At 40.0% G+C, this 144,179-nt stretch overlaps 2 protein-coding genes across 2 annotated transcripts; both read right to left on the reverse strand.

The window, feature by feature from the left end:
* Positions 1-12,341: 12,341 nt before the first annotated feature.
* CLVS2 (clavesin 2) lies at positions 12,342-69,605 on the reverse strand. The gene is made up of 5 exons (XM_051615512.1): positions 69,134-69,605; positions 58,480-58,654; positions 28,555-28,665; positions 25,486-25,706; positions 12,342-20,508 (listed from the first exon to the last, which is right to left on the reverse strand). Exons 1-5 carry the CDS (start codon positions 69,520-69,522, stop codon positions 20,421-20,423), a joined length of 984 nt encoding a protein of 327 aa, XP_051471472.1. The 5' UTR covers positions 69,523-69,605; the 3' UTR covers positions 12,342-20,420.
* Positions 69,606-128,348: 58,743 nt separating this feature from the next.
* Positions 128,349-141,392, reverse strand: SMPDL3A (sphingomyelin phosphodiesterase acid like 3A). The gene is made up of 8 exons (XM_051614785.1): positions 141,075-141,392; positions 139,425-139,638; positions 137,770-137,914; positions 134,786-134,882; positions 133,394-133,572; positions 132,052-132,232; positions 130,007-130,131; positions 128,349-128,861 (listed from the first exon to the last, which is right to left on the reverse strand). The coding sequence occupies exons 1-8, from the start codon at positions 141,178-141,180 to the stop codon at positions 128,550-128,552; spliced, it is 1,359 nt and encodes a 452-aa protein (XP_051470745.1). The 5' UTR covers positions 141,181-141,392; the 3' UTR covers positions 128,349-128,549.
* Positions 141,393-144,179: the final 2,787 nt, after the last annotated feature.

Raw genomic sequence — 144,179 nt, forward strand, 5'->3', positions numbered from 1 at the left:
AATACTAGTGGAGAAACTTCCAAGAATCATCACAACCTTCACACACAAGCAGCACTTACACACTGCTTGTTGCTCAGCACAACCATTTCCATTCTGCCTTTGTGTAACATCCATTGGATAAAGCACATAAGTTGTTTCAGGAGCAGAGGAGTGCCATGATCTCTGGGCAGCACAACATGACCATGCTTGTAGCCTCTTTCCCTTTACCCTTGCTCCTTCATGTTTGCTGCCAGTGCCACTCACTGCTGCATCCTCAGGTCAGAGTGGCTGTGAGTGCCTCTATAACCCTCACCCCATCTCCTGATCTAGTGCACAAAACAGAGATCAGAAATGTGTAGCCCCCTGATATCAAACCTTATTCTCCTCATTATTAGTAGTTGTTGCAAATATCTGGTTATTCAAAGAGTAGGCAGGGAAACCAGTTATGTTTTCAAGGGCTAAGACCTTCTTAGTTTTTTGAAAGAAAGGGTGCAGATCATTCACATCAGCAAACAGGTTGAGGATCCTGAGTAGGAAAAACATGATTCAGTAGTCCTCCCCAGAGGATATGCTCAGTCTGCTAACCCTTTTGTGGCTGTACAATGAAGCCAAAGATGCACTGTCTTTAGTCCAGAGATTTACTTGCCAATTACATGATAACTGGAAAAACATTATTTATTCTAATCAAAACACATGTAAACATTTACCTCACCAGCAGGGTCTGATGTATGACTGAATGCTTCAGGACTTTTGGATAGACATAAATCAGTTAAATATACATTTTTTCAGTAAGATAAATCTTTTCAATTACACAACATTATTGACATTCTTAAAATAAATATTTATGTTTACATAGTAAAACAGTAAGTTAGAAGTTTATTATAAATCTTCAAATAAGCTTTCTAGTAATGAGAAAGTTATAACCACAAGGTTTCTCTTTGCTTACTACAAACAAGATAAGTTATATGATACAGGTTTATGTTATAAAGAATGGCTCCTTTCTCTCAACATGCTATTTTCCTCAGATTACGTAGCTAAAATAAACATACATAAAATATTGTTTATTAAGAATATAGTAAGTTATTAAATATACATCTACTGTTTAAAGTCTTTGGAGCAACAGCCTTGCTGAAGATTAGCTTTTCAAGTTTCTGAGAAAACACAGGAATGTCTTATGAGGTTTTTTTATATTCAAACTTTCCAATTAACTAGTTTACTGCTTAGACTAACATTTCAGAGTCACGCATAAATACAACAAAAGGTAAATCAGTCTTGCTACTCTACTAACAAGAAATATGGCCCTTTCTCCCACTAAATTAAAATATAAAATTTATTCCTCCATACACCTGAAGTCCAGATGCTGTCTTGAAGATTTCCTTTAGGTAGTCACCCAACAGTATACCAGCTTTCTGTTCGCATACATAATGTTTAAAAGAATCTCAGTAAACATCTTAATAAATACTATAATATCATATTTTGAAAAACATAATAACATGGTCGGTATTAATATTCTTCCTTACATACTTGGATCTGAGAGGAAGATTATTTCAGGCCATCCCCATGTCAGAAGAAAATCCTACTCCTGACCAGCCTGTGTGTGAGAGCAGGCAGACACACGCTTCTGCACTAAGCACACACTCAGGCTTGTTCCCCTCCTAAAACAGGCAGGAGAAGAGCTGGACCTTCTCTGCCCTGCTGGAAAGGGGCCTGCCTTCACATCCAAGGATATAGAGGGGTGCGTGCAGGTTATGATCCCAGGAAAAACTAAAGATATGTCAGGACACAAAATGTCTGTTGTTCTTTTAAACAAATGTTTTTAGCTGTCCTCTATAACCTCCCAGTTCTTCAGGAGCTCCACACCATTCAAGCTGGAGACTCAAGATATAGCCCACTCTTCTCCCAGATCCCTTTTGGAGACACAAGAGCCCATGGGCTGAAGAGAATGACTTTGATGTCATGGGGGATGTGGAACAGACCTTCTCAAAGGAGGGTCTGAAGCTGCAGTATGAAGCCAAAAAACAATCTGAAGGTTCACTGTTATTATAAATTATTCTTCCCCTTATATTCACAGCTTCATTTTTATTTATAAATAATGTATTCAGTCCTCTAGCATAAACCAATTTAGCTCCTAAAGTTTGTTCCCTGTAATCCCAGAGAAAAACTCTGATTGATAAACAATGTATTTATGCAAGAATTTAAACACAGTAGGAGTACAGCTAATTAATGTCTTTTAGAGATACCAGCTATCCTAAATCATTGGTAAATACAAGTCCAGGACATCAGACTGCTGCAAAACCTCTCAATGAGGTGCAATATATTGTTATGATTAACAGTTTCTAATGGATTCCTATGGAAGGTATGATTGCTTTCCAATAAAAAAGCCCTGGATTCACAATAGGGAAGCTACCATTTTCTGTCTAAGAAAAAGATCTGAAATTTATAAACTAGTTTGTGTCTCGCATTTTTTTTCCTGCTGTGAATTATTTAAACTACCTTTGAACGACTACAGTATTTATGTTTTGTTCATGAGCCTTAGGTGGCCCTACTACAAAATTCTCATAACAAACCAAGAAAATATTGTTCAAACGTGTGTAGCAATCATTGTTACCATCCACCAACCCACAGATATGTGACAGAAGATAACAGTACAAAATGTACGCAGAAGTATAAATAATTTCATGGCTGGAGCCAGAAGAAGGTATTATACCAATGTACAGGAAGGTAAGAGGTATTTGGCGTGTTACAAGCTCAGGCAGTTCATGAAAGGACAGAAAAGAGGTGGGTTTTTTTAATACTAAGAGGAGCAAACTGCCATTCTGAAATTAACTCAGACCTCAGAAAGTTCTGATTTTTAAGGAAATAGATACTATCTGGCTACACTCAGATTTCAGGCTCTCAAATCTTCTGATGCTACTCTCAGTCACTCTGAAAAACATCCAAAATCAGGTGCACCAATAATACACAGGCTCTGGCTCTGGATATGCAGCCCGTCATTTGAAGTAGAGCCATACACGTCTTGATCCATCTCCAGATTCCTGTCTCTGACTGCACAGCTAGCAGTGGCTCTGGTTGCTTTCAGCACCTCATGACAAAAGGTGAACATGTGCTTACAGATGTGTTAAATTAGATCAACTTCCAGCATGATATAGAGTGAATCTTGAACTCATGCATTTTAAGTGCTTTGCTGTCATCTCTTTTCTCACTTCCCTTTTGCTCTTTTGCCTCCTTTAAACCCTGAACATAGAAGGATAGTTGTACTTTTAAGTTACAGAACAAGTGAGTACCAAATGATTTTCTGCTCACCAGTGCAAGCAGCAAATAATAATCCTTGCTGTGCAGACTGGTGGGCCAAGAATCAGATCTGCATCTCCATTCCTTGTGTCCAAACATGAGACAATGTTCAAATTGACTCATGCTCAAATTCACAAAGCCATTGCTCAGAGCAGAGGTCTAAGTTATTTATACCACCCAGTCAAATCACAGTAACCGTAATTCTAAGATTTCCTGCACTTCATGAAAAATAAGGAGTACTTCAGAATTTAAACATGTGATAAGTTCCAACTGCACCACTAAGAACAGCTCTGAGTCTCTGGGCTGTGATAACCCTTTAGGAAAAGGAACTGGGAGACCTTAGCCTCCAGGAGGAATGCTTTGAGCCTCCATTGCTGTTTGAATGGAGGCTGTTTTTTTCAAGGAATAGATATGGTTGACTACAGAACTGTTCTCCATATTCATAGGCAGTGAGTCCTTAGATCTCGCATGGGACCATATGATTTTTTTGTTCTTTTTATTTTCAAAGCAAGAAGAAAAACTTCAAAGGGTGGTATGCATCTATCCCAAAAGCTTGTTTAACGTTCAGTGGGTGCTGAATGTGGTAAGAGGCACTTTTTGTTATGATTCACTGCAGTATCTTTTATTAATACATTACCATGCAGATCAATTGTTCTGGAAGCCTACCCTTACATTCCTCACACTTCCGAGGACTTGAATATTGACCATAATAAAGATCAACTTGGAAAGACTTTACACTCTAACACAGTACATTCCTTTTTCCTAGCCTCCGGAAAGAGAGCCTAAGCACATTTCAGTATTTATAGCATTATTCAACATCTTACATGGAGGAGAGGGGTAAATGAGTGTGCAAATGTGAAAATTAAGGCCCTGATTAAATGTATTTTATTAAACAAACATTTTACTGAAGAGTCCTATCTTTTCATGACAAATAAAATGTGTAAAAGAGCTTTCTTCTATTGTTTAATAATTTCTCTAGGAAACCTCCTCTGTACTGCTTCTGTGCAGTGTGTATGCTGTTTCATCTTCTCATTCTGCCTCATTTGGCCATCATCCCAGCAGTTTCCCCTGGCAGAGATTTCTGCTTTATAATGTGATGAGTCATGCCTTAGAAGTGACTCTTCATTGACTAGGGTGTGTAGAGCTAGCTCATATGTAGCTAACATTTGGTCTAATGAATCTCCCCCATTTTGACACAAAAGATATTTGCAAGCTGTTTTTACTGTACATTCTCCTTCATGTGAGTATCCCATAGCTGTACCTTTACATCAAAAGATCACATCATGACAGCAAGTAATTCCCTTCAGATTAAAAATTCAAAACATAACATTTGGAGCAAACATTATATGAAAAATGCTGTTTCAGGGTAGATGGAGGATCTTAAAAACACTGTGGTACACTTAATTTTCTGAAGAAGGAACAGTGAGCAATGCATGTGTCATCATGAAGGAACAATGACCTATCTGCAAACAAGAGAAAGTAAAGAGAATTATTTTCATCTTGGAAAAAATTATATAGATATTTGAAGCTACAGGTATAATTGTAACTATAGATGCAGGTAGACTTTGGGAAGCTGTTCTTCACCAGTGATAAGAAAAATATTCAGGTAACAAACAAGCTTCCTTATGGCAGAAGGACAGATGATTTCATCTTGAAAACAGAAATAATGCTCAAAATCATATATGTCTTATGCCTGGACACAATCCTATTACGAATTGATTCCATCCCCAGGAGCAACACAGTCTGGTTCCTCTGAACCTAAGTAAAGGCTGCACATAGTTTCTAGTGCTGCCTTTCAGATGCTCTGCTGTGTGTCCATCTCCTGTCCAACACTATTCTTAGGTAGCCATATCTCCATAACACAATTTATAAGATCCAGGAATTATTTAAATGCATTTTTCTCAGTCCTAGCCTTTTGAATTGTGATTTTGGAGGAACCCCATGACAATAAAGCAATTAATATATTTTTGCTAACAGTACTTATCTTCTGCAGACATATTACACTCAAGAAGAAAATAATCTTTCTAGACAAAAAAAGCTGTCTTTAAAATCTTGGTGGATCCCAAGTCTGGTTAAAGTCTGTATGCCAGTTAGCTTTTCCAGCTGGTTTGCCCTTACACTATTGTTTTAGAAAATATACCAATGTGTCTTTGAAATAAAGCCAAATTTCCTCCATTTTATCCAATATACTCTGTGAGGGACAAGCAGAACCAGGATACAGCTCTCTACTTACTTCCACTCCCTTCCTTACTAATTCAGTTTTCCTAGTAAGATCATCACTTAGTTCCAGACATAGTGTGATTCTCATATCAAAATTCTGAGAAGTGTGGTGTAGGACTCCACCTAGGAGTTAGTCACTTGTCTCCCATTGGGGAGAGTAATAGGCTACATAGTTCACAGGTATTTTCCTAGCTGAGATGGTCCTAATCATGAATTTTCTTCTTTACTGATCAGAGCAGGGATCTAGGAGATTACCTCAAATGCAGATTTCTAAAGTTGACTGAGATGAATTCCCTGCATCTGTCCCTATAACCCCACATACACCCCTATAACATAACAGCCTTTGAAGAATCACAAACAACAGCAGCTCTTCTAACAAGCAAATATTAAATCCTTGGCAGTGTTGGACATTATATAAATCTGTAGCATGTGAGTTATTTTTGGTGAAAGCAGGAAAAGCCATACTTGACCTGCCTAGTCCTGTCTGACAGTGCCCAGCAACTGATGCCCAGGAAGGGTATGAGAACTCTGCAAGCAGGAGCTGATGTTTCCCTGGGAAACCATCAGAATAACTGGAGCTCTGTGTCTCAAGATCTTCCTGAGCCAGTGGCCATAGTTTTTTTTGCATTGAATGACCCTTGATAAATAATTCTTTTATGAACATGAATTTGGAAGTCATATATATTTTCAGCATTTACAGTGCCCTGTAGAAATGATGTAAGGATTTTAATTAGAGGTTGCATGAAGACTGACCTTCTATTGTGTGTCCTGAATGTGCAGTCTGGTAATTTTGGGTGGTGCCCTTTTGCTCTTGTACAAAGAAAAAGAAGTCTATTCAGTGTCTCCAAGCCACTCAAGTTTGTAGGCTTTCACCATGTCTCAAACCCCAGTGGCTATTTTCAGGGCTGAACTGTCCTAGCACATTTACTCGCCATGTGCAGATACTGTTACGTCATCTTTGTTATCATTCTCTATTATTTTTTAGTTTTATTCTAGCCTCACTGTGCAAGCTAACCCAGAACTGTGCTTTTGAGATTGACTGCTGATGGCAGACAGCAACACTGCAAAGGGGATACATTTTTTTTTTTATAAATAATACAATTACATGTGGTGTGCTCTCTACTAAAGTAAATTGGTTTTCAGTTGATCTGAAAGAAAAGGGTACCCTTACATGCTGGAATAGCACTTTGAGCACCGCAGTACTTATCCTAATGCTTTAATTCCTTATCATCACTGTCAGGTCTGGATCATTGATTTTTACCCTCTGTTATCCACTATTTCTCTGGTGAAGTTATTTTTGCTTCCTTGATGTACATGAGTTCCTTGCCTATGACAGTATCAAGAAATGTGTTTGTTTTCACAGGTGGTCAATTCAGTAGAAAGTGTTTCTGACAGAGGATATCTCATAATTGTAAGGTTTTGAAAGAAAAGATGCAAACCCACCAACTTGTCTATTTAATATAAGCCTCAGGAGATGATCTCTTTGGCTGTCCTCAGGTGAGAGCGAATGAGGCAGAAACGTCAGGACCGATGGAGGATGGAAAAGTGCCAAAACTTTGAATGGATGAATATGCATTCAAAGGGCTGGAAACATATTAAGTCATGACCTTTCTGAAGGTCCCCTACTACAAGCTAGAGAAACTGATCCAAACCAAAACTAAAAAAGGAAATCTTGTTCTTCAGAACAATCTATGGATTTTGAAATTGTATTTGTCTCAAATTATAATAAAGTACAACCCCCCTCCTCAAATTTTTAACAAAATAAAATATCCAAATGGAAGCATATTTTGTCATTGTTTTAACTGACATATCATTTAAAAAAAAATTGTATCAAAATAAATGTATTTAAACTCTTTTAAAAATTAACTTTGAAAATGTAGATGAGGTTGACATGTTTAACAGCTCTGACTTTGCTATATACAATATCAGTAGGAAAGAGCTTCTTGGACTAATTCTGATGAGTCTCAATCAGGAGAAAATAAAGCTTCACGATGGAAAAAAATCAAAGGCTTAAAACAGTCTCCTCCCTCCCTTCTTCATCACACAGGTGCAGGCAGTTCCTGTTCATCTCTGATGCTGAGCTTCAGTAAGGGATCCAAATAGGGTGACATTAAACATCTGTGCTCTGGAATTATGGACCTCACAAGCTGTGGATGTCATGGAGGTAATAAAGCTGAGGGATGAGTTGCTTAAGTTTATATACCAGGTGCAAGCATTAACTAACTTTTTAGAAGACTAGTCTTATATTTTAAGATGGAAGTTAATGATCTGATTATTTTTCTAGTTCAGCAAATCTGCAGGTAAGTGGCTTACAGTGTCCTCTTATTCTCTTTAATCTTATTTGAGTGAATTGGTGAAAAGAACAAATATATATTTCCTATCTATGAATTATTTTCACAGAAGTCAAGCAACAGAGTGACTTCAATGTAAGAATTTCTATTCCATGAGAAATTATTGTAGTTTGGCATTTGAATTTAGGCTAACACTGAACCAAACATGACATGAAAACAAAATATGACCTGAGATTTCCTTCAAAAAATGTTGTTAATAATTCACTCATAAAATCACTTTAACACTGATGATCAGAAAAGTGGTTTTGATTAAGAACAAATAAATAAATAAATAAATAAATAAAACCCCCTTAAACCATTTAAATTTTATGTTATAAACTGTTATAAAATCAATTTTTAAAGCAAGCCATTTTGAGAAGGGTAATCAAAGACAAGTAATTTTATTTAAAATGCTCTTGCAAATAAAGACTGCAAAGAGGAACATTAAAATCAATAGCAGTAATGCTACAAGCCTTTGGTAGCTTTCCTGACAAAAGAAAAAGTCCCTTTGGGACTTTCAGCTCGGAAAAGCTGACAGTTTTATTCTCTGTCTTCCCAAAATTTGTTCTCTGATGGCACTGATACTTTTCCCCTAGGGTGTAGTAGTTTTGTTCAGTGAGGCTATGTAACAAAAATCCCACAGCAACTAAAAATCCATCTAAAGTACCATTTATAAAGAAGAGGTTTGTGTATCTCAACTCCAAACCCAGTAGCTATGCCATATACAGCCTCTATGGCTCCTCATGATTTAGTGACTTCAGCCAGTAACACAAAGTCACTTCTGCAATCTGAAACCCACAAACAACACTGCAAACTAGCAGTGGTGATTTGCTGTAGGTGCTTTTGTTATGTGGTATCCAACAAGTACACAACTTACCCTGATAAGGACCTGTAATAGACTCATTCTTCTCTGAGCTTAAAAAAACAAACAAACAAAACCAACAACCAGCAGTCATCTTATTAGAGCAATTTAAATTTTTTTTTGCACAAGGGAAAACAATGAGATGGTAAAACTGATTATTTCCAGAGAAAATACTGAAGCTAAACCATGCTATTTGCATTTTATTGTTTTTGCAGAGGTGTAAATTGCTGGCATCTTGGGCTTTATATTGCACTGATAAGATGCTTCTAGAAAAGATAAGTCAGACAGAAAAATCAACATCATTATGTATTTCTGAGATGTCAACATTTAATCATTACAAAAAGGGAATATTTGAATAATAAATTTGGGGGGGTTTGGGGGAGAACAAACAGTCAAAAATAGACGTCTGCAGCTGCAGGGTTATGAAAACATCATTTGATGCATTACCTTGGAAGGAAAAAAGGACTCATCTGCCCACTTTCCCCAAAAAATCCCTAACACAAAAACGACCTCAGCATCAGAAGATTGAAAATGAGGAACTGGCAGTAAATGGAGACTAAAGAAATTCTTATGTAGTAGATCTATATGCTTCCTTTCATAATGCAGGGCCATTAGCAGAGAAATATAAAAGCAATGAGCATTACAGAACGTGAAGGGATGAAGCAATGGTAGTAAGTCACATTCCCACTTTCCCTGAAAACCTCTCTAAGAACCACCACAAAAACAGCAAGTGGCAGAGGATGTTACTCATAGGAGTTATGACTGAAGTCAATCTCAACTAATGCCTGAATTTTAATTAATCCACTCAGCACTGCAGTTGCCTCTCTATTTTACTAAAGCCTGACAATGAGGCAGTTTTCTCATAGTGAGAAATTAACAGTAGGTTAAATCCATTTTTCCATAGCATGGTGTCTTATTAATTCAGCTGATCTACATGTATTACTAGCAGATGTATTCAGTTTCCCCTTTCTTTAATTCTGGAGCTAGAAGACCATCTAAAGTGCTAAAGTGACTAAAGTGACTGCAAACCGCACCTCTTGGAGAGACTTCATGCCTGACAGGTATCATTGCAAGGGGTTTTCCACTGTCTTCGGTGCTGCCTCTTTATTTCACAGTCAAGTTTTGTCTATAATTTTTTTCCAACTACACCATATGTCAAAGTTTTTAATGACACTATAATAACATATGAAGCTATTACAGTTTAGCACACTTGTACAGGGGTGCATCACCTTGATGCACCACATGGGCTGAGATCCCTGGCTATCATTTTTTAAAGAAAAGAAAGTCACATGTATGAGGAATTAAACCAAGAAAACTTAGTATAAGCTGTAGTACACTAGTTTGCTATCAAATAATACCATTAACTATTTCCTCTAGCATTATCGCTGCTGGAAGTAAAATCTAAACATTGATAATTCATTAATATTTTTCCTTTTTTTTTTTTTCTGTAAATTTGGGACGAGGCATGGTGTTAAATTTTTCACAAAAGGCAAAAGGGATAAAGTTGTAGCTCTGAATAGAACAACAGTGCAGTCTCCATTTTGACCCATGTGACGTATTTTCAGTACACATGCACTTTCTCAGCTCTTAATCTTCAGACTTTTCAATAGTGAAGTTTTTAAGTTGATGGACGAAGGGAAGAAAGATTGCTTGACAGCCTGGAAATTTAGATAGAGAGGAAGCAACACTGTCAGTCAGGGTTCAGGTATGGAAGGGCTTTTGACCAGCCAACCATCTTTACATGTCTAGAAGGCCAAGGACTATTTTTCCCCACTACTCAGCTCTGTCAAGATGTATGCAGGTAATGAGACAAAATACTTTATTTTCTACTGTCATTGAGAACTTTCAGATTCATGAACACTAACCATTTTAATATCATGCTCAACAGACACTGACAGAGTTGTGTAAATACCACCAGTATTACTGAAATTACCAACACTGTTCCCAGTTTCACTATCTCCTCCTGTATCCTACACCATTACAGTGTTGCTGTTGGCTGAACCAAAGTTGTGGCAGCATGATAGATAATTAATTCCTCAGGCAACTCTCCTGTACTTCTGCACATGCTGCTGACCATGCCTCCACACTGGTGGGAGTTACACTGACTCTACTTTTGTCCAGAAGTAATTTATAACCTCCTGTCCATAAACACTAGTGCCTGACAACAAGTGCTTGCTCTGCTGGCCATCAGGAAGCAAAAAGCATCACTCTCCTCTGCCCAGGTACCAACTGTTACGGTACTACACATCTAAACTGTGTAGTCCTAGTGTAGGTCCCCTTGGTGTCCCAGTTCCCCCAGGCCAAACGCAAGGCTGATCCTCCAGCCCACAGCTTCATCACCTCTGGTAGGAACTGAAGGTGCTGGAGTTGCACGTGAGCTGCAGGATGCTCTTGCTGGCTCCCACATCTGGGCCAGGCAACCTTGACATGTCACACCATGCTGTCCCATGTCGACACAGAGGTGACCTTTAAGGCCTTTTTCCCCAGATAACTGACATCAGTAAAAGGGCACCAAAATGGGAGGTGGGGGTAGACAAGCAGAGGTACACACGCACACACTGGGATGACAGTGTTTCCATGGGAAAGCAGCCTAGCAACATACGAGTGGGTAGTGGCTGTAACTCAAAGCACTGCAGTGAGGTACTGCAGCAAACCTCACCATCCCACAGGGGCTTTGATTCTGCTCAGCAAGAGGGATGGGAGTGAGGGGTTCCAAAGGGAGCAGAGAGATGTATCAACATCATCCTTGTAACAGTTGTAATGATGATGTGCCCCCTTGTGCAACAATGGTTTATATACTGTATACAGCAATGAGGCACCTGGGAAATGAAGAACTACATTCACATGTAGATGAGAAACCGTTGGCATTTTTTCTTCTTGGGAAGTTACACCTTGCAGAGCTGGCATAAGGAATGCATCTGAATATACCACTGAGATTATGTGTGAAACAGAAAGCTATTGTAGCCTATTTTAGTTTTTAATCTGTGTAAACTGAAATTAAAATATGGAAAATGTACAGAAAATGTGAGTGTCCTCGTGTCTGAAGTAAAGAATACTACTACAAGGACATTGGAGAAGCACATAAACATGATTATCATTTACTGGGTCTCTCCCTCACAAGAAAAACGAAATCTAGAATGAAATATGGCCATTCGCAGGCACCACTTCAACATCACATACCTGTTCTATTCCAGCCTTGTTACTCTCTCCTGAGAACAGCAACATTTCCTTGAAGAAAGCAGCACCTCTGTGATGAGCTAGTATCTCTTCTCCCAGTTTTGGCATCAAAAGAAAAGTCAATTAACATGAGATGATGCTAGGGAACATTGTACAGAAGAAGTTAAGAGGCAGGAGAGTAGAAAAGATCTTTGAGGGGAAAATTAGTTTTTTCTTGTGCTGAATCTCTGCAGAAGAGATTCAGACTTCCCATAAGTGACAGCTCACAACAATATTGTAAACATGGAATATGTTACCTCTCTAAAACTTGCTGTTGGGCAGAAGATGTTTAGTGTTACCAAAAGAAAACTTATGTGCTTATATACCACTCAGTTATTTCTTTTTCTTTTAAAACCTTGATAAAAATCAAGTACAGTTCACTCAATTAGAATACATCCTCTATATATATTTTAGCACAAGCAAGTCAGACAAACACTCACATGTACAAACACAAAAATATATATGTATTTTAATTTTCATTTGGTCATATTTTATTTAACAGAATGTCATTCTTTTCAGTAACCAATAATGATTTAAAGTAGTAGCACTCTCTAAAGCAGCCCATTGATCACAGAGAACTGATGATATTTAAATATACAATATAAAGAGTGACATGTTTCACAGAGTTGTTTAATTGTCAGATTTTAGGTTGGAACACAACAGACCAAAAGTAACCATTTTACTAGGTCCAAGAATAAATTTCAAACTGACAACAAGTTGTAAAAAGAGAATAGTTATTGAAACTATACATAGAGAGAACATGATTGATAAGACTTGTCCTGGCTTTACAAATCTCAGACCCCCTGAGTCCTAACAGTACTAAACCGACACAAACAAATTTTATCCTGAGGATACCAGCACTGTTTGTAAATTACTCCTGTAATTTAAATGTTTTATTTTTTATATGCTGATATAGTATTTTCTATAAGGCTCCAAAGTAGATTGTTGCATGCCAAAAAAAATTTATTCAGTGGTTACTGCAATGCAAGTACTACAGATCACCAGAGCCTTAAGGCACAGATAGCCAATCAAGCAATTTAGATGTCACCATGTCTAGCTGTTAATCATTATTCTCATGATAAGAGTTGTATTAATAGATTATGTGAGTGCTTTTACATTTGCATGAGTGCAGAACCAACAGTTAGCATGAGTTGTGCACAACCTTCATGGGGACAGGAGTACTTCTATAGTCTGCTGTTGCTTAAACATAGGGGTAGTACCTGAAAAGTAATAGTTGACAACCAGGGGAAGGTAACATCTTAAATCATAAGAGCTGTTTTAGATAACTGTCTGTGTACATCTGTGTGGACTCCCAGCCAGAGTCTTTTCTGTACTCCTCTATGATGAGGTCAGCTGCTGTGCTCATTTTCCATTTCATGCTGTTCCTGGAGATCCGTACAAGGGAAATATTTTTAAAAGTGGTCCTCAAGCTCTAGTTTGCAGATTATCAGGGTGATGGCTTTTTTTTACAGTTTTCTCAAGCTATTCATAGAATAACACACATACAGAAGACAGAATGTTGCTGAATACAAGGGGCTAGGACAAGAAAGGATGCAGAGCTGGGCAAGGTTTGTAGGACACATTTCACACAACAGTTCATAGAGTGAAAGAGCTAGAGAACTAAATGATATAAGAGAGACACTATTGTCAAGTTGAACACTAGTTAACCGCAAAACAAAATACTGTCAGATACTCTGTATGTGCCCCTTTGAATATATTCATAGTTTTAGAATCACATCTTCTACTATTTTATTCCGTCTGCCACTGATGTGTGAAAGATGCACACAAACCTCAGGGAAAACCATATTTAAGGAAAAGCGATTATACACTAAGTCACATCAAGGATACAATGCAACCAAACCCTGAAACTCTTTAAATTATCATAATCTTATGCATTACTTGCAACAACCACCAATTTAATATTTTTAGATGTTAAAAGTGATGCTTGCAGTTGTCAGGTTCCTTTTAAATCACCTCCACTCTTGACTAATGGCTACTATTAACATCACCAGCAGAACTGTTAAAAGACACAGGACACAGATCACCAGCTACAGCTCAAAGGCTGCATGATTAGCACAAGATATTGAGGTGGGCCTGGGACATCACACCACTCACACTTAGAGCCGCCCACACAGAGCAGGTGCTGATACTGATGTCAGGGCAAGACAGGCTTTAATCCAAGCAAGTGCTGAATTCTCCCACCAAATTCTCTCGGCAGCAGTCTTGCAGAATACATCCCTTCCTTCTCTTCCTGTGGACAGGCTGGTGAATATCAGCTTCCCAGATCCTGCATGCTACATGAAAGCCAACATCCCAAGAGCCACCATGGAAACAACAGCAGCAGAGGCAGCTAAGGCCCAGCATATGCTTCAGATTTCAATATATCAAAACCAAGTTTGTCTTGGAAAGAGAGAAAGATGTTCTCTCTCCTTTCCGGAGACCAAGTGCAGTGGGGTTCATAAGTCCTCTCACATCACAGAGCAAGTGAAAGCCTCGCCTCCCTCACCATGACATCAAAATGATTGATCGGTTCACTCTAACTCCCTGTTGTCTTCTCCATAGGTCTCCCGCCTTCCTTATGGGTGTCCAGCTCCTTTCTTTCTCTCCCTGCATAACTTATCAGACAGGCAGGATATGAGTCAGCCCAGCACCCGTCTCCAGGTGAGGATTTGGTGACGTGCACTGATCCATTAAAACATGTTCATAATCTCAGCTACTGTACCTACAACTTCACATGGTAACTGACAAGTTTTCTAAAGATTTAGGAAACTCCACCATGGCCATGAAATATAGCCCATGTGAAAAATGGGAACTCTGCTCCTAATGTAGATGGGGGGAACACAACATAGGCCACTGATACACTTCTTAGAAATATTCATACAAGTTCACTCACATTGTTTTTGCCATTCATATGGCTTTCTCCTGCAATTTCGCTTTTGGATTTAATTTTAAATATTGTATTTATCACTTGCCATTATCTTTTCCCTCGCTGTTTTCTCCCTTAAATTTTTATTAACCAAGGGATCTGATTTGAGATGCTTGCCTTTAGGCACCGCTGTGTGCTGCTGCTGATGTGACAGCCTCTTTAAGGAATCACACCAGCATTTCCATATAGAATACAAAACCTAATCAACCCCTGCCATTTGTCTGCAAATTTAAAGATATGCCAATTGTCTGGAAGTGAATTTTCCACTAAAAGCAGAAGGAAGCTTTGTCACAACCTTATTAGAGGGGACTTGTAAATGACAAGAAACAAATCCCAAACAATGGAGCTGGCCAACCAGGGGCCCCACAGACAAAATACTCTGGCCATGTTTTAACAAAAATGTGTGCCACAAGGAACCATCAGCATTTTCCGTTGGAGATTTCTGTATTTTGCCTGTGTGCAGTGCTTCCCCTCCATTTGGATTCCACAGCGATACCATTAACTCAGATTCTGAACTCACTGCAGAAGCTTCTGTGGGTTTTTTTGGTTCTTTTTAAACTCGTATCACACAAGTTTGGCATGTCTGTTACCAAGTAATGCAGTTTACACACAAAAAACACTGGAGAAGGACAAAGTAGTTGTCAAAGTGTGTTTCAACTTCCTCACTGCCCAGCATACCAGAAGTTATTTCTTAACAACAAAGTCACTTTGCAAACTGTGCAATCCAACAGGGGTCAAGGTCATTTTGCGGCAAAAAACCCATATGAAAGAAACAAATTAAGATACCAAAAGCTGATAAGAAAAGCTTCCCACACAATAAAAGCTGAAATGCAGACTGAAGGGTATGCCCAAGTTAATGTGCTAAATACAGACCCTTTACATTGGATCATTCAAGGTTACAAGGTAATACAGGATGTGAGATCCTACCTACCTGGCTTGCACCTTCATTTGTGGTCACTTAAGCGTGCCTCTAAATAAAATGCCCATGTTCCTTATACAGCTAATGGGAATTAAGTATCTTTCAAGGCCCTCAAAAGGAGATCCTGACGAAGCTCAAACTTCTTTACTGGACATTTTTTCTCTCCTGGAATTCAAACTAGACTGAGTGATCAAAGCGTCGTTTTTGCCATATATAAACACTATGTGAATGCCTTCCATAGAGATTTTAATGTTTCTAACTGGCTATGTTTCTGCTTTCCTACCTAAGAAATAGGATAACAGTTATTTTCTTTATTTCATAGTGTGCTTTGAACTTGGACGAAAGTACTACTCTCAGCACCAAAAATACACTCACAAGCTACTTGCAAAATGCCTTTCTTTAGAAGGACATAATAGAGATAGCCAGATAATTCAGTGATTTTTCAGTACAATCCTTTGCTTTTCACATTGATATTTATCTTCCAAATTTGTCCTGGTTTCCAACACTGTTGATAGCTCAGCAGGGTGTTCCCTATAGGCAAGTAAAAATTATCAAAACCAAACCCAGTGCCCCCTCAAATCCTGTTTCAGTATTCTAAACAAAATCCTGCAGCCTGATTTTTTTTTTTCTCTCTTCCATGCTCTTCCAAACATGACTTTTTCTAAAATTTTTGATGAATACATATAATGATAATAACAGAAACAATATAAGAACAGGGACATGAACAACACTTATTGCAAATTGTTTCCCAGGTAATTCTAAATGCTAATTCTTAGGATAGTTGGCAAACTTTTTAATTTCCCAAACAGAGCAGCTAAATAATAAAAGGCATGAACAAAATACTGTCAGATTACCATTTTGTCAGGTAAGGTACTTAGGCTTTGCTGTGACTGTGATTAAATAATACAAAGAGCATTCCATGCAAGGTACTGAGCTAAAGCAATTATTTAAGAGACACACTGAAGTGAATCTGCTTCTCCAAATATCAGTGACCTCTTGACATCCCTTCTATTTTCTTTAATTCTGTGTTTAGGTTATGTATATCTCTACAGGTATCTTTTCTGACTAGGCATAGCATTTTTGCAGAGTGCAAAACATCTTCTTAAATATGCTATACAGTAAATTTACATCTCTGTAAAGACATCTTAAAGCTATTTTACAAGTAATAACTATAGGGAGCCTGTGTATTTGTTGGAGCTTAGTGGGACTGATTACCTGTCTTTAAAAGGTCAAGAGACTACAGGCATCTCTTATTAGAGGAGGAAGGCTTTGGGCATGTAAGTTTCCACAACTTCTCCATATATTTTTAAATAATCTGTTTCATGGAAGAGACATCATGTAAGGGGATATTTTTAGATCTTGATAAACTATCAAATTTTACACTTTTTCCCCTCCCCCTTTTATGTCACTTAGTTGCTTGGACAGGTGTACCCAGTTTTTCCACTAAGTTCCCCATACTGCAGGATATTCTTTTTATATGCATATTGGCATGCACAATTACCACAAATTTTATTCTATCCAATATACAATGAAGGTAAGAAATTAAGAGGAATTCCTCCCGAGCACTTGAATTCTATTTTTAGCATTTAAATTCTGCTATAAAAATTAGACATTGATTCCTATGATAATAAAGATTGGAAAAAGGTTATAGTCCAAATTCAAAATATTAAAAATTGACCTACCTTTAAAGATTTTCTACAAGAAGCAAGGGAAAGGTGGTAACCCTTTATGTACCCTGATGTGTAAAAGATAAATGTCTTGAAAAATAAGTAAAGGATAATAACTTTTCTTACCCAATTTCATATTCTTATCCAATGTCACAACTGCAGTTACTATTGTCAGAATTTGTTTCAGCAAAATAAAAGCTGTGACCAAGAAGACCTGTAGCCCAACTCTTCAACAGTGAGGATCTTCTCGAAAAAGTAGTTTTGCTCTTGGTGAAAGATGAGGTACCAGTTACACAAAATTATAATACATCCCACTTTCTCTTTCTGGAAAGAATATATTAATATTCATTAACTTGAAACTGAAATCAGGCATCAGAAAACATGACATAAATTACAGCTAAGTGCATAAATAAAGGATTTGCAAACAAAACAAATTTATAAACTTCAAAAGAAATTTTAAGCTTCACACGGTTGGGCAGATATGATTTCCTACAAAGATGCTCTGTGGGGATGTAAGAGGTATTTGCATTTTCTGACCAGGCAGCTGATGTACTCTAAAATCAGCCTTGTGCTGGTTTACACCAAGGTTTGGCTCATATATCCAAAAGCATCCATGAAGATTTGGATGACCACTGCATCACAGTTTGTGTACATATGGAATACTGACTAAATGTCGAAGCCCTTACAAGAAGAACATTTCTACTGTTAAAAAGAGTTTAATCTGATAAGGATTTAAAAATCAGATCAATGGTAAAGTACTATTCCACTAACCATATATACGTGGGCACATATAACATACATTTAAATATGGCACTTATGCAAATCCTAGAGATACATCTCACCTATCCAGCATGATGTTACAAGGTATACGAAAAATAGGACTGAATAAAATAGTTCATAAGAATTCATCAATCTTTCAAGTTTCTCAAGCCACAGAAGTAGTATTACAACAGTTTCTACTACTGAGAACCTATAGGACAGACTGAAAAGACATTCAGGCTCTGTATCTTTTCTTTTTGCATTTCGTAACAAGCATCAAGAAAAAAGTATTAGGAGAGTAGAAAGGCAATGACTTGTTCAGACAAGTTCCTGCGAGGCGACCACCTGTTGGGGCATACACTATATACCGAACTGCAAAGTAGGAAAGCTTTATCTGTGTGCTGCCTGGGCTAATCAAGGGTGATGCTGGAAGAGACAGGGTTGTCTCAGCCCTGAGAAATGCCAAAGCTGCCACTACAGAAGTTACAGCTAAACTCTAAGACCACACTCATCCAGCATTTCACACTCTGCTCTCTCTTAACTCATCCCAGCCTACTGGATCTGACAGCTGGGTGAGGAGAGGTGACCCACAACTGGTGACTTTGAAACTTCAGTGATCACTGAAGCGACAGAAGAAATTCTTTATAAACTCAGGTACTTGGGAGATGGGGTTGCTGTGAGCTATCTCCTGCACCATGGTCAGTGAATTCCTAACTAATCCCTCCATTGCCCAGACATGCTCTTGCAATGCCTCCAACTATTCAGATGTCTTGGTGGGCACTCTGTGTCCTCACTCTAATTGAAGAGTTTAGTCCTAATAAGAAATTACATTCTTGCCTCAGCATTCAACAGGCTGCACAGGCATCAGCCAGCACATAACAAAGATGACATAGCCTCTGCATTTCTGCTGATTTACCCAATCCCTAGTGAAACCTGTTGTCCTTTTGAGGTAAAATGTACTTCTCTATTATGGCACATGTTCAATATATACAGTTACACTACAACCAAAACAAAAGTGTCCTAAACACATAGGCTGAGACATTTGATTACGATTTATTTATATTAAATCCTTACTTGGAGTGGAATGCTGTTCTTTTATGGAAAGTTTACTATATTAATAATGACATTGTCTCAATATACATTCTATAATATATCTAAGTACATCGAATAGGTATGATTTATTGTATAAACCTTCAATTAATTATACTTGTCTAACAATGTCACCTTGTATGCTTGTCAGAGATTGGTAAAAATATGTATGTATCCAGTCTCTCAGTGCACAGGATTCAGTGATTAATTTTCAACATCTGCTGCCAGGCTTTACTTTTGAATACCAGTTATTACGCTGTATTTAGAGGACTATTTCCAAGGGAGAACAGAGTTCTGGAAAAATTAACATGCATCCAAAATGCAAGAGAAGTAACTCCAATGTGTCCCACATTACAACATCCAGGTTAGGGTAACAAGCCAGGTTACTTGCAAACTGTAAATGAAAAGTTAAGGAAGAAACCTCACAGATACATACAGTGAAAAAACAAAACTGTTAAAGAGTTGATCCCAGCTCATCTGTTATCTTTTTCACAATGCTACATGGTTTATGCTAAATCACTATCCTAAAGCCATAATATTATCTGGGAAATCAGTTTCTACAGTTAGGAAATATTTGCCCGATTACAGCATCTCCAAGTTCTTATATTCCCTCTTTATCTTTGCCCTCTACATCAGCATTGCAGAGAGAAAACAAAACAGCAGTCAATGTGCTAGCTGCAATATGGCTTCCTGTGAGAGAAGGCCAACATTTAATTGGCTTTGATATTTTTCCTTGTCCAGTATGTTTCTCTGTGTGTGTGTGTGTGAGAGAGAGCACGGTCACATTTTCTTCTCTGTTTTTTTTACAGTACACTTCACTGACATATTTAAGTCACTCATTTCCACAGCATTTGTTTCCCATAACTTACAAAGTCAAATTGGAGGATTATATTGTATTTACAAACAAGTTGGCACTTACAGAATAAATTATTGATTCCTCTTTATTTTTAATTTCATTTTATTTTTCTTTTTTCTCCTCTTCTTTTTCATCTCAGGACATCCAGAATTCAGGCAGAATAGTAAAACCTGCTGCCTGCTGCCATTATGCTACATTAATATGAGTAAATAGGTTTCCAGCTGGTACACTTTTCCCAATGGTTTGCTTGCTGCAGCTGAGAGGCAATACCTTCTACCTCAGTTCGTGTCTGATACTCAGGAACTGCTAGTCAAGTGAAAGCAAAGGCTGCATGTTTTCTTCCTCATTCTTATCCATGCGTTTCAGTACCCCTGGATCCACAACTGACTGAGACCTGCAGAGGGACAACATGTTTATTTGACATTTCTAGATCAAGACAAATGAGGGTAAGCCTCAGCTTTCTTTTGTTTACTTTCATTTCTGCTAGGGCTTAAAAACAGTGGTACAGATCATTGCAAACAGCCAGAAAATACCCTCACGGAGTGATTACATGGCATCAAAGGGCTGGTTTGTGGATAGAGGAGTAAAAGGTGAAATAAAGTGGACCCTCTTTTCTGTGAAACAGTGAAGTAGGGTGAATTCTCAGCACACAACAGAGGGCAAACTAAGCTATCTTTTGTACTGACTTAAGCACCAACCATCTCTACCTGTATAGCTGTATGGCACCTCTACCTGTATGGCTGTATGGCACCGGGCTGGTAAAGAACATACAATTCAGCCACCCAGCTGGCTAATGGCACACAACAAACAGCAGCATGTGTTAGCTGGAAGCATAAGTTGCTTCTGAATAGCACTTAAATGCAACAGTGTGAGCTCCTATGCCAACTCTAGGGAATGCTGTCATGGCCAGCAGGATTTCTGGAGCAGTGGACACATCTGTCAAACTTACTTATCAGCTCAACTAAACAAAGCAATGAAGAATAATAAGAGCAAATTCAGTGATGCCTGCAAATTTTCTCCAGGTTTTCTGATTCAAAGCAGAAGCATAATACAGGTACCTTGCAACAGCCATGTGTGAGAGAAAAAGAAAGCCCAACCTTCAGCAAAATCAAAATGCTTCATTAAAAACAAAGTCTGAGTGTTAAGATGGGGTCTTGCATCACCTATGTCTCAGCTTGTCAAAAAGCAGACACTTCCGTGGTGCAGTAAAAGCAACTCTCATTAGATATTTCCTTTAGTGAGATTAAACTCATTCTAGAAATGCCTTTTCTCTTTGTTTCTGTAGATTTGAGATGGCTAGAACATGTGTACATTTCTACAACGTAGGCATCTATTTGTGACCCGTAGAAGCACACTGTGATAGCAGCCTTGCTGCAGATTTGCTCACTTGGGGGGCTACAGCACAGAGAAAAACCTTTATAAATTCTGACCTCTCCTAAGATAAATGTACAGTCAATCCCCCACTCTTACAAACTGGCATCATCCCCTGAAAACAACAAAAGGGGCTGATGGCAGGAGACAGAATCACAGAATTATTGAGGCTGGAAAAGACCTTTGAGATCATCTAGGCCAACCTATGGCCTAACACCAGCACATCCGCTAGACCATGGCACTAAGTGACACATCCAGTCTTTCCTTAAACACATCCAGGGATGGTGACTCCACCACTTCCCTGGGTAGTCCATTCCAATGTCTGATTACCCTTTCCATGAGGAAATGCTTCCTAATATCCAACCTAAACCTCCTCTGGTGCAGCTTCAGACCATGCCCTCTCTTTCTGCCACTAGTTGCCTGGGAGAAGAGCCCGGACGCACCTGACTACAACCTCCCTTTCAGCTAGTTGTAGACAGTGACAAGGTCCCCCCTGAATCTCCTTCAGGCTAAATAATCCTGGCTCCCTCAGACTCTCCTCATAAGACTTTCCCTCTAGTCCCTTCACCACCCTCATTGCTCTCCTCTGGACCCACTCCAGCACTCACTATCTTTCTTGAAGTGAGGGGCCCAGAACTGGACCTTCAAAAACACAAGAAAATGCTAAAAGAAAGAAAATTAGCTTTAAAAATCTGATGGTCTCTCTTGTGATAAACATAATTTTAAAAAAACTAATTACAACTGTACAATAACCCTCATCTAGAATGCTGGTCAGTTCCTCAGGCAGAAAACTAAACCACTGAATTAAAAACGCTATTTTAAAATCTTCACGAGGTACCATGGCAATGCAAAGCTGATTGAACATTTGCTGCACTCCTGGATAATCCAGTTCATCAAGATAAAAAAAAAGCTGTGGAAGCATACTAATTTCAAAGGATTCCCAACTGAATGTAAGTATTAATAGGAAATTGAGCCTTTTCCTAGGCTGCCAATGTCTGAGCAGCCAAGGTTTCCAGTTCTCATCTGGGGAACCGAAGGGGAGCTGAAAAGGCTGCAAACCTGGCCTCAAATTCACACAGAGGCAGTTCTGGACACAAATTCCCAGGGCCTCCAAACTCTCTGATGCCAAGGCAGATACACAAATGAAACTGCACAAGCCCTGATCTAGGGCTTGTAAGCTGAGGAGCCTAAACACCTTGAAGAAGGAGAAATAATTTTCATTCCATTTTAAATCAACATTGACTGTCACGTTCTGTTCAGCAGCAATTCACAAACGAAGGTATGCAGAAGGAAAAATGTCACTCTAAGTCTACAGCATTTTCTTTCTACATCTCTCCAGTAACTTTACGGATGTTACTGAATAAATTCTTACAATGCCCAGTAGAATAGAGGTGCATTACAAAGCCCCACTGCAGAGTTGAGGAGCCAAAGCCACACACAGATACTTTGCAAAGCTGATCAACACAGACATCTGCCAAGCAGGGTCAGCTGAGGAGAGGATGGAGGTCTCTAGCTGGGTCCCTCAGCCATGGGTGGACACAGTTACAGGCTAACCATGACTCCTGAAACAACTGCCATTGTGCCACCTGATGTGAACACATGCTCCCCAGAGGTCTGTGTGACAGGTGAGATTAATTCCTCTTTATCTCCATCACCCTCCCCGTGATCAGCCTTCCTTTCAAGTAGAGGTCATCCAATTCACCAGAAGTTCAAGGAGATCTGGAGGAATGTCACTGGTTCATGCTGGGGCAAAAATTAGTAACAAAAAATGAATTCTCAGCAGGATTTTGGTTTAAGAAGGAAATTCTGTCATAGCAATGCGCTAATTTTAAAATAGCAAGATAAATTAAACAAGATAATTGTTGGAGATCTGCTAGATGCTTGTGAAATTTGTTTGAAGAGGTTAAGTACTTTTAATTGACTTCCTGCCATGTTTTTTTATATATTAAAATTTTTTTCTGCACTAACTTACCCCACTGAGTATGGTTTTAAACTAAGAGAAAGAATCCATCAGGTGCCAATTTCCATTTAAATTTACTTTTTCATGAAATAATCTGTTTTACCTTTTCTACTTTTGTTTTAACACAGTCTGTGTACTTAATACAACAAAGTCCTGGAACATTTTGTTCATCTTACTACCACGTCCTTCAACATGGTACTAGCACAATAAGTCCACTTGATACTTTCCATATCCAGCAACAGGGAAGAAGTATTCCAGGAGGTGCTGCAGACACACTAAATAAAGAGAATGCTAAGAAGTGGAGGAAATATCAGCTCAATATTATGTAGATACAAATTTCTACATGCTTATTTTCTGCAGTAGGTCAGCTAGCCCAGACTGAAAGAATGCCAATTTGAAGAACTGTAATTCTATATGAAGGATTTTTCAAACACAAGTTAAATCAAAATAAAACAGGTAAGCATGAGAAAGCATTCTTGGACAAAGAATGAAAAATATGGTCAATTCACTGCATTTCCATTTAATAATGTGCTTGCCCAGGATAGTCTGGAATAGTCTGCTCCAAAGGGCCTTGTCCCAGCCCTTCTCATGTGTTTAGTTCCATCTTTGGATGAAGCTATTTACTCTTATAACTTCATTTTGCAACAGTAAGACTTCTGTATTTCAGCTCCTGAATTCCACCCTTCTCTCTAAGACAGCTTCTCTATTGTCTCTTATTTCTTGTATTACATGCAAATAATATATAAATGTGTTGCTTACCTTTCCCTTTCCTCCAGCTCTTTCCTGTCCCATTTTCTCCATTACTTGTGCTAACTGCATCTTTGTCACATGGCTTTAGGATCTTTTTTAACTTAGCCTTATCCTAGTTCACCCAGTCTCTTGCTATTTCCCACGTTCAAGGCACTGTAGGTTTTTTTTCAACACAAAATCATTAAACCTCACTGTTGTTTTTTTTCCCCTTCTTTATTCCTAGGGCAATCTCCTGTTGTCTCCTTTCTATTTCCTCCAAAATATCTCTCTTCAAAAAGTACTGTCCTCCCCAGTCTAAGTAACATTTTGCAGACAAAATTATCTTCCTGGCTGAGGAGTCTGAAAATATTTTATCCTGTTTGATCTGCTTCCAGAGTCTCTTTCCCTTTTGTATCAAATGCCATCTCCTGAAACTGAATTCTCTGCTTAGCATATTCTAACTTAATATAATGACTTTACATATTGTTTTCTGCCCCGTTTGTTCTCTTCTGATTCATTGCTAGGCCTACCCCTTAGGAGCTGCACTCTGACTTTTGGTGCCCTGCTCAACTGTTTCTATCACCCTGCTGTAATCTTTCCCCTTTCTGTTTTACTGCCCTGGCAAGGTTGAGCCAGGTCTACCCTTCCCAGGTAAATCCCCTCACTGCTTCCATAGTTACTGAAGAGGTAACTAATCTCTCCTTATGCTTTATATTGAATGGAAAAATGCAGCAGGTGATTATAGTGTATCTTCTCAAAGAGAACAATCTCAGAATGCCAGGTTATTTACCAGATGCAAACATAATGACTGGCATTGTTTTTTGTCCTGGTTCTCCACATTACTTTTTCTTATTTCGTGTGCAGTCACTTTGACTGACAGTTCAGGTGCTGCAAATGTCCTAGCACCGATAGGATAGTGGATACCAGGCACTGGGCTATGGGATGGAGGAAGGTAAGAGTTACTATCACCACCCAGCTGGATAATTGGACCTACTTTATCCTCTGCACCAAGGCTCACTCCAGCTAGCGCTGTCTCTCTAGTACCTCCTGTAGGCTGGGGTTGGATACCAGCTTATTCCAAACACAGTCCTGTATACACTACCTATCTGGTACCATGGAAATAATTAGCTTTACTGAGCTCACAGCTCACATGGGTAATAATCAACACTATGGTCTATAACCAACAGTGATCTTCAGAAAGGAAAAAAATATACAATAAATTGAGGGAACTACCTGCAGCTTCATAAAAGAGAAAGAAGGCAAATGTTAACCTTATGGCAATATTAGAAGACCACAGTATCTTTAACTCACCTTTTCATGGACTTGGGAGAGAGGTCCTTCTCTATATCCTTTGAAGGAGTGTTGTAGGAGTCCACATTGCATTCACTGTCATCATCATATTCATGGTCGAGCAGTGTTCTTGCCCATGTCCCCATGTCATAGGGGGGCAACATTCCACCAAACTCTGATGGCAAGATCTCAGGGTGTATTAGCTGATGCAGGCTGTTGAGGTTATTACCATGCAGGAATATCTGTATGTGCACATGCAGGTAAAAAAAAAACAGTATCACAAAAATCATCAAAGCCCAAATTACATCTTTGTTACAAGAGGATATTGTACTGTTCCAATGTTCTAGCTGCATTGGGCCAATACTGATGGCCACCAACACAAACATTGTCTCCACCTCAAGCGTGGTCCTACTATGTATACAAAGCTACAAAGTGATTAAAGCATAAATGACCTTAAATGTTTACAGGAAAAGGGGTCTAAGGAGGGTAAGAACTGTTGTCAGGTGGACAGATGGACTGAAGATTAGACAGACTGACTGCCTATCTCTTGTTATTTGCTTTCCTAATTCTGTGATTTAAGTGAATATATTAAGAACATACATAATAAATATAATTAATATTCACCACATACATCAAGGAATAAGCATTGACTTTCAACATCCAGCCATGAGTTCTAAAATAAGATCAATAGTGCAGTGTAATGAAAACTCCACTGGAAAGATTTTCTGTCATGATATGGTGGTATTAGTAACTAGGATGCATACTTGACAATATATGAAGTAATTAATAACAGTACAATAATTTCTGTGACAACAATGAGGGAATAGTTGATGAAATACTTGATATTTTCCATCGGTTTTTTGGCAGACATTTATTTTCAGATATGCTTTACTTTTATATAAATGTATATGAATACTTGCATTTATGTTTATATTTAATCTTATTGCTTCTCCTCAGAGATCTGGATCATGTGAATGACAAGCACTAGAAACAGAGCACTTCTGGATTTGGACAGCCTTCTCCCATAGATACTAGTGACCTGCAGACCTTCCACTGGGAGGAAATGCCTGTTCTTGCACATGGCTACACAGTCAGCTTACAGCAGCTGTTCCTAGACTACCAAGTAAGATGGGTCAGGATTCACTCTTTGGAACTAGGAGCAAGTGCGATGGCACAGTTCACCTCCATACTACGACTTTCATCTCCAGAACAAGTTTGCCTCATCCGCACTGCTCACTAGTCCGTGCTATCTCCAAATTGTTCCTGGGCAACATCTAAGAAAGCACCATCTGGCACCAACCATGTGCCACAAAGACCATGTAAACTCAGTAATGTTCTTCAGTCTCAGAAAGGAATTTTTCCTTCTGTGAAAGAACAAATATTAATGGCAAAAGTAACTTGTTTTATGCTGCCTTTCCAACTGAATGTTTCACTTTTTAGCAATTGATTTTGTACATGCCTAATACTACATTGATCTGAATATAGGTATCAGTTGCAAATCTACCAGACATATTTTTAAAAAATACAAAATAATTCATGATAAACACTGCAGACAAATAACAAGCCTGATAAAATTCTGGAGATAACTCTGTTTGGTTTGGGGTTTTTTTCACATCCATTTGTTCTGTCTCTTGTCCTGATTTTAAATTGTACATACTGGCATAACTTTCACATTTTGACACTAAATTTTGGATCCTAAATCAATATTTAACCACTTGACTGCTTCTTCTAGGTATTGACAAGAAGAGTTGTAAAAGGTCAGCATTTCTGAAAATATATGCCACTGATTTAGGTGTCTAAATAAAAAATTTAGATACTAAGTGATAAGCATCCATGTTCAACTGCCTTGTCACTTACTATTAATGCTGTAACACCCCCGTGAGCTGCACTTTACTTCCTGGTTATGCACACACAGCACTTGATTTAAAAAGGCCTCAAACATATCTGCCTCTAAAATGTTCTTTGTTGAAGCTGTAGTCAATGGTGCAACTGAATCCTGCAAAATGGGTTTTAATTTGCATATTTATAACAGATATTATATTAAAAGCTTTGTAATCTATAGTTCAAAATCTGTGAATAACAGAGGCCTCCAAAGCATAACCTGTCAGTTAAAAAGAGCTAAACACCAAGGATCATTGTGGTCTTGTATGCTGTGTTTGAGGACAGAAAATACAAAGTTGCTTAGAGAGCTGATCCCATTAAAATAAATTAAAAAGATCATCATGTTCTTTGTAGTAGCTTTGTACCTGCTGCTGATTGTGTTTTCCTGGATGACAAATTTCCTGTTGTATAAATGGTATCATTCTACATACTGCTACCCCCAAGCTCTAACTTAATTGCACTGAAGCTAATGCTGCAAATTCAGCAGCATCTCAGACACTGCTCATGGTTATGCACAGATGCATGCACACAAGTTCCCTTTCCTTGGCTTTCATTCAAATCAATATTCACAAATTGCTATATACCAGCTGTGTATTATAGTTCATGCTAACGTCAAGGAAATCATACTAGGAAAGGAATTTGTACTCACTACCTCTGTTTTTAAAATAAAGCCACAAATAACTTTAATAGAAATTAAATAGAATTAAATTGAATAGAATCTTAATAGAAACTGTAATGTTAACAATATTCTAATATAACCCAGAGGAAAGCATATGCTTACATTTTAAAATACACTTAAGTGCACCGCTTGACTGTGTCCTTAAAGGGTAACACTGTATAAATTTCTAAAACAGCTACTGACATTCTTTACAATGCAGATGTATTTAACTACTTTCCACCAATAGCAAGCTGGTATATTATGTATATCTACTTTATTAAAGTATAAACATCTTAGAATCATAGAATCATAGAATCATTAAGGTTGGAAGGGACCTTAAAGATCATCAAGTTCCAACTCCCCTGCCATGAACAGGGAACCCTACCACTAGACCAGGTTGCACAAAACCTTGTCCAGCTTGGTCCTAAAAACCTCCAGGGATGGGGCATCAACAACCTCCCTGGGCAACCCATTCCAGTTCCTCACCACCCTTATAGTGAAGAATCTTCTACTACAACTGCCAGATAATGGACAAATGAACAGAAGAATACCCTTTTTCGCGTCTTCTCCTTTAAAAAGGGCCGTATAACTGTGTAGAGGGCATGGATATACCACGGTTGATTGACGAAATGTATTCCTCCAAACCGAGCTGGAAAACTGTCCTGTATGGCACAAAACAAATACATACAATGTGAGTTGACTCCTAACAGAAGTTGCACACACAGTAAGTATTTATTTATTATGCTAAATGCTTTAATTTTAATAATAAGGGGTAAACAAGAAGAAACATTCTTCAAAACTATTTCCTCCTCAGTTAGCTGAGTTCCAGCCTTCTGCACCAAGCAGCATCACACCCTGAGTAGAGCAGTGAGGAAGCATGCTGAGACAGCTATGGTATTCAAATAAAGGCATGGCATTTTCTAACATCCAGAAATGCTTTAAACATTTACGATTTGTCCATAAGCCATCTACCCAATATATTTTTCTCTTTTCCACTTCTTCAGTTTTTATTCATTTTAATAGTAACCATCTTGATTCTTCCAGTGTCATTGAGGAGCACTAGAAATGTCCCTTTTGTTTCCAACTTAAGAAGAAAGTGTAAATCTAAATTACTACCTAAAATGTCTCAAGTATTATCCATATCTTGTAAAACTGAGAATGCATTAAACATTACGCATAACTGTTATGCAATATCCATGACAGTAATTCTTGTCACATAGTCAGAGGCCTTCTGGGATCTTAAATGTAAGGACAGAATATCTGTTGAAGTAATGACTTCTTTTTTCTTACTGAGAAATGTAAGGGGCAGACAACTCACTAGAAAAGATCCTGATCTGCATTTTCCATTTCTAAATCAAGAGAATATGCCAGAGGGTTTGGCAGTTTGAAGAGGGCAGTCACTCTGTCCTGGAAGACTATTGCCAAATCCATTGCATGTCCTCATTTTGTCTTTGCCTGGTTGTCATATGCTCAAATATATGTCAACCGGCTTGTAAAATGATGCTTGTTCCCTTTTGTTTTCACAGGTTATGTCAGAAACTTCTTGGTGTTTAGGTATACAGACTTCGTCAATTAACGGTTCTTATCTGAACTCTTCTACAGGTGGTCCACTCTAGGCAGCCACAGTAGCCACTTAGATCAAAACCATGTTCCTCACAGCAGCAGCATCTTCCATTTGACAACAGAGGTACAAACAAGGACACGCTTCCCAGCTACAGCTCCTCCTGTATGGATGTAGTAAGGGCAGCTTCAGGTCTGTGTTAGTGGGATCAGAAGCTCAAAAGGAGGCAATGGTTAGACAGGGCACTCTGAAAACAGACATTTTGCCTCCTCTGGAGACAAAACAGCAGGCCATACAGAAGCATCTAACAGTCTAGCTATAATCCACAAAGCAGCGTGTCAAGCATACTTATTTAAGGTCATAAAGTACACAGTAAAAATGGTCAAGAAAAAAAATCATAAGCTATAGCAACCAATTAAGATCTGACAGATAAGGAAGGCAGGAACTGTATGAAGGAAACCTTTAATGAAATGTTTCCAAATAGGAATATCCTTTGAAAAAGTACATGTGCTAAGCAACTGCCTTAGTTCTGCAAATGTGTACAGAGCTATGAGAATAATGAAGCCTGAAGAAGTCACTTGCTCCTCTCAAAAATACCATTCAAATACTGGCAGGCACTGCTAAGCCAGGAAATCTTCACATCAGGGTCCCACTCACCTCCAAACTTGGTAGATTACCAGATTAACTATTTTCCACCAAGGAGGCAATGCCATAACAATATTCTACAGGGAGGATAACAGCTCCGCTAATATCTGGCTGGACAAAGCACAACAGTCAATGCAATTAAAAGTCTATTTTACATATTTTCTTCAGAAACATTTTATAAACAACTGCCTTGAAATAAAGCATATTGAAAGACTGCTATAGAAGCCTCATCTTGCTAAATGCCTACCTAGTTCCTGTCAGTGCTGACTAAATGTCAAACAGGATGGTTGATGACTTGACATATAATTAACCCTGTTCAATATCATAAATCCCCAAATACCATTTTGAGAACACAACTGATGTAAAAAAGGTAGTAAATTATGTCTCTATCACAGCAATCCAACAAATCCATTAAGAAGCATAAATCATTGGATGACACCTTAACCTTTAGTTGCAGGAGATAACCATTCATCTAGAGAAGGCTGAGTTTATTTGGTTTGCCATGGCTGCTGCTCCAACAAAGAAGTGCAGTGCAGCATGCCATGAACCATGCACAAAAAGCATATACTAGGGCTGCAGAAAACATCTTTTGCTAGTTTCATCTAGGTATCTTTGAAGATATCTTCAGGGTTTACACTGGAATGGTAACTATGATACACCTTGTGGGGGTCAAACAATTTTTTTATAATACAGGCACTATGGAAGACAGTAAAGCAAACCAGCCATTCTTGGCTGCATGCCTTCTTGCATGATTTCATAAGCTTTTAAATTAATAAAAGTGCCTCAAAACTTACACAGGCCAAGATATGAAATGTTTGTTCTTTGTTGCTCAAAAGATGTCTCACACAGAAACTGAGGACAATTTGTGAATGAGAAGATCTCAACAGGCAAACAGATATTTGTATTCTACTGTGGGTTCAAAATGGATGGCTTGTCAGTACTCATTTATGAAAATATGAAATTTCTAGCAAGTAAAAGGAGTACAAAGTACCACTTCTGACACTTGCACTAACTTCTTCTGCATCTTGGAATCAATTTACATGGAGAAGCATGAATATATGTGGAATGATTCTCAAACAGAAGATGCTATTTAATATTAAAAGTAAATTTGCCTCAGTTTTTCAGCAATTATAAAGGCATTTTCCACAAATGACTAAAGAAGTTGGGTATTTATCAATTTCTGTGACTGAACTGAGGTGTCCAAATTCAAGAGCACTTCCTAAGGTGTAATTAGGAACCCCCAAAATTTGGGCCCAGAAAGAGAGAAAGGGTGATACGGTTAGAATTGTACAGTGTTGGGACTAGAATTCAAAAGCTGCTGAATGCAGACCCAAAACCCAATCTCAACAGTCCCTGGTGATAAAATATGAAAGCAGAATAAGCAACTACAGCTGCTGGAGAAACAGGTGTCAGAAGCTTGTCTGACTCTTCTCAGATATACCTGATTTCTGCATGGGGACTTGCCAGACAGATGGCCATCCTACACCAACAGCAGGTAGGAATTTCTTCCAAATCACTGATTTTTATGGGTTTTTACATAGATTAAGTCACAAGCATGGTGCCAGATGCAACTGCCTCTGTAGACATTGCCCTTCAACAGAAAAGCCTGTAGCCCATGCATCATACGAATTCTAAGTAAAAGAGATCTCATGCCAGAAAACAGTAAGAAATGGAGATCAGCCACAAAGCAAGCTGTGCAAAAGCAATACATCTGATGGGGTATTACCAAACCAATAAAAATAACTCATTATATATACACAGCATGTGGATTTTTTTAGCATTCACAATAACCTCTGCTTATGCAGCAGAACACAACCTAAGCCATGTCTCTGATGAACACTGTCTGGGAAATGGCCACTCTACAGACACAGGCAAGCAGGTAAATATTATTAGGGACCACAGCCCTTGTAACACAAGGTTTACAAGTGACAATTAATAATGGGTTGCCAAGGAAAACATACTACTACACCACTGTTTGTAGGACGGGGAGACTACCAGAGCAGGGCAGTAACTGACCTATAACATTTGTAAGATGGCACTGGAGAGTGACCCCAAGCCAACCGGGTTTCCATCTCCAATGAGACAGTTTCACTCACTCACAGCACAGCAGTTTTACCTCCCTACTTTGCATAATTTATATGACCTATCCCCAAAAGCTTCCTTGCCAAGAATACAGCTGCTGTTGCCTGCTCCTGCCCTCAGCACATGCTAGGAAGCAAGGTTTCTACTTGCTCTCCACTGTGGCAAGTAGAAACCCTTCCAGCACATGTAATAACAGCAAGATTAGTACAGGACATTTTCAACCGTACCTAAGAGAGCTAAGTGCCAAATTCCAGTGTGGGTCTTCTTAGTGGTGTCAGAACTGTTACCATAGAGATAATAAAAATTACCCACATTTTCCATCTTTACCAAATGCAAAAAATTAAAGAACTTCTTAAAGCCCACAATATTTTCCACTCCTTGGGTATTATGTCTACATTTAAACTTCTGAAGTCTACTTTTAAAGAGTTAGCTCCCCTAGATGAAAACAGTACTGGTCAGCTGTGTTTGCACAGCTCTTAAAAGTGGGCTCTTAGAAACTGCTGGGAACCACTGTTTGCCCAAAGATGCACTGGCAGCCCAGCCACATCAGGACCTCACAAGCATGCTGTACATCACCTGCAAACAGCCCATCTGAACATACCTTGCCACACATTAACACTGTGAGAGTGCTTGGGCACATATCCTCTGGGGTCATGTTTGGGGGCAAGCTGTCCTTATGGGCAGGGAAACTGTTTTTGCACAGTCAGGAGGCATCCTTCAAAGGACTGTCTAGACAAATATCATGAACACACTCACACACTTACTTCAGGCTGTTCTTGAGGGCTGTGATAAACTCAGGCCATAGCATCTGCAGGCAGCAAGAGGCTACAGAGTCAAAACTGTGAAAATTGTATCTTAATGACAAAAATTATGCTTTCAAAAATAGCATACTAAATTGTTAGTATCTTAAATACAACTTAAGAGTTATTCCTGAAGGTAATAAACTGAAGTCTCTGTGGGAAACTGTTCTTTTTCTTCACATAAGTCTAAAACAAAATGCCTTTTAAGCACTTCATGGAGAAAACAAAAATCACTATGATTAATCTAAATAGTATCTTCATAATGGAAAGCTCCACTAGAAAGACATTGAAACATTCTGTCTGATGCAAGATGCAGCATGACTATACTTATTTTTTAGCATTTTAAAGATGAAACTTGGGAAAATCAGAGAAATAAAAGCTCTGGTTAGAATATTTCATTTCCTTAGTATCACAAGAGTTGAATTACCAGAGAAACCAAGAACTGTCCACATCAGGAAAAGAAACCCAAGTCTTGCTCCCAAACTGTAACTTTACTGAAGGTATGAAAGAACGAGGCATTCCTAATACCAAGCTTCCCACAGGCATCCATCCATGACAAGGGTAACTGCAAGGGCTCAAAACAAAGTAACTTGTGTGTCAAGACTGAACACATGTGCTCAAGGAATGACCATATCCAGCAGTATGGTAAAATGATAAAGAAACTGAAAAGTGTATTTGTGGAGTCTAAAAGTATTTGGATTGTTTTGTTTATGAAGACAAATACTGGAAGGCAGATGCTATCTATAAACACATTAGGGAAATAAATGAGAGGTGAGGAAAGACCCTTTCAAAACAAAGGACAATGCTGACACCCAAAGAAACAAGAAAAAGTTCACCATGAACACAGTTATAACGACTGGAAAGTGGTAGACAGGTTTGAATCTTCTATATAATTTCTGAATATCATCCCAACTGATGATTTTCCAGAAGAGCCAGTGCCAGCCTATGGATTTTTAAGTCCAGATTGGGTTCAGTCAAAATTTGCAAGAGGCAACATCAAACTGACTATCCTGAATGGTGTATCAGTAAACCTGACAGACAACAAGGTGCACAGGTCTGCAGATGGATAAGACTTCACAGAGGTAAAAATGCAGGCTTCCTTGTTGTGGCAGCTTTCAAACAACACTGAATAGTTTTACAGGGCCTACAAGTTACTAGGTTAAAAGATACCAGTTCTCAAACCAGAGTATTCACTTTTTTCCATGGAAATGAAGAACTTCTGAACTGCTGCCTACAATTTTATTATCCAAAGAAAAACGCAACTCGGTTTCACACAGTATGCGTTAAAATTGGATTATTACTTTATCAGTTCAATATATAATAATAGATAGAAAACTGCAGTGATTCAAGAGTTATTTTATGATACATATGTTTCCTAATACCACGAGGAATCTATCTCCATCACTGTCACTCTATGCAAATAAGAGGCATGAGAATTGAACAGAACTATAAAATTGGAGAGATAGTGGTTTAAGAAAAATCAGCTGAAGACAGCCATCGAGACCTAGAATGCAGCATAATTAAGCTTTAAATTACTGGGGAAATTGAATGACTGACTTGAGATCCATCGGTAAGTATATTTTATTAAAAGTAGACGAATCATGGACTATACAGCATACAAATTTTCAAGAGGTCAGTTCCCAGCAGTACAAAACTATTTCCAGTTCCAAAAAGTGTTCAAATGTCTTTGTCACAGTACAGATTTGAGATTTACTTTATCCTTTCAGCTTCAAGAAAGCCTCATTCTGAACTGCTCAGCTACGTTTTAACTTTACAAAGGTGCTTGAAAAGATACTGTTTTCTACAAGGTAACTCCACCTCAGCTTCTCTCTTCTGTACCGTTAAACTACTGCTGGTGATACACACACATAAAACACTCCTGGGAACCCAACGAATTTCAATATTGTTTGAGGGAAAACTGTCATTCTGGTTATTACTCTGAAGGTTCGTACATCACTGTTGTTGAATTCTAATTTCAGTCCTCTGTCTTTTCAAAGCTACATAAGGATGTCTGTCCCTGTGGTAGCTGCTACGGAGGAAACCCTGTCAGTAAAAAAAAGGAGATTCACAACAACTGAGCAAATAATTATTCATTTTATCATATGTAGGACAAATCTAGTAAGTTTATCATGCTATCAGTATGTGCAGATAATGTGACAATAGAGTCTATCCTAAAATCACACTTTTGGAACTCTTAAAAATTCATATCCAAGCAGTTGGAAGATCAAAATCAGAAATGCAAACCTCTTCTTGCTAAGACAGAAGTGGAACCCATGTGAATCTCTTCTCAGCAAGAGAAAATAACAGTAGCCTCATTCCATGTTGCATACCCACAGAAAAAAATAACTGAACTCTGAAATCATCAGAGTGCCAGGTCCAGTGCTGGGCTTCTCAGTACCAAGCAGACAGGGACCTACTGGAGTTACTCCAGCAAAGGACCTGAAGATGACTAAGGGTTTGGAATATCTCCCATACAAGCAGAGGCAGGAATGTCCAGCACAGAGGAGAAAAAACTTAGGACAATCTTAGCAATGTACATAAATTCCTGAAGGGAGGGCATAAGAAGCCAAAGCCAGGCTTTTTTCAGTGGTGCTCAAAGGCAGGACCAGAGGCAATGGACACAAATCAAAGCATAGGAGGGTCCTTCTGAATATAAGGAAACCATGTAAGAGTTCACAGTTCTGTCAGACACTCATGAAAAATATAACAACACTGAGGTTACATGAGGTCTTTTTAGCTGGTATTTTCCAGAAACACTTTCCCAAAGCTGAGAAGTTCATAATCAGCCAAAGCAACCAATGTGATGACAGATTTCTCAAAACTAAGTAAAAAACTGACTTGCAGGTAGATGTTAATATTTACCCTACATAGTGTACTCAAGCTGCTTGGCTCACAGATGAGATCTCTCATATTTTCATCACAAGTGACTGCTGAAAATGTGCACGGCTTGCTCCACCTAAATGAAGGCTTACCTTACTTAAGAACCCTGAAGCTTCATGCATCACTCTCTTTGAACCAGGATTTACAAAATGTAGCTGCTGCTAAGCTGTCTACACAGCACTGAATGGGCTCAGTTTCCAAAGGCTAGGAATGAGCTGCCCCCTCCCCCATTCTGGCTCAGCACCCACCTGGACCTAAGCTTTTCAGAAATGTCACAGAGGGCAAGTCAAGGCAGCCCACAGACCAGTGAAAACCTGCAACACTCAGATTGACTCCATTCATTTACAAAACTTCTCAGAGAGAAGTTCAGTTTCCATCTTGAGACTGCTATGCTCTAAGCTCTACCCTCCTAACAAAGGGCAATTGCATCTGAAAGTGTCTTTTTTCCCAATATAACATTAACAAAAGATACTGCTGTTGCATATGTAATATCTTCAAATATTTGTAACTATAGTTTGGAATATGTACATTGCTCTACTGTTAAAAATACTATTCAAATCGTAGTATCTTAAATCCAATGCACTACACTAGCACAGCTTAACAATGTGCACAAAAAGATCCTGCTTCCCTCCCCTTCCTTTCTACTTTTCTGACTTGGTCACCTTCTGATTTGCAGCCTTCTTCAACAGCAAGGCTTAATTTTTCTGCTTTCTTATATTACTGTCACTCCAACGTAAGTGGCTGATGCTAACAGGAGAATTAAATCCCCAGCACAGAGACAATAACATATGGTATGCCTGAATGAACTTAATAGAAGGAAGAGACACCATGTTGGCTGTCACTTGCTTCCCATCCATTAGGACCATCCACTGCACCATGCCATCCAGCACACACATGCTCTCAGTCATTCAACCGTGCAACTTGTCATTCATGCTACAGCTGCAAATGTCCCTGCTGTGACCACCATGAGTACCTCAAAACAAGCCTGAAAACACAGAACTCTTTTCTTCAGTGAGAGAATCGTTAAACAACAAACCTTAAACAAGCTCCTATGCCCACTTAACTGAACAGTCCAAAGTAATTTGTCAGCAACTAGGAAATGCAGTGTATGACAAGTTGATGCAAAATGAGAGCCAAGTAGACACGTAGACAATGGCGTTTTCCAGCCTGCTCATTCGCAAAGGGATGCAATTGTTGAGAGTGTCTGGAGAGCATGTCGCAAAGCTCTTGCACCTCTTAAAAAAAATAATAATAAAATTAAGCAAGTAAAATCTTCTGTTAGGTACTAACGGGTGTGGGGTTACAGCAAGAGACAAATACAGACCCAAAGCATAGCATGTTTGCTAAGACACAAGGTATTTTCAACTGCCAGTGAACACAACCACATTAAAATAAAAAATGTGTCAAATAGGGTGTGTGTCTGCATCTGTGTATAAAAATCATTACATCTCAAACATCAAATTAATCTCTTAAATAATTTATTACCATGGATAATTTGTCAGTTTCCAGTAGCCTATTCACTTTAATTTAAAATGGATTTAAGAGCTCGGAATATCAGTGAAGGAAAAAAAAAAAAAAGAAGGCATTTCCTATCTAGGAACCAGAATCAGTTCTTTGTGCCCTACTGGTAGATCAATTATGTATTAGAGCTGTGGCTGCTTGACTTTTAATCCATATTAGTTCACAGACCTTGAGCAAATGTGATGACACCACATTAAAAAGGGAAAGCATTAGAATAAACTACACAGAAAAAAAAAGGAAAGCAGATCAAGCAAAGAGCCAATTAATCAGTCAAATGTCAGCAATGGAGAGACAGGCTGCCTACTGCCAGCACATGGGGAAATAAAGAATGCACAGGTAATTCACTTAAATTCCCTTAAATGTAATAAATCCCAGTTGGAGTAATCATAAGATCGTTTTTAACATGTTGCACTGTTACTCTTCTTTTGGCAATTCAGACAAGAGAATCAGCTGATGTGTATATATGTGTACATTGTAGTAATACAGATCTTTAATACCTGTTCTCATCCTGAATGAACAACATTTCAAGCCACATTCTAGATATCAGATACCAGCTGTATGCTTAACCATTCAAAGATCCTGGCTGTGTATTTACTGAAACATAATTTAAAACATACTCCAGTAGGCTTTGCTCATTTTGGAGCCCAGCTGATAAATCCCTCCACGCAGACGAAGCATTAGTCTTCCATTTTCTGAACCCAAATTCCTGCATCATCATCATATCCCACTACAGCCTTTCAGCACTAAAATTAAAACAAGAATGAATATTTAAGTGTTTTGTGATAAGAATGCAGCAGATAAATCTGCCAGTATGTGAAAGTTAAAGGCAACCTTAGAATTCGAGTTCACTGAAATACAGAACGGAGGTAGATGTTAAAAAAAAAAAAAAAAGGAGAGAGCGGGAATTACCTCAGAGTGCTTGCTAGCTATTACTGCTGCCCTAGGAGCTGCAGTTTGAGTGCTCTAAGCTTCCATTTACTTACAAAGTCAACGTTACTTGGTTGCAGTATTTTTCCTGCAATGCACAGTAGTCTCTCCTGGAGACAGGAACAGATACAGCCTAGAGGGAAACAGGGACGTGAGGTGTCTGAATGCTCCACTCAGTACTGGCAGCCTTCCCAAACAGAAACATTTCAGTTTTGACCCATTTGATATTTGTCTACATAAAAAAAATGTCTCTAGAAGGAAGACTTTCGATATCAACTTTTTCATTGAGTCTTGATAGAAATTTGAGTCTCGTCTTAGAGAGGCTGTAGTGTCAAAGTTTATAATATTTCTACTTAATCTTTTAAAATAATTTCACTGCACTTGTTTGGGGTTTTTTGCACATGAATGCAGCACTTTGGAACTACACTAACGTTCCACTGTTATTTCTTATTATAAAAAATTAAGGTTACTCCAGAATCAGAAATTGAATTTCATGCAGATGTGACGTGGAGAGTTATGTGATGAAATAAATTACAGGCAAGCACTATTCTTGTTTCTCAAGATATCCTCAGTATTCAAACAAATTGCTTTGTTATTTTGAGAAGCCTCACTGCTGGAAACTTCATTGCCCACTTCTGTGACTATGACAGACCTCACCTGCGAAGCAAGGCCATGCAGATTAATCTCCAGATGGAAGCCCCAGTGATGCAGAATGGTGGTTGGCACTTCAGTAACTGGTTCCTTTCCTTTGGACTCAACTCTGCCCCAAAGCTCCAGCACAACTGAACAGGTTTGGTGTGCCCGCTGGAACTGACAGCTTTCAGCAGAAAAAAAGCAACTGAGGTCTTTACCACTTGTGGTTGTATAAAGTCTCATGGTGTAATTGAAAAAGTAGACGTATTAACCCCCATGTTGTGGTCAAATAACTCAAGTAATCTCCTTCTGCCTACCTAAATTCCCTCTATACTTTCAGCTGACTCCAGCATTTTTACTGCAGCATTCAGCTGCCTCAGTCACCAAGTCATTGAAAAACACCAGACATGACAATTTATTCAATGCAAAACGTGATTGGGTCATCACTACAAACACTTAATACTGAAAAGATCTGTAAAAGTTAATAGCAAGTGGGTCTGCTCAGCTCAACTCTGTGACATTCCAGTCCTGCTGCACCAGCCACCAAGGGTGAGTGCAAAGATCTTCAAAGCCATGTTTTTCATACACAGCTCACTAGCTTGAGCTCACTGGGGACTTGTATGAGTTTGACTGCATCAGGTGTACTCCACAATCTCTGTCTGTGGACAAGCCTTGATTTATTAAAATGTACCAGAGGAAATACAAAGATACATAAAATAATGTTTCACAAAACCGAAGCAGCATCTGTACCAAGCATTTAATAGTACCCAGGAGCATTCACAGAGGAGAAATTCAATTATCTATACTGTGAAACTGTCAGAGCAAGTCAAAGCCACCTAGCTCTCTCCCAGACAATTTGGAAGGTAGTACAATTCAGGCACACTCCCAAAGCGCACTTTGGATGTAGCTATCTGTTTAGGGTAACAAAACTTTAATAGCCAGGATGTGGCCACTCCAGCACTAAGGACCAGCCCTGGACATACCTAGTTTATTAACACAGACATAGCTATACTCTCTCAGAGACGTTCTTCACTGGCAGCTGCTCATTATAGAACACCAAGAAATCCATGAAAATATTAAGTAATTTAAAACTGTTTTGTCTCTTACAAAGCAAACATATCCACTTCCAAATGTAAGCTATAGACCTTATAAACTCTATTGATCAAACAGATTTAACCTAATTAAACAGAGTGGCTACTTGAGAACTATGAGGTCTATTGTGTAAATACATATTAAGAAGTCCTGGGAGCTGTTTCCATCCACTGCAGTGGCCATTACCGAACAGCTTTTTTTAAAGAAAATTAGCATCACACAAATGTTTCTGATAATGTTGTTTGTTGTTTACACTTCCATTGTCCACATTCTGTACAGTCTGCAATGCTGACTGGAATGACTGCAAGATATAACCAATTCTCCAAGCAAAATACTTTATAATTATTACTCTCTTATTCATCAGGTGTTCGCATCCCAGCTCCTTTCCTACAGGACTGAGTAATCTACTGTGTAGTGTATACTGAGTATTAAGTAAGTTCTGTCCATATTCCTACTAACTTAGGAGGTGTCTCAAAGTTTTCAACCTTAAAACACCAGGATCAATAATGAAATTGGTACTTGAGGAAAGGGAGGGAGCAGAAAGCCCAGTCTGAATATCAATCACAAGTGAGGGTCACCAGTGCTTACTGACTAGGAGATCTGGTGAGAGTGCACAGGGGTTTCGCAGAACCTCAGCTACGGCAACTTAACTGCTTCTCAGGAGCTAGACTCAGCATCAAATGAGAACTGGATGCAGTCTGATTACATAATTAACAAATCCAAAGTAAATAATAATCCACACATAGGGTTGTAAATATTGACACTGGTAGTTATTTCTGATGGTCTTAGAGAGTAACTCATCTGGGCTGTGAGAGTCTGCTTTTTAAAACAACACACCCGTCTGGAAACAGCTCTCCACAACTGAGTATCTACTGAATGCTTTTTCTATAGAAGAGGCTTCATAATCATAATAATAACAATTTATCCCCTATCATCAGCAGGGTGAACAGCACCACCTCAATGAGTAAAGAGTTAGCAAACCAAGAAGCTCAAGTTTTAGTAAATAAATAACATGATCAAGACCTCTTAATAGTTTTGTATTTCACAGAAGAAAAATCAATTTACAAGTATTTCACTCATTGGAATACAGCTCTCCCTCATTGTGTTTTTTGACACGTAATTACAAAAGTAGATGCTTTCACAAAAAAAAATTAATTCTCTTTTCTAAAGTGCTATTGTTAAACAAGTGGTGACAGATTAATATAACCCAGCAACGATGCAAAAAGTCTGCAATGTGCATTCCACTAAAGCACCAGCTTTATAAAATGAAAGTGTTGTGGCATGATTAGCACCCTGCATATAGTTTTATATAGTCCACATAAAACATGATTCTTCCCTGATCTGTATCATACTCTGGTGTGTTCTTCAGTACTACACAAAGCAGTAAAAATTGCAGATGCTATTTACCACCAAAGTGTGTGGACAAGTAAGTGCATCAATCTAACCTACAATTGCTGCAAATTAAAAGTATTCCCAGTAAGGATGATACCACATTGCCCAGGACATGCCACCCAGCCAGGTAGAGCAGATATTTTATTTTCAGATGTGAGATCTGAAATAACGCTTGAATAAAGAATCAAACTGGAAGTCAAAATTTTGAAATTCAAGAAAGTAACTCTCTGTCCAACCTGGCATTCCTAGCTTTGTTTAAATCCACATCAAACTGACAACAGCTCTGGTGATCTCCATGGACAGGTGACTGCTGCCAGCTCTCCAAAGCTGCAGGGCTTCAGGAGTGCAGGAGGATACACCAGAGCTCACAGGAGCCTGCAAATGGGTGTAGGGGAAGAGAAACGGTAAAGATAGACGTCAACCACAGAAAGACACTGGCATTATGGACAGGACAGTTTGAACCTCCTCCAGTGGAGCATGCTGTCTAGCTCAAGAGGATGGAAAAAGGTATCAGAGGTTTATATCAGTTTTGATCCTTTTATGCAAGGATGGAGAGCAGCACACATTACCTTACATGTGTTAACTAGAAATGTGATTGTTAAAACTAACTGAAGATGTTTAAAGCTGAGTTTGACTCACTGTTATGTAATACTGAAGCAAACAAGATCTATCTTAGGACTCTGAAAACGAGGTCAAAACAAATGGCATACACAACACAAACCTCTACCCCCAAGTCCCACTTCCACAGCCTAGACCTTGTCTGTCTCCAGCACTCCCACCTGTTACCTGGGAAACAACTTGGATATTCGTCTTATCAGCACCAAGTCCTCTAGTTGTACTGCTGATGACATCTTGCAGAGATGGCTCCTATTTTCACCCTTCCTTCTCCTTTTCTTTAGCATATAAACACATTACAGTACCTTTCACTACAAAATAGCTCACTGTTCACCCCATCTCTATTTTACTGTTAATGCATAACCCATTTTCTCTGCCTTCTCCCGAGTCTCCCCACTCTATGCAAACGGTCCTCCCCAAGTGTCAGTGCTGTAGGGTACCTTTCATCATCCCAAAGACGAATTGCAGTCTGTCTAACCTGACTAAATCTGACTGAATTCCCTTTTCTAGTTTCTATTGTGTTCAAAAGAAAATCCAGCTTCTGAACAAGATGGGGTGAGAAGCAAGCAACACGTAACCCAATGGGATGCACTAATGTGACACACTAATAACAAAACCAATCATTTTGAAACCATCTGCTTTGCAGCAAAACATGTCTCCTGCAATGCAATACGTGAATCAAGGCAGATTATGCCCAGGATTCGCTGCAGAACATGGAACAAAACAAGTTATCCTAAAACAGCCTCCCTACCAGCCCGTGAGTGATGCAAGCCCAGGAATGCCAAATAAAGAAGCAAACAGCATGCCAGGGCCCCATTCACTCCATCCGGCCTTACCTCAGGGACAGATGGTGTCAGTGACTCAGAAGAATGCCAAAAGGCTCTCATCTCACAGCAATAACCTATGTCCCAGCCCTGTGACAGTCTGTCATCCATGCAAATGGTATTTTTCAAGGACATAAGTGTGAAGTTGGGTCTGGTAGGAAAAGATGACAGAGTGATCTCAGGGACTTCTCATTTTGCAATCTGGGCAAAGATAATTCCATTCTGCACTGTTTTATCAGTGTGCTCCAAACGTGCAAGAAGGCAGGGCTTTTGGAAATAATGCTTGGTAACATAAATTACAGCTTATTGTACTAACTTTGACCAAGTTAAAGTTGTCAAAAACCTTTCCGGGATGGAAAAGCCACAGGGGAAGCAAAAAAGCTTTGTGTGCAAGACTTCATGACCTTGAAGAAAATCAATCCCAGCTTCAAAATGTTTGCCTTTTTAAAAAAAAAACAAAACAATATGAAAACAAACAAACAAACAAAAAACAACACCCTCCAGATTCTGCTTTTCTATTTTCTAGGACTGGTTTTTTGTTCTTTTTTCAATTAATGTATTTGCAAAATAAAATGAAGAAGATGTAGTTTTGTTTTCTATTTAAAATCTTTTCCATTTCCAAAGTGTAAGATTACGGCTTTCTCATTTCTAGTGCAGGAAAACATGAAATTGCATTTGTATTTCTTTTACCAAAAAGTGGGCACACCACAGAGTGAACAAACACAGGGAAGCACTAGCTCAACATCTGGCCCCAGTCAGGACCCAGGACTCATTGAGAACAAGGAAACAGAGGACAGAACTTTGCATTGGTAGACTGAGACCTGGCCAGAAATTAACTGCTGAGAAGACCTGTGCCAGTAACAGCTACAGTGATGGCAACCTTAGAGCCATAGTGCTGCAATGACATAAGCATGTTAAGGTTCATGGAGGAGAAGAATTTTCTTTTAGTAGTCAAAATCATAGAATCATAGAAATATTCAGGTTGGAAAAGACCCTTGGGATCACTGAGTCCAACCATCATCCCTACTCTACAAAGTCATCCCAATAGTACAGAATGAGACAGTTACATATACACTAAAACTGCTATTTTGGGGTGTTGTTCCAAAATGAAAGCATTAGATGGTATCTTTAAGTCCCTCAATAGTGACACAAATAAAAAAAAAAAAGTGACACTCTTCCAACCTCAGCTCAGTGCGACAAATGCTCAAAGGCCTGTCAGTCACAACTCAGTTTCCATCTGCCCTCCCAACTCTGAGCTATGTCTCAAAGCCCTTTCCAAATCCACTCTTCTTTGCATGGGCCCCAAAGCACTCTGCCCTCTGCATCTTTCTCTTCTCTCCCCGTGTGTCAGCCTGGGCACTCACTCTACAAGTGTGTGTTCAAATACCATCTCTGTGCTGCGGTAGCTCACGTGAAGACTTCTCTTCTCCAGCCCCTTACTACACCATAACTGAAAATCGCAGCCTGTTGCTCTGCAAAATTTCCATCTTTTAAGCCCAATGTAGCTAGAATAAGAGCTGCTAAACTTGGCACCTTTACCTCCATTCTCAAACATTGCACACAACAGAGCCAAGCCATTCATCATATTCAGGCCCTAGCATCACTTTTGATTTTGACCTCTTGGCCACCATGTATCTCACCTCTGTTTACATCTTGCAAACTCTGCTTTCATAGAGTTGCTTAGATATATAAGTGCATGAGAAAGTGTGCCCACTAAAGCAGCAAATTATCTTTTTTTTTTCCAAAAAAACCCAGAGGCTTGCCTTTTTTATTATTTCAGAGAAGACTTCAATGCTGTAAATGCATGTTTTTTTTCATTTCAGTCCTCATGTCTGTTTTTCTAGCCTGTGATTTAATGAAAGATTAAAGACAAGCTTATGAAAGTTCACCATGGCAACTGCTGATGTCATTGGGAACTGGATTCCCAATTGGGGCTAAAAGAAAGATGAAGACCATATTGATAATTGACAATATTTCCAACATTATTCATCTACCTAATTAAGCCACAACACCATCCCACTATGTATGCCCAAAAACCAAATGAGCAGAAAATGTAGCACTATTCATATCTTAGCTACTGGTGTTATATAAATTAAGTCCACAGAAATTAACTGCTCATGGAAGGCACAGATTATTAACTCCTTTCCTATTCAGAGGCAGAAAAACATAATTATTCATGCAGCTACTTCATGATGCCATGCCTTCGATTATCTCACTGAAAAAATACATGTGCATTCTTCAGAAAATGAACTAAGCATTGTATCCTACCTGCTGTAAAATGAAGCAAGGTTTTACACACATTACTAGCTTGGACAGCTTTGCATGTACAGCACAAGTAGTGACTCTCTCCCTCACTGGGTTTGCCATCTTTTTTAGAAGCAGTGAAAGCTTTGTGTACGTACAAACACAAGAACAAAAAGCACATTTAAAGTCACCGTGTTCCCTCTTGGCTCCTTCTGAGGCAAGTTACTGTGAAAATGCCTTTATGGTATTTGTTGCTTGCTCCGTCCTCCTACAGCAACCCTAAAACAGTGTACTGGAAGGCAGTCAGCGCTACGGCATGGAGACACACTCCTGTCGCAAGCCGGTACCGGGGAGCTACTGGCGGTCAGGATGCTTCTGAGACTCCCCCTCCCGATGTGCAGGGGTTTGTGAAGAAGCCCGAGGGTCACACGCGGCGCTGCCTCTCACGCAGGAACGGCCACCGCGGGACCGTATTTCAGGGTGGTAGTTAGAAAGCACCCCCACCCTACCCTGCTCAGAAATTGCCTCTAAAGCCAAGGTTTGCTCCACAAACTAATCGGTTTATTAAGGGTTAACACAAACCGAGGGATGATGTTTAGGGAGAATACAAATGTAAATGGCTACCAGGGATATAAAGATGTATGTAGTGAGAAAGTGTCCCTTAGGGAGGCAATGCAAAAGGTCCGGTGCTTTTGAGGGAGAGGGTTAAGGACCAAAGGGAGGAGGGAAGGAGGGAGGAAACTCGACGTCAGTCCTCCTTAAGAGGTCGCGCTGTGTGTGCGAGCACGAGGAAAAGAATGTGTGTGTGTGTGTGTGAGGTGATCTTACCCTCCGGCGGCTTGTCCAGTGTCGGTCGGTGGCCGGAAGGCAGGACGGCAGGTCCGTGATGTCGGAGGGGCAGCCTCTCGGCACCGGGTGCAGCGGCCGCTGGTTTCCCCTCCACCGGCAGCAACACGGGGAGGGGGCTCCGGCCCCGACCCCAGGGCTCAGGACCCCGGCACGCTCGGCGCTGAGGCTCAGGCTGGACCCGGGGCAGGTGGGCAGGGTGCCAGCACCAGTGTCCGCAGCAGGGCGGTGTCCCATGCAGAAAGTGTCCGAACGGGCCTCAGGGAGGAGGGAAGAGCCCACCTGCTGCACTCGCCGCCTTTGATACCCCCGGGACCCACCCGTCCAGTCAGTGTCACTGTCCAGGGCCAATGAGCGTCCATGAGCCCCACGTTAGGGCGGTGACTGTCAGGGGCACAGGATGGCTTGTCGCCCATCCTTTCTGTCCCGTACCAGATCTGTTGTTTTGGGTTCAGTTGTCCTTGAGAAGCAAGTCTGTTTTAGTCCGTTAGCTGGGGATAATCAGGAGAGGCCTTCGCTGGCTTAAAAGGCATTTTGTTTAGACTGATGTGGGGAAGAAAAGAACAGTTTTCCACATCTCACCCCGTGGCTTTTACGGCAGCAAGGTGTAAAGTGAAGTTTTACATGCATTAATATATATCTGGATTCCTGCCCAAATCCTTCTCCTCCTCATTTGATCCTTCCTCTCCTTGGGTATTAGCTGGAATATATATGTATGAACAAGGGAACAATTCCCATACAGTATAAGTATATACAATCATATGTCTAACAATCTAACGTATCTTCAAAAGCTCCATGATTACTAATTATTACTAGTTTTAACAAATAAGTTAAATCAGAATACCTGCCATAAAACCAAAATTCCCAGGGATGGAGCATGAGCATGGTGGGTTTCAGGACTATTCTGAGAAAAAATGAAGTTAGAGGAGGAAACATAGATCCACTACACAGCTTTAAGAAAAACCAGCCATCAGTACAAGTAGTTTATGGTTTATGTATCTACTATGATTACAAGTAATGACATGCATAAGAATGGACATAGATGGACCATCTTCTCACTGCATTTAAGTGAAAGCCCTGAGATCTAGAACTGTGCCTGAGTACTGGACACACAGTCAAGAGGCTGCACAGTTCTGCTAAACAGTGTGGCTGTCATCTGCAGGGAGGGACATCAGAGCTCATTACAAAAACATGTAAGGTTGTCAAAAGGAAGCTCTTAAAATAAGACGAAGTTGTTACAATTGCCATATGAAAGTAGAACAATGCATCAAAAAGATGCAATGGGACAGAATATCAATAGGATGAAGAAGATAATAAATAATAAATACTAAGGCTCACCTTGCAAGTAAGATGCTGCTCAGTGTGATTACATTCCTACAACTTAAGGCAAGAACACATGGTCCAGGTTGTTCCCATGGGTAGTTAAATGGATTCATTCTTAATTGGCTTTCCATGCAGCTCTCTTTAAAGGCTTGAGTGCTACTTTCCTTTGATACTGCATTGATTTTTTTCTTAAGTTTCCTCCTATCATGGCTACCTTGATCAACTAGTGTGCTATAAATAGAACGGTCAGATTGCTTTCACTGGTCTCATTAAATTGCACCCCTGCTGAATTTCTGTGGAGAACAGAACTGGATCATACTGATAGCAATAGTATGATGATGCCCCCAGGTTTTCCAGTGAAAATCAATTGCTCAATATTCCTAACAAAAAGCTTTGAAGATCATGACCCGATGGAGCTCAGCTAATCCTCACAACATACATCAAACCTTACTTGCAATTCTGCATCTCTAAAAACCCCAAAGATAAAGGATGGGAAAATAAGTGGGTAAGGAGCTCAGCCAGTTCCTCTGATACATAATCCTGCATCAATCATAACTATTTAAGTGTATCCCCTCATAATAGAAATATGTTGCTGGTGATATGCAGCTAACCCATATAATTCTTCTGGAAAGTGGACTAAGGATTCAAGGAGATACACAGTCCCAAAGCACATTTGGTCTGTTAGAGTCACCATCTAATGGTGGTGTGCTTACCAACTAAAACTAGAGGGGACTGATGATATTTGGTAGTGTGATAGAGCCTAACTATTGCAGATGTATGTCATCCATGACTTCAGAAATGTTAGTCTTTACTATGTAATGGTCTGGCAGTATAGCTTTTAAAACTCTGTTTTAGAAACTATGTCTTACACAATGAGATGGGAAACAGCCATAAAATAGGAAATGGAATTTTCTACTTTGATAAAATGCAAAATCTAATCTGAAGGGCAGCTTTTAGACCTTCATTCTGCCCTACACCCTGCCCTACCCTTTTGTAACTATCCTGTCATAACATCCTTTCTGTCCTCTTTCCCCCCCCATTAAGCACTACCCTTCAAAATCTTTTCTGTCTTCCTCCCAAAATCAACCTACATTTTCACCACATACTCTCCTGCAAATTGAAAATCCCTACTGCAAAGGCTGGGGTTTTAATTACTTCACTTGAATTACTGAATGTATCCTCTGTTTCTATATGGATTCACTAGTGTCTGGAGTATACTCTTACGGGGTTTTCTTTATGGAGGTCTGAAGGATCCTTTGGAGACCTCAGAGGACTGGCTGTACCCTGCAGAGAATTTGCAACAAGAACACTGGAGAACTACCAGTACTTGATGATTTATCCTAGATCCTTCATACTTAGCATGGTGGCTTTCAGCCAGAAGATGCACTGCTCTCAATGAGACTTTCAGTCCAATAGCTTAGTGCGGGAAGAATGCACCTCCCAACAAGATTTTGTGGGTAATGAGTCACATTTGGTGCACTATCAAGCAAGAATTAATGACAGCTGCAGTTTAAGCATATCTTTAGGGAGACTCTTTCCTGAATCACAGTAGGACCGTTTTCTCATTCCAGAACATGTTTTCAGTGGGGGAAGTGCAAAGGACTGAAATCCAGTTCCTCACAGACCGAAAGCCATCCCCAAAATTATTCTAAAAGAGGTAGCAGACTCTTTTGTCTAAAAGATGTTGCAGCTATTGTATGGTATTAAGAGTCAGTCCCATAAAAGAAGGGAGATGAATACACATTTTGTAGTTAGAACTCGAGCCTATACTGTGAGGGCCAACAGAACCAGCAAGCACCCCAACATAGCCAGAACTGTTCTGGGTGAGATGCTGACAGGAGACTTTCTCAGTGACAAGTGCTGGAGTTACATTCAGGTTTTTTGATTGAATGCACATCCAAATTTCCACCAATTGGATGACATATGCAGCCACCTCAGATTTCAGACCATATCTATGGTTGAGTATTCATTACGTACAGACAAAACATTAGCGGTCCACCTTTTTTAGTACAGAAGACATTGGAAAATATTACAAGCACCATTTTGCCATTCCACATACTAAAAAGCTAAAAAAGGTTTTTAAGAACATATTCTAATCTTTATAAAATATGCAGGAAATTAATAGAGAAATTAATTCTGCCTGGGGTCTTGGGGTGAGGTGTTTTGGTTTTTTTTAAATATATTATCCAAGTTGGATTAGAAGGAGTTTGTATTTAATTTTTCCTTAAGAAATACCATTTTCCGTATGTGTTATGAATCCAAAATTTTAAGTCGTGAACTACTTTAAATCACCAGAGCAGCACTTATTTAAACACAGTTATGCCTATTAAAACATATGAGAATTTAATTGTCTTAATTTTTTTTTTTAATTATGAAACATGAGATGAAAACAACCACCACCAATCATATAATTTCCCATTTTTATGGTGCTTCCCCCTAGAGAAGTTTCCCATGCTTGTTTTTCAACATTAGTGAAATATCACAGCAGTGTTTTTCCATGCATGGCAATCACTTAAAACCAACATCAAAATTTTGCTTATAACAGAAGTCAAAATGGGTTCATAAAACTAATGGTCACAGGATCTAAACATTACACAAAAATCACAAAAATATCCCCAGTATTGTTCTGGGGAACGAGCACTGATACCAGCCCTTAGCTGGAATATGTGCAAAGGCAGTGTGTACTGAAGGAAATAACATAAAGCCAACCGTCCACAGCCTCATAAGAACACAGAGGATTTATAAGCATCACAGAAAACAAAGGTAAGACTGATTCAAAAAATAATTCCAAAAATGATCCAGCATATCCTTATGAGGTACATCGGAAAGATGTGTATATAAAATAGATTGATAATATAGGCAATTTGGACAATATCAAACAGAGTAAATTTAAGCTCCCCAAATAAAGAGGATTCTACTTATTTTAATCTCTCACCATTTCCAGTGAAAACAAGACAGGAAGAACATCCACAGGTCTTGATTACAGATCATTGTTATTGCAGATAGATACACCATCAAACAATTTCTTTCTTTGGGTTACTTAGAATCACACACCAACTCCTGCTTTGGACCCAAGAGCACATGGTGAAACAGGAAAGGATTTTATAAGAAGTGACATTTTGAAATGGAAAAATTAAGACTAATGCTGAGAGAAAATACAGAGAGCAAGCAGTCACAGAGAGGTTTCCAAAGAATGTGCTAGACTTGCCTTCAAGACTTTAAACTGTATGAATTACTAGAAAATATAATGCATTACATAATCTTGCCACAGCAGGAAGGTGAACTATGACACTATGATTTAAATCAAATTAGTTTTATTTCTGAGTGACCTTACAAGAAGGAATACTATTTATTCCCTTCATGGCCTTAAGATTCTGAAGCAAATAGAAATATTTAGACCTTGACTGAGAAAAAGCACTTCCAAAAATAAATATATGTTTTGAAACTGAGGAATGGTTGCAACCATATAGTTGTTGAATTGTGGCCTACCAGAAAACAGGAAGTCAATCACAGTGCCAAGAGTTAATTGCCTACACTGAGTTTGTGCTACAAGCCCTTCTCTTCTCATGCTGGTGCCACTCACCTTAATGTATTAGTTTTTCAGCTTAATCATGGTAATTTAGTCACTACATTTAATACAGACAGTCTCCATTTCCCGATAAATAGAAATAAAACAGAAAAGTGGTTAGCATTTAGCAAAAGCTCATGAAAGAGGCAGTCTGCATATACAAGAATCTCTTCTATTTTCTTTCTCTCAAACTGCAATAACTTTAATTGGATGTTTTTCTCTGTTGACAGAGCTAATGGAAAAATGTCAACTTTGAGCATTATCATTGGTTTCTACACTAACCCTGACTACGTTTTTTTTAAGTAGAAGAAAAATCCAGATACAATAAAATCTTCTTTTCCTTGATCATGTCATGTTATTCCACCATACCCCCAGAAGCTCCCAGCATCTCTTTTGCCTGGCCCCAAGAGCAATGAGTCATATATACCAAGCAGATCAACTCCAGTCTGAGGAACTACAAGGACTGCTTCCTTAACAGTCGGTGACCGGAGGACTCACTTGATATATGAACAAACCAGGGCTCACTCTCCAGTGCTTCTTTCCAGAGTAGTATGACAACCAATGTGAACAGTGGTTAAGAGGAGATTTAGGTGACTTGAAGCTCATTAGATGCCAGATGTGGGGAGGATCCGGAGAGTGGGACTATAAGAGGCTGAGATCTCCTAAGGAGTCTAAGATGAACTTAACATGCCATGTAAGCACCCACAGTAACAGATTTTAGAGCATGACATCAGGACCCTGATACCAAAAAACAACACATCAGTGGAGACTAGCAGAAAGTAAGGCAATGTCAACAGTGGGATGAGGAACTGGGGAAGCTGTAGGGGCTTGGGCAAAGGCGCTCAGAGGGAAATGGGCAGGAGGAATGGGCAGGAGAGTCTGTGCCAGTTAGATCAAAGTGCCTGAATCAAGCCAAGATCCCCACTCCTTATCACTCCTTGCTTACAGCAAATATATGCAAAACATTGGCAAAGTGCCCACTCTCATTCCTGTGCAGGTTCACATGGAGGATGACAACCTTCTGCAGGCAGTTACTCTGCTAGCTCCAGTGGCAGTGTTTGGGTGGTATTTAACTCCATTAAGCATCCTTGCTATTTTCACTAAAACGCAACACGGCAGATTTTTCTGGGGGTGAAAGGGGAGTTCAGTTTACTGCTTCTTACCATTTGTTTCCAAAAGGCAGCAGCCCACACAGTATTACATGCATTCGAAGAGCATCTAATGAGAAGCTCTAAATTTAGGCCATGGTAGAATTTAAGCTCTTGGCTTGGGGGTTCACGATCAAGACTTCAGAAGTCTCGAATCTTCCTGATCAAAAATAAATGGCAGCCAAACAAATAAAAGGTGACTGAAAATCAGACCATGGCCTGTGACAGCAGGCACCCCAATATTAGCAGACACTTTTAACAGTAATCTTTCGGTGTAATAGCTCTTGTCTGGAAAAAAAAAAAAAAATGAAAGAAAAAAAAAAAAGAGAGAGACAGACAGATAATAGTATTCCTTCATCTTAAAAGTGTGTTTGTGAGAGTAAATAAATTACCACTTGAAAGGCATTCAACAATTTTTTATTGATGAGCATCATTAAAGTATCTTGCAAGGAAATAAATTATTCTGTCTTTAGATAACAGGTTAGCTGCTGGGATCACACCAAACGATGGCTATGTCTATACAGACATGCCTGTAAGCAACTGAACTCGAGCTCCAGCTATCAAGTCCTTTCTCACCTGGCAGGCTAAGCCCAGGCAGACAGCAAGTGAGAAGCTAAAACAATTACTTCCAGTCCACTCTGTTTCCACAGTAAACTCCTGGCAAGCCTTTTGGATGGCCTTCTTACAAGTAAAGAAGATCAAATACGTGCAAACTCTTGTAAAATAACAAGGTCTTAGGAAAAATATTCCGTTCTGCTTCTGCTACAGAATATGAGTTGAACCGGTACAAAATTGTGCTGCTTACAAGATCCTTTCTCCAGTCTCTGGGCTGGTCCTGGGCTGAGGGGACTCTCACATTTACAAACAGCTTCATCCTTTGATAAAAAACTGAATGAAAGCAGCTACATGATTTACTAGCCCTCCTGAAAGCAGAAGATACTCCCATTAGAAGCTTGAGCCTGTTACTTTTTAATAACCTCCCACGCACTATATGAAGTATCAGGACCTTATTCTCAAAAACTGGCAAAAAAACTCAAGCAATGAATGAGTGTTTTTATGGTTTTAATTTTGGATGCAAAGACATTTAAAGCTCTTTTTTGTACTGCACTGCTCACGGATACTCATTGCTAGTACAGAGTAAACTGTTCCTTAAGCTCATTATTAGCAATCTTAGGCCCTGTGACCATGCAATTAGATACAGTCAAAATACTGTTTTTAAAAGCATCCTTAGTTTTGGAAGTTCCTGACTGACATATTCTTGACCCTCCAAGCTGCTGGCTGTAGAGATGTAGTCCAGAACTAGGTGGTGAGATGTAAGCACTGCCTGTGTATGTCTAAATAGAAAGGGGAATCAACCATGATGTACAGTTAAGATTCCCTGTAAGACAGTGATGAATTTTATGTTCAAAGAAAATGGGAGTAGAAAATCCTGTCCCTTTCATCACCAGATTGTCTATGCTCTGGTCTCTGTTAATTTCACCCTACCCTACTGCAACAAATCTGACTTGGGGATATTATTCTTACAACTCACAAGAACAGCTGTTTCAAAGATGTTTTAGATAGCAATAGTAGCTGTAAGCATGCTGTCTTCGTGTTCTTTCTGTTTTACTTTCATGTTCACAGTAACGAGTTTGTTTTAGCTTACGAAGCCATCCTTTGTTAACAAAAAAAAAAAAAAAAGTCATGAGCAGCTGAAAGACCTGCCTTTTCCCCCACAACACTGTCACTCTCTCTTCCTGTAAACATCCTCAACCCAAAAGCAAGAGTCCTCTGTCTTCTGCAACAATGCTGCCTGCCCACATATGTCCCATTCCCAGTTTAAATGTGTATGATCTCTTTTGCCCCAGCTTTTTACCTAGAGGAAAGGCATTTATATTCAGCCACCAATAAATAGGCAATTTTGCAAAGTGTTTGGAGGTACAGCCTGTCTGAGTGGCAACACACAAAACAAGTCTGTCACGTATTCAAGTATTATTATGAGCTAAATAGAAATCAAGCATTTAAGAAGATTTAGTGTTCCAGGGTTCAGAATCCTAAATATCAGTTCATGAAATAAGTGTCTCTTGCATACTCACAATTTTAAGTTTTGCAAAGCTCACTTACGATTGCTCCCAAAGCTGTTTATTAGAGTTAATAATAAACCTCAACTTTCAATACAATCTTCAAATTTAATTTTTGGTCTTTGACACTGTTTTAAACTGCTTTGTGAAAACAATGCTCCCTTGATACTTAAAGAAAAGCCCACATAGGTAGCTATAAAAGGACTAGCCCAAAAAAAAGAATCATATCAAGATCCTCCTCCCTCTGCTCAAGTGTTCCCAGCTCAGTGTTTGGGGCCATGGGAGTGCCAGGAGGAGTAAAATGAGAGAAAGGTTACTTAAAATGGGGTAAAGAGGTGTGGAGTATCTATACACAATTATGTCCCATCAGAAATCCATCAAACCCCACATCCTGTCCCCTTCACAGAGACCAGAAATGAGAGCCTATAGCAGATACAATGCAGACAGCGTACGTGGTATTTCCACTCAGCATTCACCTCACTTCCAATTATGTGCAGTCTGAGGAATTCTGAACTTTGCTGTTGTATTTACATGTTTAGTAATCTTCAATTCATTTATCTTCCACAAACTGCTGCATTTTCCCTAAACACAACTAAACTTTTAGCACCTGGAATTTCCCATGAGTAACATGAGCTCCTTCACAAGCCCAAATTCAGTGCTCTGCTACAGAAAGTAGCTGAAAAGCAAGCACCTGAACACTGGGATTCAGAGACATCCATGCATTGAATTCACTGAGGAGAGCCAACAAAAGGGACTGAAATCAGAGCATGGATTTCTGTCTCAACAATCCTTCTGCTCAGATTTCACAGCTCTGAGCCAAAACCTAGACACCTAATCCAGACAGACACTTCTCACAAAATAAAGAGTATTACATGTTGTATTTTTTTATGTTTTTGTTCTTTGCTACAGAAGGCACAGGGGTTTTAAGTGCAAATCCTCCTTCTCATTGTTTAGGGACAACATAAATACTGCAGCCACCAGCATCCACAGGGAAGTGTATTGCTATTTTTTTCCTTCTGGAAAAAAGTTAGTGTATCACCTAGGGCTGGAACATTAAGAGTCTCAGCAAAGCGCCCCAGCCTCCACAGGATGTATTTGCATCTTGATTAGCAAAACCATTTTGTTCTAAAATTCAGCACTGACCTACAGTGCACCAACTGGTTGGTACAGCATAGCTGGGATCGAAGGTGATCAGGGGGCTGGAGCACCTCTTCTGTGAAGACAGGCTGAGAGACTTCGGGTTTTTCAGCCTGGAGAAGAAAAGGCTCCAGGGAGACTTCAAAGTCACCTTCCAGTATCTGAAGGGGCTAAAGGAAAGCTGGGGAGGGACTTTTTACAAGGGCTTGTACTGATAGGACAAAGGATAATGGATAAAAAAACAGGTTATACATTAGGAGGAAATTCCTTAGTGTGAGGGTGGTGAGACACTGGAACAGCTTGTCCAGGGAGGTTGTGGATGCCCCCTCCCTGGAAGTGTTCAAGTCCATGTTGGATGGGGCTTTGAGCAACCTGGTCTAGTGGGAGGTGTTCCTGCCCATGCAGGGGGCTGGAACTAGATGATCTTTAAGGTCCCTTCCAACCCACACCATTCTATGATTCTATAATATGCTGGAAATTCACATCAGTTTACAGATAATCACTATAATTCAACACTAAAAATGCCACAGCCAAAAGGCTCCTTTCCTGGAAATAACTACCTGGGAGGTTTTACTAATGTATACAAGTTAGTTCAGGGTATGATTCTTTTCATGCTCCTACTCAGTATACATATGCAAACAAAGTATATAGCAGAACTTGTATTCAGTAGAAAGCTGTATATATTTACCTATCTTACTTCCAAAAGCAATTTCTTAAAAAAACCAAACAACAAACAAACAAAACAAACAAAACCAGTTATAATTAACTCACTTTTGTATATGTCATATTCAATATTCTGCTCACTATGGAAGCTAAGCAAATAGAATGCAAATTTCGTAGATTTCATTCAGGAGGCAAAGGGATTTGGTTAACATCAAATTCCATGGTCACTAATCCCACATTCCCTGTTCCTTTCCACCCAAGTAAGACCAATATTTAAATTCCCCAAATGGTAAAGTTCAGCATCTTGAGCTCTGTTAAATCTTATAACACAAAGTAAATTCTATTTCTCTGATTGAACAGGGAGTATTTACAATAAAGACCATAAATAAAAAGTGTGTATGAGTTGTTCTTGTTCTTTTTCATACCACCTGACTACGCACTTTTTACTTTGCCATCATTCAGAACGAGGTTTTTGCTGTGCATTTCTATCCAAAATAAAAGAGAAGGCAGTCCCTGTTGAGAGTAAGGATATGTAACATTTCAGGCATTAAATCTCTGTACCACCTTTCTACCATGATTTCCTTTTATTTCCTACCTGATTACAATTGGTTTTGAAGTGAAATTCACCCTCCAAGATGCTCAGTACAGTTTTCTATAGCCCTTTCCACTGATTGTAACATATATTCACATAGAATAATGTCTACTTAAAAGTAAAAATGGGAGGAGGGGAAGGGGCAAACAAAAAAACAAGCCCCCAGGTAGTATAACTAATGGGAAAATACCACTAGAGAGACAGTCAGTTTTGCTACTACAAGAATGTTAGCCCTCATATCTTCAGTTCTGCCCAGAAAATAAAAGGGTGTATTATAAGACACTGACTCATTGATTTCTTCAAAGGATTTGTGGTAAAAGTTGCTGCTTACAGATAACCATACTGATCACAGATGATGACAGGTTCCTCAATTGTTGGGGAAGTTTTATCTTACATTTGCCACTTCAATGCCTTCTTATTCCCTCTGCTGGAGCATTTCATGCCCAGATGTACATTCCTGGAATAAACAGGACTGAAAACAGTGGGCAAAAAATTATGTCTTGGGTGCTGGTCACCATCAGACTGAGCATATTCAAATGTACAAATGGGTAAATCAAGCCAATGGACTTCACCTCAACTCAGCAGTGAAGCAACCAACAACAGAAGAACACAGAGTCGAGCTGAAGTTTGGTAGGTCACACATATTTTCTGATGCAATTATCCACTGCAGCTCTCAAAATAACCATCTCTGAATAATGTCCAAGAAGAAACACCACCATTTAAAAACAAAGACTACTGAAATATTTATTCATGTTCTTAACAGGAAAAGAATTACTAACTTTGAAAATAACAGCACAGAAAAGAAAACTGAAAGCAGTAAAAGAAATTGGTGCACTATTATAGATCTCACTGCTGCCTTCTGATGTAGTTCTCAGGACCATGGAATCACACTGTGGCATAAGGAAACATAACAAAATGAAACTTGAGATCTTTATCTCATGACTATCACTACATTTTGGTGTGCAACAGCAGGCTGAATAATGCTTAAGCCACATCAAAATTTAAATCAAAACTCCATCCTACTGCTATAAAAGTTTCTTCAAAAATAACAATATCAAAGTGAGAAAGTTCAAAGATAAGACTGTTATTTTGTTTTATGAGTCATAAAAATGTATAAATGATAAAAACATCACAGAAAAGGAATATACATCCTTGCAAAACCAAGGCATGCTGCCATAGGAGTGAATTACTGGTATTTTTAAGCAACTCAGGTTGGCACAGTAAACAACTACTTTACAGTTTCTAGTTTTTCATTTTAATAAGCATTAAAGATCATAGGAGACAGCCAAGAGTGATATAGTGTCCTTTCCACCAATGTGCCTGTGCCAAATAAAGTGCATTTACAACGAGCAGAAAGAAATTTAAAACACTGTATACTCAGTCCCAAAAGCTGCTGCTTTAATTAATCCTGACCCAGCAAAAGAGCAAAGCACATGCTGAACTTTAAGTACATAAACAGTCGCAGTTAACTGTCTAATCATAGTGCCCCACACTTTTCAGGACAAATGATGTAGAGCCTGTCTCCAATGGAATCAAAAAAAACCCAACCTGGCGCAGCAGCAGCAACCCATATTTCATTAGCCCTGTGCAAAACAACAAAATAAACTGATTACTTGTAACTTCCTGCTGCAGAAGCAACAGTTTGAAGTTACAGGAAGCCAGACCCGTTGGAATAAAGACAGAAAAGCTACTTATTTATGGCAGAAGGAGCCTACACACCAGGAGTTTCTGCAGTGAGCGAACAGAGCTCCCGCGTTAGCTTGTGCGTCTGAAGCTTGTCTCTGCCCATCTCTTAAGATGGTTAATAGCTTTGCCATTCATAAAATTTTGGATTTTTGTTTTTTTGGGGGATTTTTTGCCACCTAGATTTGTAATGTATTGCAGGACGAAGAAGTATCAAGAAAAGAAAGAAAAGAAGGTTACCTGAAGGCCCTCGATGGCTAATCTAAGCATGCTTGGTGTGAGCTTGGAGGCCTGCTTGAAGGTGAAGTTGCTCCAGTCTATAATCAAAACAAATCCATTCACTTGAAGCTCAGGGTCTTCTATCATGGCTTCTAAAGAAAGAAGTATGGCGCGCAAAATATCCACCAGTGTGTACCTGTGAATGTTAAGGGGAGATTTGGTTAGGAAAGGAGCAATGACCACGGGCGTGGAGAAGTTCTGAGTTTTGTTCCTTTGTACGGCTTGTCAAAAGTTTAAAACAAAGGAATGCAAACTGTCAAAATTCATGGGTATGTAAAGCTGGAAAGTCTCAACAGGTCAGTTAGTTGAATTCATCCTGTGGAGCACGATTATGTACATTGAGACCATCAGCCAAGCCAGAAAAAAACTACAACAATATTACACACCAAAAGCATTTTTTACCTTTTCTTTAGTCTCCTGATCTGATGTAATATCTCTGCATTTTATTAAATGTACAAACGTATCTATGCAAATTGTAGTTTTCTGAAAACACAATGATACCAAAACCCGAGTCTTAACACAAGAAGCCTAGACCCAAAGTTTACTCCTGTATTTTTCCAAGGGATTGAAATAACAGCTTCTACAAAGTTATCAGCTAAAAAGGAATTTCCACGTGCTCCCCTTGTTCCTTTCTCCGGGTGAGGTTTTAAATCTACAAAGGGTATTACATAAGGCTGACTACTCAAGGATCTTGAAAGCAGAAAGTAACATACACTAGGGCTTTGAGGTGTTTCTGGTTAAGAGCAATAGCAACCTTTTAACAGTCACTTAACTGTCTTCTGAGGACACATAAATTATGTGGTTTCAGGAGTAAGTCTGGAACATGGTATTCATCAGTCCTAGAATTTTCTATGTTAAATTTGAGGATACAAAGATGCCACGTACAATATGTAATTATGTGTTTCAGATAAATGCACATAAACTTTTCTTAGATTTGTGACCTTGTAAAAAGATCACATAATTTCATATTGGCAAGCCCTGTTGAGTATAATCTTTCCTTTTTGAAGCTAAAGCACCTACTACAGCAGATGAACAACTCAAATATATACAGCAATGTCATCTTTAGACTGCCATGTAATAGTTACTAATCCATTTTGTTTAGCTTATTGTTTGTGGGTTTTTTTTTAAAAAAAGGCAAAGCACCTTAATTATCTGGGTTTTTTTAAGAGATATGGCAGTAGTAGTTTAACTTTTTATTTTTTTCCAGGTTAACTATGTTTTTTATCTAAAAACATTTTAACAAGTAAGGCAAATAGTGAAACAGATGCACATTTGCCAGTCCACACCAAAGTATCTGATGCAGCATTAGAAAGCTAAACCAGAAAATATGAGAAAAGCAAATATTCCAAGAACAAAAGAATTAAAACTTCAGTATTTGTTCAGATATTTTTTAATGAGGCCCTTTAAAAGTGTCCTACAATGGCATAAAACACAGTTCTCAAACTTATGAGTTCCCAGAGAAATCTTCACTGTCCCACATATACAGCAAAGAGCATATGTGCCTATTTAGAAATTACATTAAATGATACTAAATTCTACTTGCGTTAATATGCGTGCACTGTTCTGTTCTGTGCATAACTACATTTTGAAAGTATCTGCAAAAGGAAATAACACAAATTAAATTAATCTAATCTAGTTGATTCCTCACACCTCCCCATCTTTTCTTTTAGCCAAATAAAACTCAGTGAACTTCCCTACCTACCATTCAGTCCCAAAAAAGGTCTCTCAATGTCAGCCTAGCACAACTGAACAAGAGGAAGTGTCTTCTCCCCAGAAAGCAAAAGGGAAAACACCATTTTATACAATTCTTCTATTCATTTTGGAAACCCTTATTTTGTTTTGAATTTCATTTGGTTGACTGGGATAAAAGTTTTCATATTCACTCCTCTCATTTTTATTTTTTAACTTTTTTCTATGGCTTTACTTTTCTGACATCTAATGTTTAAAAGAAGTTTGTCATGCTCCCTCTTTTTTGTTAAGATTTTTTCAATTGGGAAAGAAAACAGAACAAGAAGAAGACTTCTGTAATTTCCTTATGGAAATCCTCAAAGCGTTAAAATTCTCTATTTTCTTTTGATAGAAAAAAAAATCCATTTCTGTAAACGGAAATTCTTCCACGAGGGGAAAAAGAAAAAAAAGAAAAAAAAGAAAAAAAAAAAAAGTGCCTTAAGGACAATTTTGAAGGATGTAATCAAAACTTGGATCCTTAAAATTGTCATCACAATTTGATCATCAAAGAACCTTTAGGCAGGACCCCATTTTTGCAGTAGAGACAAACCTGGAGGGTTTGAAGAACAAGCCTTATGAGGAGCAGATGAGGGAACTGGGGTTGCTAAGCCTGGAAAAAAGGAGGCTGAAGGGAGACCTTATCTTTCTCTACAACTACCTGAAAGGAAGTTGTAATGAGGTGGAAGCTGATCTCTTCTCCCAAGTAACAAGCAACAGAACAAGCAGAAACGGGCTCAAGTTGCTCAAGAGGTTTAGACTGGATATTAGAAGAAACTTCTTCACCGAAAGGGTTATCAAACACTGGAACAGGCTGCCCAGGGAGTGGTTGAATCACCATCCCCAGAGGTGTTTAAAACATGTAGCTATGGTGGTTAGGGACATGGTTTAGCACTGGATTTGGTAGAGTTAGGTTAATGCTTGGTAGAGCTGGGTTATGGTTGGATTCAAACTTAAAGTTGTTTTCTCCAAGCAAAACAATTCTATGGAGCATCCTGCCCACCCTGGGCCAATCTGCCTGGGGGCACAGAGGCTGGTGTGGCAGACCCCACATCTTAGGCATGGCACAGTTGAGGCTCCCCTTCCACCCAGGCAGAGCAGGTCCCCCAAGCCCAACCACTGGACACATGGGTAAAGTGCTACTGTTGCTGCTGAGGCCCTGAATGAGCAAACAACCAAACACCACCAACACCACAGTGCAAAGAACAACCTGAGAAAAAATGAAATAATTTATCAGCTGTTTCCCAAATGAGTTTGCACATGTATAATGGGATGTGTAGGGGGTGTTTGCCAGCATGAAGACTATAGACAGTTTCACAGGCACTAATAAGGTCTTAGTTTGCCCAGCGTATCTGCCAAACAGTCTACCTATCCAGTACAACACTGCCGCCTGGAGAGTGGAGGGCACCTAAACAGCATGTGAACTGGAAACCCCTTGTACAACATGCATTTTGTACAACTGCCAGCATTGGGGTTAAAACATGTACTTAGCCTGAAGGAAGGAGGCTTACAGAGTCATGTTCAGGGTCAGTGCTGGACTCAAGAGAGTGGCCAACCGCCTTCACACCTCTGGTTACCTCCACAGGGTGGTGGAGGCCTCAGAGATACTATTTTTTAATTGTTTCATGAAATTAGATGGAGATGTACCCTGTAAGAGGCATTCCCGTGGGAAAGGAAATTTCATCAGCTGAGACACTGGGAGAGTAGCTAATGTCTCAGTCTGAGGATGACCACCTATCAGAGCTCATACAAGAAATACTCAAATCCTAAAATTAGCCTCAACTCCACTTGACATGTATGCTGCCCCATTCAGAGGATCTCATTCTCCAGGAGAAGAGCTCCATGAAGCAGAAGGTTGCTGCAAATGTCCTACATCCAAGCCAAGAAGATGAGTCACAAGTTCCTGATGCAGATTCCTGATGTCCTTCCTAAGGAATTCTTCACTGGAGACATTCAAAACCCACCTGGATGCATTCCTGTGTGATGTACTCTAGGTGACCCTGCTCTGGCAGGGGGGTTGGACTAGATGATCTTTCGAGCTCCCTTCCAACCCCTAGCATTCTATGATTCTATGATTCTATAATTCAAGTCATCACGAGCCTTTGATTAACGGCTCCCTAGAGGCACAAGACTACTAGAAGTCTTGTGCATCAGACATAAAGATTCTCTGTTTATGAGGTAAAACAGGTCTCTAAGAATGGCCATAAAATGTTTTATATATACCTAAGTGATAAATATATAGATTGATACATGTAAACACAAATACACCTAATTAACTTCTGAATTCATTCAAGTCAATGGGAAAACTGTCAGGCATCAAGGAAACCAAGATTTCAGCCACCACAAAGAGTAATAAGTGGTTGTGGGGCTGGGCCTCCACAAATCTATGGCATATTCACCATAAGAAATATAGTCCACAGCAACAATGTTGATACCGTATGTTTATCCACTGAAAAAGACAAAAAGTTGTGTTAGTACAAACAAGTCCTGAAGAACACAGGTCTAGCTAAAAGCAAGCAAGAACATTTTCTGCCAGAGGAAGGTATCTGAAATACTCTTTAAGTCTAAAAAGCCACATCAGGAGTACACAGGAAACCAAGCTTACCCCTCAAATACCCTTCAGGGCTATTAGTTGAATATCGGAGCTATCCTTCATTCTGTAATGGACCTCTTCTCTTTGTTTTGATGCCTTACTTAAGTAAAGTACAGAAAACCATGACAAATCCATTAGTGGGTATTTAAAGCAGCTTTTACTCCAGACACATGCTGAGACCAACCAGAAACATAAACCCAGAGTGACAGATGAAATCTTTGGTGGTGCAAATGGCAAGCTAAGTACTGAAAGTTATCAGCTGAACGGCCCAAGAAAATGAAGCATTATTAAATAAACTATACTGAAGCTTTCACACAGCACAGAGTTATTTCAATAAAGGCTCATCTTTAATCCACTCCAGCCCCATGCTGTACAACATTTCACCTCACTGCTACTACTGTTCATGTTAGCACCAGGATGCACAGGCTCTGCCATAAAATATGCTCTATCCTTGGTTGGACTTTAGGGAAATGTAAAGTCTATGTAAAAAGAAGGTGGAAAAAATTACTCTGGATTGCGTTGCTGAAACTTTTATTCTATGCTGAAATCACTTTTCATATAGATACAGAAATATAACAAATCAAAATTGAGAAAAATGGGATAATATGTGAAATAAATTTGGTCAAAGATGGCTCTGACTGCCTTTCTACTTTAAAGAAAAAAAAAAAAATCAACATATTAGCCTTTATTTTAAGAGACCATGGGTGTTCAGTCTGGGGGAAAGACACTATTGTTTTATTCTTATAAATCTGTGTTAAGTAACAGCATGTATTTAGGGTACAGCAAGCCACTCATTTTGTCCTGGCCCTGGTTTTACAATGACTGTTCCAGACCTGTCAGGTAAGTAAGGTGTGTTGGGTCTGATTTGCTGAAGTCCATATTCTGTAGTACCCTGGAGTTAGGCTGTGCAGAAATAAATCCCTATTTATTTATGGCTAAATTCAGTTGCATCCACTTGTTTAAACACGATCTTACGGCATGTACTGTAGCTAGCAAGGTATTACTAATTACTAGGATAATTGGGAACTCACAGTTAATGTAAATGTATTTAATGCCCTCTATTTAAAGAGCCATGCTCAATTCATTGGAGAACTTAGAAAACTTTTTTTGCCCAATTGTTAACGTGAACAACAAATGATGGAAATATATTATCACATATATAATGCACTCGTAACATTCCTTTTCTATGTGGGTCCCAGCTTGAGTTCAAATGATGTGGGGACTGGCATGCAGACACACTCCGCTACCTCTTAACATTTTTCATTCAGGTTGACTTTAAAGCAGTGAGCCTGGGAAAACCTGACAAGTTAATAGCCACACTGACAGTGATTCTTTCAAATGCTTCGGGATGGCTACCACTTCTGCCATGACAGCAACAGAACTTTCCAGGGTAATGTCTCACTGAGGTCTTGATTTGTGAAGAACTGAACAGCTCAAACAATTAACTGAGCATCCCATTCTCTCGTAATTTAACAGTGGCAGCAATTTCCCCTTTACAGAAAAGCTATTTGAGAATTTCTTTCAGGACATGAACAGATTAAAAGTTTTTTCCCAGGATTTCTGGGGAAAACAGTCTGGCAGACACTGCTATCAACTCTTTGTAGTACTTCACTATGATCTTTCACCTTTACCTCTTGGTTATGTGGTCTATGCATCCTCTTCATTCCCACCAGACCAACAGAAAGAGAAGAGGTAGGGAGAATGCAGGGTCTCATGTCAAATCCAGCTGTGTCAGCTGTTTTCAGTAATTTATATTTTGAGGGTGGGTGGCATCTACCGTATCATCTGTTTAACCAGATTCTGGTTACAGTCAATTCACATTTGCATTGAGTAACAGATAATCTGATTTGGCAGTTATCCTACTATCTCTTTTACTATTTGTAATCTCCCCCTCAATATAAAGAAATTTCATTTTGAGAATTAAAACTGAGAGACACAAGTCTGCCTCCCAGGATGCAAACTGTTAAGTAGAAGAGATGAACGGTAAGTCTTATTTGCTTGAATTTAACCCACATGTCTCCTGACGGTCCAAACCATGTCAGGAATGCATAATCTGAATTTTAAGCTCATCACCATTTGGACAAGTAAAGGTTTATGTCAAATGAGCTCTTGTGCCACTGTGGTTTAAAAGAGAAAGCCAGTGAAGACTCTGAGCCATCAGCTCATTTCTTACCTACTGTTCCAACTTAGTATTTTTAGAATTTCAGTGAAACAAGAGCCTCCAAGATACATAAAGAAACATCTAAAAATGATGCCTCAGATCTTCCTGGTTTGTCAGTCTGGGTTTGAATGCTGAAAAGATGGTGAACTGAAATTTCTCTTACAGCTGTTCTCCATAAAAAGTGGTAGCATGCCCTGGGGGCCCATATTCTAAAACCAAAAAGCACCACCAGTGTTACAAAAATGTCTAGAAAAATAGAAACTGCTTCAAATATTTTACCACATTAACTTTTAGATTCAGATTTAATACCATTCATGACTCCTTATGTTAGCCCAATGTCTAACTGCCAGAGCCATGGATGAAGATTCAGCTGATGTAAATTTTACATCAGCAGTGATCAAAAGGTCCTAGCCACAACACTCACTGTCTAAATACAAATGATAATAAGCAGGTGTAGATACCCGGGGCAAAGCTAGGAAACAATAAAAGAATATCAATCAGCAGGAGAAACTGCAGGAAAAAAATTACAGTGTTGCAATAGTTTATTATTATTATCATTATTATAAACATATTACTTCCAAACAAAAAATTTACTCTATTAACCAGGTACTTCGTTATTGTTCATATGTTATTATTGGTAGTATTGCTATTAATTTTGTTACACTTGTCTCCATCAGAGCTTGAAAAATACCCTGTCAAATTGCCTGTGGTTAATAGTGAGCTGAGGAGCAGACCAATCTTCTAATAGCTACAGAATTTAAATTTTCATTTAATGGGAGGAAAAGTTTCTAGCACTTCTGCACATGAAAGCATAGTTTAGAAAGCAAATCAGTGGCCTCGGTCTTTGCCTGCTGTAACTCATCTGATGCAACAGCAGAGCTAAGGATAAGGGGTGCAGTGGATTTTCATATTTACTGAGGATGGTGTGAGATGACTGGGTCACTGTGACACAGACAGGAATTGGTATCACTGTACTTCTCCATTGCACTTTCTAGGAAAAGTTCCAAGATAATTAATACAGGAAAAGATTTCAAATAAATATAATCAAAATGGACCAATTTTCTTAGGGAATATGCATTCAGGTGTCATGAAGCATATAGCAGAACATGCCTGACAACAGATCCATTGCCACTGAGGTCTGAATTCTGTTATGCCACTAACTGAAAAAACAGTTGCCCAGCTGGACACATTAAGAAAAAGAGAATCTTCAAATGTACATATACACCTACAAGCCAAATGTAGTTATGAACCAACAATCTGGAAGCCGATCCCTCCATGAGTGCTATCCAGCTTTCTTACAGGAATACCTCCCATCTTTCCTTTCCTCATAGTAGAAACACGGTGGAGAATTAGGCAGGGTCCCATTAAAAAGGGGGTGGGTTACTCAATGCATTATCCTTCACCTTTCCTTTTTTTTTATTTGTTTATTTTAAATGCGTGTCTGATTTTGTCCTTCAGATGGTAGGACATCTGGTACAGTTTTCAGGCCCTGCTTTAATTTAATGATATAACAAATAGTACACAGGCTCATTTTACCATAGGAATTTTTTGCCTCCCATGTTACTCTTTCTAATTGGAACTATGTAATTGGAACTATGTAGCTGGTGCTATATAAATCATCTGTAGTATGTCTGCTATTCATTTAAATAACAAATTGGAACTTTTTAGTTCTAATTGTTACATGCTGGCCATAGTAAGTTGTACACACATGATAAAACTGGAGGCTTGCTGTGCTCTATTAACTCAGTTTATGAAGCATATGAAGAGGTCCTAACAAGACAGACTACAAGAAATAATCTTCCTGGGGCTGCTGTACAAGGAGCACTGGTTTATGTACTGCAAGATCTCAAGCCAGTTAAGGCATAAGCTTGAAACACACTGCTTAGCAGCTCCAGTCAAAGTTCCACACACAGCGTTTTCCAGGTTCAGTTGCTGAACATGAAATAACGGAAGACACATTCAATTAATTAGAAAAGAAAATGACCTAGCTCCATTCCCAGATCTGTCAATGACTTTTCATGTTCCTTTGAGAAAGCCACTCCCCACAGCTGGGCTTCCGTTCTCTCCCCTTTGTCTGAGTGGTCTATCTGAAAACAAATCCCTTGCTCTGGAGGAGAGTCACACCGTGGGCAGGCAGTGTGGAAGAGCAATAGGCACCCAAATGCAAATACAGCCATTAGGTACCCTGGTGAATCCCAGTCACTTTTCTATTATAACATAAATAATAACAGTTTTACCAATAGGATCTCATGAAAAAAGATCACAATAAATTTACTGTTCTGTCAGCTGATCTCATGTAGTTTAAATATCAGCACATCCAAAATTAGTAAGAAAATAAAACCTATTCTTTCACATGACAATTATTTTTAAATGCTGGTTTATCCCTGAATTTGAATTCTTGGTGTTATTTTGACTAGGAAGGAATGAGCTGAAAAGTGTCACATAAAGCTTTGGGGCTTTTTTCATTACTGAGAAATAACAGTATTGAGTAAACCACACTATCTTTAACAAGGGAACTTCTTCAGGGTAGATGTATGACTTAATAAAAGGCCTAAACATCCATTTCTTTGCTAATTGTTTGGGGATTTTTAACCGTTTGTGGAGCTGTTTTTAAAAGCTGAACTCATCCTTATGTGGGAAATGAGGAATGTCCTTAAGTGAGAAATGAAGCACACTCAGAGTCCTTAGCCTCATCATCACTGCTTCCTCACTAAGCTTCTTTGGCTCTATCTGTCAGAAAATTGAAGGCCGGAAAGGACACTGGCCTCAGCTCTGCATGTGCTCATCATCACTCTCTAGTCATCAGTGTGGTGATGGACAGTTTTTATTTGTGCCTGACAGCCTTCTCCATGTTCCTGGGCATGTATCATGGGCTAGCAAGGGCCAAGAAACTCTCCCCACAGGCAACGTGGATGTGGCCACCCAGTCTGGAGAGGAGGAAAGCCATGGAGCACCAGCAACCCTCTGGGCAGAGACTCATCCCTACCTGTAACACTGGCGCAAGGAGCTGTGGGATCCCTCCCTGCAATGGCTACGAACACAGCCTGTGCTGACTGCACAAGAGACCATGCAGGTTCATGTGAAGATTTTACTCACAACTCACAAGATTTTAAGTTTTCTCACTAAGAAGTGCTTCAGATCCTAAACGCTGTCTCAAGCTGGGAGCCTAGGCAAGCCATGCAGTACTCACAGGAGCATGCTTTCGAGTTCACTCTTAATGGATTCCTTTGTTTACATGTACATGTACTGAAATTCAAGCAAATTTTTGTGGGTGTAATTTTAGACTGCAGCAGAAACTGAGCATGACACCTAATGCAGTATGTAGAATAACCACAGAGTGTCACATAGTATCAAGCAAATTGCTAAATGAAAGGACCATGATGGGGGACAGCTTTGGGGTCAGCCTGCTAAGTTATCTTCAGACTAGAATGGCCCCAGAAAGGATTATAAATTGTTCTGAGCACAGCACTAATCTCTTTCAATTCAGTAGCTTTGTGTGCTTGCATCTTATTATTAAGGGAATTCGCACTTAGAGCTGTGTAAGTGGGGAAAAGAAGTGGCTACTGTAACTTCCACACTGGCATTTCCAGGTGGCTCAGGAAGAGCTTGCTTTGGCTGAGGGAAAGGATTCAGAGCCTTCAGCTTCCTGCACAGGCAAACTTTTCAGCTAAAAAGCCATGACAGATACTCCTGCTTCGCACACAGCATCTCCCACTTTCTCCTCTGGCACTTGAGCAGCTTTGCGTGCTGAAGAAGAAAGACCAGCACAGGGATCACAACCAGCCTTTGTCAGGAGAGTAAGCATACCATCTACCATGCCAGATCACGTCAGCTAAGGGGAGGCAGAAGCGTGTAAACCTCCTATCAGACAGTTGAGAGGAGCACCCAAGCAGTTCCTTCTTCCCTCCCAAAATTCAGAGCCTAAAGGATGGGAAGGCTAAAAAGCCCCTAAGCCACAAAATACATGTCTTTTTTTCTCTCCTGCCTCTGCCTTACAAGCTGCTGCCCAGACCCCTGTGAGCATGGCCAGGTGTGACCCTGCTGCCCACCCACCATCTCTCTGTTCTGCCACAGCTTTTTGCATGCACTGCCCATGGAAAGAAGGGGTTAAGGTGGGTGGGTGGCCCTATATTTACCTGCTCTGGTCCCAGTTGGCAGCAAAAAGCACGAGGATCTTCCTGCCGTAGTGGTCAAGGTTGGCCAGCCCTCCAGGGAAGCCATCCTTCAGTGCCTGCTTGATGCCCGGGTCTGTGGCCTTGAAGCTCTTGAACATGTCCAGGTTCTGCTGGCGATATTCAAAGTACTGGGCCAGGAGGCGAAACGCCTCGAAGTGCTGAAACTTCCTGGCCCGCAGGAATCGCAGGATGAAGGCATCGTCGGTGCGGAGAAAGCCGATATCTGGCCGGGTGATGACCATGTCCCGCACCTCCTGGATGTCCTGGTGCAAGGTGTCGGGATTCTCGTTCAGCTCCAGCCGAGCTTTCTCCAGAGTCTCCGGGGAGAGACCTGCCTGCAAATGAGTCATGGCGCTGTCCTCCTCCTCCTCCCCTCCTCTGCTGCCTGCGCTCCTCAGCCTCCCGGGCGCTTGCCCCCCGGAGGCGGGGTGCCCCGGAGCGGCCGGCCGATGGCCCCGCGCCCCGCCGGGCCTCGCCCCGCTGCTCCCCGGCCCCGCCGCCGCTGCCAGTCCGGCCGCCGAGAAGCAAGCGGCTGCCAGGCAGCCAGGTCCCGGAGGCGAGGAACTGGCACCGAGACTATCCCCGGGCTGCTGTCGGAGGCGCGTTATCTCCCTGACATAGCGCCCTCCCCGCCCCAGGCTCCGACGCGCCGCATCATCCCCGCAGACAGTCCGCGGAGGCGCCGAAAGCCGCCGGGGTCGGGGCTGCTGGCTGCCGCCCGCCGGTGCCGGTGCGGATCTCAGGCCGGGCTGCCGCAGCTGCCAGGGGCCCGGCAGCTAGGCAGGGATGCTCCCCCGGCCCGGGGCTTGCAGGGGGGCTGCCCTCCTCCGAGCAGCACCATTTACATAAAATCAGCGCTCGCCTCGCTCAAGGAGCGTCCCACGGGATTTGAGGAAGGGTTACAAAAATAAATAAATAAATAGATAGATAGATAAAATTAAAAAAGCAACCACCACCAAACCAAACAACGAGGACAAGGGCAGCCGATCCGCAGGTACTTCGCCGGTACCGAAGAGCCTCCCGCTCGCCGGCGCGGAGCTCAGAAAGAGAAACGCAACCTCGGCCCTGAGGACGCTCGTTCCCCTCCCGCGCCCTCCTCCGCTCCACGCCCCGGCTCCCCGATGGCACCAGCCGGCGCGGGGCTGCCTGCTGCGCGGCCCCGCCTCGCCGACACACGCAGAGACGCGCCCGCCCAGTGCGCGCCCCCGCCCCAGCGCGCCGCGGCACCTGCTTTCCGCCGCCGCGGACCGGCCGCCTGATCCGCCAGGCACCGCCCCGCGGGGCTGGCACCGCGCACGCCGCCGGGCTCCGCGCCCCCCAGCGCAGCGTAGAGTCTGCCCACCCGCGGGGGTGGGGAGGGGGTGTGGGGCAACTGCGGGCGCACCGCGGGTCTCCGCGGGGGCAGTAGGGGAGCGCGGGATGCGCAGAGCCGATCCGCGGGCGCTTGCGCCGGGGCTGCGCGGAACAAGATGGTGGTTTCCCTGCGGGACGGCAGGGGACAGAGGGGGCGGCGGCTGAGGGGCCACGGTGGCCGCCTGTGAGGTGCGTGGAGCATCCGGCGGGAGTCAGACCCAGGGCTCGTGCAAATCTGGGGGTCGTGCCAGTGGCGAGATGTTGTCCATCGAGCGATGGCTTGACTTGGAATTCTCTCTTTTGGCTGGATTTCTTACAGTGAGACATTGTGAGTCTAAAAAAAATCTGGGTGTAAAATAAAACAACCCTCTTTTTTTGGGAGGCAGCTTGTCTTCAGTTGTGGTGTATTGCGAAGGGCAGAGTATCTTGCTTCTGTGGATTGAATATTTCAGTGAGGAAAGATGCGTTGTTTTGGTTTGTTTTTTTCTTTGTGCAGGAAACTTTGATGCTGCAATCTCCTGATGCTCACAGGAAAAGTTCCCACTGAAGAACATTTGACCTTTGAGGGACTGGACTTTTCTGATACAAATGTGCCTGAAAATCAAGCTTACATGAAAGCTATGGCAAACACGGGAGAGCCTATAACGTACAGCTCCTCCTTCCTGTGGGAGAAGCACCTCTTTGATGCTGTGTTGGGCTGCTTTCCCAAGATGACATAGCCAGAGTACACCTGCAGAATTATTGAAAAGGCACTGAGGTCACTGATCCATATAGAGGCTATATAAGGGGAATATACCAGCGGGAAATATAGTACGGGTTTTCAGGCAAATAAAGACACTCCTGAAAACATTTAAATGATAGTCTGTGTTTTCTGCAGGCCATCATCAGATGAAGCAGGTGACCTTGGCAACAATTGGCATGTTCTGAGCACGAGTGTGTGCAGTGAGCAGTAGTTAGGTGGCAAAATCGTTGTTCTTCTGAGGGCCAGGGGTTGTTTCTGGGTTTTTACAGGGGTTTATAGGGTTTTGCAGTTTGTGCCAAGTAAGGCTCAAGTTTTATCTACTTCCTTGTCGCTGCCTGATCTCGAAATAGCTGCAGTATGGGACAGCTGGAAGGGCAGCTAGAGACACCAGTCCTTGCTGAGTTGGGTACCAGATTTCAGTGGCCAAAAGTAAGGCAGAAACTGGAAGGACCAGTCTGACTTTCCCTGGTCATCGAGGCCCAGCTTTATTCCATCTGAATTCCGCTATGTGTTTTGAGATACCTCACAAGAGAGAAAGATACGCAGTCTACCCAAGGGCTGAGTCACTGTGAAAATACTTGTTTCATTTTACCAGATAAAATGCATATAAATTAGCCCCCTTACGCAGATGTGATTCATCTGGGTTCATAACTTTTTCTTTCAGCAGTTACTGCTCCAGAAATAGTTTGTGCTTTATTATGATTATTATTAATTTTCTATTCTTAAATCTTAATTTTCCTTTGCTCTTGCTATGTTCCTCTATATTACTTCTGTGTCCCTCAGCAGAGACCCTTTGAAAATACCTGTTTCTATCACCCCTAGGGAACCAACAACCAGACTTTTCCTGCCATCATTTTCCATTTCTGATGCTACTGTTGGGCCTTTTCTCCTGCAACTAAGCTAATAAAAGAGTGCATCATGTGACTAGTGCCTTAAATTCACTCAGTGCAAGGGGAGCTGCAAGCATTCAGTGTCTTGCACAATCAAATCCATAATACATCCTGTCTATGACCTCCAGTAACACATTCCTTAATTTGCTTTATTTTTCTTTTGCAAAGCGAAACACATACATGTATTAGATTTTCTCATGTCCTCCAGTGCATAGGTGCACTGAACAGAGAAAAGAAGCAAGCTGGCCAAAAATTAAAATATTAACAATTTTTTTTTAATCTTCAGAAAAAGTTAATTCTAAAGATTCTTCATGAAAAAAAAAATACTAAGAAAGTGCATGGAATTTTATTTGAAGACTTCAGTTGTTCCATTTTTGGGGGGGGGTTGATGGGAGTTTTTTACATTTTTTCCCCTTATTTAGGCCATTTCTCTTCTTACCTTTGTTAAAACAAGTAAGTACAGAAAAACAGCTAAAATGTAGAGGAAGAGGATAAAAAAAAATCTAGAAGCCAAATGTATAACCCAGTTTCATCAAAACCAATCCCATTTTTCTACACATACTTTTCAAAGCAAGGTTTGGTCTCCATAAAAATGGACTCAATTGTTTAACAATTTCTAACCAGTATTTTGCCACATTAAAATTAAATTATTGGAACATGAACAAGCATTTCAAGTTAAGTGTCTTGCTATGAAGTGCTGGAACATAGATCAAAAATGCCCTCATCATGAAGAAGATGTTTTACACAGCTTTTTCCTGAACTATATAGATCGAGATGTTGGGCACCATGAAGAGCACACGCAGCATGGCAGCCTGAAGGCAGAGTAGGCCAAATAACAAGATTTTGGTCATGTTCTGCACAAGCCGCAGATGGGGCTTATTATGAGAATTACATTTTTTCAATATTTTGAGATCTTGCATGTAAACACATGAAAGACTTGTTTTAAATATAAATAACTTGGTAGGAGCAATAAAAAAAATGTTACTGTCGTCTATAAACAGATTTATCAAACCTTTTACACAGTGTAATGAAGAAATATGTGTTTTCCAATATGTCATCCTACCTAAGTCATGAGGGGAAAAATGGAGCCAGTAATGCTGTTAGATGCAACACACTGATGGCACATGGTGATTTATTTATTGTGCACATGCACTTTTCCCTCTATAAAACAGCAGGGGTGTCTGACTAAATCCATTATGTAAATCTCAGCATCTTTTCACTTGCACTTACAAACTATTATTTTTTTTTTATGCTTTTGTAGTCACTTTTTGCCTGAACTTCATACAAGTAAAATCCAAGCATGCTGCAATCCTATAAGCACTACATCTATGCACCTGATTTGAAGTAAAAATAAAACAAACACAAATAAGACACAAAGTTGTTTTGCTTAGGTGTTTGATATCAGAAGTGCTAACTCACATTCAGAATGACATTGCTTAAAATTGGCAATAGATCAGGGCATTCAGGAACAAAAATGGAATGCAGGAATAAAACTAAACCAAATACATAGTAGGTGGTGGTGAAGGGAATAACTGTATTAAAACCATTGTTGGTACCTCACTTTCTCTGGAGTGATTTAAGATGCTAGATAGTTCTTTCTGTAATCTTTGTCTTACAGTTACATTGTCCTCAGCATCCTGCTCTGGGTATCCTTCAGGACAAATGTGCATGTAGGATCAGATTTCCAAAAGACTTGGTCTTACTTAGCTGTAATTTATCTAAAGGGATGAGAAATATTTTTGAAAGTACATATAACCAAGAATGTGTGCTCACAGCCATTCCTCTTCAGCTGTGGTGTGGACAAGCGTACTCTTTACTGAATAGAAAACTGGATGGATGGCAGAGCCCAGGGAGTTGTGGTAAACGGAGTCAAATCTAGTTGGCCACCAGTCACCAGTGGTGTCCCTCAGGGCCCAGTTTTGGGGCCAGTCTTGTTCAACATCTTTATCAATTATCTGGATGAGGGGATCGAGGGCATCCTCAGTAAGTATGCAGACACCACCAAATTGGGTGGGAGTGTTATCTGCTTGAGGATAGGAAAGCTCTGCAGAGGGACCTGGACAGGCTGGATTGATGGGCCAAGGCCAGTTGTATGAGGTTCAGTAAGGCCAAGTGCCGGGTCCTGCATTTCGGTCACAACAACCCCAGGCAACACTACAGCCTTGGGGAAGAGTGGCTGGAAAGCTGACCAGCAGAAAAGGAACTGGGGGTGCTGAGTAACAGATGACTGAATATGAGCCAGCAGTGTGCCCAGGTGTCCAAGAAGGCCAATGGCATCCTGGCCTGCATCAGGAATAGTGTGGCCAGCAAGAGTGGGGAAGTAATCATGCCCCTGTACTCGGCCTTGGTAAGGCCACAGCTGAAGTACTGTGTCCAGTTCTGGGGCCCTCATTATAAGAAGGACATTGAGGTGCTGAAGCAAGTCCAGAGGGGGGCAACCTCGTTGTCCTCTACAGCTACCTGAAGGAGGCTGTAAGGAGGTAGGGGCTGACCTCTTCTCCCAAGTGAATAATGACAGGACCAGAGGATATTGCCTGAAGTTGCTGCAGGGGAGGTTTAGATTGGATATTAGGAAGAATTTCTGTACTGAAAGAATGGTCAGGCACTGGAACAACCTGCCCAGGAAGGTGGTAGAGTCACCATCCCTGGAGGTATTCAAAAGCCATATTGATTTGATACTTCAGTACATTCTCTAGTGGCCAAGGTTGTGGGGGTTATTTTGTGTTGACATTTGGCTTGGTGATCTTAGAGGTCCTTTCCAACCATGACAATTCTGTGAGTGACTGTGTGTGTTCATGTGGGTGCATAGAGTTCAGTGTGTCCTTGAAGGTTTTGAAAAGAGCTAAGTATAACTTTGACAAAAGCACCTTAATGTCGCCTAAATCAAAAGCAGCTAAATTAGAATTCCGGGTCCCATTTTCAGAGTCAATCTGGAAACTTCATCCAAACATTTTGAGAGCATAAAACAACTGTAGGTGGTCCAAACAAGCATCTTGATAGGTTTATATTGTGCCTCTAGAAGGCCTTAACATCCTAAGGAACAGTATCAGTCAGTGTTAGGCTCCTGGACTCCTGAAATATTTTCTTCAACATAAATTAATCTTTGAAGTCATTCAGTGACCACAGTACTAGGACTTAAGTTCCCACATGATAGCTGAGACATAGCATCTGATCGCATCCATTATCTTGTCTTGCTGCAAGTGGCTGGTAGAACTTCTCAGTTTAAACCTCTCTGGAAGCCACATGAGGTTGAGGATTCACCTCAAATGTTGTTCTGTAACTAGGTGAGTTACAGGAATGCAGTCGTATGTCTGAGCATTATGGTGGTTTTTATTTAAGCATGTTTGTAGAAAATGTCAGGATTCTTGACCTAGAAAGTCCTGTTATAGCTGAAACAAGAGAACTTCTTTTCATTTGTTGAAACAACTCTGTTAGAAATCTGTCTGCAACTTCAGATGCTGACTAGCTGAAAAATGGGCTTCTGAGAGCAAACTAGTCATCTGTCTTTTATTCATCATCATGGGTCTCTAACAACATAAGGATAAATAGCTCTCCAGTAGACAAGTGATAGCATCAGACCCTAATCAGAGAAATATTTCAGTATGACAAGCCTGCTCACAGAATCATAAAAAATAAAACTGGAAGTGATTTTAAGACATTGCCTAGTTTACCTATCACCCATCCTGATGGATGTTTGTCTGAATGAAATTTAAAAACTTTCAGCAGCAGATACTCCACAGCTTCTCTAGACAGTCTCTCCCAGAGTTTCAATATCCAGGCAGTACGTTTTTCCCAGTGCCTGGCCTATCTATCACTTGCTGCAATTTAGCCCATTGTTTTTTATCTTATCTCCTGAAGGCTGACAGAGTAATTTATTTCTTTCTTTGGAGACTGGTATAAAGTCTCAGGTAAAATCTCACTCTTTTTTTTTGCTGCACAACTTCTGTTCTTTCAATGTCTGGCATGTAAAACACTTCAGATGTACAGTATGAAGGGATGGGTGTGAGCAAGGTGATAGTACCATCAAATCATAGAATCATGGTGGTTAAGGTTGGAAGGGACCTTAAAGATCATCAGGTTCCAACCTCCCTCCTATAAGCAAGGACACCTATTGTGGGCCGGTATCGGGACCGTTCCCCACAACACCTCATGGGGGCAGTTATTTTTATAGGCCTTCCTCTTCTATCTACATGAGGTCTTTACAAGCCATTTTTACTGCTGGAACATAAAGTCTTCCAGAGTTGAAATTCATAATTTAAATAAGTAACCTGTGATTTAGAAAAATCAGTGTCTCACAAACTGATGATACACAAAAGTAATAGTATAGCCAGCATTAGAGCCAACACAATAATTTAACAGCTCTTGTACTTCGGGGAAAAAAACACTCCACCCCCAAAAAAACCTCACCAAAACCAACCAAACACAAAACACTCAAAAAAAAAAAATTAAAAAACCCACACACCAAAGTTAGGCAACTGCAGGACTCAATCAAGCAAGTTCAAACATTAATTTAGTGGCATTAAAAAGGTATCTGGAAATGTAATGAATTTCATTGTTACATTAATACTGCATTAACCAGGAACAAAGCAGTCAGACATATTTCACTGCTATAAAAATTTGCATATCAGAGATATGTAGAACATAAAAGATAATTAATTCATAACTGAGCCAATAGTTTCTGTAAGCTTAGTCAAATGATGAGTTAGGACTTTAAACATTCCAAAATTTCAGTACAGAATTAATATCTATGCTGAAGAATGCTAAGTTTGGAATAAATGCTCATTTTATTAAAAATGGATGAATGCAGTCATGGAGTAAAATTATTCATTAAATCATTTTTAATGCAAGTATGAGAAAGACATTGAAGCCTGAAAAGCTCGCAATTATGATCTATGCTTTGGCTTTCTTGAATTCAATATCCAAACTTGCATATTTAAGTAGAAGGTGGTCAGATTTGTCCTTGGACACGTACCAGCACATGCAGCAGATGGATGAAAGCCACATTTGGATGCAATGTAAAATGATGAATCTCAGGGGTTTTATGGTACTGGCATTACCTATGCTGGAATAGCTACTAACTTCATGGCATCGAAAACCAGGTGATGTTTGGTTTGGCTGCACAAAGTACAAGTGCTTGAGACTTCAGTAAGCCTCATTCAGTTCACAGCTCAGGAAGCTGAGCACCATCCAAGCTAATATCAGCTATTTTCTTCAAATCCTGATGGGAAAGATGCTGTAGAATGGGTTCATTGCTGTGAAGGTACTTCTGAAACTCCTCTGCCCAATCTGGGGACATATTTTCATCTTTTTAAGAGTGATTTTTGGGAATCTCAGTATTGCCAGCTTTAAAATCTCTTGGTGGATTTGCTTTTAGAATAAGTTGCAGCTTTCATCTGTCTGGAAAGACTGCAGTGCTTTGTTACACAAAGAATGCTTTTCTCTTTATGAAAAATCCAGTCTGCAAAGTTTTCTGTGACTTTTTTTACTCTCCCTGGCTTATCTTTCTGTTTGTGTGTTTCTAACTACTTATACTTAGAGCTCATTTTCATAGCAAGCAAGTAAACATTTCCTATTTGAACTATTATATCCTGTCTTCAAGCTCTCATTTCTGATATTTCTTTGTTATATTTTTTAACTCCTACTTTGTCCACACAGTCAGGTAACTCTATACTTCTTCACTGGAACTCTATTTTACTCATTGTGAGACATGGATGTCTGCTCATGCACACAGCATTGCACATTTTATCTCTAGATGTGGCACTTTATGCCACATTACGTTTCTTGATAAGACACATAGGAATTTTTCTCTTTAGCATAACATCTTCTTTAGGATACTTTTCCAGGATATGTGGTTTTACAAACAGTTTCATAGGTAGTTTTTAGTACTATATTATTTCCAGTGTTCCCTGGCCAAGCTTAATTCAAATCATGCCCACTGCAATAATGATACAACTCTGCCAGTTGCAAGCTGGACGCAATGTCTGATATTAATCCTACAATATTACCACACCGTTTCTGGCAGTGTTTGATCCCCACATCTAGACTCAATAACTAAGCTGCCATTTTGTTCTGGTTACAGCCACTGAGCAGATTACTTGGTACAACCTACAAGTGAACTCAGGAAATTTCATGTCACCTTCCAACACACAGCAGCCATTAAACCTACCTGCTCTCTGTAAAAATCAATTATTTTAATCTACCATTACTTTATAGCACTTTCCTGAAATTTTCTCAGACATACCCATTCTGATCTTGAAGTTCATAATTTATATAATTTGGAATGACTGAGTTTATGAATTTGGCTTGATTCTGTCAGTCTCTTTGAAATATCAGAAATCGCCTGAAAGCAAAGCCATTGAATAAAGCTGAAGTCAGCCCTTTCTCCTGAGACAGGATTTTCAGCTTTTTCAGCAAAATGTACTTGTACTCCATCACATGTGGCAAAATAATGTAACCAACATGGGCTACACTTGGTGATACAATTTCATTAGGATTTTCCAGTTTTCTCCTGTCTCTGAAAACTTGGCACATCATCCATGTATTTTGTGATTTTATTTTTGGAGGTTATCATGAAGCATGAAGAAGCTTGCTGTGTCTTAAGTTTGTCTCTAGCCCTTTCTTTTTTTTCAGTTAAAGAATTCAGGCTGTTTGAGAGCATAATCTATTTACTGAGTCAAAACCAGATTGCACCCAAAGCTATCGGGTAGCAAAATTGCTTTACGCTGTAACTTGTTTGAAAATAATTGGAGCCATTGAAAGTCATTAAACCAGAATGGGCAGAAAGGTGGCCTTATTTTCTAAATTTACACACATGGGGAGCTTGTTTTCACAGTGTTTTATAGACAGTAACGGTAGCAGGAAGCAGAAATTCCATTTGCTTTGAAAGCAATGATAGAAACAGCTCGATGCTAACAAACGTAGGCACATTTGGTTTTGGAAATTAATTCTGCCTCTGCTGCAGGTGATTTCATTTTGGCACCTTAAAAATTGTTATGTTTAAATTTCACTCAGTCAGTTAGGGTTCAATTCAGTTGCCAAAGCACAGGCATTTAGAATCTTTTGAGATGCCTTCAATAATCACACCTGGTCTTCAGCTGCTGCTCTGGAAGGCATGAGTTGCAGTAGCCCTTGTGTTCCACCTGCAGGTACCATCAGTACCTTTTGGAATCTCGCATGGTGCTGGACACCTGCCCTTTGAAAAATTAATTTAGCCCTATTCATAGAATCACAGAATGATTTGAGTTGGAAGGAACATTAAAGCACATCTAGTTCCAAACCCCCTGCATGGGCAGGGACACCTCCCGCTAGACCAGGTTTCTCAAAGCCCCGTCCAACCTGGACTGGAACACTTCCAGGGATGGGGCTTCCACAACTTCCCTGGGCAACCTGTTTCAGAGTCTCACCACCCTCACACTAAAGAATTTCCTCCTAGTGTCTAACCTAAACCTACCATCTTCCAGTTCTGAAAGCACATTTGGCGCTAGCCAAGTTCCTCTGACTTTCATCATACGATTTCAGAGTCTGTGGCACAGAGGTAAATTTTAGTTCAGTAGAAAAGGATTCATCTTCTTAACTGCCACAAATGTTAATGAGACACTTTCAACTAAACCTCTTCCTACAAATTTGAAAGTTTACATTTAAAGGTCAGAGGGTTCCTGTGGCATTTGAAGACAATGAAATATATTCTCAGGGCACTATTTATTCTGCCACAGAAAATCTAGTTGTTGAGACTCAGAAGTTCTCCCAGTTATATTTATTGTGATTTATAAGCAGAAAACTACACTGGCTGTTAAAATAGCAAAAATCCAGCTAGATTCTCCTGCACTTTACCCTGGAAATAACCACAAAAGCAAACTGAGACTGTATAAAAAATGAGTGATTCAGAAGTATTTCTAAGCTTCCAAGTTTGGGTGAGATACACGTGTGGCTTTGGACAAGTTTCTACCTGCTGAGTTTGTTTCTACCATTAAGCAACTGCAAAAACCCCACAAAAAGCCAAGGAACTCATGCACATCCTAATGGTATTGCATACATGTTAACAGAAAGAACATGTTGACACCACATAAGTGGGCTTGAGATTTTGGGGGTGTTTTTATGAAAAACATAGGGGCATGGTTTAGTGGACTTGGCAGTGCAGGGCTAATGGTGGGACTTGATAATCCTTTTCCAACAACAACAAAAAAATAATTCTTTGATTGCTTTATCCTTCAAAACAGTCTAAGGTACACTGTTGTAGGGAAAAGGATGTCAAACAAGTCTCCATACTTTCAGGAGATGAATGACTTGAAACTCTATGTCCATTTATCTCTGAAGGATTTTTGAAAATTTGCTTCAGAAAATTTGTCAAAGACATGTAATACTTTACTCTTCAGAGAAACAATTATTTTATGACAGGTAGCTCCCACTTGGTGTCATTCAGTTCACAGCAGCCCTCCTAAGATTAGCTAGCTGTCCAAAAGGATTGGAATGAGAAATGCAGTAGCATATTTTCTGTGACTTTTTCACAACAATATCCTACAGAATCTGTCCAGGCACAGATAAAATGCTGTTTTCTTCTGATTGCTACCACAGCAGATTGGTTCTGTCTTTCACAACTGTTACGAAAAAGAGTTACAAGAATATAATTCTCTTAAAGACACCCTACCAACATCTGTATTGTATGGCCAGATGCCATATTCAAAATGGAAATATTTCCTGAAGAAGCAAGAAAAAAAAGTAGATAATTGGATTTTATTCTGTTTGTCAGGAACATACCACTCAACACCAGGCACTGAATGGAAGAGATACTACTGCTTAGTAAGTAATGGTAATTTGACAGCTGACCTAAAAGGCCATTTGACTGTGAACAATAGGTATCTGTTAAGGATTTATCACTACTTCTGATTATATTACCAAAGCCTTGCTTAGAAAAAATCACAAATGCTGAACAGGAGCAAGTACCTCCTTCTGTTATCTAGATTTGCTTTCATGTGACTCCACTAACCTTAGAAGAATTATCTCTGATTTACAGTGCTAAGAGATAAGAACCAAGCCAAAGGTTTGTTCTTTAAGTTAGATATTTGCCCCATCTATTTCACAGAACCATTTCAAATTGAATGTAAGAGAACCCAGTGTGTTCTGTTTGGGCATAATAGGAGATTAAAAACTATCCAGCACACGTTCCTGTTGAAAACTGACACAATGGAAGATGAGCTGCCTTAACTGAAGGTCTAAGATAATAAATGGTGGGCAGTGCTGAAAATTATTCCTTTTTTAGCCAGACAAAGCACAAGTGGAAGAAATCTTGTTCTATCCACCAGCGTTCTTGTTCTAAAGGAACAGATCCTTTTGTTAAATTGTGGATAGCCAAACAAATTTCCAGGTCAAAAAGCAGTGTTCATTCTCCAATAAACTTGTACTAAAGATGGAGATGAGGAAATTGGAAAATAAATAATTATTTTTCCTGTCATTTATGTTCTGCTGGTTTAAAAACAGGCAAATCTTGTATATCTTTGTAATAGTTTATTTTGTGCTTTTTGTCAAAGAAAGTTGATTTTGAACTGTGCTGCTTTCTTTTTCATATTCCTCTTATTCTTTCCCATATTTTTATCTCATACTTCTTTCTTTTCTGTATTCCTGTCTCTCACTCCATTCGTCCCTCCCCCCTTCTTTTTTTTCACCAATCAGATTGTCAGGTAGCAAAGTAGAAGAAGGAAAGACGGTGAAGGAAAATTAAAGGACTGAGAAAAGGAAAATGGAAAAGAAAGAAAAGGCTAATGCAGGAGACAACATTGCAGTGTAATTTAGGTTAGGGGAAAAAAAAGATATTTTTAAATCTAAGGCCTATTCTTGTAAAAAGATTGGTCAGCTGTCTTTTCTGAAGTCTTAACTCTCATTTCTTGGCTCTGTATCTCACTATGATAAGTGTTGTAACTATCAACTGCAAAGGCCAATAAGTGCTGGATTAGGATAAGAGGGAAGAGCTGGCGTTCAGCAGCAGCTGGCTGGGCTATGGGCCCCATTCCCGTCTTGGCAGCATATCCCACACCATTCAAGAGAACTGGCAGCTTATGACAGTTGTCATGACTGTGATAACTGTACTTCAGTCAGCAGCCACAAGGAAGTCTCCTGTCTCCCAGAGTCCCTGAGCATCAGCCTGAGTGGGTTGTGCCATTTGCATTCACACTGCACAAAAGCCAAGTACTCCAGACCCCTCCAAAGTGACCAGTTATTTCATGAGAGCCATTGCCAAGACTTTTGCAGGGAATCTGACTCACTGTGCTCTTTCCTCCTTTGTGCAGTTTCCTGTAAAGACATAAACTATTAACTAACAGATAATATTAAACTATTGAATAACAATAGGCACATCACACTGTTGCTACTGAAAATGTGTGCCTGATATTGGTTACTTAGAGAAGCTCCCATTTAAGAATGCTGTGGCTACTCCAGCCCTCTGCTTCTGACTTCCAGGGTATATTAGCTCTTTTTACCCATTAGAGATTACAATTTCCCCAATTTTACTCTGAATCCATATCTTCAGTACTGCAAGTTATTTATATGACAATTTTATTCAAGTGAATTTTGTTTGCTGTTCAAGTGTTGAAAATAAATTTACAGATGTGTGGAAAATTAAACGTTGACCTTTCAAACCTGTGGAACATCGTACTTCATACTACAACTCCCTCCTGTGCATTAGTAGCTCCAGCTACTAATGATGTGCAAGCAGAAGTAACATCAACTCATTTACCACAATGCTCACATTAAAAAATTAGTATTTATCAATCAGGCTTTTTTATTAGCATCTACTATTATTTCACTTGTTTTGTCTCTATGACATATCTGCACAGACAGCTAACATATCCATATCAGTGTCTGTGGTAAATGACAGTGAAGGCAAGGAACCATGATAGGAACATTGAACCCAGTGGATACAAATGCAGAATGTCAGCTCTCCGTTTCTTAAGTGGAGAGTCTCTGTTTTAACACAAGAACCACTCAGAATAGCAAAAATTCAAAGGAATGTATTTATTAAAGCTGCAGTTTGATTTAGTTTTTATCAAAGTCAGTGGTTTATCTCTGCATAGTTGTCCTTTTTTTTTTCACTGTGTGCTTCTCTGTATTTCCTTCAAACATTACTGTTTGGTCTTAATTAGCAATATAACTGAATTTTCAGGGTTAGTGATGCCAGCGAACATTTTCTGCAGAAGAACTACATAAAGCAGTATCAGATCAGCAGCAGCAGAAATTACATCAGTAGTAACTGCAAAAATTTCATTTTATTGTTATATAACAGCACATACATGAGTTTATACTTCTAACCAGCTTTGCTGAACTTGTGTTTCTGATATGAAATTTGAGCATGTCCCTTGTTGTCTCATTTTTACACGCTAGTGGAATGAGGTTGTTCATATTGATCCTTTACAAATGTGCATCAGTAGGTTGGTTTTATATGGAACTCTCATGATGGAGACCAGGGTGAACCTTCAGCCCACTGAGGTTAGTATAAAGAGTCTAATTGATTTCAGTGGACACTGTGTTGTATCCTAAAGGCGAGTATCTCTTCAGCATAGGTATAAAAATACTCGGAAACCAATTAAACCTATCAAGGAGCTAACAGGCCACTTTCCCACAATTTCTATTTTCAGTTTATATCAGAGTGGGAGCTTATGGGGTAGACTTGACACTTGACATTTTCTTTTCCTTCTCCGTGTCTTTGCAGAATTATGCCTGACACCCTCAGGCTGTTGCTGAGGTGTGTGCATGGGGCAGAGCAGAAGAAATGCACATAAAATGAAAGGTGATTCCAGCAGACAACAGCCTCCTGTTATGCTGTCAAAAGAATTTTTGCTTTAGGTATTTTTGCCACCATTCTTGTCAGCTTCAGGTTGGCATCATGGGATTTTACAGAATTCCTTGTCAGAATAATACAAGCAGGATTATAGAAAGAGAAATGAAGGAGACAATGGAAAAAGAGAGACTTAAGTTTAATTGCAAAACTGCGTTTTTCCATTTAGATGGTTTTTCTGCTAGCCTGTCTCAAGCTGACACTTGGCTCTAGTAGGTGTCCTTTAGCACAGCTAGATTACAGAAGTAAATGGAAAACTGAGAGAGGAGAATTTCAAAGGCACAAGGAGTAGTTAGGCTCTTCCTCTGTGCAGAAAATTACCCTTCCTTGGAAAAGCTTCCCCAGAGGATACAAGTTGGTTAGGACTTCTTTTTTTCCAGTTCACTGAGCAAGTCTGGGAACAGTCCTTCCCCCACCACCAAGAATGTTGTTTTTTCATATGTTTAAAACTAGAGATTACAGGCATATGTTGATCAGAAGTGGTAATAATCATCTGAAGGAACCTGAAGTGTGTAAGTACCAATGAGGAAGGCATGAAAGAGCCCTAAAAAAGAGCTGAAGAGATGTATAGAACAGGAAAGAAGATGTAGGCTCAGAGCCCAATAAATGCTTCCTGACAGTGAAATGGCAAGTTCCCTGAAAATCTACAATCTTGGGCAAGATGAATAAAAGCAACGAAAGCAGGTTTGTCAATGATAACAGTTTCTAGGATGCGTTTGAAAGGTGAGCTGTTTTGTTTTGTGGTTTTTTATGGTGCTTATCTGTAAGTATTTGTCCGTCATCAATTCCTACACTTTGACATGTGAAAAACATTGTCTTCCTCTCTTCTCTGTACTTACACAGAATCCACATACTAATTAGAATAACGGGCTGCATGGAAAAATATTACGACAAAATTCATTCTTATAGGTTTCACCTATCTTGTCATGAAGAAGATCATTTAGAAAAAAGTCAAGACAAAGGACAAGGAGGGTTTCACTCACCATTTATGGTCCTGGGCAACACAACCTCAACTTGGGGAAAAAACAATAATTTAATTTATCACTAATCAAATGCTCACAAGACACAGACAGCACAAAGAGTGGTGCTTAAATATGTTACCCCATGCCTCCCTTCTTCCTGGGCCCAAATCACTTTGATCCAAATTTCTCTACCTCTTTTTCCCACAGCAGCACAGGGGATAAGGCTTAGAGTCAGTTCACAGTCTGTTTTTTCCTGCTGCTTCTTCCTCCTCAGGGAGGATTCCTCACAGTCCTCCCCTCATCCCCACAGGGTCGCTCCCATGGGAGAGAGTCCTCCACAGCCTCTCCAACATGAGTCCTTCCCACGAGGTGCAGTCCCTCAGGAGCAGTCTGCTCCAGCGTGGGCTTTCCGCAGAGTCACGGGCTGCTTTGGGAACAGTCACCTCCCCTGGCACAAGGTCCTCAGTGGCTGAAGATCCAAGTCCATGAGCTGCAGGTCCATATTCACCCTTCCTGGTGCCTTCAGGGGATGCTCTGCGGTGTTTCTCCTCCATGGAGTACAGGGGAACAACAGCCTGCCATCTCGCCATGGGCTGCAGGGGAACTTCTGCTCAGGCACCTCTTTCTTCCTTCTTCCTCACCAACTTCAGGATCTTCACTTGGGCACTGCTCTCACCTCTCCAGCTGAGCTCTTCTACCTGACCCCTCTGCTCTCAGGTCTTATATCAGTTCTTTCATATGTTAATCACAGAGGTGCATCTATTGTCTTCCTAATGGCTGAGCCTTGGCCATCTGAACTGGGGGAGCTTTTAGTAGCTTCTTCCAGGAGCCACTCCTGGGGCCCCTTCCCTGCTACCGAAACCATGTCAGAACCAAACCAGCACAATCAGTTATTCTGTGATTCTCTGATCTTTGGCCTTAGGATAATATAACATCCCACAAGTTCTCTTTCCTAAAGAGAATCACAACATTCATTGTTCCAGTCTCATCTTGAAAATAGAAGGGATAATTATCAAGGGTTATTCCACCCGGATATACTTCAGTTTAATCTTTCAATTAAAGTGTATTTCATAGCTCTGTCAGAAGTGATATAGTCAAAGGCATTGTTTTAACAACTCCAATACAGTACCTCCAGAAAACCAAATATGAACAGGAAAGAAAATCAGATGATAATCAGCATTTCTAGAGGACTCAAGGAAATAAAGACATCCTATAACCCGTCCAAAATCTCATTATGTCAGTAAATCTCAGAAGATACTCAAATGTCATTAAGAGAGACAGCTTGCTGAAATTTACAGGTCCTGTTCTCTCAGACACGGGTTTTATTCTCGTTCATGAGATTCTAGGAGGGAAGTTTAATTTCTACCTAGGATTATTCTCACATTGCCCAGAGACATGATTTTAGTGAGAGCAATATTGGAGACATTCTTTACATACTACGGAGAGAGAAAACTTTCATTAGTTCAATCTTATTTCCCTCTAGGTTGCCCTTGAACTGCAGTCATCTCTCCACCCAGTGAGATTTAATATTCCAGCTTTTGCAACAATGTCTGGAATTACACGGCAATGACCCTACTCTTTTACAGTAACCTGGTTCATTCTTTTATGTCTTCTCCTGCTCCTCTGAATTGATATTTGTCCCTAAAGGAAATGAAACTTGAACATTAACTTTCCTGAAGGCAAGTGCTTTTTTATACATTTTTTAACTGATCACAAGGGTTGTTTTATTACTTACACATTCCAATAATGTAATTGCTATCCCTCTCTGAGTGTCATAACCACTGTTTCAAAGAGAAAATCAAATACTTGCAGAGACACCAGTGCTGCTCTGTGTCTCCTCAGTCTTCCTGCTATCAGGGAAAAGATTCAAGCAGGTACTCCAAGCACTTTGAAGTAAATGGAACTTGGGTTTTCGGGCCCATTGTATGCATATAAAAAGTCATGTCTGAGAGAGCTGAGCACAAGACTGGAGACAATCACATGCTGTGGACACAGCCCTCATCCTGGAAGTTCAAAAGTCTTGGACTCCATAGTTTTCTGTGGAGCATAGAGGCTCTTGTTTCAGATGTAGCTTCTACCTTGCCACTTCCCTATCCAAATCCGAACCATGTGTATGGCACTGCTGGAGTCTTCAGAGATATTCTGTGAAGTACCAGTCACTGATTTAATCTCTTGAGTTATAAAATACCTCATAAATAATATGATCCAATATGATACACTTTAGCTTCAACTCCAGGCCACTTATCACACAGCTGTCAAGACACAGAGATAAACTGTCAGCCCAGGCCTCTACACCTTAGTACAAACCAACCAGTGCTCCTCCCTGTGGGCTCTCAGGACAGACCCTTTTCCTGTGGCCTCTGAGAGCTGGAAACCCCAGCCAAACTGCTTGATATTAGCCTGCTGGACTCCAACAATAGCTTGTTCACTTCATGAATACCCTCTTCATGGAGACTGCCTGCTTACATCTTAAGTCTTTAGAAGGCATAAAAACCACAGAAGTTTAAGCAGGTTTTGCTCAGTCTCTAGTCTGGTCTTTGGTTTTTTATTGTTTCTTTGTTCATTTGCCTTACCAGTTGCTCATGATCATTCCCAAGCATGACCCTATTCATCAACCAGCTTTATAGTACAGAATCACAGAATCATAGAATCACAGAATGGTAGGGGTTGGAAGGGACCTCTGGAGATCATCTAGTTCAACACTCCCCTGCTAGAGCAGGATCCCCTAGAGCAGAGTACACAGGAGCATATCCAGGTGGGTTTTGAATGTCTCCAAAGATAAAGACTCAACAGCCTCCCTGGGCAGCTTGTTCCAGTGCTCTGTTACCTTCAGAGTAAAGAAGTATTTTCTTATATTTAGGTTAAACTTCCTGTTTACCAGTTTGTGACCATTACCCCTTGTTCCATCACTGGACACCACTGAGAAGAGTCTGGATCCACCTCCCGACACCCGTCCTTTAGATATTTATAAACTTTGATGAGATTGCCTCCTCGGCCTCCTTTTCTCTGAGCTAAATAGACCCAGCTCTCTCAGCCTATCTTAACCAGGGATGCATCACTTGCCTCCTTACCTCACTTGCTGTGCCAGCACATGACAAAGGAAAGTAAATTTTATTTCCTAGGGTTGCATCCCACCTTGGGCTGCCTGCAGCCAGACAGCTTTTTACATGAACTGCCTCTGCTTAGTACCTAGAATTGTGTCCTATTGTGGTTAATGGCAAAACCCACTCCAAGTATAAGACACTCAGCCTACAGAAGGATCACACCTTTTTAAAAAAGAAACAGATGGACTTTGTTGTGAAAAGACAAAAACACCAGGGAATACTATAGCTGTAATGCTTTGTACCTTTTATATTGCTTGTAAATGCCTTGAAGACTTCCAGAGTCTTTGCAATTACTCGAGAACAGGAGGGGATATACAAATGTGTTGCTTAGAAAGAACAATGTTTTCTTTACTTTTATAAATAAACCTTCTGTATCTTTTGACATCTGCAAGAATTAGTTGCTTGGTTCCACACATCACAGTATTTCATGCTTCCTGTTAAGCTTTGATCTGCATGAAAACACACTACATAAGCAAGCTAAGAAAATACATATAGTTAATAATCAATATTATTGTTTTATTCTCTATCATTTTTATTTGAAAAATTGAAAAAGTGTAAGAATAGTTTTTAAATATTGTATAAGCAACAATATAACCAAAATGCACATTACAAAAGGTTATTATGCATGCATAATTAGGAAACACAACAAAATATGTGCTGCTGCTTATGCAGATAGCACGGGGTTCCATTTACTAAACTATAGCCGATCAGAAACTAAACATCTTGCCTAGAGCAGCAGTCCAATCACTGACTAAAAAAGAAAGTCAGCTCCAGGGCAATTCACCCCTTCCATTCTGAGATGGATGTCTAAGTTATGTAGGATAGATCAGTTTTTGAAGAATGTTCTCTCTCTTGCTGCCTTTCCTGCTGATAAACTCAGATAGCTGGGTGATAGATTAGCAGTTAGCTAACGGATGCAATTAGCTAGCACCTTTTAGATTAGCTAATATTAGATTAAATTAATCCCTCCTCCACAAAGTGTCACCTTTCCTATGGTTTTCACATTGCTCTGTTTGATAGTCATTGAGTATGTAAGTACAATGTGAAGGCCAAAGGGAAGCATCTTTTTCCATGGGATTCCTCCCAGAAATTGACTTGGATTTCCATCAAAGTCAGTAGGAAGAGGCCACTGACTCTCAAATAAAGACTGATTATAGACCTATTCATTGCTTAGTTTCCCCATGAGCAGCATGCTCTGAACTTTACCACTGCACATACAGCCAAGTTCACTTCATATCCCTTGTCTCCCATGACTACCAAAATAGCTTCCACGATCTTTCACTCCAGGTTATGAATATTGTAGACTGCCTCAAAAGAGGTCAGACAAAAATATTTTAAAATCCACACTCTTATTAATTCATTTAGGTACCGTGAACAGTAATGATTTTTTTCCTAGCAAGTGCTTGTTTGATTACCTAAGAAAAAAACACAGTACATCTAAGTATGGACAAGTACGTTCTCTTTACATGAGAATACCTACTTCTCTGTATCTCAGAAAAGAGGAGCTGATTGAGCTGCTTGTGTGGAAACAAAACTAATTGTTCTTCCTTCACAAGGTAGCCAAAATAGCACACATTAAGACAAAATGGATCTTCCTGGCCTTGCCTGAGGTAAAGCTGGACTCTAAAAAAGTGCTCAGTCTTGAAGTGCTAGTCTTGAATCATGAGAAAGTCCTAGAAAGAATAAGCATCTTTTACTAGAGACATATGTTTTTTGTCACAGCTAATGCTTGTCAGTTCTGCAGGTTATTAAATGAGACCCTCTGAGCTCAAGGGTGATTCATCTTGGCCAGCCTGCAGGTCAGTTATGCCAGCAGCATGTTCTGTTGTGAATTTCCAAGATTTCTCTGAATACCTAAGACGTCCAACAGCTTGGCTTTAAAAGCAGTGCTCCGAGGTGCCTCCCCATGGCTCTTGCAGTCTGATCCAATACATTCACCAGCGTTTCCTCTTACTGTAATTTTAGTGGTTTATTCATAAAGAGAGTCACTTTGCTCTGACACTGATTATTTTTTTTGTCATAGTCAGGCTGAAGTTCTGAGTTTCTCAGAGATGTTCAACATTTCTGTACAAGGGTCAGTGGAAAAAGCAGAGCCCTCAGAGCGGCAGTGGCTTAACAATTTTTATAGGCTTTGGTAGTCACCAACTTGCAAAAGATAGACAGAAAAACAGCAGTGAAGATGCTTTGAAGATGGAATTGGAAATAATATTTACAAGTTCCAATAAATTTTAAATTAAAAAAAAAATTAAAAAGTATTATTCGAAGAAAAAGGGAGCATAATATACTTTTAGGTAAATTAAAACAGCATGTTATGGAGGCTGTAGCTGTGGGGTTAACAGGAGCAAATTTTGACATTGTCAGTCCAAATGAGAGATGACACTTTTCAGGGACTGGCTCTAAAGATGAATTGTGTAAACGTGATGCACAAGAAAGAATCAGTGCAGCACACAATTTTGTCTAATGCAAAATTAAATAAACAAAGTATTCTGGTGATATGGTGAAAAATTGATACCGTCTACCTCATTTATTGGCTGATATTTCATCCTACAGAAAGGAATTAACAAGAACTTTTAAAATAACAGACAAGTGAAAAAGTTAAGCCAAGCATGGGTTAGACATATACAAATATATCCCAATATCACTTGTATTTCATAATTTCTTGTAGTTTCAGTGACATGAAAGACAGTAATTGGAAGACTCCTTCATTTTTTCCTTCTGAAACACTGTATAAAAATACAAGAGATTTTAAAATGGAAGTCACAAATTAATATTTAGCTTTTTTTTTTTAATCATGAAGTCCACAAATCCTGAAAATAAGGAATGTTTAAAATAATGTATTACAAAAGGAAAATATTTACATGCAGTATTTGAACTGTCTTTTTTCACAATGCTGTATATGAATCAGGAGAGTTTGGAATTGCTTCCATAAAGCAAAACGGCAAAATAGCTCATGAGTAATTTCTTTAATCTAGGAAATGTTTCATATTCATCAGTGTCTTAATACAGCGTTTCACATCAAAATCATCATATTAAAGACATCCAGATCTGTAGAGATAAATTTCCTCCTGAAATTAAGAATAAATCTGGATGTGACAGAATTGATGCTACACGTGTCTTCTCCCCCCCTAGGTCAGATAGTGGAAGAAAGTACAGTATTTAAGAGCATATTAAATTACAGTGGATCTCTTTGTCTGAATCCAATGACATATTATGAACAAGACATGGCCTCCATTTGTAATTTGATTAGAGGAAAAAAGACTTAGATGAAGCAGTTTTTTAGAAGTAGTAGCTGATACTCTGCAACTAAACATTTACTAGGTTGATTTTTTTTGTATTACAAATGTTGCTTTTATACTGTTTTTTTCATTAAAAAATTGAAGACAAAATATTTAGAGAAAATCCATATTTCCAATGTATTTCATTAATGGTAAGGCTCATCTCTATTAGGAAAAGTAATTTTTTACAAAATTACCCAGAGTCACTTGTCAGTATTTTTGAAAATGTCCATTGTCATTACAGTGTCCACTGTAATGCCATCAGTGTAAGTGCATTATCTTGTCTGTGTGAGTACTGATATACATGTCACAATTTTGTTGAAAATGATAATTTATATGTAGGATTTTAATTAAAATGTGCTTTTGCTGACCAATTATACATGTTATTATACTGGGCAGTATTTTGGTTTTACTTAGGAATAGCTTTCTCATACAGCTATGGTTTTGCAGCTCACAAAGATAATGATGAGAGATGTTCTTTTACATACATAAGGATCAACATCCAGGTATTTGAGTTTTTTCTAGAAAGCCTCTGGGAGATTATAAAGTTAAATGAGCACCATGACATGTTCAAGTTTCATCCCCCCTTTGCATTTTCTAAAGTGAGTGCTTGACATTTTCTTATCTTTATTGTGTCTCAGCCATAAAGCTTCAGTTAAATTATAGTTTGAGGTGTTAGCTTTAATATGTTAATTGGTTGAACATCATTTTTTAAATATACTATGACAGCTACTGAATAGCACAAACTGTGTATGTATACTAATGCACTTTTTCTCACACTCCTGTATTCTATTCTTGCCAATATCTTTGAACAAAAAAAAGGTTTATAATTAGAAAGAACATGTTCTTCTACAGGTTCTGCTTGTTTAGGAAAGCATTGACATAAATGGAACTTGGAGTCCTTTCAGTTTCAAAGAGGCTTTATCAGAGAGAGTTTAGAAATCCTGTTTTTCACTCTGTAGGTTAAAGATACATTCATTGCAAAAGAGTAGTCTGTGCACTTAATGACAAAATTTAGCAAACTAAGGCAACCTGTTCATGGGTCTAATTGGACTTTGCTTTTATATGCACTGAATGGCTTCTAACCCTATCAATGCCCTGTGTATTCTACACTGTCTAAAATCACCTGTGGATATTTTACCAAAAGCACTGATGCAGTGAACTGCCTTGTCTTGTCCACATTGTCCTATTCCTTCTGTGTAAATCTGCTACTTCTCCCCCTCTCTTCCACCCATAGAAATCCTCTCTTATTCTCTTCCTCTTTCCCACATTACAACTGCCCTGAATGCAACCAGCTGTTTCACAAAGAGTATAGAACAAAATAGAATTCCTGCCCATCCAGCGATCTCATGGCTTTGGGTCTTGGAGAAAGGCAAGACTTACCTTTAGAAACCCATGATCTCCAGGTAACCTTACCTTTGGAGGAGGAAAGAGAAACCTTTTTTCATGTTCTTCATGGTAGAAAAGTGAAAGAGTTATCTCCCTGCTGCACATGTACAGATATTAGGCCGGGACATCCAGTTCTCAAATTAAGAGACCTGGGAGAGAACAACCATCCTGATACAAACACAATATTAGTTACTACCACTGTGTAAGAAAGAGATCCTGGGTCATGGTATAGTGCTATGAACATGTCATCTCTGCTCAGCAGTAGTCAAAAAATCCACAAACAAAAAGCCTGCAGTTCATGACAGCCTCACATCTTGAGTATGGAGTGCACTCTGGTTGAAATATCTTCAAATTGTATAGATGACTTGAAAAGGGGGACAAAGAAAGCCAGCAAAAATAACAAAGATAAAGTGTGGAATAGGTGTTTAGGGGGACAGTCTAAGAGAAGAGACCACATAAATCACGACTATTCTGCTTGGAAAAGTAGCAAGTGAAATAAAGCCTAAATTCAAGGTCTGTACAACTGAAAGACAAGTATTACATCTTTCAACACAACAGACAAGAACACACAGTCTGCTGATAAGACAACAGTTGCACTCCACACATAACTGAACTGGGAAAATCACTCCCAATGTCAAAATTATTTATGGGCTTAAATGCAGATTAATAATGGAGGGCTAATTTAATTTGTAGTTGTTAAACATAATGGCCTTAACAAAACCTCAAGAAAACCCTGTGCCACAAACTGCTGGGAAATGGGAGAAGACCAAGGGAAGGAACACTGCACATTTGCTCAGCTCCATAGCATCTGATTCAGTTTTGAAGGAAGCAGGATTCAGAGCTGGATAGAGATCTTATCTAAAGGAGCAGGGCAAATATTGCACTCTTATGATAACCCATAAATGACAAAATGCTGCTGCTGAGACTTGTTTAAATTCAAAACAGTATGTAAAGCAGCCACCTGCTTCCCTTTTCACCATAATGGTCTGGTGACAATTGGAAGACTCAAAATGAGCCATATTATGTTTTATGCCTTTCCCCAGAGGCCCTTCCTTCTCAGTGCAATCGCACTCTGCAGCCTATTATGATGTCCCCATCTGTCTTAGTCATTGTGCAGCCAAGATATTTGTATTTAGCTCCTTAACCTTTCCTCATCAATCAAGTTTTCTAACATGGTAATCAAGACTGTCTGACAGGGAAGGAAAGTAAATCTTGGATTTTGAAATAGGGCTTTAGACAGCAGCTCCTGCAAAAGGAGATGTAGAAATTATATAGGTCACTTGTACTGCCTTTGTTTGGACAAACATGTATACTAACAGGGGAAAGAATGACGCAAAAAAGTTTGACCATGTTCAGAAAAAAAACTGGACACTGAATAGGAAAGACCATTGAAAAGTCTGAGAGCAAACAGTAGGATTAAGAGGTGCTCTGTTTTTTCCTGGTAGATTATAAAAATACGTACATACATACATACATACATACATCCGTCCATCCATCCATCCATCCATCCATCCATCCATCCATGCATCCAACTAGCCTTCTCTCCTTCCTGCCTTCCTCTATGCCTTCCTTCCCTCTTTCCTTTCTTCCCTCACCACTCCTTGTTTGTGATATGGCTAAACCATGGCTTTGAGATCTTCCAGGAGCACTTTGAACCTCTAGAGATTCATGTTGTAATATGCTAATGTGGTGATGCAGAGACAGTGCAAACCTTTGGTTAGTCAAAATAAATTACCTATATTCCAGATTATTTCAAAATGGTATTTTACCACTTTCATGACTGTTTGGAGAGCAAGTCCTATGAGGAGAGACTGAGAGAATTTAAATTGTTTAGACTGGAGAAGAGTGGGCTGAAGGGAGACCCAATTGCTCTCTACAACTGCATAAAAGGAGGTTGTAGGGAGGTGGGTGTTGGCCTCTTCTCCCAATGAAATAACAATTGGACCAGAGGAAATGGCCTCAAGTTGTGCCAGGGAAGCTTTAGATTGGATATTAGGAAAATATCAGGCAGGCACTGGAACAGGCTGCCCAGGGGCATGGCTGAGTCACCATTCCTGGAGGTATTTAAAAATCATGTAGATGAGGCACTCAGGACATGCTCTAGTGGGCTTTATTTTTTTTTCTTTTTTGAGGACGAGTGGGGGTTGACGGTCTTTTCCAACTGTGACAATTCTGTGATTCCCTTGAAGTTGTATTTTAGTACTGATTTCTAAAATAAATCAACAAAAAGAATTATATGTAACTGGAAGGAATGTAAATCAGCATGTGCTCCACGTTTGGAAAAGTTCTTCTTCGTGGTCAGTGAAATGGATTTTTTTGGTTGCTGATTCAAACTAGACTTTCACAGATGCTGAGACAGAATTTCCATGGAGCATAGCTCACATAAATTGCCTTTTGTGATGAACAAGAACCTCTACATACTGCATTATCAGCATGTAAGGTACATATATCATTTACAGACATCTTTGATAGCACTCGTTTTTATGCTCCGTAGATTACTGACTGTTCAATGATAATTAATTAGAAAGAATATCAATAGTTTCGACCAAGGTATGGTGGTGCTGATTCTTATATCTCATGCATACTGTATACCTGGTATTATATTTTGCCAGTTAATTTTGTCTTTTTGAATATTTGATTACATTACCCAAGGAAGTTTTCAGATGCAGAACATCTCAAATCCTGATTGGAAACTATTTCTCATACATTTTCAGGACTAAACAGCACATGCCCATGTAGGGTCTTCTCAGCTTCTATAAATTGATCATCACATTATTAGGGCTAAGAGACCCTAAAGAAAAACTTTCAAGATATGCTTCAAAGTTCATTACCCCTAAACAGAGAGATATTTAAGAGACTTCATCCTTTGTGTTTTCAGAAGCTCTCACTGAGAAGGAGACTGAAGTGATGATGTTAAAGACAAAATTAAAAAGTTAATCTCAACAGGAATCCATCTTTACTTATGGACTTGCTTGTCTCCCTTAAAATAAAAATAATCCATAAATTCTAAGGATTTGATCCCAACTCATATAGATTTCTCATCTTTTTTAATAGGCAAAATTTCGGTTATTCTGAAATTAAAGAATCTTTTATTCTTAAATCTTTTGTGCTCCAGAGAAATCAAAGGAATGTCTTGAACTACCAAGGCACAAAATCCCTTTTGATGATGGAATTGACTGGCTTTTGGGCTGTGAAAACTGATGTTTCTCTACAGTATGCAATGCTGAAGAAAAAGCTGGTATCTGCACATAAATCAATGCTGCTGCTGCTGCTGGTCTGTACTGCCTCCCTCTCTTTTAATGTCATGATCACTGCCATAATCTTGGCAGTTTTACCTGGATATTACTGGCATCATTAGTTCTTCTTTAATGAACAGAATGAATTTGTAAATGAGGAAGCATAATGTGGACAGGGGTGATTTAGTTTAATGCAGTCTTCCTGAACTATATTTTCTATCCATTTCATGTGACATAAACTGTTCAATAGCTGAAAATCCTGTTATTTTAGTATTAGAAATTTTCCCATTAATAATGGGTAAGTCTGATGAGAAGAAAAGGTGGTTGTATGAAGGCCACAAGGGAAAGAGAGTAATATTTTCTTGATGATAAAACCAACATTTAAACACTCATAAACTTTAATGACATTTTGTGCATAACAAAGCAGGGGAAAAAACATGTGTACCATAGCCCAGTACACAAGGGGAGGGAGGGGGGGCCTTGGGGAATGATAATAAATAGAGTTTTGTAAAATAACATTCTAGTAATTCAACTTGTGACAAATTACAGCTTTAAAAATCTCTTAATATTCTGCCACACTTGCATTATTCAAACTTTACCTTTGCCACTGAGCAAACAGTCCTGCACTAATGGACACATAAATCTTTTTTCAGAATTATTTCAAGACACAAGGGTTGGAAAAATCATTAAATATTTGATGACAGTTACAATACCTGCCTGATTTAGCAGCAGATCTATTCCCAGGAAAATACAGAGAGAATGATAAAAAGGAGATCAATAAAACTCTTATTATGTATATGATGGAAATAAAATTAAGATACAGTACATGCAAAGGATTCATAAATGAAACTGCAGATGGAATATAATATGTTTCCCTCAGAGTTTTGTTTCCATTTAAAGAATAAAACCAAATTAATTAGAGATACCTAAAGTAAAAATTTGACCCTACTAAAGTCAAAGGGCATTTTATCACTACTTGCAGCTGCAATGGATCATCAGCTATGCTTAGCTCTTGCTACAACTGATCTTTATCTTTGTGGGTGTAAATAAAATTGTTGACACAATACAAGTCATCTGCTGATCTCTCAACACAGTTTTCATTCACTTAGCCCATGTTCAGAACAGAAAGTACTGTAGCATATTTCTCCTGCTTTACAGTGGCATAGCTGCAGACAGTGAAAGTTGTACTATAGACAGGATGAAGGCATATCTGTTGTTTCATCTCATTTTACTCGTGTAGCTAGGTGAGATTAAAATTATTCTAGTCAGAGATGAGTGTGCTTCAAATCTGTTAACATTAAACCTTACACATTATTTAATCCAGGTGTACCGATAGTAAAAACCTGACATAGGAAAGCAGAATGCCACAGAGCAAATTCGAGCTGGGAAAGACTTAGAAGTTGCTGTGTGCTTCTACAGTAAACCCAAACTACTCATCTCTTTCACACCTCAGGGCCCCAGGATACCATTTTTTGGAGTGGTGCTGGTTTGTTGCATTTTTTGGTTTTTGGTTTGGTTCGGTTTTAATAGGGAAACATGCTTATAGTACATCGCTTGAAATCGTACACAATAATTGGCCTATGAAAAGCTTCAACTGCTTATTTTTGTTCCTCTCTGCTTCCATTTCTCTTTTTCTGTCTGACCTTTTTTCATCATAATATCTGCCCATCTTATTTTGAATAACCAGAACCACAAAATAAATGTGTTTCCTGCCTCTTAAAAATAGCAACACTATTTTCTTTCTTAAGTATACAAGCAATTTACTTTCTTTTTCAAGTTCAGAGCAAATTCGTTTGGCTGGTTTGGTTCTCAGATAATTCATAATTGACTTGGAAAAAAATCAAACTGAGCTTGGATCTAATCCATAGCACAAGAATCAAATCACAGCTGACACTCTTGTTAGCACAGTCAGCAGAGAACCACAGAGACTGCTCCTGTAAGCATTACTCAAGCAGAACTCCAGTTCTGAGGAAATTATCAAGAATTTTGTTAGCATGAGGGCACTAGAAATTGAGATATCCCTCCCTTAAATGAGACCTTATCTGTTCCCAAAATTGCACCAGTTTAACCATGAGAGTACTTTTTATTAAAAAAATTTTGCTTGTTTTAGGGGTTTTTGTTTGTTTTGTTTGGGGTTTTTTGGTTGAGTTATTACTTATTTTACTTGGAAGTGAACAGAAACTAAATATTTGAAATAACCTGCTTTCCATCTGCTCAAGAATATTCACTTTGGTTCTTGTAAAGATTCTAATTCAGTTGCAAATAAAAGCAACCCACTTAAGTAGAACAGTTGATTCTGCCAGGAAAAAGAACGATGCTTGGCCTTGACAAGGCAGTGACAGACTCTCATTAGTTTTACTAAACCTGCAGGACAGACTGGAAAGCCAGAGTCTGTGGTGTGCCCAGCTGAAAAACTGATTACTTTCCTTTTCCTTGCTGGTAGCTGGGTCTACTGTGCAGTCACACATGCTCAGCTACATCTGATGTCACAGGAACATACGTGCAGCCCCAGTTGGTGCTAATGCAAAAGGCTTAAGCTCCTTATCTCGCTTCCATCCCTAACCTTAAATCTATGCTGGATTTTTTTATCCTTCGCTTTCACCCCTCTTTAAAAACAAAACAAAACAAAACAAAACAAAAACCCAACAGAATAAAAAGCAGGTTTTTTGAAATAGTATTTCTTCTTTCCTGCCCTTTTCTTTGGTTTTAGTACTGAGCTCCTCAATTGCTGTCTTTCACTGAATGTTTCCAGACTTCATCATGCCACTAAATAAATTATTTTTATTTGTGGCTTCAAATAGTCTGTTCATAGCTGTCAATAGCTGATGTATTCATTTGAATCCTGAAAGGGCCCCAGATTGCCAAACCTAATTAACATTTACTAAGCAGGAGAAATTTGTTTGGAAGTAAGCACTTCTCTCTAGCATGTATACCATATACTTGCTCATTTTGCCTTTTCTTTTTCCTCTTTCCTTCAATTCCCACATTTGAATGAATTTGTCATGACTCCCTTTTCTTTAGGCATGGTACACATAGATTCCCTATGCCCTTGCAGATGCCACCGAGTAGGAAACTTCCTGAGAGTCATAAGTATACTGGTGGCACAGGAAGTCTTCCCATGGCCCTCAATATTCAGTGTGAGCAGACACGAAGTGCCATGGTCCATTCTGCATTCCTGTACTGCTTCTGCAGGTCCCAGGGTTGTTTGTGTGAGAGGCTCATTCAGTAGGTCAAATTTACCGGTTCAAATTAAAATCTCATTTAGCGGAAGAGGAAAACGTTCTCTGGTGGTTCAGATCAGTAGAAACTGTATTAATTCCATTCTGAGGGCCCCCTCTGACTCACTGCAACAAGTATTTCCCTCCACACGCCACCCTCCACCCAGCAGGGGACAGTAAAAGACCTATCCTAAACATCACAGAGATACAAGTTAAGTAGACTGCATCCTATGGTGAAAACACATCCATCACAGACCACCATGCCCCCTTCTATTCAGCTGAGACTGCTCTCAACTGCAGTTTCTCTGCATTGGCACTGGCAGCTGGAAATTTGTCCTTCCCACTGCTATCTCCTCAAATCTAATCCTAATAGGATAAATTCTCTTTGTATTCAATATGGGAACCAAGACAACCAAGCCTTCAATAATTTAATACCATCTCTCTTTGTTGGAAGTCCCTGGAATTTCTGTTGTGATAAAAGCTTTCCTGGGATGAACTTTGTTCTTCTGCCAGATTTTATGTTTGGCTTTCCTTTTTAGCCAGAAGAATTGATATGTACACAATCCTACTCTGCTCTTTTACAGGCAGTTTGCCCGCATAAGTGTGAGAAAGTTAGAATCATAGAATCATATAATGTATTGGGTTGGAAGGAAACTCTAAACTGATATACTGCTTGCGTCTCAATTTTGTCCTTCAAAGGTCTAATCCCAGAGAGAGTCTCCTTGTGTTTAGAAATTAACTACATGGCTATTTTTAAGATGCAAAAGTAAAGAAAGAAACTATTTGTTTTTTTCTTTACATTAAAATATTTTATTAGGTATTTTGTTCTAAAATAATAGAAAACCAAATGTTACAGGCTGTTTTTTTATTATTGATTTTACTGCTGTAATGTAGTAAAAGCATTCTGTTCAAACAGATAATTCTTAAAAAACTACATTTTCCATGCTGCATCTAAATAACTCATAGCCACCTCAGGCCTGAATCATCACTCTGCATATGACAGTGCTGGTCGTCAGGAGTATTCTGTCTGTGGAGCTGTTGTAACAGGTGTTGTTCAGGTTTCTGTTGTAAATTGCTGGTTTAATATGTAAGCTTGAACACCCTTGCCTTAGTAATTCTTATGTACAGCAGGAGCAGAAAGGCCATCTGTCAGAGAAACTTGGCAATACCCCAATACCCTACAAACAAAAGTTCAGTATGAAGCACTGCGAAGTCAACAAAAATATTTTAAAATTAGTCTATTTTAAGTGGATGTTTAAAACAACAGCTTACACATTTTCTTGAATACCTACATTTTAATAGCACACTTAAGTAGAGAAAGTAGTATCAAATGGATTCCAGGGAGAAGCAGAAGGGAATATGGTACTTGGGAAAACTCTGAACAAACTGATTGAAACTGGGATTCATTTTACCTACCTTGTAAGGCACTAGGCAAATTAGTTGTCTAGACTCTCTGTGTATGGAGAGAATACCCAGAGGGCAGTGATCTCAATTAACTGAGATACCTATTTTAGAGTGAGATTAAATAAATGTTCTCTGAAGGTACCCTTTCACTCTACAGACTATAAGGGGAAATTAAACACCTGGTTTATACTACATGTTTAATTCTTAAACAGCAAGATTAGGTGAGACAAGGAATAAAAGGGAGGTGAACTGCAAAGGTCCTGTTAAGGGTAACAGGAAAGAATATTAGTTAATCAAGTGGACTCACACAAAAGGATCTGAAGAGCAGGACAAAATGATTTTGCAGCAACCAGGTAAGTCTGACTGGGCTGTCATATGGTATAGAACAAAACAGAAAAGGTGGCTAGGGGAAATGTTTGCAATAATCAATGCAAAAGTCGCTCAGTGCATGAATACAAGAGTCTCCTGTAGGGATGCAAAAGAATTGCCCATCCTTGGTATACAGTGAAATTAGGAAGGGTATTCAACCACAGTATCTTCAAAAGATGAGAAAGGCACTGAAGGTGAAAATAGGTTGGATTTTTTCTGTAGTGGAGAAGCGATACGCAAAATGTAGTGAGAAAAGATGTTTTTTCTCTTTGAACTGTACCTAGACCTCACAATGAGAAATGGTCTATTGCATGTTAGTATGGATTTTTTTCTGGTTGCTTATTGTGGCAGAATAGTGAACTGAGATACCAGAAACTCTTAAGCAGGAAATCTTTAATCATACCCTATCAAAGGGAATATATTTTATTGAGGGAATAAATAACATTGAAATGATCAAATAAAAAAATCTGCTCCCTGGTTATGCGTCATACCACCTAGTCTTTCACAGTCTGACTACTCATTTAACACTATCAGTCTGTAATATAACTATAAATACTACATTATCCACACTAAGAAACAGCAGATTTGATTCAACTAAATCTTAATTATGAACTGATAAATATTTAGCGACTGCAATGGCTTCCAAGGCTGGTTCATTTGGATGTTTTGGGAAATTGTGCTGACGTACTATAAAAGCCTGTATTGATCATCAATACCCTGTTTTATTTGAAACCAATCATAGGGTCATTGAAGGCACTATTAAAGCAAATTACTAGTTTGTGACATTTACTTAACTAAAATATTTTTTATCTTTTTCTTGCCCATCCTCCCAGCTCCAAATCTGAGCTGTACTTCCTGTTTCTCTAGGAATTCATTTAGTATTCCTATTTTTCTCTGTGATGTTTTGACTGTATTATAAGCATCAATATTATGAATCCTTTCCTGTCAACTTCTGATTTACCAAGCATTTGGCCAAGTCAGTGAACAGATTAAGCTCACTACATAATGCCAGATGGCTTTATGGTTTTGTGTCCTCTCCTGGGCAAGTCCTGCTGTCATCTCTAAGCATCTGTACAGAGCCACGAGAGATGTGTGCGCTCTTCATTCATTCAGCTAGGTCACTCAATCATTAATATTCGGAGGAGGAAAGGAGGTGTCAGACAAGAGAATTGGTTCTGGCTGCTGTTAGTACATTGACATGTCAATCATTCACCCTAGAGGCTGCCAGGCCCAATTTAGAACAAAAGTAACTGCTGGGCTGAGCACATCACAAAAGGAGATGAGATTTCTTTGTGTTAACCAGTCCTTCAAGGGGTGGAAATGTAATTAGAGTCTTCCTCACAAGCAACAACACATAAAACCCAGTGATTAGCAGGACCTGCTTTGCAATAAAATCACTGACCTCAATCACGTTATGAATGATTCTGCTGCAATAGCGAGGTGTTCTCAAAATGAAATTGTATTTAAAGCACCTCTCTTAGGAAAGTGGTCCAATCCAGCACAGTGATAGCTCGAATACGTTAAGATCCGTGCAATTTCTAACATGACAGCTTTGATAATTCATAAAAGGTACTGTTGGTTTCCAAATTAATATTGTCACCTTTCAAAGAAAAAACAGCTGAAACTAATTAATCCCCAAGACGTTTAATCTCGGTGCAATTCCCAGCATCGGCATGTGCCATAGCCTCTTAGTGCACCCTACTGGGCTCCCTAAGCAATGCCTCCTGCTTCCATGAAGAAGCTTTAATGGGAAAAAGGTGGGTACAGTGGCAAAGCCCACAAGGGCTGCACTGCTCGGGCTAGATAAATAGGAATTCCTGCTCTATATAGTCTTCAAGCTTTTCTTGCAACATTTTGATCATTTTTGGCACCTTGAGTTGATTGAAACAAATGTAAGCATCAGCAATAAGAACATTTGCTGTCACAGTTCATATGTGTTCACCATCATGGGGCAAGATTTTCATTTTGCTCTGGTAGGCAGCTTCTCTTTCAGAAGACAGGCAAACATAGGTCAGCTTTCAAGTGTCTACCATTGTAAGAGCAGACTCAAACTTCTCAGGCACCAGCATCTGAACATTAAAGCCATCTTCTTTTCAGGTATAGGCTGAACCAACATCCAGGCTGCAAATATTCTGAGGAATGTTAACTATTCTATTGATCAGCTCCATCTCGAGTGTATATCTCCTATTATCCAGTGATAAACAAAGAAATGTTTTCTCAGGACAAGCCACATGTAATCCAGTACATTTTCATCAGAATCAACAGACAGACACATTTCTCTACCAGCTGAAGAACTGGTCTATTTAGTTTTAAGGTAAGGTTGACAGCTGTGTTTTATCCCCTCCTGCTTGCAGTTATTTGCTGTATACTACATACAACACAAACAAACCACCCTGAATTTCCGTCTTGGTCAGAAGGCTGGAAACCTTTCACCTCCAGCATTTCTCATAAGAGACAGTAATTGTTTCACATACTTATTTCCTCAAGAAAAGAAAAAAAAAAATCAGTGTCCTTAATTCGCTTATCTCCTTTAGCCCCAGTGTCTATACCTGACTGCATCATGAAAGATGTATTCTTACTGTGGCCTGGTTTTGTAATGACATTTTATGGCCCATTCAATTTAACCCAAAGTCTGAACCCTACACGTCTGTTTCAGATCCTGCAGAAAGACACATAACATCATCAGCCAAAGGCTGAAGAAAACTGCAGGTGTAAGAAACAATGACAGCAGGAAACAATAAACCATTTGTCTTTTAGCTCTCATGTATTACTAGTGCTGTTTAGTGATAAATGTATTTGAACAGATGCAACTCTTGGGCAGGTGAGAGGAAAGCTAGATCTCCTTGGTCACATAGCCATCCTGGGCTCAAGAAGTGAAATACCATAAATATTTGGCTTTGACTAATATTTATACTGCTACTTCATTCATACAGCTATTTTAGTATTCAAGTACCTGAAGACTGATTGTATGGCTGCCTACATGAATTATTCTGCATCTCAAAAATCTGACACCATGGCCACAAAAAAAGACTACAAAGCAGTTTGATGAACTTTTAAGAGTACATTTTGATCACTAGCATAAGACCATTTCTCTTTTATATTCTAAGAGACTAAACAGGCAATAAGGTGGCATTTTTACACACCTTAATGAATGTTACTATTATATAAATTATATTACTCCAATTAATAATACCACCTTCAAGTAATATGTGCTTGCCTCTTTTATGTAGGCATGTAGGTTTGCTGAAAGGATAGAGCGCACACACACTGGCCTAAGTATCTGGCAACATCAGTGGAGTGTATATCCTGGCTAAAGAGATGCAGAGGAGCTTTTGTGCTCTCTCACAAATGTCCAGAAGTCAGTCCAGCATCCTCTCCTCTCCTAAGCTGTCTCCTCTAAACTGTGTGAGGGGCTAAGGAGCTGATGTTCACCCTTTTTTAAGAGGCACTTCTTCAGCAAAATCCTGATCCTTCAATATTACAAAGAAAACTATTGTGCAAACAACCTCTGTACAGTGTAAGTCATATTTAAGCCTGACTTCCCCACCACCACAACATAAAGAAATTCAGGCTCACTACAGTTCTGCATAAGCACCATCACTGATGATGTCAGCTAAAGTGCAGTTATGTCAACAGATGTAAAAACCGTGCGTAGAGGAAGAGCAGATCAGTGGTAACGTGTTTGAAAAGATGGGTTTAATTTTTTGCTCAACAGAGAGTTTCTGTGTTCCATTTGTCCTTTTAAGTTCTTTGTCTCTAAAATTAGGATAGATGTATTTTTTTTACACATCACAGAGATGTGTGAGGTCCTCAAAACCAATATTAGTAGTATTGGCACAAATATCTTCAATTGATTTTTTGGAACTTGTAATTGAGATTGTTTTTCAAAAGAATGCTGTTGTTTCAGTATAAAGATGCTCCAATTTTCAACATGCATACAATATTTTTATTAGAGGAATTGCATTTTCTTGCCTTTGTTTCCATCAGGATGATTTTTACATAAGATGCGACTGGTCCCTCTGTAATTCACTCCATACATTGCATTTTCATAAATAATTTTATTAATTCAGGGACCATCAGTTTGATAAGGCTGTCTGCTTTCATCCGCATCATTTTCCATGTGCTCTCTGCTCTGGCACTTATTGTTTCTAAAATCAGCTAAAAGTCATTTATGGGACTGACAAAAACACAATTTCTTTCAGTGGGGGTTTAAGTGGAAACTGTCTCTGAGAGGGCTGTGCCTCTTAATTTTTTATTAAAGACATTGTCACAGCAACCTACATCTTAACAGCCAGGGTGGATTATTACTCCTCATTGTACTGTCTAATGCACATGCTGAGATTTAAAAGGGCTTCAGCTGATGTAAATCCTGGCAATTGCTTCTAATCATACTAGTTGCCAAGAACATGACCTCCTAGCACTCTGCTCTGTTGCATGACTGCAAAGAGAGCAAAGAAGCCAAATGGTCTTCTATGGTAAAGGGCTGAGCTATCTGATGAGCTTTCTCCACAGATCGTCCAAGAGGTCCTTGTTGGAAGAGGTGTTCATGCCATTGGCAGAACTAGGGCTATATTCGCAAAGGGATTTAAGATTAGAAATTCTTCTTCAGGTCCTTAAATTATTGCACTTAAGCACCACCAGAATTCACATCCATGACTAACACTAGGTCCAAGTTCCTCACAAACAGATTTTCCTGTAACACTGGACTCCTTGGGGTGGCTGCTGTAAAACAAACCTCACCTCAACTGGTATCTCTAAAAGAAATGAACCATATTAAGATCGTCCTTAGTCCCAACTATGAGTACTATGTGGTGGTCCATACTATCCTAAGTAACTTATTTTCCTTGATCCTACTCTTTCCCTTTAATCAGGGAGGGGCAGGGGATGGGTTGTAGCTCTAGTAAACTCCTGTAGACCTTTGAAATGCCGAAACTGTGATACTGCCTGTGACACACAACCCTAAGCCATACAGGAGTCCCAGCCCAGCTGTCCTGTCCCCCCAGTAAAGTACATCCCACGGGTGTGGTAACCAGCTCAGGCAGCATCAGTGTCCTCACAAGATGGGGTGGAGGGGATGAGTGGGATGCTCCCTCATGCCTACCACTGCATGATCTTCCCACCCACCCAACTAGGGCCTCACCTCTGGGTGAAGCTCACATGGTCCTTCCCATGGAGGCTTCATCTACAGGCCTCCAGGGCTGGGGATGCAGGGAGAAGGCAGGATAAGAAACTCAAATCACAGGTGGAGAAAGAAAGGTAGCAGCTGCTGGCAGAAAGCTTTGAGAAGCAGCATGAAGGGAAGGCCAAACACAGGCTGCCTGGGGAGTGAATTCTGGAGGCCAGGCCAAAAGAAATGGTGTTGTGAGAGAAGAGACGGCAAAGACTGGTGCAGGAGGAAAAAGCCAAGCCAAAGGCCAAACTTGAAAGATCAAAGCTTTAAGGTGAGTACAGGAAAGGTTTTCATGAAAAACAGCTAAAAGAGGAGCAGATCATGGAGAAGGATACAACAGACTTGAACCTTCTCAGAGGCAAGGTTGCATGAGCTTTTGAGAAGAATGAGTTGAAAGAAATTGAAGAGGAGAAGAGGAAAGAGTTGACCCAGTACAAAAAGGCATGACACAGACACCTGAAGTGAGTTAATCAGCAGGTCAAAGTTGATGACCTTTATCAAGAGACTTGCTGTGGGACAAAAACTTCAAAGATCTCAAGAAATCTTTGTTCAGTTGATGGAGGAAACAATTATGGAATCAAAAGGAAAAGCTCTAAAGGAAGAAGAATGAAGTTATATGGCCAAATTTAAAGAAAATTATGAAGAGGAAGAGTAAATAATACATAAAAGTATGTTGCTAAATATAGACAAGAGGAAAATTCAGAAAGCCCCAGAAATGCTGGCCTAAACTATTCAAGAGAAAGTAAACCATATCAAGGAAATTAACTGAAAGGAGGAAACCATCACTTTCAAAGACAAAACTTGATGATGAAAAATGTCAACTACAGGAAATAGAAGAAGTAATCAGAAGAGGAGATCAGAGACGTGATTTAGTGTTAATAGAGAATGAATCTGTTGCAAAAAAAAGCTATAAAAAATACCCAGAGCATCTCATGGCCTGAGACAAAAAGTGAAAACTGATTAATAGGTAAGCAAATGACTAGATGGCATCAAACGCCTCTTACAGTGCAGATATTCTTAAGATTCTTAACATTCTTAAGAAAAAATGTAGCCATTTTTGTGCCCTGTAGCCATTTTTGTGCCCAAAAGATAACATGGAATTTATTATTTTTCTGATTTGGCAAGAGCTCTGGGTTGTAACACACTAAAATGGTTTCACTTTAACCTTGCTACATCCTATGACTACTCAAATCACCACATGAGCCACTTCAGTTCTGGCAGCCTCCTCTACCTGCTTGTTGTTCTGATGTTCTTTGGATGGCATAACACTTGGGCATGTGACCATCTGTATGACATACTTCTGAAGCAATGTTCTCCACTCAGGTAACAATGTCTTGGCACAGTGCAGCAGGCCATTGCTATAGCCACCTCCACAGGGCATTTGCCACCACCCAGGAGTCAATATAGAGAGAGTATCAGCCACTTCTCTCATTCATCAGTCTCTAGGATCAGAGGGATGGCTTTCATATCTGCAGACTGACTTGATTCACTTTTTCCTTCAATGGCTTCAGTGACACTCCATACAGCAGCTTGTTTCCACTTCTAATGGTTTCCCACAACACAACAGGATCCATAAGTAAACCCAGCATATTGCTTTTCAGATCATGGGCCCTCAACACAAGCTATCACCTTGGGCAGTGCTCCACAACATCTGCTTTCTGGCCACTCCATGATCTCTTCCAGGACTCCTGGGTAGCTGGGGTTCCCCATTTGGGCCCACTGTGTGATCAATACCACCCACTTACTCCAAATAGCTTTGTTTGCATGAGGTGGAGAAGGGACCCTCCATTTGGACATCCACTGCAGTACAGGCAATCATGATGACAAGAGGAATAGTGCTTCTGTACCATCTGCCTCCAAAGTGGCTCAAATCTCCTCAAATGCTGCTAATAACTCCTTTTTAGACAGGTGTATTTTGTATGACATACCCCTAAAATGTAATCTACTTTACAAATCATTTATAATTAAACATATGTTATGAAAATACATTTTAAATATATTTAGTGAAACAGTACTAGATAACTTAGTTCATACATGTAACAAATAGATAACTTTCCATAAGCAATTTTCATCCCTCATTAACTTTTCGGTTTTGAGGAGAATTAATTGCACATATCTGTCATGTAAGTAGGTTGGTTTTGCCTCACTAATGCAAAATATACTACTAATGTAGCATTAACATAATAAAGAAATATGTTCAGGTTCTTTCTCAAACCAGAAGAATTAGTGGTCCCAAAACAAAAAGCAATTATATTTAATCTAACACGTAGCTAGCTAATACTAAGTTGAAGTGAAATTTAGTTTTATAAACTGTTGAATCAGTGAATTAGATGATTCATTGCAATGGTATTGTCTTATGATATGATTTATACTGAGTTTCAGAAAATTAATTTCTGCGGTATATTTAGTTTTCATTTTTAAAAGTTTAATTACTGTCTCATTCATAGCATACTAGATAGAAAATACAGCTTTTGTGGTATGGGACTTTAAATAATTAAGAAAAAAAAACTTTGGAAGGAAGGAATTTTACTGAGTAGAATATACTCAAATTCAAAGACTCCAATGTAGACCTATGTGCTTGCACTCTTTTTTTTTTCATCTATATTTGTGTTGTTGAATATACCATTAGTTAATAACCTTGGACAAAGAGTCATCTGAAAAAGGAAAGAGCTTTCTTTCCCGGGAAAGAAGGCTGAAAGAAAGCTAGTGGCATTAGGCTACATGCCTTTGTGAGGAAGAACAGCTAAAGATCCCAAAGAGCTGGCAGTTTCAGCTTGTGTCAACTGGGTGGGCAGCAAGCCATGAATGGGAAACAGACCAAATTTGGGGCAAAGGCTTGATGTGAACTCTGATGTTATCAGAGATCTTTGGGGGATTCTGCCCCATGAAACTGAGATTGGGTTTTCCCAAGCACATGATTCAACAATAATGTCCCTTTTCTAAAAAAAAGTAATCTGAGCAACATAGAAATAATTAGCAACTGATAGACCTCACCCTTTCACAGCCGCCACTGGAACATAATTAAATTAGATTTGTTTAAAAGCCTGTGTGAAATTTCCTAGCTTCAGGCTACAGCCCAACAATTCAAAAGCACTTCTTGTGAAACTAAACTAAAACTGTGTTTTGCCAGTATACATCAACTATGATTTGAAAACCTGTTCCTGCTAGAAATTTAAAGAGACTGTAGAAGTGAGATAACCTGTCCAAGAACCCTATGGTTGGAAATACATGCCTGCTGCCAGCAGATCTGAGGAATCCAATTTGTAAATCATAACAGCAAGATATTTGTACGCTTAAAAATCTGCAGTATTTTCTACACGTCTTTAGAATACATTGTAGTCACCTACCAGAAGATTTTGGCTAATCTTTCACACTTTCAGTTGGAATCAGAAAGGATAATAGTGGTGATTTTGATTTCTGTGTGCTGTCTCTCTAGTGAGGCATAGGCAGTGGACCTGTTTGCTGATTCCCACACACTTCAGATGTGGAACAGAAGCTCACTGCAGCTCATCAAGAAATGCTCTAACACTCTGCAACTCCTAGTATGGATTTTGTGGCCAGAGGATTTGCTGCCTGTGGACTCTGATTACACAGCTTTGGAAGACCCCGGCACCAGGGGAGCTTGTTCCCGAAGGAGCCTGTGACTCTGTGGGAAGCCCAGGCTGGAGCAGCTCCAGACCTCATGGGAAGGACTCATGAAGGAGAGGTTCGTGGAAGACTCTCTCCCGTTGGAGGGACCTCATGGGGAAGCAGGAAAGGACTGTAAGGAATCCTTCTTCCTAAGGAGGATGGCGTGGCAAGAACCACCAGCCTGTGAACTGACTCTAAACCCCATCCCCTGTCCCCCTGTGCCACTGGGGGGAAGGAGGGAGAGAAACTGGGAACAAAGTTATTTGGGCCTGGGAAGAAGGGAGGGGTGGGGTAACATATTTAAGCCCTGCTCTCTGTGTTGTCTGTGTCCTGTGTGTGTTTGATTAGTGTGAAGTTAAATTATTATTTTTTTCCCAAGTTGAGTCTGTTTTACCTGGGACCTTAACTGGTGATGAACCCTCCTTGTCCTTTGTCTGAACCCAGGAGCTTTGTCCTCCTCATCCCAGAGTGTGTGGGGGGGCGGGGGGGTGGGGGTGGTGGAAGGAAGGGGAACTGAATGAGCGGCCATGGGGCTGTTCCTTTTGTTGTCGTATTGGGCCTAAAACAAGCCTTGATCTTAAAGTGAACTCTGCACAGATTCAGCTGTAAAGATGGTCATGATATACTCAATGCCAAAATATAAACTGGTTCCTGGTTGTTCTGGATGTTCTGACAAATGCTGCAAATCTTCAGTTCAAGCTTTGCACAGTAAATCCAGATACCTGGAAACAGAACATTTTCAAATTGCATTTGAAAACATTTACTTCCAGTAGCCAACAAACAAAGTTTGTTGTTTGGGTTTGGGTTATTTTTGCCTTTTTTTTTTTTTTTAACCAAGATACGTAATATTTACAAAAATATTTTGAAATATAAGACAAAATCCATGAGGGCTTTTGAAGCATTATTTATAATTGATTTGGATAAGCTCAGCTTTTAGGATTACTTTCTGCTACTTTTTAAAATAACTGGATTATCTGAAGGATGAAGAAATCTTTGACCTATATTTCTGGTTACTGTCTGTCTTTCTTCCATTCACTTGTCTTTAAAGCATATTAAGATGAGCTAGCCCATATAAATGTCTTGCAGGATATAAGATCCAATTTTAGTAATGCAAAAAGTACCTGTGTACCAAAGGAAGACAGATGGACGGATTCTTATTTTAGCATGCATTGCATGGCAGAAGGAATCCAGTGGAAAGCAGGACTGAAAGTTCTCTCTACCCGAGAAGATTATAATTAAATAAGAAAGAAACTAAACAAACAAAAGAATTCAATGGTTTCATGCTGCTTGCACTGATACCTTTCATATTAGTGTTGGTTACAATGCTCATCAAAGCTATGAATTTAACATATTACTAAGGAGAAAAGACACATCAGACAGCTTAATTTATCACTGAATTTCACTTCCTGTAGGAATGTGACAGACAGATGAGAGAGTAACACAGGGGGAAACTGTTCTTTACTAGGAAGGAAATGAGATGGACGCTGTGTAAGTAAATATTATTGAAGCACTGGTCCAAGGATGTGAAGCAATTATCCTTTTGCAACCAAGGAGCACAGCCAGCTCAGATAACCTCTCCCAAAATCTAAAGAAATCTGAGCCTCTTGACAGTGCATCAGACTTTCTGGCCTTGTGTGGGACTGGCATGTAGTGGCATGAGGTGAGGCTGCAAGTCCCAGGGCAGACAAGCAGTGGAGATGGTACTCTGGCTGTCCACAGTGCCAGCAAAGTCATCTTAAGGTACGGACAAGGTGAGTATCCTGCCTCTGCAAACACAATAGATCTTTTCCTTTGTTCTCCTGCATCTTGTCTCCACCAGCCTTACGTTCCTTCTTTCTCTAATTAATGCATCAATTCAGATAGCACATCCATCCTCTCATTCATGTGAAATGCACTGCTAGTTCAACACTAAATGGGGCAGACAAAAGAATTTCAGTCTGGCCTAAAGAGTGTTGTGCTTAACCATTAACTTGAACTTTTTTTTCCACTTGCCATCTCTGACATATTTCACTGAGAAGTCACTACCATTCTGAGCACTGGGAAAAATCTGCAAAAAAAAGAGCACACACACACTCCTTTAGTGCTCTTGGATTTCTTTTCCTCCAAATTAATGAAATGCCCCCTTCTGCACTTAGGAAACATATTGAATTTGGAAAGAAAATAGCAAACGGTAATATTTCGTTTTAGGAATAAAGTCCCAATTTTATTTTCTCAACCACAGATGGATAGTTTCCCTAATAGATGTAGGCATTTCCAAACTGGGACAGGGGAGGGCACTGAAGAGTTACACATGGATCTGAAAGCTGAAGAAATGCTTTGTCCAACATATAAATTGGCTCTAAAATTATTTCAGGCTCATAGTGTATACTTCTTGCATGAAAAAGAAGCTTTGATACAGCCTATTCTAGATGATTGAACCACTTCCTTAATCTTTGGAAAAAGCTGCTGAAGCCAAGCTTTGCTTTTGTGTTTTAGCATCTTTCAGCCAAGTAAGGAAAAATACATCCTTGTGAATGATTTTCAAAGAGCATGTTGGTCTCTAAGAGAAGTAGAGATATGGTGTGATCCAGACTGGAGTATGTTTAGGCATTTCTTTTATTTGTCTCTAGTTCACTCAAATTAGGTTTTGTTGTAAAAAATTATGTTTCTAAGGTCCTTGCTCTAACTGGGCTAATACCACTAGAGAACTGACATGTTTAGATAATGGATTGCAAGCCTCTTTGCTCTTCCAAGAAATCTGCTGTGAGGTTATTTGCAAATTTACTACACTCGCTCAGGACTTGGCTCCTTATGGGAAGCAACGATTCATCTTCATGTGCAAAGGGAGTGTGTTGTCAACAGAAATGAACAACACATATCTATTTACATAATTAATTACCATCAAGCTCACAGTAGCCTCAAAAGCTGAGACTATTCTTCCCATTTTCTGCCTGTCAGAGTGTACTATCACAATTGAGAACATGCACTGAGGTCCTTCTTTGTAAAGCACATCTGAATGAAGACTCTGTTTTAATTATAGCAACTTTATTATTTTTTTTTAAGTAGCGGATAATTCTGTAACCAGTGGTAACATCTATAATGATGCTGGATATAATCAGATTTCATGCATTAGTGGAAAAATTTAACACTGCAGAGATCAGGGAGGCTTTGTGAATAGATATTCAGTGGGTATAGAGTTCCGTATTTCTCTGGAGACCTTTTACACTATCTTTCATTCCACACAACGTGTAATAAAGATGACATGAACCTGGATGTGTCAGTTTTGTGGCAAAGGCATGCATTGCCTGTTAGCTTCAGGACGTAAGTGGAAAACTAATCCTAAGAGACAGAGAGGTCTGAGTGCCTCTCTACAGGCCACTGATACAGTTCTGGTCCATCATCCTGGCCAGCCTAGGTAAAAAAAAGATGAGATAAAAGTGAGGCAGATCAGAGGAAAGCTATCTGCCCCTCTGCTCTCGTGAGGCTGCGCCTGGAGTACTATGTACACCTTTGGAGCCCTCAGCACAGGAAAAACATGGAGCTGTTAGAGAGGGTCCAGAGAAGGGCCACGAAGATGATCAAGAGGCTGGAGCACCTCCATTATGAAGACGGGCTGAGTGAGTTTAGGCTATTCAGCCTGGAGAAGAGAAGGCTCCAGGGATAGCTTATAGCAGCCTTCCAGTACCTGAAGGGGCTACTGGAAAGGTGGGGAGAGGCTTTCACCAGAGAGAGTAGTTGTAGGACAAGGGGTAATGGTTTTAAACTGAAAGAGGGGAGATTTAGGTTAAACATCAGGAAGAAATTCTTCACCATGAGGGTAATAAGGCACTGGAATAGGTTGCCCGGGGAGGTTGTGGAAGCCCTCTCCCTGGAGGTTTGTAAGGCCAGGTTGGACGTGGCTTTGTGCATCCTGTTCTAGTGTGAGGTGTCCCTGCTCATAGCAGGGAGTTTGGAACCTGATGATCTTCAAGGTCCCTTCCAACCTTAACCATTCTATGATTCTATGATTCTGTCAAGGAGCCCTGAAACACATGAGCTGCTGAATGTCTTGTATACAATGAGCTCATACATATTCAATCCTTCATGTGCATCCAACTCTTCTCCACACTGTAGTTTTCTCTAGAAGAAAACCCATGTGCACAGGCTAGACAAGAACCCCATTAAATGATGCTTCAGGAAGAGGCTGGCTTTTTGGATGTCTCCAAGAGAAGTCTGGGAAGGAAAGATTGCCTTCTAGAAATACAATAAAAGGCTAAATACTGAAAAAGGGAAAAACTAATTTAACTTATGTGATAATGTTGTCACAAAAACATATGGTAAAAGACTGATGATAAAGCAAATGTGGCTGCAAATTAGAAGACAGTTTATGGTAACTCTCTGAGGTGTGCAGCATGAGATCTCAATTCCCAAATAAATGTTTACATTGTCACTGCAACTAGCACAACTGCATGACAGCGACAACAGATGCCCTAGGGTAGACAGGGTTCCTCCTAGCCACCCGTATCCTTCTTAATGATGTTTTATAAGGAATAGCACAAGCAGGAAAAATAGATCTAGGGAACAAAACAAAGTGTGGAGGAGCATGTCTGCCTGGAGAGTCCCATAAGACTCCAGCCCATGCAAAGGTGTGGTTGAACAAAATTAGGCAGCACAAGTCTTCCAAGAGCTCACTGCACTATGGCCACGCTCTGGTCTGGTTTCCAGAGTAATACCAGGTTGCTGCCTGCCTTCATGGTACAGGCAGACAAGTCTCCTAATGGCTTATGAAACTTGTTTCTCTCTCCATGATCAGTTTCCCATGACAACCGTGTTTCTCCACAGGGACACTATGCCTGGCTGCCAAGAGATGGATGTTTGTGAGTGCAGAAATTCACAGGAGCTGGACCTGCCCCCAGCAGATGAGGATGGTTTGGGTGCTCTTATCCAAAGCATGTACCAAGAAAAAACATTTTTCCACTTTTGAAAGAAGCAAGAAGCAAGACTCATTGCAAACAGAAATATTAAACTTCTTTTGAATTTCAAAACAGAACAAACAAGATATTGCTTCCTCCTAAGATAGTATCAGGAGCTCACAAAAACAAGGGTGAGCTGTGTATATGTACCCATCTTGCCTTTGTGAATGGAACAGAAAACTGAAATCACAAAAGCACATTGTGCCTTACAATAATTATTTTTTTGAAAAGATCCAGCTGTTGTGCTACTGTATGAACACAGGCTGCTCAAACCAATTGCAAGGATATTGCCATGAAAAACAGGAAGGAGGGAAGCGCTCTGGCTGCTGGGCCATCCCGGGAGCCACAGCGGGCTGGGAGGATGAGCGACCCCCCGTTGCTGGGGGCTGGGGTTTATTTCCTTGGCATGCTGTGCTGCCCTTGCCCACTCCTCCAGATTACACACCCTGCTTTTGTGCGTCCCGCTTGCTGGGGGGAGAGCGCCCTGAGCGCTTGGTGGTTTTGTTCCCTTCATTACCATGCAGACAATATTTGGTTGTTCTCAAGGAAGGTCTGGGATCCCTGCTCTTTTCCCAGGCTTTCTTCTTGTCCATGAAAAGAGGAAAAACAACGAGGAGCCTGTTTGGCTCCGTCTGGCCAAGCCATGGGCTGACGGTGATGTAACACCGAGCCCGGCGGTGACTGGCTGAGGCCAAACTGGTCATGCTCCGTCCAGGCATGGCGCGGCCATCAGCTGCCGCCGCCTCACACCTCGGCCCCGCCGCCACACAAAGGCTCCGAGGGGGGAGCATTCAGCGCCAGCCAAGCATGAAGCTGAAGGGGATCTCCCCCTCGGCACAGAGATGGCTCCCAGCCCTCAGCTGAGTGCCTGCCCGGAGCTCCCGCGCTTCCTGGCTCAGGCAGGGGCACCCACCTGGGGCTGCGGAGATGATGGGGTTGGGGATTGTTATTAGCTGGTGGAATGGGATTTTGTGCAATTGGGCTTGGCAGGGGAGGTAAGGGCAGAAGGAAGAAAACCAAATTTGTTTTTGTTCCACAGAAGGCCAGATCTTAACAAATGTAAATCGGTACAGTCTCAGTGCCTTCAGTGGCAGATATTTTCCAATACCTCTCAGCACAAAAGGTGGTCCATGATGTCGGATTAAGGAAGGCAGTTTACCTCTAGAACTGTGCACAGCTCCTTGCACAATTAGTAAGTTACGTGTCTGCTAACATCTGTTTAAACAGAAACATTTAGGTGGTGGGTTTAGCAGTAGCTTGCAGTTTTTTGTCATCTTAGGACATTCCATTTTGCCTTAAAAGTATTCGTTTTCTCAAAAACAAAACAAAACAAAACAAAACCACACACACACAAAACATTAGTCAAGCCTTTGGTGATTGCTTATGATCAACTTTTTAGTTTTAATCATGAAAATGAGTTATGTTCTTGTAACTAGACATAGTTTACAAGAAACACTTAATAATTCTTACACTGGTTGTGTGATCTTGACAGACACCTGACATAGAAAGGTCCTATTAAGTATTTGAGTTTCTTTCATAGTAGAAGGTAGTAAATACAAGATTTGTGTTTGTTAACTAACTTGCTAGCTATACTTTTTCAGTCTCCATTCTGCCTTCACTCAGCCCATCAAAGACTGACTCCTGTGGTGACACATCAAATATTTTGTGGCTCACAGTAGTTACAGCCTCTTGACAGATCCAGGGGGAATAAAAAGCCATGGAAGCTTGCAGCTTGTTTACAGAGGGGCAACACACTGACAGCATGTAACTTGATTTTTCTAAGAAAGTACTAGAGCTTAAGTGAAATAGAAGGAGAATGAGTGGGAAGGAATAACCACTCCATTTTACCTGAAACATCTCTCACTTTAAAACTGGAACAATTTCTGAAGTATCAGCCAACTTACTTTTCAGGTGCAACTTCCCAAGACATGGTATCATTTGAACTTGTATAATAGGTGTCTGACAGCATGCAGTTTCAACCTTTTAAATGCCTTCCAGAGTCATGAGTTTGAAAAGTGCTGCATTTAAATTCAGCCTAATTAAAGGTTGAAAATTAATTCATTAATTGTTAATTGTAATGGAAATAAGTTCCCAGATACTTGATCTGCATGCCTTTAAACTCATTAAAGCATACAGTCAAAGTACAAATATACAGTTAATATCTATGAAGTAAACCCATGCTCATCACCCAGCAACACAAATATGCATTTAAAAAAGCCCTCCCCTCAAGTTTTTCATCAGCCTTTTAGAGTGCTTTCCAATATACTTGCGAGCTTATTTCTTTCACAGGCCATTTCTCAAGAGTATGCAGGTGCTGCCTATTTCTGCAGCTCAGTGACTTAAAGTGCATGCACATAAAGAGTAATGAACATTTTAATTCAGGAGATCAGAAGTTGTCTTCCAGGCAGTTCAGTCTCCCATTTCCAAGTATTGGCTTTTGGAGACTGACACATAAAAAATGATGAAACCAAAACAGACATATCACAGCCAACCCATGAATCCACTAGTACATTCAGGGTCTGTCTCCCTTTACCTTGGTATATCTCACACATCCACACACACACATTTATTACAGTAGGAAATGTATGCAGGAGACAGGCTACAACTGCACTAGACTTTTTTTTTTGTTTTCCTATGATAACAAGCTGTTACACAACTTCTCTGGTTTTATTCATGGCACTTTTAATCTCAGGGCTTTGCTCTTCACTGCTGCTTGCTACAAAGACTGCAATTAGCACAAGGTGGTACCTGCAGCCCTGTGCTGGTAGGCTTCTTATTAAGACTTAGACATTCACAGTTCAACCAGCCTTAACCTTATTGCCAATAATTCCTTGCCACAGCCGCCTTCCAACCATGAAACCTGAAAATTTAACAGTGACTTCTTCAGAACTTGACTCTCTAGTCCTGTTCTGGGGGTTACCCAAAGTAAGAGCATCTTTTATATCTCCTCCATCATCCCCAGTTTTTCACTGGGCCTCCTATTTGCAAAGTCAAGAATTGCTTGAGCTGTAATTATTTACAACTAGACTAACTTCAAGAGATATAAAAAAATGTTTCCAGAGAGGAGGAATATGAGGCCTATGAGCTGACATATGGCTTTGTTTTTTATCTACTTTGTTATCATGCTTAACATTTTCTTCTGTATTGTAACATTTCCTATGCAAAAACTAGCCAATTTTGTTTCTGACAGAGAATGGAGAGCAGCAGAACAGAACATCTTGAAAACAGATTACACTCAAACAAAGTAAAAAAGACTTAAATAGGGTACTATGTCACTTGTAAATCCTGTTTTGCTCTAGTAGAATTTGTAAAAAATCGTTTAAAAAAACAACAAAACAAAACCAAAAAACAACCTTCATGGGCCTCCCAAGAAAAAAAGAAGGCATCTCTCTGTACTTAAAGGAATGTATGTTTGGTTGTTTTTGTCAGCAGTGTGCTCTGTTGCCAGGGAATAAACATTTCCAGTTCCAGAGAGAGAACCTTCACACTTCAGAAAGGCAGAACGAAGAAGTGGCTTTTTACTCTGCTGCAAGATTCTGGGTTTTGTACTGGTTTTGTGTGTGGGGACCCAAGCTTTCATGCTGATGGGGAACTAAAATAGTTCATTATAAAGAGTTTTATAAAGGACTATCAATCATTCCAGTACGAGTCTGAAGCAGAAAGAGAGTAAAGGAGAGGTCGTGCACAAAAAAAGGTTGTGCTTCAAACTACTCAACGAATGGAGATTTGGCTGTGGGAAAGGAGATTTACATTCATGCAGACCCTGAACCTGGCCTTATAGTGCAGATAAGTGTTTGTGCCCACAGTGTCCTCTCACTGAGGTCCACCACCTATAAAATAAATCCTGTAATGAAAGCAGATCATCTCATAATGCACTCCTGGAAGGGGCTGATTCATCTAGTATCTCTTGCTTACAAATGTACGACAAGGTTACCATAGTTCAGGCAGCCTCATTAAAAGCAGTGCAAAACATGCAGAGCCTGAATGGAGATGAAATAAAAGCCCTATAGATGGCTGTTACACATAATCCATTTGCTACTATGCTTCAGGCAAACAAAGGAGCACATTGTTTATAGAGCTGCTTTCTGCCAGCAGCAGGACACATTCTTGTATGATTCTAGTGAATATTTTACAACATCCAACAAAACAAAGAGTGTGCCTTCTTCATAATGCTAGTAATTCATAACTGGGAGAAGAATAAGGGCAGAACAGAGAGAAAGATTTTAAAAGTGAGATCAGGTAATTAGTAACACCTGTACAGGGATACTGAATTTCTTACTAATTCTTAGCACCCAGAGACCTGCAACGGAAAAGAGATGGATTTTTTTCATTATTTTACAGGCATTGCATATAGGATATATTAGGCTTAGGATCTATTCCCTAACTGCTACATTAAAGGGGTTTATAATTTTGCACAGCAGTGGGTGACAAACTTTCACTAAGTTTGGATAGATAAAAATAAGCTCCTGAAATAAAAGTTGGCCAGACACTGAAAACCACTGTGGCAGGCACTGAATGAAGCAATGAGTTTAGGATCTGTCTAGTTACACAGTGTAAAAGTTTAAAATTAAATTGCTCTTTCTATTTCTGCATTTACCATATATGTGAAAAAAAATATTCATCCTAACAAATGAGAGGAAAACCTAGTTTACAGTCTATGTACCATTTGCTTTCTCATACCCTGGGCTAAATGATGCAGATGCAGACTTCCTGCACACTAACCTCACTGGAGTTGCACGAAATTCTAAGCATGCCAACCCAGGTGTCAACCTAGCCATTTAGCACTGGTTAATTCACATTTTACAATGCACTTCACTTTCTTTTCCAGGAACTATGTCCTCAAGAGTACACTCTCATCATTCATGTATGTGAACTAAACAAAATTCCTTAAGCCAGACACTAAGTACTCTTGATGCTGGCATAAAAAGAGAGGTGGGTTTTATGCCTAAGCAAAGGAAATGCATGGAGACAATTCTTCAAGCTAAACACGCAATACACTATACAGAGGTAAACCCTTTGCAATTTAAGGACAAGATACTGGTCTGTCACCCCACCTACAATCATACAAGGTGTTAGAAAAATTTAGCACTTGAAAACAAACTTAGGAAGAGGTGGGTCAGAGACACAGTCCAAAAAACCCTATAATGAGGTTTTGTTTAGCAGCAGTGTAACAGTCATCTAACTGCAGCCCGAGCAAGAGATTTTCACCTCCCTTGGTCATGCTATGACTTACCCCAGCTTAGAGGTGAAGTGGCAGTGTCTCTCTCAAATAGACTCAGCTCTCCTTCAGGAAGGAAAGCAAAGAGACCCTGAATGCAGTCAGGGGCCTCAAAAGGGAATCAACACATCTGCAAAGGAAATGGCACACTATGAGGCTCTGACTGTTAATACTATCATTGTCCCATGAAGAGAAGTGGCAGCAAAACACAGCCTGGTGTAAAGACAAGAAGACAGCACTAGAGCAGATATGCAAATTTCTGTGGGAAAACATTGCCTGGGAGGCATTGAGAAGCACTGACATGTTTTCACATAAATCATTAGGTAAAATGGGATCTTATTTTCTATCCAAATGGCACCCAGACAGGGGAAGCTGAGGAGCATACCTCTTCCATGCACAAACCAACACTTTTGCCTCTACCCAGCTGATCCCACAGCAATTGTTTTCCTGTATAATTATATGAAAGTAACACATATGATTAGAGTATAGAAATACTTCCTGCTGTAAGGAGTTCGCCATTTGTGTATCTGTGGTAAATACTGACAATCAGGACACAAGAAGAGCCACATTCAGAATTCCTAATTATTCATTTTTCTGTACTCTAAGTTCCCAAAATTATTTGAGGCACTGTTTGTGTTGTAGGCAGCTGATATACTCAAGAATACAAACTCCAGTGGGCTAGATTTCTGCAGCAGCTGGAAGGTCTAGTGGATTCAGTAAGTCAATGCAGTGAGTGAGCAGGAACTTTTTGGTTGTTTTCATGCATCAAAGCTCAATCGCTGGCATATTCTGATCGATGGACTCCTCTGAAAACTTGATTTGAACTGATACTATGCAGAAAATAAGAAATAGCTGACATTTAGCAATTCAGTAAAAGAGGAATATGATTTGGTGACAGGGAAAAAGCATTGGGTCTTAGAGGAGTAGCTTAAAAATCTTGCGTAGAGCAATGGGTTGAAGAGCAGGGCGGAGGCTGCCCAGCTATCTGCTGAGAGCCGGGACCTTGTGTCACTGCAACAAGCAGAGCCACCTATGGCCTGTGGAGCAACCAGCAGGTCTCCAGTACCAGCACCCACACTCGATGGAAAACTGCTTAGATGCAGGCCCTAAGGAGCTCATTAAACATGGTTGGCTGTCTGCTAAATGGGGTCTGCTGTCCCTGCTGCTCCACCAGCCTGTCTCCTACCCACTTCCCAGGCAGGCTCCCTGCTCCTGCTCTGCCTTCCCCTGACTGGACTGAAGACAAAAGTCCCATCTCCTGGTAATAGGAATCTCTTAATCCATCCTGAGAACCTCATATGGCCACACATCCTACAAATAACACACTCTGCTTCCCCCGTGGGTCACCCTGAGAGGAATGCTTCACCCATACAAATATTTAGCAGAAGTTTTCGGCTGAAAATTCCCAGAATCACATTGGATGGGACTGTGGGCTGGTGGCAATATAAGTGATTAATGAGTCCTCTGCAGAACAAAACCTCCTCAGCTCTGTCACAAGATAGTTGCTATGGTTTTTTGACACTGCGTAGCAGAAATTTGCTTTGGCCAGGGATAGGGATTGGAGGAGGGGAGAAACACAAAAAATACTATAGAAAAGATCTCCATTGTACACTGGCAATTATTCTGAGCAAAATCCTGTGCCTGTCTAGAATATCAAGTGCTGTATAAATACTTTCAATTAGATTAAAAAAAAAATAAATTAAAAACATAAAAACAAATGAGGAGACATTTGTTAAGAACTGACAGCTTGAAACATGTCTTGTTAGCTATCAACAAAGTCTGTTAGAAATGTTGGATGGTTTCAGCTAGGTTGATGTAAAAACAACATCAAATATCCCCTCCTGTGAGACTAAGTTAAAATGTTCTTCACAGTGACTCAATTAAAGCTAGGTAAAATACACGCTTCATTGCAATCAGCTGCAAGAACATCAGAATATTTTACCAGGATATTTTACCAAAGTCTCAAGTTTCAACTGGCTTAAAAAATGTTTTGTGGCAGATGGCAGTTTTCATAGGTGTAAAATATTCTAATATATGGGACAAGTTCTGCCTGAAACATCCAAGAAAATAGGAATTAGAAGTTGGCCAGGGAAGGCTTTTCGAAGTGTCTAAAAATTGATGCTTCCAATTTTATAAGGCATAAAAAAGCCAGAGCAGCATGCCCTACCCATCTGGAAGAAAAGTCTTTCTGCCTGTATTTTGAGTGACACAACTACAGGCTTTGATCACCACTTGGAGGAAGATCCTGCTAGACTGAACACTGGAGATTTTAGGTTGAATTAGGCTTATGCAAGAGCCTAGAGAAACTGCAATCCTTTAGCAGTCTCAGGCATATTAAATTGTCTTGGAAACTCCAAAATCCAGAAGATGAAGAGTGCCCCACTTTCCTAGAAACACTTCATAAGGGCTTTCCATCTATAGCCAACAATCATCAAACCAGAAGACCTGGGAGCACAATTCACTTGGGTTTGTACGCTTTAATCTGTCAGTATGTATTTATGTGCCATAAATCAATGTATACAGGCAAGCATCCAGGGTAGCTTGGAAGAGGAAGCAGGATAGCTGTGTTATCAGGTCACTCTGGGCTATAGGGGAATTATTCCAGGAAAAGCAGTATACTGATACAGCTGCTCTACTACTGCTACTTAAGTCTGCTTCTTCAGTCCCAGGTGGGACTGCGTTATGTCACACAGAAATATTTCTTAGCTAATTTTGAAAACCCATTCCTGAATCTCAAGTAGGATTATTCATTACTTTAATAATTAATCCCCTGTTTCACTAATGTCAGTGCTCCAAAGTCAGTTTTTACCAGCTGAACATCTGGGCCATGTGAACTATCAAAAATCATAGATTATATAGGACAAAAGCTTCTGCAGTGTATCCATTGGCATGCACAGTGTTGGACAGGCCAACTTTTTATCATATGGGAGAAGTTCCTTAACGTTTTCCGGTGGGAAATGCTCTGTCATTATCAGAAATTGTTATACAAATTTAACAGCTCCAATTAAAATTTTAATTTAGAGAGTTGTTCAGTTCCAGGGTAGAAGGAGAAAGCACAATCAGCACCACAACAGATGCACAGTAAGTGCCCGAAGGGGAAGCTGGAAGGCTCAGGTGCAAATCCCCACTTTGCATATTTCCCTGCATAAAACCTCAGCTAGGTCTTTATTTTATTCCAGTGGGAAATACTGAAATGTCAGGATGGGAAAAACCTTTTTCGCCCAGCTCCCCATCTGCAGCTTCTCCAGCTTAATTATTCATTATGTCTGAGCGGTTGCTTTAAGATCCAATAGGGGTTTTATAGGGTACAAGAACAGAGTGTCAAATTTTCATACCCAATGAAAGCTGGAAGACATGCTGGAGTAGTATTTTAGTAACTAGCTTTAACACATTTGACAGTCAGATTCAAATCACAACTTGATAGAAATGCAGATAATAGAAACAATTTTCCTGAAACTTTATCAGTGTAGCTCTACCACTGAAGGCAACATTAAGTTCCACTTGAAAAGCTGTAATTTGTCCACATCTGTAAGCCCATCAGCAGCACTCTTTCCACTGCTTCACAAAGTGCTTAGGACTGGAGTTGGGCACATATCCAGTGGGCTGTTTTCAACACTTTTTAAGTCATTCCCTTGTTATGGTTTCAGTCATCCACCTACTGCATGTTCTATCCTCCTTGTGACTGCTCTCCTGATACCTACTTTTGCAGCAATTGATGTACAGTATTCAGTACCACACTGCTAAGGTTCATTCAGTACAGTAGTGCCTTTGCCGTTCCCACAACCACCAGAAACTAACTAAGCACACATACGATGGTTAATGGGTTTGGTTATTTTTTTTCTCTGTGTTTTCTTTGAATTTCTACAGCTGTGGTACTTCACACAGAGGATGAAACAATATTCATTTTAACTAGGCTTCTTTGCAGACCAGCATATAACAAAACTGGTAGAATTCCTAGGTAGCATGTTCCTCCAGCAGAGAAAGAAGGCTTGGGCTGACAGATGACAAATTAATTATCTCAGGCAATATTTTCTTGTCGGAAAAGGTAGTGGTAAGCAGATAAGGAAGGAAAGCAATTAATCCTGTTTAGACTGTTAGAGCCTTCATTGAACGTTGTCACAGTTCCTATTGACTGGGCATAAGAGGGACTTTCAAGAGGTTTTATTCTTAGACTGATGTGACATCTTCTTGAGACTGCTGTTTCCAAAAAGGGAACTTGCATGACAGTGTTAAACTAGATACTTACCTTTAAAGGTGCTGTGCACTCATCATAATTTGTCTACATGGGAAACAGACCACTAGGGACTACATGTACCTAGTCACCTATTTCTGTCTTCAGACAATGGAAGTTCATCACTTCATTTTTATTAATATGCTCACTCCCTGCCCATCTCCTCCAGTCATTTCTGTTTTTTTCAGGCTGGCAATTGAAAAGCAACAGAAATTATGAGATCATGTCTAGATGGTACCTAGAGACCTAATCTAAAACAATTAACACATCTCTGGGAGCACCTTCACTTTAGTTTGGATCAGGAGCACAGCTGTGAACAGAGTTTACTGATCATCCCCACTTATTGTGCTTTTATTCATGCAGGGGAGTGCTCTTTCAGATGTAACACAGTTGGCAGCTGCACTTCAAAGGCACATCCAATGTCCTCCAACTGCTAATGAAATGTGCATAGTCACGTAGCTCCACAGCACCTACTCTCCTGTTCAAGAAGGCACTCGTATTACACTGCAGTACCTGTTAATGTAGACAAAAGCTCAGATAGTTGACTCTAGGAGAGAATTAAAGCACAGAAACTAATTGGAATGAGACATCAGCCTTCTTAGGGATAAATCTTTGGTTTCTGTCACAACCCTTTTCTGCTGGCTAGCTGAGTTGGGCTCTGAGGATCCTTTTTGTAGACTCTTGTTCTTTCTTGGATGTGGATCCTGAGGATCCCTTTTGTAGGCTCCTGTTCATCCCCCCATGTGAGCTGTGACCTGTGACCTGAATCTACTGCCAGGTTCAGAGTCCATCAGGTGACACAGTGTCTGGGAGCCAGCAACTTTGTAATACCCAGAGGTGTGCCATCTGGCAGTACTGCCACAAAGAAGTAGCAGTTACTTCATTCAAAAACTACTTACCTTCAGAAACTGTAAGTTAAATCCTAGAATATTTGAGAAATTACTCTCCTTATTTATATGCCTCAAGTTTAACTGTAGATAACCGAAGAGCTTTTTACTCCACTAGGTGGTGTAATTTGTCTTTCTGTCAAATTCACCCCCTAATCCTTCATTCAAGATGGGGCCACAAAACACAGTATGAAAAGTGAAACGGGAATCTGGTCTATAGGAGTAACTTTATCAGGTCATGCCTCTTTGGCATTCTCTATGATTCTTTTAAAAAGCTTAAGTTGGTAAAGGATAACTTGCCTTTAGAACAGCCTGAGATCCATGAAGAAATTGAAGTAGGAACCTGAAAGAAAAACACCATGGTTGTCCTCTATATCCCCTTACCCCCATGTGCCATTTCAGAATCACAGAATCACAGGATCATAGGGGTTGGAAGGGACCTCGAAAGATCATCTAGTCCAACCCCCCTGCCAGAGCAGGATCACCCAGAGCACATCACACAGGAACGTGTCCAGGCGGGTTTTGAATGTCTCCAGAGAAGGAGACTTCACCTCTCTGAGCAGTCTGTTCCAGTGATCTGTCACTCTCACAGTAAAGAAGTTTTTTTCTGATGTTTACGTGGAACCTATGTTCCAGTTTGCACCCACTGCCCCTTGTACTAACGCTGGACATCACTGAAAAAAGCCTGGCTCTGTCCTCCTGACACTCACCCTTTACGTATTTGTAAACATTGATGAGGTCACCCCTCAGTCTCCTCCAAGCTAAAGAGACCCAGCTCCCTCAGCCTTTCCTCATAGGGAGATGTTCCACTACCTTAATCATCTTTGTGGCTCTGTGCTGGACTCTTTCAAGCACTTCCCTGTCCTTCTTGAACTGAGGGGCCCAGAAATGGACACAATATTCCAGATGTGGCCTCACCAAGGCAGAATAGAGGGGGAGGAGAACCTCCCTTGACCTACTAACCACACCCTTTCTAATACACCCCAGGATGCCATTGGCCCTCTTGGCTACAAGGGCACATTGCTGGTTCATGGTCATCCTCCTGTCCACCAGGACCTCCAGGTCCCTTTCTCCTACACTGCTCTCCAGCAGGTCAGCCCCCAACCTGTACTGGTACATGGGGCTGTTCTTCCCCAGATACAAGATTCTACACTTGCCCTTGCTGAATTTCATCAAGTTCTATCTAAGCTATTAATGTAATTTACTCATGTTTTTTTCCACAGTGCAACATTCCTAGAAGATCTCTTCTTGATTTATGTCTGAATTACAAGATGAGGCAATCAAACATACTCCTGAATCCTCCTCAGCCAGTTCTGCTTGTGCTTGCACAAGTATAGCTACACACAGGAGAAGCAGAGAATGCTAGCCTGCATTACAGGATGTATTTTGGAGGATATTCCCTGGCTAAATCTAACTGTGGTGGATACGTTCCTCTGGCTGAAACAAAAACAACCCTTTTGTCTGAGGCCATCCAACTCCTGGCTTCAATTGAAATTCAGATTAAAAAACAGTATGTCTGAATCACAGCTTGCTATTTAGACATTTGTAGGAATTTACTGGCTCATGCTCACTAAATAACATCTACTGACACACATAGAAAAAAAAGAAGTCCAGGAAGCAAGATGCCAAACAAGCCATCAGCAGCTTCCTAGAGTTCTATGGCTATTAATCTGCCATGCAGATCAGCTCTCCTTGACGTTTAGCAATAAAGAAGTACTTACTGGAAGAATACAACTAGGTAATTTTTATAAGGTTTCCAGGATGTCTGGTAGGTATTAAGCTCAAACAGAACTCACAGGAGCAAACCAGAATGAGGAAAGAAACAGTTGTTCAAAGTACAAGACTGAATTGAAAAAAACCCATCTGGCAAGTAGGAGGAAGCTCAGCTATTCTATTAGCTGCAATTTCCCTTATGCTGTCTGCCCACAACTTTATTTGCTTGCCCTTGCAGAACAGATACTGGTAACACAGGCATTTTAAAATGAACAAATACACAAGAAACACAACCAAGAAACACATCCAACACAGAAGGATTCATCAGCTTTCATCACTGAAACTTTCTGATACTTCCTCACAGTCACAGTCTCTACAGAACCCACATTAATTCAAGTTATTTACATATCCAGATGTTTGATAGCAGACAGAGCAGACAGCTCTAAAAAGTTCACGTGCCCACTATACCTTCTCCAAGCACAGACTCTAAAATACAGGACTTCGTCCTGAGTATTATTACTGGCATTTCTAAACATTAGTGCCACTGGAGGATTTGTTTCTGAATGCAAATTTAACAAACCAACCACTTCCTCTGCAGGTAACTAATGCATGACAAATCTGAGGTATCTGCATCTACAGTTGTGAAGACTTAAGAAAATTTGTCCATAAATTTTCTGCTAAATATTTCAAGTTTGGGTGGAAACAAAACCGTAAAATTTCTCAACTGGTACAGTAAATGCTTTAATCTCAAAAACAAACAGTTAGCAATTGGATTTGTCTCATAACCACTTCTACAGCTGCAGTTACTCTGGAATATTATGTAAAGTAGGGTCTTATATGGTATTATAAAGACCCAAGGTTTCAAAAGTATAGCTCTTGATCTGACAGAAAAATGGGTGAATGTCCTTCTCAGTTATACACACTAAATAAACAGATGCCTTAATATTATCATCTTGTGCACACATTTAACCACAAGAGGAAGTGGTTTGTGCAGTTGTAAATTCATACGTTCTAATCTTCACATTAAGTACTAGACTGCTCTATGAAAAAAAGTAACCTGAGAAACACCATGACAAGTGCATGTTTACCTGTGCTGCACAGAGAATATTTATGCTAATTAGTGACGCTGATCAGTTTAAACCTAATTTATCATCTGCTGCAAAGTCTCATACCAGGGGACTGCTTGATAACAGCACTAATGTACATAGTTTGATCATAAGAAAAAAAAATTAAAAATTTACAGGATGGAGGTTTGTGTTCCATCAAGTCACTTTCATGCTGTTCTTAGAACATGCCCCGAAACAGAGGTAGGTTTAAGGGGTTAAGAAGGAAAAAGAAACTTGGCACAGGGAGATACCTAATACTGCCACTGTATCAACAACATAACTGCACTCCAGTCTCAGCAAATGTGGCTTTTGCAGATTTCAGTTTGCAAATTGTGACAGCAGATGGTTGAAATCTGCCCCCATACAAATCCCATGCCTGAAATGGCATTTGCCTACGTTTACCCACCCTGAGAAAAGAAACTTGGATTCCCAAAGAACTGAGTAACTTCTATTCCCACATTCAAGGATGGCTGTTACAGAGGGTATAGGACACTCGAAACAACAGTGAAGTATCTAGCCACTACTACATAGCCAAGAGACTTTTATTTAGATGTGGAAGAAAAATATGTTTACAAGAAGAAAGATCTAGGGAGATTTATTGCTTTCCTGAAATTCAGAGCAGTCCAACAGGCTCCCCATCAGCATGTCAGGGCTTGAGCAAAAGGATGAGCAGGTTCTTTAAATCACAGGCTAAAGCCAGTATCAGCATAAATTTCACAGAGGCTTCATCTCCATGTTGCTTCCCGATTGATACAATCTGTGTATGAGGAGTAATCCAAATATTGAATTGCACAGATTTGGCAGATCTTGCACCCCTCTTCACAGACAATGGTTTTGTCATAACTCACAATGAAGTTACTGTAATATTTCTCAAATAATGTGCTGTGTGGCATAGACAACTGCTTGGCCATTGCATATAGGCTTTCTGGCTTCAAGTCTTCAATGCCGTAAGCTTTAGTCAGGATGTATTCTAATTTCCAGTTCGATTCATTTTTCTTGTTGGCATCTCTGAGGTCCAAGTAAAACTGCCAAAGATCCTACAGTTAAAAGAAAAAAAAAAAAAAAAAAAAAGGCACGGCTGTATTGCTTTTTTCCCTGCTTCATTAAGTCTCTAGAGTGATACATTGATTAGGAAGCTGTCACTCCTCATTATTCACAACTGAATAGAAGGTCACGTCCCACCCCAAGAGCTGGGCTTAGACCCAAAGCTGGTACTTGCAGTGCAGTAATGGTGGGGGGATGGGGAGGAGAAGAAAAGGAGTCTCAAAAGGCAGCAGGGGCAGTGTTAGAGGTCCTTCCAGTCCAAACAGTAAACCAAACTCCACTGTGTTTGTGCCTGCTTTAGCGATGGGGCAAAGGGCTGAGAACCAGAAGTTTCTTTTCTGCCAACACTGCTTGAAGGGCAGAATGGACAAAAAAAGAACTGTCCAGGGAGAATTTAAGGGAAAGGAAGAAACGGTGATGCAGGAGTGGTATCTTCACAAGAAAGGAGCAGCCTGTATCAGCACAGGTCTCAAGAGAAACCCCAGTCACAGTCAAGCTGCAGGACGCATTGTCACTGACTGAGTGAGGTTGAGATTCTACCCTGAACTACAGAGATAATATCCAAGTCATTCAAAGCCAAAATAATTATATGGGATTGACTTTATCTCCGAAAGCCACATGAGACTACAGAATAGAAGTATTATACTTCTTCCATTCTAAATTTATCTACCATTTCTTATAAAAAGTTATAAACTCTATATAGGAAGGCACATAATTACAAAAGATATCACATGGGTTAAAAGTGCTTTTCTTCATCTGCTTTTCTACAACTTTTAGAAGCATTTCATCGACTACATCTCAAACAACAGCAAACAACATTGTTATGTAAACAAGTCCAGGACTTTTTCACTGTTGCAGAACTCCCTGAAAATAGTTTTAGGGTTCTGCCCAGAAAATTTCAGATTGTCTTTGATTCTAAGTAGTAAGAATATCCATACAGAACAAGTACTGGGTACTCCTGCAGGCACAGGAAAAACTGACCCAAGTTCACTTTCAGATTTCCTTTCCTCTGCCCAGAAAGAAAAATAAGAGTAAGAACCAAAATTCCACCAAGAACCCTAAAACTACAAAGGCTGACATCTCATTGTAATTTTTTATGCTATATTTAAAGTCTTAAACAGTGCTTTACAATACTTACCAGCAAGCTATAATCAAGAAGATCATATTGATACAACCTAACACCAGGGTTATTAGACTCCATTTGCCATACATTCTTCACTGGGGTTACAGCAGGTGCTACAAACAAGGAATTCACTGGCTTTTCTGCAGGAAGAGGGAAGGTGATGAAACAGTTTCCTTTCAAAAACCTGTTTCTCAAACAAATGTTTTTGTAGAGAGCCAACGCAGCAAGAACCAGTGGGATTGGCTTAGGTACACCAGCATTTTTTTTCCTGGATTAGCTCTATCCCTATGAACACTTTCTATAATTCCACTGGATTGACCAAAATCTGTGTTAAATACCACAGTGCCTGTTTCTGTGTTAATTTTGTCTATACTAGAGGCTTCCCACCAGTGCAACTACCTGTTCAAAATGGTCTTGCCTACATGCAAGGTCTCTGTATTTTGTATATTTCTACTGAAGAAATATGAAAAACTTTTAGATGCTGTCTCCATGATACATATTCCACGTTGTTTTATGTGTTGTTTTTTTCTTTATGCATTTATGATGTTATTAGAAACACCTAGGTAACATCACTTGACCCTGACTTCAGTCACCTAGACTAGACCAGAACATACTATGTGAATACTGATCGTTACAGCAACTGAAACATGAGGATGTACACGGGATTTAATTAGACATAATATAAAGGTAAGTATATTGAGAGCTTCTCAGCTGAACAAAAAAGAATCCGCAACTATTCCTTTCTCTGACAACAGCAGTGAAATCACAAGGTTGGTCTCCTCATATGAGCAGAAGCTTTGAAAGCTTGGATATCAGTACATTCTTGTGGAGAAGATAGAACTCTGCTCAGCACACTGGTGTTGGCTACAATATTACATTCATCTTGAACTGTCTGAAATTTTGTTAAAGAGGAAAATGGCATCAATAGAAGACGGCCTAAAACTGCACAGATCAACACAAACTGTATTTAGCTACATGCAATTTCATTGTTTGAATTTTGTCAAAAGATGCAAAATTATTAAAATAATTTCAAAGCAGTTACTTGCACATGCAAACTGCAATGACAAGTTCAGTCTGCAAAACTGGCAGTAGAGGTGATGATTTCATGCACAAATGGGCCAAGGTAAAAAAATGTGTAGGTATAAGACTGCCTTGAATACCATTTTAAAAAAATGTAAAAGTCAGTTATTTCACTAGGGCTGGATTCCTTTTTACTGGAGATTAATTCCATGATAATGCCACATAAAAAGGTAAATTATTTAGAATACTGTTATTCAGCATTTTGGGCATTGCTTTTACAAGTTCATATAAATCAAAGATTAAAAGCCAATTAATATTTGGGTATTCTACATAAACCAAAGCAACGGAACTCTCACTGTTCTATGGTACAGACACATATTTAAGCACTTCAGTTCTTCAGTAAGAGATGTTGAGAGTGCTCCATATGGACATGCCCATGCATAAAACTAGGGGATTTCAAAGCAATAATAAAAAAAAAAATTCAAACCTGGGTCCTTTTCTTGAAGGGAAATTAGCTGATCTAAGAGATGCAACAGGCAGAGAGCCTTTATTTCCCCTGCCTCCTGCTTACCCTTATCTTAATTAACTTTGAAGCAGCAGGGAACTCAGCAGAGAGGCACAGTAATGATGCAGGAAACACAAGAACATAGAGCATGTCTAGGTGGCCTGAGAACATTCCCTCTGACACATTACACAACAGCAACTGGCTAGTATAATTTGCCCGTGTCACTGAGAGAGCAGAGAGGAAAGACTAGAAATTCTTGTCTAGGCATAAGCATTAATTAAAAAAAAAAAAAACAAAGGAAGCTTGGGGAGTCTCTTCTGACTTCAACAAAAAAGACAGTCTGCCTTGCAAGGTTCTCTTTGGAAAAAAAACTGGGACTATGTGAGGCTTGAACTCTTGAAGATAGAAAGCAGTGTTTCCCAATTTCCTTTTTCAATTATTTATTACAAAGGCTGACTGGTAAGAACAGGCAAGAAAGCATTAATTTGCTTTTAATCAGGAAGAAAAAGATGAAGGATTCAACATGCACCATTACCTTCTTCATCCAGGAGGACCATGATACTATCTCTATGTGTATGTCCAAAAAACTGCCCCGCAATAATGCTACTGTATTTGCGAAAAATCATTACCAGTCTCTCATTGTAATATTCCCTGATAGCTGTAGTATTCCTTGCATATGGCAAGTATCCTATGGGTACATGTCCTATTATATATACCTAAGAAATCAGATACAGAAATCACAATTAGCATCTTTATTTGAAACTTACACTTTTAGCTTTAACTCATAAATGGTTACCACAATTTGGTAATAAATGCCATTCTGAAAGTTAAAAATCACAACAGTTTGGTAATACAAAACACAAAGAGTAAGAATATTTAAATTCATAGTAACAAGAAATAAATAGATTCTTTTCTGGTGAATTCAGTATATTCTTTGGATAAAAGTTCCAATTAACCTATGTGTGATTTTATGTCAAAGGAAAATTTAAACAATTATTTTGAATTGAAAAATAAGTTACTATGGCAGGACTTATTATCTGCCATCTTGAGGGAATGGTAAGAAAAACTTATGTTGGAATTTTACAGGGCCTGCATGGTTAGAGAGCCACTAAGAACATGGAAGAACATGGGTTAAAATCCCTCTGAGGTTGAGACACAGTTCCAGCTGCACACACCCTGTAATATGCTGCAGGGTTTTATGAGGAAGGGAAATCTCTCCTTTCTTCTGACTCTAATATAGCTTTCTTAAAATTACAATATCTCAGCAAAATGTAAACATGTTTCAAATTAAACACCTTTTCTGGTCAGATAATGATCCCGTCCCCACATCAATCAATCAAATATAAGCAAAAAATTTATAACCTCACTTTAACACCTGAATATTGTAATCCAATTTATTGTAAGACTCGAATCTGAGCAACCGCTGTAGCTGGCTAAGTTTTACAGCTGACAAACTCCTTTCTATTTTTGATACTTCTAATTACATCAAAATGTAAAAGAAATATGCTAGCTTTTGTCTCATTTTGTGCACATTGTAAAATTGAAGGCTATGAGTAAAAAGAATCAGAAATAAAAGTGAAAGTATTAAGCATTCTCATCCTGGCTTCTACAGTATTTTACATTGTTGGAAACAAAAGGTATTTTACTGTATAACTTGAGAAACTGCATTCAACTATTTATTAATTTTTGTCACATAGTGTGCATATTCAAGGAAGAATTATTAAAAAATGAAATTTTGAGTTTGCAGTAGCTTTGGCAGCATTAATATTTTTCTAGAATCATGTTTATATTTTTTTTGTCTCTACTTCTTACTGCTTTTTTTTTTCTTTTCAAAGTTTAAACATATAATGCTGATGGGTTCTGTTTACAGCCCTTACCTTTTCATTCTTTTGTAAAGAGGTTTCTAGTACTCCCTCCAGCCAGGCAAACTGGTGGGCTGGGTCAGTGATATTCACAGTTACACTGTTGGGGCTGTAATACAAATTTGTGTTCAGACTGATTATCCTGAGTGGTTGAGAGCTACCACTGGATCCAAACAGCTGTGTGTAGAAGCCACCTGTGAAAATAAGACCAAGATCATCTGAAAAATGAAAGGCTTCAAAGCACAACTTTAGAATTAATGTACAGCACTGACAAAATACAACCTTACTCTTTCTAACAAAATAGAGTATGGCATGTCTATTCAAGCCTTATCACAACAGAACGTCTTTATATTTTGGTTTTAGCAACATTCTAGAAGAAGTTGACACTGAATTTTTTATGAATTCTTGCCTTTAATTGTCTTTGTGTTTATTTGACAGTTTTCAGATGCAGTTATCCAACTGCCATACAAGAAGTGCCCTGTAACATTTCTTCCACACTGCAAAATGCAGTAATTGCTAATAAGTCCATTCTTCCTGAAATACTGAAAACATATAGGTTCCTCCATGAAGAACTGTTTGAGTTTAGTAGACCTATACTTTGAAAGTCATGTCACTTCAGACTGGAATATAACGGAAAGTAAAGACCATGTTTTCAATCCAAGCTCCTAAAACTTCCCATGGCATACAAAGTTTCTTCAATAGGTGCAATTTTATAGTTCATGGACTTCAGTGGAGCCATGGTAACAGAACTGTAACAATGCACCTTAACTTAAAGTCTGTCCCTTTGAGTTTTATTTTTCCTATTAAGAGTTTCTGCTTCCACTCTTACCCAGAGTTCTTTCTCACAAATTAAACTTAAAAATCCCTAATGTTTGAGTGGATTGGAAACTGGGTTGAAATTTTCAGTCCTTTGCTAAAAAGAAAAATCTTAATTAGGATATAAATATTATCCCAGTTTAATAAGTTAGACAAAAATATGATCCAATTAATAGTATAATCACCAATAATCACATGCCTATGCAATGTGAAATATTGCATACAGTATCAAAACAGAAACAACATTTCATCAATTTTTACAACCAAACTTAAGTCTTCTTGTGCATCATACACCTTTATCTAAAAAGTGTTACGACGTCTTGAAGGCAATATTTCACATGTGTTGGTACAAAGCCAGTAAGACTGTACGTGTTACAAGAAGCAGTAATTACTGCATCAGAGGAGAATAAACGTACCCTGAAGATATGCATTGCTATTCAAATAGACAAGTAACTTCTTCCAGTATAAGAATTAAAGATAATCCATTGTGTTGATTCACCCTACAAGACTTAGCTAAACAAATGGGACAAATCTACGGAAACATGAGTTCATTAAGCCCTAGCTTTACAATGCATTACTGCTGCGTTTTACCTTTTCTGAAGGTACTGATTGCTTCATCAGTTAGCCAAGGCTTCCAGAAATCTGCTACAGCATTGTAAACTTCACTGGTAGTTACAGGAAGCTGATCCTGTGAGAGAGCAGAACCTGCCTAAGTCTTCGCATTCAGACAAATAGACAAAAACGTCACTGAATTACTCTTCCTGCCCTCTTGCATAACACGCAAGCGCAACGAGTCAGAACCAGGAAGAACTCAAGAAAGGAAAAAAACCAAACTTCTGAACATCCAGTATTGTTGATCAGGAACAAACGCCTGAATTTAGTCAGAACTGATAGTGTGGCCTTGTTAATGCATTGATAAGCTAATGCCAGAAATATTTCAAACCTTAGAAGCACAGTAGAGTGGAAAACCATGCACCTTGCAAAATTAATAAATATATAAACTCAAGAGTCAAAGTCTAAAAATAAAGTCTCTTGGAGAAAAAGCTTGAACATAAGCTTCTTCTTTAGAAGGTGCATTTTTCAAGCAAGTTGGCATTCATAGTAGCTTCCCCAAACTCCACTACGGCCCTCAGAAACAGGCCAGTGAACTTCATAAATATTTCCAAGATATCCTGTAGTTCTAGTAACAAAGCATTTAATACATAAAAAAGCTTTTCAACGTTTTCTCCCACTGGCTCTAATTAGGACTGTAGTACCCTTCAGTCTAAGCCAAGCAATGCCCAAGTGCCATGCCTGGTAAGAGCCATATTCTCATCGATGCCTGACAGGAAGATTCCAGCCTGTCCTTGCCTCTCCTAAAATATCTGCTTGGACTTTTAGTGCTAGAAGAAAAAAAGAGAGGTCAAAAAATAGAAAAAGTACTACAGTGCATGTTTTCTTAAACATGAAATTTGACCTTTCTAAGATCTTTGAAACTAAACCTAATTAGCATCTTAGGGACTAAGTCTGTCTAGAAGTAGTGCAATCAAAAGTCTGTTCAGACATTTGTTGCTTGCAGTGCACAAATACCAGTTATTAAGAAACCTTTGAGCCATATTAGCTTGGCCAGAGCTAACAGTCACTAACAAACACAGCAAAACCTGATCTCAGATAAGAGGCAATGTTATGGACTGGAGGTGGTTTGGAACAAGGCAAGTCAGTGCTCTGTGAACTTGTGGCTTAGACAGCAGTTAGGGAATTTGTTTTAAGCAGGGGCAAGGATATGAAACAAGACCATGCACAAACACTGAAGTCACAACATACAATCTGAAAGGCACCCCAATGCTTGATTAACCTGAGTAGTATTTTTAATAGGCTCTGAAAGAAAAATCACCCAAGACCATTAAATTGTTAGGACAGGTCAGAACAAAATAGAGAGCAGTAACATTTTTGGTGCATGGTGAGCATGCAGCTTTTACACCTGCTCTGGAACAGCTACGCTGTGTAGCTTGCTCCATACCACTCCCAGTCTCCAGGACATTTGCCAAGCATGTCCATATGAAAAACAGAAATGCAGTCAAGAGCAGAAAAAAATCCAACAACCTGAAATGACCCCACAGTGGAGAATTTCTGGTCCTCCACTGATGGTCTTTTTCAAACAGTAACAGGGAAGTATGCCAGTTCTGCACATGGGTGAAGCCTGCCACTACACAGCAAAATACCACAGAAACTCTCCTGGGTGGTTTTGTGCAGAGAAAACTAGAACAGTTATTCCAACCAGCAGCCTGCTTCAAAATACTATTTGCTGCCCACCTGGCCCTTCTGATTGTCTTTTTTCTATCCTCAGATTTTTTTACAAGCAAAACTTGTATTTGTTGGAAATGTCACTAAATTATTTGTCTACAAGGTTGCTGTACGTTTAGGGTTTTTTTCTTCTATTATCAAAAGAGACTGCTGAATGGCAACTATTACAAAATGAAAACAAAATACTGAGTGAGACTTCAGTTAAGGTGTTATTTATCAAAATATGTTACCAGTGGATCTGGTGAACCAACCTGGCCCACTGTCAGTGCATATGACAAGCTGAAGCTGTACTACCAGAGTAAGAACACAAGAGAGTGAAGTCACATCTCGGTTTGTGCACTCCAGGATTGTTTAGCTTGCCTCTCACATTTCCCTTTCCCCTTTCTGAGACAAATCACTAACTCCAGCAATGACACAGGCAATGTTACAATCACCTGTAACACCAACATATACCCTGATAGACATAATGAATAACACAGAAAGCTGGAATAAAAGTCTTGTGTTACTGGATTCCCATTAGGCATTCCAAACAAAATATTTTAGTTGACCTGCTCCACATCCTTTCTGATCCCCTCAGATCCAATGACAGAATCTGCTTCTCAGTCCTGTGTGCTGCCAGATCAACCCACAACATGCTTTAAAGGACACATGAAGCAACTGTTTATTTTTAGCTGTGCCAAGAACAGTATTCATCACAGAACACTGAAAGTAAAAAAGCTGCAATAGAGCACATACCCAGTACATCCAGTACAGTGCCCAATAAGGGGAGAAAAACCATAATTTTTAATAACTGTGGCAAAACTATGAGACATTTCCGTCATTAGTCTGTAAAAAAAATCCAGTTATCTCAGCAGGTTTCCAGTAGGCCTTTCAGTAGGCCTTGAACCTTACCACAGACTCATAGAAGCATCAAGGGTGCAATTTCTGTTAGATTCAGTTATTGTACACACATGTATGACTTACATGACAAGAAAAAATAAGTGTGTATTAACTACAATGAGACCTGGTGGTTCTAAGCCATGAGGAACAATTAGCAGTAAATTTGCATGACCTCAGGTAATGTACAGATTTCACCTGGCACCAATGTTTTCTTGGGTACCTTAACACAGAAAGATGTACTTTTGTTCTTGATTAGAACTTTTTTGTAATTTGGAATGCTAACTGGAGAATTCCAGAATATTCTTTCCAGAATAACAGTTATCCAAATTTAATTCTTATTTTTCATGCCTGCTTTCTAAGGGGTTAAGAACACAGTGAACAAGACACATAAACAAATTTCTAACTTGTTTTACCTGTGGCCAGTAGTCATGATTGCCCAAGGCTGGGAAAACCTGAAGATCTGGAAAGAAATGACGAATTGTAGAACTCATATTACCAATGATGCTAATCACTAACTTTGTGGAGAGTTCTTTTACAGGAACATGAGGAGGGCTATCTCTGAAAAAGGAGAAGGCTTTATTAACAAAGGTTTATTAGTAACATAAGGAAGGGAAAAAAAATCTGCAAACACATCTACATCATTCTCGATGTAGCACTACTATAGACCCTTTAATTAAAAACATAAATTGCCTGAAATGCTCTCTGTAAAGGCTTTAAAAAAAACAAAACAAAAAAAAAAAAAAACCAAAAAAAAACCAAGCAGGCTAATGCTTATCCAGTATTACACATTTATCATAACTAAAAGTCCTTAGAAATTAAATTAATTCAACTTCATTGTTTTGAGCTACTGTACAGTTTGTGTTATGTATCTTGTCACCTGCGTAACCTTATAAATTTATTTTTCCCCTTCTAACAACACCCTGTAGAAAATGAAGTACAATTAGGTAAGTGAAATAAATTAATCATTTGTCTTTACATGCTCATATTTTCTAACACCCTTCCCCCAGCAAAAATAAGGGACAAAATATATATAACCTTTCCAGCAAAAAAGACGTGTCATTGATAAACAAACTAGTTCTCACAAATGCTCAAAAATACTAGTATCTCTGATAAATTATCCACTGTTGTGTTCCACTGAAAAGTAAGTGATTGTTGAATGGAGAATTTTGCTATGCCAGAAGGGTAAATTAATGCTATTTTTTTAATTAATTCCTAGAAGTAACATGGCATGGTACTACCAAACTACTCATAGGCCTCCGTTTCTCACTTCTTTCTCCAGTCCCACTACTAACGCACACAAAAGCCTCACCGGTAACACCTGCGTGTGATAGGAAGTATTATTATGCCCATTTTCTAATGTGGAAGATCTGGCACAGGAAAGGTAAATGTCTTCCTCAACAGGGGACAACACACACCGAAAATACTGCAATGAGGGACTGTGAAACCACACTTCCTTTAGAAGCACATGCAGCTCAGCGATAATAACGACGAAAGAGACAGCATGTAGGTTATTACCCCCCCGAATAGCCTGATCTAGGATTCATACAGGCACTGAACCTGAATTGTAACTTTATACTTTTTTATACATATATATAGGCACACATTGCTGGATTCTAGTTATGTCTTAGAGAACCAAATACAGTTAAAGGGCATTTTCTAAAAAGGGATGTACTTCAGATTTAATGACCTTAAGACCTACAAAATCCAGTACCTCCCGTAATAGTGAATTTCAGTCCGCTATTCCTCTGACCTTTCTTTTTTTCTACTTCCCATTCTCCCTGCACCATACCTATTAACTTACATTAATACAGTCATGTGATAAATGTCCCAATGAACTATGCAACAATATCCAGAAACAATTAGAGAGATTGAAATCTGTTCCTGAGGCCACATATTCTCAGTCTTTCCCTTTATTAGCTATTCGGACAACTAAAGGGACTATTTAAGAGTAGTCTTTGTGAGATACTGAACTCAGATCTGTTGGTGCAAATACAAACTTGTGAATTATTGCGCTATATGGTTATCCAGCTGTTAAAAGCTTTAACTGAAGAGTGACTTGAACACTTACCCTGTCCAAATCATGAATGAAACCTGCTGTTTTGAATCCTTCATGAACGCAAAGGCTGACAAAATAAGTTCATATGGAGAATCACACAAAAAGTCTCCAAAAGGGCCTGGGTCAGAGGCATTGGCTCCTTTGGAAGAAGAACAAACTTTGGTGCGATCAGGGGTAATGTGGTAAGTCGGATCTAAATGTAGGTCAGATACGTGCCAGAACTGCCCTGTTTTCAGAAAACAAAGATTAAAGAAAATGAATTATTTGCATTTGAACTGGATATACATGGGTAATGCCAAGTTTATTCCAGTTTGCCTACTGCTGTTCTCAAGTTTTAAAAAGGAGAATTTAGCAAATTGTTGATTAGCCCACTGATAAGTGTGGGGTGATCTCTGCATTCCTGACAGGGCTCCTTCATGTAATCTGCTTAGAAAAACTGAAAACAGAAGCAGAGGCATAGGTTTAAGCTATTGAGCAGGGGAAAAAAAAGGAAGCTGGTAGGGACTGGAAAATCAGGTCCTTTTCATTAATAGCAATGTGGAAACTGGAGACTAGAGAAGGACTTCTCCACTCCACCTGAAAACAGATGGAGTTGCATTTTAATTATTTTTCCAGATCTTCCCTAGCTGGGAGTTACTATAGAAGATCACAGCCTAGAAAAGAAAGGCAAGAAACAGCATGCATGCAAAAATTTCAAAGCTCTTCTCCCCAGCAGTCACAGTAGCAAAGGGACTGAGCTTCTCACCATAGAGAGGAGTGTCAGCCTTACCTACTCACTACTCTCCAGGCAGACACATTCTCAGCCACGGCTACTTAAGCACTACAAGGAAAAAGGAGCTGAGAAGTATATGAATATGGTGAACAAGATGAATTAAGCTTGTATCAGACTACCAGCCTTTGAGCTTCATGTAAGTAAGAGCAGTTTATTTCTGTCAGTTCCCAGGCACTTGGAAAAGGCACACGTGTATATGTGGTGGTACTTGTGAAACCAGGACAGATATAAATTGATTTTTCCCAAGGTCACATGCTCATCCCGCGGCAGAGCAGGCACCACGTGAATGGACCCTGTGGATTTTTATCTCAGGAAGCGAAGGCCAACACCGATCTTCGAAATGTGCAACACGGTTACTCCTACCAACAGGAGACAGAGAAATGCCCGGACACTGCTGGTCCTGTTTGGTCCGAGGGGTGTACGAGTCACAGGGAATCAAAACCCTATGGGAACCATCCTGGTGCCCTCGCAGAGCGTGCGCGTGTGTGTGCGTGCATGTGTGCGTACACATCAACCCCACTCAACCTCCCCTACCTGAACAGCCATGTTTACTTATCTAGAAATCACCGGAGGCTGCAGCATGCAGCAAGCTGGGGCCGGGGCTAGCCCTGCAGCAGCCCATGTGCGGAGAGGGACGGCGAGGGCCAGGCCGCTGAAGCCCGGGCCTCCCCTCCTGCCGGGGCCCGCGCCGGCAGCAGAGAGGGGCGGGCGGCGCCCCCGGCCCGGCCTCGCTCGGCCGAGGGGACCCCGCAGGCCGCGGCTGCCGGCGGGGCCGCCCGGCCCCTCGCCCGCCTCCCCTGTCCTCCGCCGGCGGCGTCCGCAGCGCCCTGGCCCCGCCGCCGCCCTCCGCGGGGGTGGCCCCGCTCAGCCGCTGCCCCCGGAGGACTCACCCACAGCTGAGCGGGGCTGCGGGCCGGCCGGCGCCGCCTCCAGCGCGGAGCAGAGCAGCGCCAGCCCGAGGGCCCAGCGGGTGGCCTGTGCCCCCCGCCGCTCCATGTTGGCCGTGCCGGGAGCGCCCCGTCCCGCCGACGGCTCCTCATGTGACCGCCTCGGCGCAGAGGAAAGGGGCGAGCCCGGAGCGGCTTGTGCAAGCCCCGGCCCTTCGCTGCCGTCCCGGGGCGGCCGGAAGCTGCCGCCGCGCCCCGCCCGCCCGGGGGCCAAAAGCTGCCCCGGGCTGGGGTCCCCGCCGAGCTCGCTGCCCGGCGGTGCCTGGGTGGGGCGGCAGGGGCAGCTGCCGCCGCCTCAGCCGGCGGGGCCGGGGTGCCCTTCAGGGGATGCTCCCCCGGCTCAGCCCGGAGACGCTGAGAACCTTGTGGGAGCCGGCCTGGGCGCGGGCGCAGCTAAATCCAGGGCATCGGCAGAGGTGAGGCTGCCTCGAAGGAACGTGAGGTGGGAGGGCGGGAGTCTCTTCCCCCGGCTCGGCCGAGGGCCTGTGGCGGCCGGCGGGGCCGTGTCTTCGAGCCCTGGGCTCCCGGCAGGGGCTTAGAGCTCTGCGAAGCGTCTGGGACCCGTGTCTGAGAATCCTTCCCCCCAGGGCCAGCCGTGGCCCCGCCGGTGCGACCGGCCGGCAGAGCTGGGGCGTGGAGCACCAGTGGCAGCCGGGGCTGCTGCAGGGCCGGGCCCCACCGCAGCATCGCAGCTTCCTCGTGGTTGGAAAGGACCTCTAGGATTACTGAGCACAGCCGTCAACAAAAATAATGACAATTAAAATAAAAATAAACCCAACAACAGCAAAACACCTCACACCACCCAAACAAACACCACCTCACCACCCCCACCCAAACCAAAACCAAACCACAACATTGGCCACTAAAGCATGTCCTGAAGTACCCTGCCCGGGCAGCCCCGGGGCACGGCTCAGGAAGCTAATGCTGCCCTGGGCAGGCTGCCTTCTGACGCTGTACGGGAGACTTGAGCATCTTTTGGAAGGAAGTTTTCTTAAAGTATACATGTAAAATGGATCCTGGTTACTTAACGGGCTTTAACATTTAAAAAAAGTTTATGAAACACATAATCAGGTACACCTTTAATACAGCTGAAGGAAAATGCAGTGGCGTAAAGACTAGTCTGTGTTGCTAGGGTTCTGTGGTAGCGGAGCTGTTTGTTACTGAAATCAGAGTAGATTTCAGTGAGGAAGAGTAATTGGTGTCAGTTTTAGGAGCTGACCAGAATAATGATGTCATGGATCCATAGTTGACCCCAAATGCCCTGCTACACACTGTGCTGTCCTGTTCAGATCAGATCTATTTTCCAGGGCTTTGCAAAGCCATTTTACCAGCAGCTGGAAGTCCTCTATGTCAGTATTTTCCTGTTTTTCCACTCCTCTGAGCAGTGCCACAGGCACTTTGCAGGTAGAACTTCTCCATTTTCTCTCCCTTATGTGACATCAATATTGTTTATCTTCAGAATAGCAAAAGGCTTCACCAATAAGCTTATTGGCTTCATGTAGCTTACAGGGCATATGTATACAGGGAAAAGTAACCTTTATTCAAAAGTGACTGTAATGTAAATATTTAACATTCAGGGTTTATTTTTAAGGTGAGTCTTAACAATTTGTCTCTGCATTCTTCTCCTCACATTTAATAAAAAAATATTTTTTTTAATTAATGACCCCTGAAATCACTTGTTATGAAGATGAATGCCAATACTGGGCACCCAAGTCTGTTTTTCCCAGTGAGGAAGGAAAAGTAGCTGCTCTCCCCTTTCTGAGAAGGGTTGCTGGGAAGGACAGTCATGTGGCAAATGCACCCGCAGGCAAACAACCAGCAATGGAGGGGAGACAGATGAAAGCTGTATTAGGTACTGAAGCTGAGGATTAAATGAGTTAATAAAACTGAAGGGCAGCAGATGCTGTTTAAACTTGCACTGTAGCAGCTGAAACAGCCCCAAACAGCAACTGCAGTTTCCCATGCCACTGGAACACCTACTTTTTGTTTCTCTGACAAAAAAAAAAAAAAAAGACAAAAAAAAAAAAAAGAAAAGCTAGCTCCCAGATTTTAAAAACTATCAAAAAATAAAACAAATGTATGGTTCATAATTAAGGACACTTAGTATTCCCCACAAAAGAAAACAGACCCAGATGTTCCTTTCAGGCAGCTTCTTTGTGGAAAAGTAAAGCCAACAAGGTTGAATTTTGTATGTCTTTTGTAGGTGTCATAGTTGTATCTGGACTTTATCAGACGAGTTGAGCTACCCATGTTATCCTAGCTATCCAGGGAAGCAAGATGCCACTTCCCATGATATCATGTAGCAGATCTGAAGGACAGCAGAGTGCAGTATTAGGTCCAGGCAGTTGGGCAGATCACCTGTCCTGTATCACACTCTGCAGCCTAGAGTACAGACCAGCTAAATGCTACAGCTCAGCTCTTCTTTTACCTGGACCATAGCTACACCTCTCTACATGATCTACTGAGTCAGTGTGGTAGAAAACATGGTCTCTTCAAGCAACCTCCTCCATACTGCCAGCAAGCTGTTTCAATTTTCCTAGTAATCTGAAGCGTAAGGCAGTTTTTCAGAGCCTGCTCTTTTAGGGAACATTCTCAGGAAAAAGTTTTTAATTTCTCTCCTTTAAGCAGCATTTTATTTTAAATTGCTCACAGTGCAAGTTATCTCCTGTACATATTAGCTATGGAACTGCAGCTCAGGAAGGGAAAGCTCAGAAGGCTTGTATTACACTGTTTTCCTCCCACTCCTGTGGAGACTGATGAAAGGTAAGCTTTGTACTTGAGGTTCCTGCAGTACCTAGCCAGTTTCAGGTCCTCTCTTTACTGGGAACTTGTTATCCAGTGCATGCTAAGGCTTGAGTGTCTCACTGTTCTCCCTACATATATGAAGTCAGGGACTTGAGATTTCTCCAGCAAAAAGCAGCCACTGAAGTAGAGTGAAGGCAGTTTTTCCTTTCCTGTGTACTCTAATCATAGACATAGGCTACTGCAGCATTGTGTACCACATACTTTTCTGTTAACTCTGAAAAAGTAACTTTTGACAACTCCCTC

Source organism: Apus apus, chromosome 3 (assembly GCF_020740795.1).
Source record: "Apus apus isolate bApuApu2 chromosome 3, bApuApu2.pri.cur, whole genome shotgun sequence".
NCBI classification, from domain to species: domain Eukaryota; kingdom Metazoa; phylum Chordata; class Aves; order Apodiformes; family Apodidae; genus Apus; species Apus apus.

Coding starts and splice junctions, on each gene's coding strand:
- SMPDL3A (XM_051614785.1), bottom strand. CDS start 141,180: ATGGAGCGGCGGGGGGCACAGGCCACCCGCTGGGCCCTCGGGCTGGCG. Junction 139,639..141,074: donor GCAGCCCCGCTCAGCTGTGG/GTGAGTCCTCCG, acceptor TTCTGAAAACAG/GGCAGTTCTGGCACGTATCT. Junction 130,132..132,051: donor GGTCCTCCTGGATGAAGAAG/GTAATGGTGCAT, acceptor CTCTTCCTGCAG/AAAAGCCAGTGAATTCCTTG.
- CLVS2 (XM_051615512.1), bottom strand. CDS start 69,522: ATGACTCATTTGCAGGCAGGTCTCTCCCCGGAGACTCTGGAGAAAGCT. Junction 28,666..58,479: donor TAGCCATCGAGGGCCTTCAG/GTAACCTTCTTT, acceptor TGTGCCATACAG/GACAGTTTTCCAGCTCGGTT. Junction 25,707..28,554: donor AGGAGAAGACGCGAAAAAGG/GTATTCTTCTGT, acceptor GTGCACATACAG/ATATTCCTGCATGGTAATAA.